We start from the raw sequence: 144,179 nt of genomic DNA, 5'->3' as shown, positions 1-144,179 counted from the left end.
TACAGATTCCCCTAGAGCACAATTCGGTGTCCTGAAATTCTATTATCCAAAATGTTATCCATATTTACATTTTTGTGGTCAGTCCATCAAATGCCTTTGTATGTCTAATAAGACACAACGTCTTTCTAGTATTCTCCGGTTTCAGCTACAATACACTGACATCAGTGATGCTCTCCCTGTTCCCAGAGCCTCTTCTAAATCCAGCTCGATTTTCTGACAGTTCTTTGTTCAAGTACTCATGCAATCATTTTCTTTTAAAATTGTCTTCGGTTAGATTCCATATGCCTATAACGTGAATGATGCCGTTTGATAATTTCCACATGACATTGCATCATCTTTTTTGGAATGGGCACAGATATGGACCTCTCTCGGGTGATTGGGCAGGTAGCTGTCTTTTTGATGTCTTGGATGAGACTCATGATCATTTTTAGCATTGCATCCATTTGTAGAAGCACGTCAACCCCGCAGTCCTTGTGTTGTTTCTTACCAATGCTTTCATGGCAGCGTAGACCTCTTCTTTCAATGCCATCAGGCCTTCATCCTATGTTACCTCTTGAAGCAGTTGAACACCAAGTAATTGTTTTGGGTACAGTGGCTCTGTGTGTTCCATTCATCTTTCCTTGGTGCTTCCTGTGTCCTTTGCTATCTTGTCCACAGACTCCCCCAGTGTTGCTATTCTAGGCTGGGGATTGTGTCAGTCCTTTCAGCATGAGCAGTGCAGAACGTTGCCTTCCTTTTTAGTTTTTTCACTCCAAGTCTTTTCATATTTCATTCTGTTTTACTTTGTTTATTTTTCTATGTATATATTTTACTTAATAATATCTTCCATTGCCTTTAGTTACTCTTTGTTCAAGAGCAAGTTTCATAATTTCTTTTGATGTCCATTTTGACCTCCTCTCTCTTTCTTGGCTTTTTAAAAAATGCTGGCTGCTTTGTGTTTGAGGCTTGCGATGTTATGCAGACATTAGCCTTCAAGGTACCAAACCTATTCTTGAATTGGTATCTAAATTCAGACTGGATATGCTCAGGGTCATACTTTGTCTCTCACAGAATCATTTGAATTTTCTTCAGCTTCAACTTACACTTACATGCGCAAGCAAAGGTCTGGTCCCCAGTCGGGCCCAATGTTTGCTCTACCTGATGATGCTGACTTATTGTTGCCTCTTTCAAAAATCATAAGCAAAGTGCACTGCATGTGTATTGCATCTGGCAAAGTCCTGTGTATCTCAGAAGCCTCACTCCTATCGAGTCCATGCCAACTCACAATGATGCTCTAGGACAGAGCAGAACTCCCCCTAAGGGGTTCTGACACGGTACACTGTTACAGGAGTAGAAAGCCTCTTCTTTCTCCCACAAAGTGGCCGGTCATTTCAAAATGCTGGGCTTGTAGTTAGCAGTCCAACCCACAACCCATCACACCACCTGTTTAGTTCCCACTTATGTTGTTGAAAACAATTCTTTCCAATGATTAGGTTATTATCTTTAAAAGTTCTGTGATCAAGGTCATATTTTCCCAACTAAAAATGGATTGGACTAGATTATTATTTAGTACTCTCAGCTTAAAATGGAATGGAATGTCCACATTAAAGTATTTTTATTAAGAACTAGGCTTCAAGTGTTAGGTGTTTCCTTTAGGAATTATGACAAATATACATTCACCAACTTATGATTTTCTTCACTGTTTGGCACATTCTAAATTTTTAGATGCATAATTCTTCTGGCTTTTATGTCTATACTTAAAGTCATCAAGTCAGCAAATGTTTAGCCACAGAGAAAGAATGCATTATAAGAGAAGATGAAGCATTTATTCACAAGATTTAATGCTTCTGGATTAGACCTGTTCTAAATTCGAAGTATTTAAAGTAGACAGACAACTTTTTCATTTCCAATGTGCAGTAGCTGTATTTGAATCTGACCAGACAAAACTGAACCCTCCCTCCTCCACTGTGAGAGAGAACTTTATTCCCGCCGGCACTGTGGACACAATGCCCTGGTTCACTGAGCAACAGGAGCCAGGTGGCAGCAGGTTGCAGCTACTGAAGTCAGAGCTAATGAAGAGAGCCTGGCAGGGGATGAAAGGGAGGAGAAATCTCTGCAGGGGAGTCCAGTACAGAGATGGATAAAATTGCGGATCCAGTACCCTAGAGCCAGCTGATCCGCATGACATGAAAGTGAGATCAACATCGGTTCATTCAACAATAAACATGAGCCTGTGGGCACCAGGGACTTGGCAGTGGTTATCACAGTTTCCTTTGAGAGCCAGATCAGGTATTCTAGACGTGATGGACATCTGAGCAAATCACAGCCAGCCAGCCGACAGATACACTGGCCAGTCAAAGGGAAATGCCCAGAAAATGACCCAAAAGTTAAAAAGCTGTCTTCAAGAGTCAAGGTGACCAGTTTTAATTGGAATGTGTGCCCATAAGACCCAGGGGCAATGTATCACCTGAGAGGGGCCACTGGGAGTGGGGAAGGTTGCATTCCTCAGGTCAAAGGTTTTCTCCAGCAAGGTGATGCTGGCTGGAGAGTGTGTATTGTGATGATTAGTTTTGTGTCCAATTGGCTAGGCAGTTTATGGTGGAGTGCAAGACCCATACTGGTAGCTTACCATGGAGTGTAATGCTCATATTAAAACATTTAAATTAAGAACTAGGCTTAATAGTTGTACACACAAATTATCCTACAAATACCCCAGTGATGTGTTAATATTCTTTAAAGTGTGCATCAAAAGAGAGCATTCTACTGCTGTGATTCAGATATCCCAGTGTTCTTTCAGTTTGTCTAAGTTGTTGATAAAATAAATTTGAAGTACAAAAAGATTCATGGTTTTGTCACATTCAGGTTAGTACATAACACACTGATGCTGGTTGTCAGGTGCTATCGAGCTGGTTCTGAGCCATAGTGACCTTATGCACAACACAACGAATGACATGCATTTGTAGAAATAATCAACGACACTTATGTAAAAGTGGCACAATTGTGCTCTACATAGAATATGTTTTTCAATCTGAGACACCATGTCCCACACCCTTCTTGTTTTAAAAATATATATCATAGTAAGCATTGGGGTCCAGACTAGCAGGTTTTCATTTGCAAAGGGACTGCTGTGTTGCCTCATCTGTTGGCACTCTTCACTTTCACCAAAGGGAACACAACAAGCAAACCACGCTTCTTCTGGCTAATCATCACTCGAGGCCAGTTTTGAGGTGCAAAGCAGTTAAGATGCTGGTGTTAGACCCGGCTGAGTAGAGAAACAAACCAGTGACACTCAGAGATGTATACAAAGAACTTTATATCAAGAAGTCATTGTAGATCAGGAAAACATCCCAGCCCGGTCCAACTCTAGCCCATACTAGTCCATAAGTCCGATACTGATACTAGTCCATAAGTCCAATTCTAGTCCAAAAGTCCCTCCAGACTCATGAAGCCACATGCAATGATGCAGGAAGATCATACATAGGCTGGTGGGTGCACAGTCTCGTGGTTTCAAGGGTGGTGGACACATCTCCAGGACTCACACAGGTCTCAGCCTGGCTCACTGGCATGAAGGTGAAGCCAGAGAGAGAGAGAGAGAGACTTAGTTCCCAGGATCCTCCTTATGAAAAGGCCACACCCACAAGGAGATACTATCAGGTTGTGACCTAATTGACATGCCTGGCTCCACCCATTCAGTTTTTTTTAATCTGCAAGTTGACATGAAATTATGTGATGACCACATTGACCTCTGAGGCAGTAGTAAACTGTACCTTGACCCACATCACTCAGTATGTGAAGACTGTGCCCTTTCCTTTCACTGGAGCGATTGCCCAACGGGGCCATCAGGACTACGACAGGCTGCAGAAAGCTACCGCCCTGGACAGGGACTGGAGCCTCAGAGAAAGCATCAGGATGCTTCCCTGTGGAGGTGACATTTGCACCATGACCTGAATGGTGAGAGGAAACAGCCATGTGAAATGACACAAAGTACAGAGACAGGACGAGGAGTCAGCAGGCGAATGGCAAAGGGAGGTGGGGGCGTGGAGGGGGGTCGGAAAAAAGCAAGGAACAGAATGAGCACAGGACATCTTCAGCTGAGATGAAGCTAGCGACAATGCATGCAAAATGACCAAAATTGGAGAGTTTCCCCCTCTGAGGAATAGGAAGTGGATTCCTGAGAACTTGCTGATCTAAGAGACTCTAAATGCTTTAAAAAAAAAACCTGGAATCTAGAAGCAATACTTTAGACTTACCCTTGTAAGGCCAATACATTTAGGAAGATAATTGAAAGGATAATTCCAGAAAAATAGTTATAATATTATTCTTTATCAAATGACAGACAAGCTGATAGGAAAGAAAACCTTTCCTTGGTATTTGATTGGATCGCCCAGCTTTGATTTTTATTCCTTGTAAGCCACAGAAGCCATCGCTTGAAAGTGAATTTACATAAAAATATTCACAATGATTACTTCAATCCTAAAGGAAAGGAAAGCTTTGGCTCCTAAGAGCAAGAAAATCACTGTGCCATTTTTTAAAAATCATTTTATTGGGGGCTTATACACTCTTATCACAATCCATACATACATCAATTGTGTCGAGCACATTTGTACATATGATGCCATCATCATTCTCAAAACACCTGCTTTCTACTTGAGCCCTTGGTATCAGCTCCACATTTCCCCCTCCCTCCCTGCTTCCCTCGCCTCCCTGAACCCATGATAATTTATAAATTATTATTTTTTCATATCTTATACCATCAGATGTCTCCCTCACCCACATCTCCACTGTCCATCCCCTATGGAGGAGGCTATATGTAGACCTTGTAATCTGTTTCCCCTTTCTCCCTCACCTTTCCCCCCCACTTCCCAATATTGCCACTCTCTCCACTGGTCCTAAGGGGTTCATCTGTCCTGGATTCCCTGTATTTCCAGTTTCTATCTGTGCCAGTGTACATCCTCGGGTCCAGTCGGATATGTAAGGTAGAATTGGGATCAGGGAAGCATTCAAGAACTAGAGGGATATTGTATATTTCATTGTTGCTACACTGCACCCTGACTGGCTTGACTCCTCCCCATGGTCCTTCTGCAAGGGGGTGTCCATTTTCCCACAGATGGGCCCTGGGTCCCCACTCCGCACTATGATTTTTTTTGTTTGTTTCTATTTTTTTGGTCTTTGATGCCTGATACCTGATCCCTTCGACACCTTGTGATCTCACAGACTGGTGTGTTTCTTCCATGTGGGCTTTGTTGTTTCTCGGTTATATGGCCCCTTGTTTATCTTCCAGGCTATAGGACCCCAGATTCTATATATTTTCACAGCCGGGCACCGTCAGCTTTCTTCACCACATTTGCCTATGCACCCGCTTTGTCTTCAGCGTTCGTGTCGGGGTAGGCTGGTGTGCTTCTTGCATATGGGCTTTGTTGTTCCTTAGTTAGATGGCCTCCTGTTTATCTTCAAGATTTCAAGACCCCAGACGCTATACCATTTGATAACAGGCACCATCAGCTTTCTTCACCACTTTACTTATGCACCCACTTTGTCCTCAGCGATTGAGTCAGGAAGCAAAGGGTAGTCATGGAGATTTAAGTACAGGCATATAACTATGTAAATATATTTATATATGATGAGGAGGAAATAGATTTATGTACATATGTTTATAGGTTGAGTATTAAGAAAACAGATGGACAGTAGGCCCCGGCACAAGTACTCCCTCAAAACAAAACACTTTGTTCTAACAACGCAGCAGTCTGAGATGCTCATCTTCCTGGCACGATCGCTGAAGACAACGGGTGCATAAGCAAATGTGGTGAAGAAAGCTGATGGTGCATGGCTACCAAAAGATATAGCATCTGAAGTCTTAAAGACCTGAAGATAAACAAGCAGTCATCTAGCTGAAAGACAGCAAAACCTACATGGAAGAAGCACACTGCGCCTTTTAACGTCACAATAACTAACGTAATGGCCCGAGTCTGCCTTTGGGAGCTTCAGATTTGGGCACTCGCAGAATGCATTCCTCACAGCCCCACGCTGGGTCAGAGCATGCCCTGCAGTATTCCATGGAGACTGCCCTGCGTGGCGATTGCAAATGTGCTGCCCATCTCAATTTGCTCACTCTCCACCTGCAGGTCTGGCTGAAATTATTTTACTATGAGCTGCAAGTTTGCACTGTTTCCTTCCTAACAAGATACAAAGCGTCAACTGCTGCTTCCCGAGGAGCTGAGGACGAAGAACAAGTGGTCAATTTCTACTCACGCAGGGAAGCCTTTGCATAATGCCCCAAGCTCTGAAGGGAAGGAAAGGTGTCGAAGGAAGGGAATCTTGTTACCCTAATTCCAGGGAACTGAGAGGATGAAGACCCTACTTCATAGGACTCTTACAATCATGCTGATTATTAAGAATCCAGTAAGCCATATAAACATATTTTGTCTTACTACCCACTACACTTTCATAGACTGCCAAATGTATGTAAGAAATCCATAGAAAGAAATACCTGGCAAGGTAATGTAAGTATTATGCTCCAGTTATGTAGTTATTTCTCTTTCCTCTAGTATATAGTAGACCACAAAGTGTGTTCATGCCCAGACATGGATGTAGCATAGAATGCTCTAGCATTTGATTATTATCTGAGCTCGATTTAGATATTTGATGGTTTGGTTGTATTTGTCAAGCTATTTACATACTAGATATTTTTAAACACATAGGGAATTTCTGTTTTCCCTGCCTAGTTTCAGTTTACACCACTTGCCCCAGCAAATTTATTTGTATACATGCTTCTGTTAGGCTGAGAAATGACTGATTACATTCGTGAATAGTAACACACGTAAGGATGACAAGGGACTGTGCAGGTCCTGTTCTAGTCCACATAGAGTCGTTATTGGTTGGAGCTAACTTGACCACACATAACAACAACAATCAATACTTATGATCTAAGATTATATAGAAAAATCTTGATTGAAAGGTGGAAATGTGAAAAGAAGTGTCAAATTCTCTTTGAATCCAGATCTTATGGCACTATTAAGGCTGGATGAACCCCTAAAACTAAAAGGACCCTGAGATCATTTTCATTGTACCTTAACCCAAACTTACCCCTGTGGTCATCTTTAATCCAAACAACCTCAACCAAACACACTATCAACATCTGTACTGAACTCAAACAACTGAACTTAATTAGTAAAGAAGGTCTTCCTTGAGCATTATGCTCTTCTACGAAACTGTCCGCATGGGCTCAAACTCAAAGGCCGTATGGGACAAGAACTTAGGGAACCATAAGTCCATGCTAACAGTGGTGGAATCGTTTGGAAAAGAACAGCAAGAATGCCTCACAACAGGAATGGTAACCAGTGTCACTGCGTGGTACGGGTAGAAACTGTTGGCTTGGGGTGTGTTTTGCTGAGTACATTTTCACCAAAACATTAAAATACTTTTCAAATATGACAATAAATGATATAATTGTGCTGGTTATGAGAGATGAATCTAAATTTGCTCCAACTTGAACCTCTTTTATCAAGACTTTCCAAGAATCCCCAAACCTAGAAGGGGGATTCTTACCTTCAATAACCCTGAAACTCCATATTGGTGTCTCCTCTGGGGCTGGAAAGGATCTCGGGCCTCTGGCTACAAGAGATGTGTGCATCCCCTTGATGTAGCAGGGTCTTCCACAGCAATGGGTTTTGAGGGAAGGTTGCATCATCCCGCACATCTTACTAGACTATCTGTGCCTTAGGGAGGCTGCGGTAGTAGACATTTGTATTCATGGATGTAACCATTACAATCCACCATGGCTTCTCTACTGAATAAACAATGCAATACCTCTTCATATGGCTGTGTTCATTTTTCAAACCAGTAGTGAAAATCAACAGTCTAAGAACTAAAACAGGTCTGGATGCTTATTTGGTAAATAGAATATTAGGTTAGAAATGAAATCAAAGTACTCTCAACCTATCAACCTGTTCTTTCTTGGAGAAAGTGAAATGTTGTCAAATATTAGCTGCCACACGAATGTTGTGTGGTTTTGTCTTTATAAGATAAAGTGTTATTAAGAAGGTGCACGCCAAAGAAAGAGGATCCTGACCTGCCCTTTCACACTCAGCATGTACTGTTGCTCATGGAAATGTGCTTATAATAATGTTGCTTTCATTCATTGATGCATTTACATATTCCCATAAATCATCCCTCATAGTTTTGCTTCACACGAGAACAATGTAACGGCAACTATGATGAACATTTAAATAATACCTACTGATCGTCAAGCCCTGGGCTGAGCACATCAAAGTATTATCATTGACACTAACATTCTGAGCACTTGGTGCCAAGATACAAGGGAGTACCCCCAAAAGCGGAATTGTTTTTCAAGGACATGTATCTACATTTTTTTACAAAATAACCTTATCACCTTGAAAGCGCTCTCCACTACACTTAATACATTTGTCAAATCTGCCATTCCATTCTTGGAAACACTTTTCAAACTCATCTGTTTGGATGACTGACAGCACCTCCGTTTGTTTGGGTTTTTTTTCTTCGCCTCTTCTATGCCTTCAAATCGCTGTCCTTTCATGTCCCTGTTAATTCTTGGAAACAAAAAGAAGTACCATGGAGCAAAGTCCGGTGAGTAAGGTGTGTGGGGGCAAGAGAGGTATGCTGGTTTCCTGCCTAAAATTGGCGCACTGAGATGGCTGTGTGAGCAGACACATTGTCATGGTGGTAAAACCAGTCCAGTCTGCCACAAATCAGGCCTTTTTTTGTGGCACACTGTTATGCAATCTTTTCAGAACCTCTAAATAGGAAGCTTGATTAACAGTCTGGTTCATTGCAGAACTGGTGCAATGAACTCCAAATGCACTATCCCCCTCACATTAAAAAAGAGAGAGAGAGCATTGTCGGGATCTTTGGTTTCACTTAATGAGCCTTTTGGGGTAGGGGGGCAGAGGCAAGGTGACAATGGCATCTTCCGCTGGCTTGATTGGTGTTTGCTTTCCAGGTCATAAGAATAGCACCATATCTTGTCACCAGTAATGACCTTGGGGGAATTGTTTGGGTCACTCCAGAGCTGTTCTTTCAAAGCACAGCATGTTTCCACTCTTTTTCGTGGTCAGTCAGAACCTGAGGAACAAATTTTTCAGCTACCCTTTTCATTCACAAATCTTCTAATTAAAATTCACTGAAATGGTTTAGGTGGAGAGCAAATGTTTTGAGAATGATGAGGGCAGTGAATGCACAAATGTGCTTTACATAATTGATGTATGTATGGATTGTGATAAGAGTTGTATGAGCCCCTAATAAAATGATTTTTAAAATTCCCTGAAATGTATGTATATGTATGGACTGTGATAAGAGTTGTATGAGCCCCTAATAAAATGTTTAAAAATTCACTGAAATGAGCTCTAAGTCTTAGTCCAGATAACTTCCCCATGTCTTCGATGATCTGCCGTTAGTCTTTGAGCACAAGTGCACAGATTTTGTTGACATTTTAGTCCGTTTGGGAAGCTGATGTAGATCCAGAATGAGGTTTGTCATCAATCGACACTTGACCTTTTTTGAAATGAGAAAACCACTTGTACACTTGAGTTTTCCCATAGCACAGTTCTTGCAACTTTGTTCAACAGCACAACAGTTTCTGCAGCATTTTTCCTGAGCAGGAAACAAAATTTCACACCTGCATGCTGTTCTCTTAAATTGGCCACCCCCCCACCCCCCAAAAAAGAAGAAGTTCGAGTGAAACTGCTTTCAAGAAAAAATTCACTGTTACCAGATAGAACCTTCCCAGGTGACACCACTGGGTGCACCAACTCAGAGTGAGTTGCTGGATACTCACTTAGCAGGAGAAATTCTGACTATGAAAACCCCAACCAGTGGAGCTTTTTTCCAGTTTTAGGGGGAAGGTACCCCCTCATAATCTCCAAACTAGAGATGAGGAAGCAGAGGTTTAGGCATTAAGTGATCTCGGCCAGTACTCACAGAGCTAATAAACTAAGTCATGCAATGTCCTCAAGTCAGTTCCAAATCGTAGCAACCCTATGGGACAGAATAGAACTGCCTGCCCCATAGTGGTTCACAAATGTAAATCTTTATAGGAGCAGACAGCCTCGTCTTTCTTCCCCGGGGCGACTGGAGGGCTTGAACCTCTGGACGTGGTGCTATAAGGCCACTATTTAACGTACTGCCCCACCAGGACTTCTTCACAGCTACCAGGTGGTCAAAATGGGATCCAAACCCAATAGCCCTTCACAAAGTGCCCCTGTGTAACCGTCATGCCATTCAGCCGCTGCATCATTCTGAGTCACTGCTCTCTTCTCCCTCCTCTCTATTCCATATAACGTACACTTTAGGGAGTAACTAACAACCACAGCAAATCAAGCTGAGCTGAGGTGCCCTTGTGGCCCGATCGGCACAGGGGCCACCTCAGAGATGTTGCGGAATGGACAGTGCTGTGTCCTGAGATTCAGGGGGTCACTAGGGGCCAAGCTGATTGAGAAAACTAAGGACCCCCACTCTCAGCCCCTGGAGATGGTTATTTCAGGACCTTTGACCCACGGAGAGCACACACTCCATGCCCATAGTCCTCACTGAGATCTTTTTCTTGCCTCTGAGTCTGTAAATCTGCAAACTTGGAGAGTAACAGCAGAGCGCTGCTCGGGGCATTGCCTGCGGGCAGTGTGTGTACTCACTGAATTGTAGAGAAGCACGCTCCAGGAATCCCCACTCTGCTCACCCGGGCAAGCAGGGCAATCACAGCTCCCTGATATGGTAATGGACTTTTCTGCCTTCAGAGGGAGAATCAATGAAATGAAAGACAGGAAATAGAGTTGGTCTCCTGATGATATTTTCCTAAGCCAATATTATAAGGGGGGGCAGATAAATTATATTATTGGAAACAGAATTTTATAAAGACTCTGAATCAAGCCTTCAGAGTCCATGGGGGCAGTGGGAGGCAGAATAGCTTAACAAAGCTGCAATCATCTGGCTCTTGACAGAGAGCTTTGAAGGAAGGATGAAGAAATTAATTTCAGAATCCATACAGTATGGTATAAATTGCTGGGCTTTTCCAAAATCTGTAGAATATATATGTGTCAAACTTATGAATCAATGAATATGAGACTCAGCTCCTTGAAGGTGTGTAAGCTTGACAGACCAACTTAGGTCATGTGGCTGGTTTGCTTCTAGACCAACAACCAAGCGAATGGTGAAAAAAATCTAAAAGTGAGTAAGTTCTTATTTCTTCCAGCCCTGGTGCTATAGTGTTTAGCCATTGGGTTGCTAACCACAAGGTTAGCAATTCAAAACCACCAGCTTCTCCAAAGGAGAAAGATGAGGCTTTCTGCTCCCCTAAACAGTTATAGTCTCACGTACCCCCCCGGGACAGTTTTACCCTGTTGGAGGGTCACTACAAATCAGTATTGACTCAATGAGTTTGTTTGTTTGTTTGTTTTTAATAGTCTATTAAGTGTGCAATTTCCACTCATTACTTTTGATTTGATTCAATAAGATGACCTTCTAGGACCGACTAGAACTGTGGGTTTCTGAGACAGTAGCTCTCTACAGGAGTAGAAAGCCCAATCTTTCTGAAAAAGTGAGAAGTATCGTGAGGGTTACCAAAATATAACACAGAGATGCCAAGCAAGCATGGGCTATCAGAAAAATGGCAGCTGTAGCCTGCTTGGCACAGGGTTGCCCCGAACTTTCCATTTGCAAAAAAGGACTTTACCGGTGAGTGCCATCCAACAAAGTCTGCTGGGGCCTTCTGCCGGCCACAGACAGAGCTCTCAGCCACTGTCCTTTCTTCACAGCTGAGAGATGACGGAACCTGAGGACGTCAGGAAAACACACCAGTGAAAACAGCACCCATTCCCTTCTCCAAAGGGCGATGCCTCTTCGCCCACCAGAACCACCTGGGAATGGCCAGCGCTGGAAGTACACCTTCAGATGAGGTGCTCAGGGTATTCATCTTGCTAGCTGACTCCCTATAATGGCAACCCCCCGAAAGAGCCATATTTTTAAGTGGTGAATGTATTCACAGCTAAGTGTATACGGCCAGAGATGCAGTGCGCTTTAATAATGCATTGTCTCAGAGTCCTGGACTCCCAGCGGTTCAGTGGTTAAAATGCTCAGCTGCTAACCTAAAGGTCCGATATTCAAACCCACCAGCGGCACCATGGAGAAAGATGCGGCTTTCTGCTTTAGTAAAGGTGACGGCCTTGAAAACCATATGGGGCGGTTCGATTCTGTCTTACAGGGTCATCACTGATCAGACAGCAATAGGTTTAGCTCTGGAATCTTGGTTCCAGATCCATGAACACAATAATGCCAATGATGCGACAGAAGCTATAAGGAAAATCGATATTGTAATTTCACTTGCTCAAGAGATGTGTCTTTTTAAAGAGCAATGGCAGCATTTCCCTTCCATTAAAAGAAGGACATTTAGTAGTCCCTAACCCTAGTAAAATAAGAATGGAGGTCCTTCCTCTTTTTGACACAAATTTCTTAGAAAACAATTTCAACAAATACACTCAACTAGCACTACTTACTATGGGGTGGAAAATGGTCCAGCCCCTCCTCGTCCCGGGGACTTGAATCCAAAGACACAGGAGAGCGCCATGGCTTCTGAACCAAGACACCACTAGGTCAGGGCCACAAGGAAGGAGCCCTGGATGTCTCATAAGTAATGCTGGGGGCACTGTGAGCTCAGTGCCGGGCTGGTCATCCAAAGGTGACAATTCAAAAGAAGCTGGAGACATATTATGTAATCTGCTCATATAAAGATTGTTCACTTTTCTGGAATTGCACCATAGGAGAACCTACTCTGTCTTCCGGGGTTGCTGTTAGTGAGCTATCAACTTGAGGATAGTCGTTCGGTTGACTGTTACAGAGAAGACCTGGGCAGGGACCCTCAGTGCTCATCATCTATCAGTAAGCACATAAACAACCAAACCCAAACCCCCAAGCCCCACTGCTATTGAGACAATTCTAACTCATAGTGACACTGTAAAACAGAATAGGATTGCCCCATATGGTTCCTAAGCTGAAATCTTTGCTGGAGCTAACCTCCCGGGATTTTCTCCCTTGGAGAGCCTGGCGGGTGCAAATCACTCATTTGGGGGGTCAGCCTTAACCACTGCAACACCAGGGATCTTCAGAAAAATACTTCAGGAGCCTAAGTTTCCCACCACACAAAACGCAGCTAAACGTCTCCTCCATACTTCAAGGCTTTGCTGAGGGTAGGTGATATTTGGGTGTTTGGGTGAATGGAAAAAGGGAGAGAGAGAGAAAGAGCCCGACTCCAACCCATGGCAACCTTGGGGACAACCGAATGAGATGTTCCCTGACCTTGCAGCATCCTCCTCAGCATGTGGCCCTCTCACCAAGTATCTCCCACACTGACTCCTTATTTCACAAAAACATGAATCCTCCTCCACAACTGATGCCTCCAGTTGATATATTCACAGTAAAGAAGTCGGGAAATGTACTCTATTGTTGTCCAGTGCTAGTGTGACACTTCCAGCTTCTAGAGACCCAAGGACGACAGAGCAGAACACAGCCAAGTCCTGGGCTTGGGCCCATTGTTGCAACCACATCAATCCATCTCATCTCTTCCTCTTCTCTGTTGACCATCAACTTTACCAAACATGATGTCCTTCTCCTGGGATTGGTTCCTCCGGATGGCGTGTCCAAAATATTGGAGAGCAGGTCTAGGCATGAGGTTATCATCGGTTAATATTTGAAGGTAGACCTCCAGCTCTCTGACACCTGGCGGGCAGCGGGTTGCTCTGCGGTGGTTCGCCCGCTGTTGATTTGCTGGGAACTTATTCCAACCCTGTGTTCTGCTGTCCAGAGAATTTCTAGGAACTGCGGCCATCACAATAGCACCAAACAACAAGAACAGCAGCTTTATCAATGACAATAGTACATTTTCCAACATGCTTATGATGAACACAGCATCAGAGAGATCTCTTGTGGAGGAAGATTTGGATTCATGTTTCATGAAATAAATAGTTGGTGAGGGATATTCTTAGTAAGATGGCCACATGCTGGTATTTCAAATACCAATGGGTTCCCCCCTGTAGCAGACACATTTCAGTGGAACTCCCAGACTAAAGCATACTGCAAAGAAGGCCTAGAAATCTACTGTCCAAAAGTTGAATGCTCTAAGATTGATGTGGTGGTGATTGTACAATTCCCCTGCACATGATTGAATGATTGAACTATTCAATGATATGACATGTAAATTATATTTCAGTAAAACTTTTGGGGGGGTATTTGACAATGACATAAAGTAATCTTTAAATTAGAAAACACCAAGCACTGTTTGTACACCTAGTGGTGGTTACATAATCTGATATCAATTTGGGACTTGAGAGAATTAAGAGTGAAAGGGTGGAGTCTAGTCTGTCAATCAGATCATAGCCAATGAGGCTTCTGTGTGGGCATGACCTTCTCCTGAGAAATCTGGGAACTTTGGTATTTTCCTCCTTGGAAGCAGGAGACACACTCTCTCTGCTCACTCCCTTGGAGACACTCAACTGACAAGGCTGACTCCTGTGGAGACACCCCTGAGGAGAAGCCACAGGGACCTTCCCTGATGCAGGGACCTTCCCTGAAGAAGCCACATGGAACCCCTGCCAGTGCTGAGATGCTTACACCGCCACTGGATTCACAAGACTTCCCACCCACTGGCCTGTGATCTTCCAGCATTCACATCATTGCATGTGTTTCATGAGTCGGAAGAGGACTTTATAGATTGCTACTGGTCATGTGGGTAAATATTGGACTATTGGACTTGATCTGGCCTGGGCTGGGATGTTTCCTTAATGTACAATTACCCTTTATATAAAACTCTTCGTACACACAAGTGAGTTTCAATGGACTTGTTTCTCTAGTCTACCCGGACTAACACTCCTGTTAACACCCACTTCACGGAATGTTTGGATCAACTTAATTCGGGGCTTTATTTAATAACGATGATGAAGATGATTGTGATCAAAGAGTTGTGGTTTCAAAGTACTTTCAAAGACAGCTCATTTCCCCAAACAGTAGCCTATCCCCAAAAGGACCATCCAGAGTTAATTATCATAAATATTGTTGTTGTTATTATTAGATACTATCAATTCTGCTCCAACTCATAGCTACCCTATGTGCACCGAACAAAACATCCCCCGGGCCAGCACCAACCTCGCCACTATCCTTGTGCTTGAACCCATTGTTGCAGCCACTGTATCAATCCATTAGCTCAGGGTCTTCCTCCTTTTTGATTCCCTTCCACTTACCAAGCATGATGCTCCTCTCCCGACATGTCCCCAAGTGCGTGAGAGGAAGTCTAGCCACTCTTGCCTCTAAGGCGCTTTCTTAGAGGCTGTATTTCTTCCAAGCAGCATGTCATTAGCATTTCATTTTACAGATAGGAGCGCTCAGATGGATCAGGTTTTAAAAATTTGCTTTAAAAAAGTTGATTGGAATGGGAAATACATTCCTTGCAAAATGTAGCCCATATCACACATTCAATTTGGACTCAGCAAGCGCACAAGGAACTATTGCTTGGTCATTTTCAACGTGCTTGAGCACATCGTGTCCATCCTGGTCCTGTGGGAGTCTCCGACATGTGAGTCGATGATAAGTCGAAGCATTGCCCCGCTGACAGCGGACCTGGGTCCGCTTGGCGGAGGAGGAAGTGGAAGTGGAGGTGTAGAGCAGGTGCTGGTGGAGGTGGGATTGGAGGCAGGGTGAAAGCAGAGATCCTGGAGGAAGTGGTGAGGGGCAGCACTGTGCTATGGGCCACGGGGCTGCTTCTAAGGTCTTAAAGGAATGTGCAGAGCTGCTTCTGAATTCTCATAGGAGTGACATACTTCTTCTGAGTTCTTATAAAAGTGTTCATGCAGAACTTAGTAGGCACTCGGTAAATGTGGGTTGCATCAATATGGCATTTAGTGACTAGGCATAACTTAAAACACGATTCTCTGTGACTTTGATGTACCTGAAAAAAAATTAATTGCTAAAAGGAAAACGAATGAGTGCGGCTTATTTGTGACTTTGACACTAATTGCTCAGGAACCAAGTAAGGATAATAGGACTCGATGGAGGCTTCGCACAGCGCGAGCTAAGATGAGTCAGGCGTCATCGCCAGTGTTCTCTGAGCTTGTCTTATTTCACAGCAGCTCGGCGGGTCGTTCCTCAGGAAAATAGAGGACGACGTCTTCAAATTGCCAAGACATACATAATCCATTCACTTAGGCCTTGTTATTGAGGAATGTACTTTTGATTCACATTATCCAGAAAAAAGCGCACAAAAAAACCAAAAGGTGTTCTTTAATCATTCGATTCATTCTAGCATTCCCTCAAAGGAAGGGGAGAAAAGCTGATAAGAACACTTAAATGCGGCAACTACACAGAAGGAAAACACAAAAGCTCCTGGCTTCCACTTCATCATTTAACTGGAGTGTTCACATTTTCTTCTGAAAAACAAGCTCCACTTCCCAAAATTTACTTTCTGAAGCCCCTGCAATATTGACAGCAGAATGGGCGTGAGCATCCAGAACTCCGTTTTCAAACCTCTCCTTGATGATAGTAGATGGTTACTTTCGGGTATGAGGTGGGTGTGGAAAAGCACTGATGATGAATTGGAAACATAAGACAAACTCATGTAAAGGCTTATATAGAAAGATGGTTTTATTTGAATAGCTATGAAAATATACAGGGAGAATTTTATTCAAATAGAAAATCTGAAGAAAAAAAAGTTTCCAGGTCATTCTCAGAGTGAGATATATAGCTGCATCTGCCTATCTTACCCATCTCACTAATATACAGACATAGATATCTTGTTACTGTTACGTGACATTGAATCCGTTCTGACTGACAGGCAGAGTCAGAACAGCAGAACAAAACACTGTCCAATCCTTAGCCAACCACACATTCACCCTCTTTTGTCTTCCTCTGTTGCAGTCACTGGGTCGACCCTGCTCACTGACGCATTCCTCGATTGTGCCTTCCCCGGACATGCTATCCTTCTCCATCCCCATGATTAAAAACACCCTGGCTTCGGTCAGACCCCTGTGAGTCCTCCAGGGACATCTTTGCTTTTTAACATATTTAAGATCTTTTGCAAAGATTTGTCCAAGGAGTATATCCAGACATACCCATTGCCACTGGACCCATTATGACTCACAAAGATATGACATAGGAGCAGGTACTCTCAACTTTCTCCTATAGAGCTGATGTGGGGTTGGAACCACCGACCTTGCAGTTAGAAGCCAATCTGTAAGCCCGCCAGGGACTTTAAATATTTGCGGAGACTTAAAATTGTTTGTGGTAAAAATGGAATTATAAGCTAATAAAATGTTTTCACAAATTTTCAGTCCCCCTCATACATTGCAAATACTCATCAAAGCAGGAATGAGGGTGTATAAATTGGCTCTGATATGTCTTGATTCTTGTGTTTATTGACACTTGTTCAAAGTTCAAGGCAGAGACAGGCACTTTGAACTATCCTCACCACTAGTTCCTATCTTCACCACTAGTTCCAGTCCTGGTTCCAGTCCTGGTGTTGTAGAAGCATTAGCTGTTATGACAATGATTATGGTGATGAAGATGATGGCGTTCCCCTTGTCTATTATGTATCTGTTAGTCTCCCAAACCTAACACATGTTTTGAGAGGAGTGCTCAAGCCCTACTTAGCAGTGGTTAACACGCATCTTCTCTACTTCAAAACAGCATCAAAAAATATTTTTTAAATGTTTAACTATTCCCAACTAATTCTATATAATTATTAAATGGTCTAAAGGAAATAGGCTTCTATATCATTTATACATTTTTGTTTCATAGGCTTTAAGAGCGAGGTGTCTAGTTGTTCCAAGTTAGATGCACACAAAACAATATTTTTATTTGGAATGGCTAAGGTTTTTAAATACAGGAAGCCAAACCTGGACAAAGCGTTTAGTCACGGTAAAATGCAAACTCTATTTGGCTAATTGACTGAAGTATGAAGTGCTGGGTAGTAGAAATAAAATAGTCCTTTAGAAGTATTTGAAAATGATTTTGTATGATTTGTGCACATTATTAAAAGACTGTATTCCTTGTTATCCCTCAATTGTGCTATACAGATAATAATAGTAGCTAAAATAGGTAAGAGGTCTACATTTGTAAATTTTGGAATATAAATCTCTTGGGGGAACATAGGTCACCCATCCGTTTTTATCATTGATTACAATTTTTTTCTTTTATGCCAATAAGACAATTTACACATTGAACATATGCAGAAGGAAGCCTACCCTAGCAGGCTGCCTGATAATAATATAGTTACAAAACACCTGAGGGGGAAATGTGTCTTCGACCACAGTCCTTACCCCCTGTGCCGTCTGAGCTTCCTTCACCAGGGTTCGGGTGCCTGTTTGAATTCTGAATAAACAGGACACTTCTTTTGCTGTTCTTTCTCTCCTCTCCCTCCACCCCCACCCCTGTCGACCTCACCCAACAAGGGACCAATAACCAAACCCTTTCTTAGGGGGAAGGACGGAAATGGGGGGAAATTCTGTGAGAAAGACCACACCAAATAATGTCTGTGTAAAATAAATTGTAATGTGTCTTTCTGGAGAAAATCTTTAGAAACAAATTTCCCATCAAATGGGCCATCAAAAATGCCACTAAGCTTCCAGGTAAATTGGCAGATGTCTTGAGCAAATGGCAGCAATTATCATTAAAAATATGATCAGATGACTATGGGGCAGTGTGGCCTATTGTAACGCCAAATGGCTTTTGCTGTTTGTTATTTATGAACAGTAAGCAGGGATGTGTGGCCTCGGATGGCTTGAAATGCCAGGCGGGTTCCAATTAACAAGGAACGACGGATCTAAATGATGCCCATGGCCCTCAATGCAGAGAATGCAAAAGATCAATGGCATATTAATTAGAAAGTAAATCTAGTTACGCCCTTCTGGCTTTAGCAAGCATATCTCTATGTTGTATAAGGTCAAGCTAGTTAATGCAAAAACGCTCCCTCTTCCTCCCTTGCAGTCGGTTTAAGGAAGCTATTTCTCTTCAGTGTGATTTCGAGTGCTCGGGAGTTGAGGCTGAATGCCTGCGCTTACAGAAGCTCTAGCTCAAGGCTAAGAACAGGGGATTTCTGAGACTGAGTGCATGGAAATCCCTCTCCTGGGGCATCTGTTATTCCAGCTCCTCCGTCAGCTCACCTTCGTAGAAGTTTCATGGAACATTTGATTTCAGACTTGAGGAAACTTTAACCATCCAGCTTTTGAAATATTGCTGCCATTGTAAGTAGAATACCATCATCCTCTAACATATGAAGGCGTGGAGACTAGAAACAAGGATGTGGCTCATTTGTAGTGACAAAGGTTTAGGATGATAACATTTAACACTCGGTGTTTTCTACAGAACTCTGCTCAACCCAAGGATGATAGTATTTTAGGCAGTCCTTTTCTCCTGCTGCCCTGTCCTTACTTGATTAGGATCTCTATCCTGATGAGCCATCAGCGTTGTCCTTGAATCTAACAACAAGTGAGAATTGTGGAAATGTTACTTAGCCTGGAAGGACCTTCCATAGAACGAGGCCATGATATCCGATGCTGTATCCTCTCGTGGTTTCCATGTGAACACATCTTCACAGCTTAGAGACGGGATAGCGGTTGGATGCTTCTCTCTGGATTTAAAATATGAAATGGAACCATTTAACTGAGACTTGAGAAAGATGGCTCCATTTTTTAATGCAGCCTCTTGTCACTGGTTTCTGAAAAATTGATTGCAATTCATGGTGATCTGGTTTGTATCCGATTAGACCTGCACTGTAAGGTTTGCAAGACTTACCTCTTCAAAGTAAAGTTTCCATTTTTGCATCCACAGTACCTCTTGGTGGGTTTGAATCATCAACCTATGGGTTAGTGGTCCAGTGCCTAACCCTGCGTGCCACGCCAGGCAGGATTTCTTTAATGCAATTGGCCAATGTCCATATTTAATGGTGCAGGACCAAGCAGAGTTTCGTTTCGTTGTGCACAGGGTTGGAGTCAACAGTATGGAAGCATCTCCCAGGAGTGGCAGTGCAGCTTTCTTGAATGTCCGAGAAAATGTAATGGGAATACAGCTGGGTCTCTAGGTTAAGAGAGAAAGCAGCAAGGAGCTATAGCTTACTTTCAGCCAATCTTCCTTTTAACTGGTTTGTTAAGATGGCTCATTCCTGGTCAAAGGAAACAAGGGCAGCAAATGCACTGCTGCACCGTGACTCTGTCTCTTCTCGACTTTGATCTGAGTGGGCAGCAGGCAGAGAGCCCTGATCCGGTAGTTCTTCCCCATCAGCTCTTGTTTCCCTCAGTCGTGAGTGAGCTTGGGCACGCCCATGCCAAGGCCTCTTTGAACACTGGGAACCTCATGCCTGTAATATAAATATGTAAAGATTATAAAAGTACCCATAAGTATAAACATATAAAAACTAAGCTGTAAAACCACCACATTATCCAAATAAAAGGAGAAAATTGTAGTTATCTCATCAATACAAAGAATTTGACCAAATTTAACACTCATTCATTGTGGGGTTGGGGGAGTCAACACACTAGAAATAAACAGGAATTTTATCTCAATTTGAGTCTATCTGTGAAACCTCAGTTATTTGGAAGTATCTGAAACCTTCTCTTTAAGTTCAAGAACAAGGTAAAGATGCAAAACACCTCCGTCGACTCAATACTGTAGCGGAGACCCTGCAAAGTGCCTTAAGGTAACAAGAAACCGAAAGACCAACACATAGAGGAGCATAAAACTATCACTTATGAAGTCCTACGTGATCTTATAAATGGAAAAATAAAAAGATTCTACAAACTATCAAAAATACAAGTCAGTTTATAAAAATGGTTGAATATAAGATCATTATACAAGAGCATTTTACTTTTATATGCTAAAAACCAACATATTAAAAACAAAGCTTAAACACAACTTGATTTATAGTCACACACACACATATAATACCTAAGAATACGTCTAATAAAACTTGTGCAAGATGGCTACACTGAAAGTGAAATCATGTCAAAGAGAGCACTTAGGGGAGATAGAAATAAATACAAGGGTTTACCATATTTAAAGTCTAATCTCCAAAAACTCAGCAGTAGATTCAGTATAACAAAAACCAGAATCTAGGCAAGTGTCATTCAGAAATCAATTAGCTGGTATTTAATGATAGATGAACATGGAAAGGACTTAGGACGGTTGAATGAATACTGAAAGGAGAAGAACATCAAAGGCAGGAAATGTAAAGCCCTGGTGAATAGAGGGACAACAGACCAGTGGAAATCATACCACAGCCAAACCAAGCCCACTACCGTCAAGTTCATGCCAGTTCATAGCAACTTTATGTAGGCTTTTGAGGCTGTAAATCTTTACAGGATCAGACAACATCGCCTTTCTCCCACAGGGTGGCTGGTGGAACGGCCAACCTTGAGGTCAGCAGTCCAATACTTACCTGTCAGTGTCAACAGGACCCCTGGTTGGGGGGGATTCATACATATTCAGTTACCTGAAATGCATCAAAGGCTTCACAGCCCTTCAGTAGGTACAGGATAATTTTTTCAAAACTAGTATGGAGTTCAACTGAATGTTGACTCGGAGGTAAAGGACCTTGATCCATATCTTCCATCGCAAACAAAAGTTAATTTTCAGTGACCCATAATCCTCAGTGCAAAAGCCACAACAGCCACGTGTCTAGAGGAGAAGACAGAGGAGCGCCATGATTTGAGGTTAGAAAGAGATTGACTAAGCAGTGTAAGTGGTGGGGGTTGTTAGGTGCCATCAAATCAGTTCCAACCCTTAGGAACCTCAGGCACAACAGAATCAAGCACTGCCCTGTCCTCACAATAGTTCCTGTGCGTGAGCCCATTGTTGAAGCCACTGTGTCCACCCATCTCACTGAGGGCCTTCCTCTTTTCCATTGCCCCTCTCCTTTACCGTGCATGATGTCCTTCTCCAGGGACCGGTCTCGCCTAACAACGTGTCCAAAGTGTGTAAGAAGAAGCCCTGCCCTCCTGGCCTCTGAGGAACATTCTGGCCACACTTCTCCTTTGGTCCATGGTACTTTCAATATTCTTCTCCGCATCAGAATTCAAATGCATCGCTTCTTCGTCAGTGTCCTTTATACAACGTCCAACTTTCACATACAGAGGAGGCAACTGAAAGTACCAGGGCCTGCCTCAAGCGAAGCTTATTCCCTTGCTCTCCAGTACTCATTCTAAAGAGGTCTTGTGCAGCAGATGGATCTAACAAATTGTATCTTTTGATCTCTAGACTGCTGCTTCCAGGACATTGATTGTGGATCCAAGCAAGGCAAAACCCTTGACAATGTCAACCTTTTCACCATTTTTCATGATGTTCACTATTGGTCATATAATAACATATAAAATCGCTGACTATAGAAGGAGGGAAATGTGATGACATAAGGAGCCCAGTGGCATAGCAGATTACTCATTGGGCTGCTAACCAGAAGGTTAACAGTTTGAAATCTCTAGTTGTTCCAAAGAAGAAAATATGAGGTTTCCTACTCCTATCAAGAGTTAAAGTCTGGAAATCCATAGGGGCCATTCTACCCTGTTCTGTCATGTCACTCTGAGTCAAAATCAACTTGATGGCAGTGAGTTTGGTTGGTGTTGTTTATTTAATTTGATTTTTGTTTGTTTGTTTGTTGTTGTTGTTTTTAGTTAACCTCCATTATATTAAGAATTTCTGCTCATCACAAAGATGAGCTCTGTTGGTAAATAATTTGGTTGCTAACCGACAAGTCAGATGTTCGAGCCCACCCACTGCTCTGTCAGAGAATCATGTGACAGCCAGATTCTGCAAAGATCACAGACCTGGACGACCCTTATTCACAAGGTTAGCCACCTGCCATTGAGGAGGCTGCAAGGAGAGGGAGCCACAGAATGAGGCATCAGTGGGGGGGGGCACATGGTCAGTATCTGTCATAATGACAATTCAGATGCAGATGCCCTTTGACCCAGCAGCCCCACGTCTGGCAACTTACCATATCTGCAGTGATGTGTGCATGAAGTCATCTATGGCAGCCTTGTTAATAATAACTAGAAAAAGTCCAGAGACAACCCACATGTCCTCTGTTAGACACTGGTTAAACATGCAGTGAAGCCCCATGCATTGAGATCTCATTGAGCTGCGGAAGAGGGTGGAAAACCTCGGGTGCACCCCCGGGGAAGATGTCCAGGAATGGCAACCCACTCTCACCGATTCCAACTCGTAGCATCCTTACCTTGCAGAGCAGAACTCCCCCTCCGGGTTTCTGAGGCCGCCCATCCTCACAGGAACAGGAAGTGACTTCCAACTGCTGGCCTTGCAGTTAGGAGCCCAGCGAGTAACCAAGCGGGGCCCATTTGCGGATAAATATTTAAATGAGAAAGTAAGGTAGGGAGCAGTCTGTAGAAGGTGCTAATCTTGTATATGAACTGGAGGTGTGTCTGATTTGCACAGGGAGGCATGGAAAAGCATCTAAGAACTGGGAGAAGGTGAGAGGGCAGGTGGAGCAGTAAGAAGTTTAGGCAGAATGTGCTCTGTCGTCTTCTGACCTCCACTCCCTGGGATGGTCTTCCATCACTAGGAAGACATCAAAGTAAAAAACAGAACTGACATGAGCAGCTGTTTGGATGAGAAGTCAAAGAAAGCACAGCCATACCTCCTGCCGTCCCGAGACAGAGCAACAGCAGCAGCACCCCTCTGGGGGAAGGAAATCTCAGACTGTAAAAGAACATGTTTACAACAGCAGAGAACGGGAGGCTTTCTTTAAAATATCTCAGAAATGAAACAAACACGAAGGGAAAATGTTGCATTCAATTGAAGACACGTGTAGAAAGTGCAAAAGCCACCATAAATAAATTGAACAGAAAACCAAAGCCGGGGAGGTGGTATTTGCAATGCAAATACAGCAGCAAGTGTGTTCAGAGAGAGTTCATAATGTATGACTTCAAACCAGCAGGATATTGACAAACAGCCCAAAAGGAAAAGACACAAGACAATGAAGAAGCCATTTATTCTCAAGGAAAGGAACAGGGACAAACCAAGAGCCATGCGGTGGAAACAGCAGTGATCGTGCAGGAAGTGCAATCAGACAGAAACCCGCACCATGATGACCGTCAGTATCGTTGTCCATGAAGAAAGGAAGAATTCTGTTTGCGAAAGCTCACTGCCATCGAGCTGATTCTGACTGAGCGCTGTCCCCATAGGACAGGGTAGAACTGCCCTTGGGGGTTGCTGAGACTCTAACTCTTTAAGGGGGTACAATGCCTCATCTTTCTCCTGCAAGCATCTAGCGGGTTTGAACTGATGACCTTATGTTAGCAGCCCAATTATACAATGTACAATCTTGAACAAAAGGATGTCCTCATATCTGGCAGAAGTGAAGTCTGGATCTATGGCCCAGCAACCCCACTTGCAAAGGGAAACCCTAAAAACCCTCGTGCAAAAAGAGAACTACCCATTCCTATCACCTTGGGACCAAAAACACAAAACAATACACAACTCGCTGCTAGGAGTGCATGTCCAACTCATGGTGACATGTAGGACAGGGGAGAACTGCCCCTGGGACTTTCCATGACTGCAATGCTTCATGGGGAGCAGGCAGTCCGGTCACTCTGCTACAGAGCGACTGGTGGTTACAAACTGATGTGCTTTCAGATCCTGGCCCAGTGGTTAACACTGTCCACCAGTGCCCCTAATCACCTTAGACCAGACAAAGTAAAGTCTACTTAACTCTAACTCTGTAGGGACTCCGTAAATAAAACCTGGTTATTGTTTCCTTCAACACAATACTGCGCAGCAGTTTAACTAATGAACTGTAAGTAAAAGTGCCAATGTGGGTAAACGTGAGAGCCATCTGGGGACCAAAAGAGAAAAGCAAGTTGCAGAAAGCAAGCATACAATACGGTATACTTGACGGGAGCAATTCAAACGCCCTTCGTTCCATGAGATCTAGATGTGCGCTCTAAAGACTGACAGAATAGCAAAGTAGAACTTACATGAATACACATCAGCTTCAGAATAATCACTCACTCGCTGTCATTGAGTCAATTCTGGTTCAAAATAGTACACTCAGACAAACGGGTCCCCATTCAACCAACATGAACTGCGCACGGATTTCAGTTGACGTGCTAAGCGTGGAGGATGCTTTAGTAAATGAGACACTCACCGAGTTTATCTTTCAGGACAGGGCATGTGGAGAAGGCCGGTGGAGAGTGTCGGATCGGTCGTTTACAAAGGCAGACAGATCTCAGATCTTGCAGGTTCAGCTCCACAGAGCAGCAATCAAGCGAGGGTCACAGGAAAGCCAGTGACAGGGACCTTTTGGTTTCCCGGTACATGTAAAACCCACGTGTACATGTGACTCCCATCTATAAAGAGTGCTGGAGTATGGTGAAAATGTGTGGGACAGAAATCAAACAAATGTAGGAAAAACGACACCAATGGACTTGCTTGTTGCAAGTTTGCCGCAAACCTTGTCGGACAGACAACCAGGTTTGTATAAACCTGCATTGCAAAAACTGCACTGTCTGTGAAGCACAGTAAATACAGGCCCAATAACATGAGTCCTGGAAGAAATCGGCTCAAGAGAATGCTGGACAGTGGTGCCACAAATTAGGGTGTCTCATAAATAGGGGGTCCCTGTAGGGAAGAGTGCTTTGAGCTGGGGTGGGAGGAAGAGAGGAGCGAGGCAAGGTACACGTGCTGAGCATGTGGGATTGGGGTGGGTCTGTCTTTTCTGGATGGGCTCCTGTGCAGTGAGTGTGTTGAACGGAGACCAAGAGTGGAGTGTCACAGAGTGGAGTGGTCTGGACTGGGGGGTGGTCACAATCGTATCAGGAAATGACACACTATATCTCTAGGGTAACAAAACCAAGTTCCATAGAAGAGAAAAAAGAAGAGCTGGCAGGTCCTAAACATGGCACAAATGAGTCTGGAGAAAAAAAGAAACTGGGAGGTAAGGGGGATGGTCATGTAATCATGTTTTTAGAGCAGAAATATTCCTGAACTTGGGTGCTTGATACTGCTCAAAGCCTCTTGCCACCTTCTATAACCTAGGGTCAATCTCTTCTTTAGGTTACATTGTGTATTTCTGAGAACATTTTGTTATAGACCACAATGACAAACCCATGCATACCCACCAGGGTGGCTCAAATTAAAGAGATTGGTAATAACAAGTGTTGACAGTGATAAGGGGCAACTGGGACATTTCTAAGTACAAATTGATTCAACTGTATTCTCAGGAGAAGTATTGGTGAATATCAACTTTTGTCAGTTTATCCTTCTATTCATCCATTTCATTGTCCTCTACATTTTTAAAATAAATAATTTTATTGGGGACTCATACAACTCATCACAATACATACATACATACATACATGTGTCAAGCATATTTGTACATTTGTTTCCAACATCATTCTCAAAACATTTGCTTTCTACTTGAGCCCTTAATGTCAGTTCCTCATTTCCCCCCTCCCACTCCACTTCCCCTCCCTCATGAACCTTTGATAATTTATCAATTATTATTGTTTTGTCATATCTTACACTGTCAGCGGTCTCCCCTCACCCACTTTTCTGTTGTCCATCCCCCAGGGAGGAAGTTATATGTAGATCCTTGTAATCGATTCCCCATTTCTACCCCACCTTCCCACCACCCTACCGGTATCACCATTCTCACCACTGGTCCTGAAGGGATCATCTGTCCTGGATTGCCTGTGTTTCCAGTTCCTATCTGTACCAGTTTACATCCTCTGGTCTAGCCAGATTTGTAAGGTACATTGGGATCATGATAGTGGGGGGGGGGGGCGGGGCGGTGATGAAGCATTGAAGAACTAGAGGAAAGTTGTGCTTCATCATTGCTACACTGCACCCTGACTGGCTGGTCTCCTCCCCACAACTCTTCTGTAAGGAGGTGTCCAGTTGCCTATAGATGTGCTTTAGGTCTCCACTCTGCACTTACCCTCATTTACAATGGTATGATTGTTTGTTTTTGATACCTGATCCCTTCGACACTTCGGGGTCACACGAGGTATGGCTTGGATGAAGAGGTGTAAGGGATGAAGTTTGGGATTTTCAGGGCATGAGAAACAAGTGCCTTCAGACTGAAGAAAAGAGGTAAGTGAGCTACAGATAAGGAAATACCAGGTAAAGAAAATCTAGGTAGTCTTTTCGGTATTTCTGGCAAGAAATGAAGGTGAGAGAAATAGAAATAACAGGAGCAGATATAAACACAGTCATCAAAGGGCAAGGGATGAAACCTACAAAAGAAAGCATCATCTATAAGTCTGAAGATCCATGGCTGCAGGTCCAGATACCATCTTACTTCATGGGCTATCGTGGTTGTCTCTATACCTACTTTCCCGTGCTGAAACTAGTTTCTCTGGGCAACGCTTAAGATCTCAGTTCTGTCAAGTGCATTTGGGAAGCCTCCTGTGACACATACAGTGCAGGTCGATCGACTTCAGCACCAGCCACATTTGGGGCTGGATCATTCTTCGTGGTGGGAAGGGCCTGGTTCTTCCTTGCCCTTTCAGGGTCTCGCCTCAGCCGATGGCAAAGCCATACCCCTGCCTTCTCTCTGTCCTCTGGGCCTCTAAGTTCCCACTTCTGCTCCACATGACAAACACTCAATTGGAGGAAGAATTTGCAACATCAGCCCAGGCCATTGTGCCGCCATGTCCGGTCCCTAGAGAGGGGCCTCAGAGTCTCCTGGCATTGCTGTTTAAAAGCCAGAGCACGTCTAAGAGACCCCCTGCTCCCGTGGCTATTTCAGATCTTGCACAACTAGCAAACTGAGTGCGCCAGGAAGCAGCCCCAGGTGAACGATCAGCTTCCTCTGGATGCATCAGAAATGAGTGCCAAGCAGCATCTGCCTGTTGTTCACAGGAAGTTGGTGGTCAAAAGTGACCATCTCAGCACCGGTACCCAACAAGCAGGAAGGTCCCTGCGGATGGTGTGACAACAATGTTGTTTGAAGCCAAGACGTAGGAGAAGCACCGTTCCCCATACATTTGCAAGTCATGACTTGCGTCTGGAAGACGTGCCCTCCTTGAGTCCTGGCCAGCTACTCAGCAGCTGTGTGTGTGCCCCATTCTGCCGGACACGTCGTTTAGAATTCCTGAATCGATAAAGGCTGGCTACATAGGTTCTTTTTCAGCACACTGTCAGAGGTTCGTGGCCACCGTCACCCTGACTGAGGAATGGAAGAGGGCATCTTGGCAAAGGAGACCGACAAAATGAGCCTGTGGTTCCCTCAGACCTGCTCCTATGGGCATGCTCCATGGTTGTCTGGCTCCAGGTGGAAATGATGTGTCCTGTACCCTCGGCTTCATTACAAGAACAGCAGAGACAGAGGCATGAGAGGGTTCCGGGTGGTCCTGGGTGAGAGAGAGGGTCTCCGTGAGGACTGCTTCCAGAGCAAGCAGGGGGCGTGGGAAAGAGATCTGCGGCTGCAAACGGAGGGCCCTGTGGCATCCGGAGTCATTTCATGAGCCAAGAGCAGGCCCACGGTCCCTCTCTGACCGGGCAGACTGGGTGGATGGCAGCAGCAGACAACGATGACACGGCCTCATCAGGAACAAAGGTAGCTTGTGAGGGAGGCCTGAGGCTGCACTGCACGGATCTGCGAACACACCCTCCTTATGCAGCCTTGGGAGCCGACCGCAAGCTCGTCAAAGGGGGGACTGGGGAGTGGGGAGGCAGGGAAAGCAGAGCTTCCAGACTACTTGGTAAGAATATATCAACCAATTTAGTCAAGGCTGTCTGAGCTACCTCCACTGAAGGGCCCTTCTCCCCGGTGCCACTGTTGCCTGTCCCAAAATGCAGAGAAGACAAAGCAGGAGCACGTGGACAGGATTCACCTGCCACAGAGGGACCCCCAGTGCCAAGGGCCATCAAAGTCACCCGGGGCCAATCAAAAGAGAGCAGGAGGAGCCCAGGAATCAGACAGACTGGTCATCGCTGTCACTACTCACAAATAAAAGTAACAAGGACAAACAAGGTCATTCCGGGAAGGAACCTTTCTTTTCATTGCATCCGGGCTACAACCTGAGTAAGGATGTTGCATTCCACCCTAATCTTATCCCACTCTGGAGACATATCATTGACTTACTTTAATTTCATTGGGTTGGTAAGGTCTGAAGGGATCACTAGATGTTAACTTCCAAAAACCTTAGCTAACACACTGGTAAAAATCCTTGCCTCTGCACCTCGTATTCAGCCACCATCCCTACATCAGTGGAGGTGTGCAAGTGCCTAGTAGCCATTACTGAACAGTTTCAATGGACCTTCCAGACTGAGATGGACTAGGAAGAAAGGTTTGGTGATTTACTTCTGAAATTCCACCAATGGAAACCCTATGGATCAAATGGTCTTGGGGATGGTGCAGGAATGGGTTTTCCATTTTGCCTGGGGTCAAAAGAGTTGGAGGACAACTTGCCAGTAGCTAACAACAATGACAATTGGGTGACTTGGCTGCCAGGACAATTATTGGAGTAAAGATGGGTAATCAGACAGAAGGTGGGACATAAAAGGAATCTGCAGCAGATTCCACAGAAGTTTAAAAAATGAGTCCTGGGTGCTAGAAGTGCACAAAGTGTTTGGGGCCACAGATCTGTAGCCCAGTGATATAGTTAAAGTTTATTGTGACAACCTGACTGGTAAACACATGTGGGGTTAATTGAAGAGCGGAGAGATAAATGGTTTGGTGAGCCTTGCCTTTCTAGTTCTCGAGTCTCTTGCTTTCTGATGGTCAAACCAAGATGCAGCTGCCTTAGCCAGTTCCCTACTTCAACTTGTAAGGTTCATTTCCTGCAAGATATCCATGAGTAGGAGCCGCATGGACTTGCCCCAATGCAGCCCTGGATGCTGGAGCAGCTGCCTGGAGACCCCTGCCAGCGCTGCTGAGATGCTTACACGTTCACTAATTCATCTTTCCTCCTGCAGTCAGCATCATTGCGTGTGTTTTGGGGGATGGAGGAGGGCTTTGTGGATTGGTGTCGGACATATGGGCTAATATTGGACTTGTAGGCTTGGGCAGCATTGGGTTGGGATGCTTTCTTGATGTGCACTTAGCCTTTATATAAAACTCTCTCTTATACATGAGTTTCTGTGAGTTTGTTTCTCTAATGTACCGACTAACACATCCCAGAGACATGCAATGTGATGGTCCATCCTCCTGTTCTATGGGGCAGCTGGGTCATGGATCTGACCCCCCTGGTCTCAGTCCCACGCTCACCAGGAAGCCACCTGAATGTCACTTGGTGCCCATGTTCCTTGGATTTGAGAGGATAGTACTCCTTGTGGCAAGTACAGTCTTCGTTTAAAATTAACCAGGGCAATGGGACTTTATACGTTAGTCTCTTATGAACTGTAAGGCTGAGTCAGCAGTCGGATGCTAAAAAGCACTAACAAGATTGAGCTTTGAGAATGAAAACATTTTTCTTAGAGGCTAAAAGAAATAAAGTGCGCCCTGGTGGGATACTGGTTAAAATACTCAACTGTTAACTGAAAGGTCCATGGCTCAAACCTGCCTGGTGATTTCAGAGGAGAAAGACCTGGAAAATTTCTCCCCTAAAGAGAATCGCCTCAAAACCCAATGGGGCAGCTTTCCTTGGTTGCGTAGTGTCACTCTGAGTTCCAATTAATGCGATGGCACAAAACAAGCACCAGCCCCACAGGGGAGGAGAGAGTGATTCAGGGGCCAGGCTACTGGAGTTTGGGTGATGTGTGGAGAAGGAACTCGCACAATTGCATCATTGGACCTAACTTGTATCAATGAACTGTAAAGTTCGGGAAAAGGTCAGATCACAAAAGCTGTACACAGTGACTTTGCTTAATGCAATAATTAAGGCCTCCTCTGAGCTCCCTATGCCAAGGACTCTCACAGGCGCCTTCTGAGAACTCTTGATGGCTAGAGCACTGGCCCCTCACCCCTGGGTGCAAGCCCTTTACTAAGTATGTGGTCCATCTGAGCACATACAACACTAAAACCAAGAAAGAGCTGCTCCATGCACCACACTGCACATGAGAGATAGAGGGAGGTAAAGACAAACAGACCGCCCCCAACCACGTGAGCATGTGAGCTCTGGAACCAAGCAGAACAGTGGGCCATCCGTTGATAATCTCCCAGCCCCAGCACGCCTGCCTGTATCTGCATTCCAAAGACAGTTTGCAGTTCATATAAGAGCCCAGAGTTGCTGCATATCCTGTGCTTTGGGGTTCCCTCCTGTCCCCCACCTGCAGACAGAAGCAGCAAACAGGTCTGACGCCCCAGCCATGACAAGTGTGCTGTTGTCAGACAGCTTCAGGTCTGTTCAGACTCTTCTAGATCCCGTGTGTCAGGTACAACTGAACCTACAGTTTCTTAGCATACATTCCTCATGGGAGCAAATCACCCATTTTTTCTCCCTCTGAGGGTATGAACTGTCAGCTGTTAGCAGCTGTGTTGTTATCCATTGTGACACCAGTGCTGCTAAGTCAGTAGATCAAGTGGGGTCTCAGGTAAGAGAAGATATTTCAGCTCTATTGCACTAGTGGGTCTCTCTGCTGGGAGAATATCTGGACCCCCTCACCACCTACAAACCAGGGCTTCAAACCAGTCCTACCCTGTGCAGTCAAGGCCAATGTAGTGGCATTGCAACAGACATGGATTGGCAAAATGTGGTGTTACCTTGAAGCAGGTAAAATTAGAGGTTGACACCCTGATAGAACTTCATCTCTTTCTGATAACACAAGGACAGTGTGTGCATTGCATAGCAACCACAGCTCTTGGTTGGTAGAGTCAGATACTGATGGCCCCCTCTAAGAGGGTGGCCCACGGTGTCAATTTGAATGTCTGGAGCTCTCCATGGTCCTGGCAGCAATCCCATCTCCTGAGTTAGGATCCTGAAATACCTCAGTCTGACTCTTCCAATCTCCCACTCCAGGGCTCCAACCTGTAACGCTTCCCATTCTTGTAGTTCTTCCAGTACACTCATATTTTACACAGTAGAATCTGTTCTGATGCCACTGCATCAGCCATGACCGAACAATCCGAATGCGTTCGAAGCCCTCTAATGAAAACCGTACACCCTCGGCTGTTTGGGAGTAAAAGCATAGTTACCCAAGCACTTCGATTGCTTTTACAATGGGAAGTGATGAGCAGGAGCTGTGATTATTGGAAAGCTGAGGTGGAACCGAAGCTATTAATCACCAAAGATATTTGCTGCAAGTAAGCCACAAAAGCAAAGAGAGGGTAGCGACCATGCCAAACAAGGGCAGTCAGAGACGGTGTTCTGAACATCTTTGGCTAGAAAACACAAAGACAGCTACACTTCTCACTTGCCCTAGTAATTTACAGCACGTCACCGGCATGGGCTGCAAGTCATTAATGCTCTTAGCTAGGCAGAGTTGGGAGCAAACCATAGGGATTTGGGGCAAGGTTCGGGTTTTCTTCCGCCAGAATTTCACATGAAGATGTGGGATGAGTCGTCCTGAGGAGGGGATTGATGCTGGTTTTTGTTAAGCTGATAGGTGTGGTTGAAGAGAGAGAGAGTCATTCACTACATAGAAAGTTGACAGAGAAAGCATCTCACAGGAAGAGCTGTGTTGCCGGTGGCCTCAGAGGTGGAATTGCTGCATAACTTTTGGAAACAGATCACTGTCTACTTGAAATTCAATTGATTGATTCTTGGCTGCATTTGACAACCTTACTTACAGGCCATTGACTCTACTAGAACATCTCTGCGGATTAAAGGTCACATCTCTGAAAGAACTGGTATCATGTTTACGTGTTTCCACGAGTTCCTAAAGTGCTACTGACTGAAGAATAGGATATGTCCTAGCTGAAGAGAGGACATCTGGTAAGGCGTTTGAATGGAAAGGCCTGCTGGGTCCCCTCACCACCAAAAGCCTCTCTTGGCAGGGACACCTCGTGGCTATGTTCACATCCTTAAAGGTGTAGGAACACAGCGACTCTTCTGCATTTACCAAAGTGCCATAGAACCAGTAGCTGTCAAGGTGACACTGATGCACGGAGACCCCTGGGTAGACCTGAACTCCACAGGATTCCCACAAGCTGATTTTTCAGAAATGGACTCTCCTCTGAGGCACATCTGGGTGGACTCGAACTTCCAACCTTCTGGTTATCTGCGGAGTGTGTTGACCCTTTAAACAACCCAACCTCCATAACATACCACCCAATTGCAAAAGGCTGGACCCAGAGAATTGAGCTGCGTGTTCCGTTGGGAAGCCGCCAGAGAAAGCCTGAGAAACTCCAGGTGCTGCTCATACTCAGAGAGAAAATCCAGGTGCAATCAGAAATGCACCAACCGTGACATTTTCAGGAAAGGGCATATCTTTCTAGGAGTGTGGAAGCACCACTTCCCCGACCCCCGCCCCACTTCCCAGTTGAGGGGGAGTGGACAGCTTACAGTCGGAGCATGGGCAGGGCACCACTTGATCCCCAATCCTCTCAGCTTTGAGAGGCAGAGAGAGGACTCTGATTGGTCTTCACACCTCCCTCAGAGCTTTGCAGGGAGCCCCTGTGAGCTCCCCTTGAGAGTCACACCTATAGCCTGGAAGAACAACTATCAACTAGGGAGATGGCAAGAAGAAGGTGACAACATATTCTCATGGGCCCCCACCAGACTTAGCCATACGATCAGGGACTGCAGTAGTATGGTTGCCATATTGTGATTGCTGCTACTGGGTGATGTGGAGTTGGCCCCGACACATCGTGACCACATATGACAGAGTGCAATTAGCCCATTGGGTTTGCAGGCTCTCCTCTTGGGGACAAGTGATCAGATGTCTTCTGGAATGCTGCCCGATGGGTTCTGGTCACCAGCCTTGGCTAAGTCATCACATGCTTGTTGCCCTTGCACCACCCAGGAAGGCCCCACAATGGACTGTCCTTGTCCCCTTTGCTGCCATTGTCCGTCGGTTCTGATGCCTACTGGCCCCGGTGGGCAGGGCAGAGCTGCTCCATGGGGTTTTCCAGGTTCTCATCTTTGTGGAAGTGGATCTCCAGGCCTCTCTTCCATAGCACCCATGGGTGGGCCTGAACCTCGGCCCTTTGGTCAATGGTCTCACTCTTCACCAGGATGCACCAGGGCTCCTCTATGTTGGAGGGAGGCTGCTGGCACTCACAACACCAGCGTCCCTGCTGATGGTTCTGCTTGTTTGACTGAACCAGCTCTGCTACAGGCAAGTGCTGAGCAGACGTTCAAAATAGCTGGCCTCCCCACAATGTAAGCCCCCCCCTCCCCCATTTTAGGTTGAGAAATAAGGCAGTCATTGAACTCAGACCCTGTCCCTCCCTTATCCCTACTGGACAAGCAAGAGGCAGGCTCCCTCTGGCCACATTCACTACAGCTCATTTCACCCCAATATTGCCCATAACCCTGGGCAGAGCAGAAGGCGATCCAACCCGACCCTCCAGAGCCTCCCTCCCTCCACATCTGGAAAACTCAGGCCCTGGGCCTACAGGATGTTCCCATTAGCCACTCTGCAGACAGCCCTCCACCCACAGTGACCCCACATATCACAGAATCAGACCACTGTGGTCCATAGGGAGGGTCTTTATGTCGCCTCCACAGAAGTCTTTACAGCATTACAGCAACAAACAGGCTGTCACTGGCAGACAGGTGGTGGCTATAGAGGGCATACACGGGCTGGGAATTGAACCCTTCTCCCCAGGAACGCTCAAACTTCTATCACCAGATGTTCACTGCACTTACACCAGGTCATCCAGGGAGGTTAGACAGTTCGTCTTAATGGAGTTTCAGCGGGGCACGTTAAAAAGAACACGGGCTATCTAAAGTTGTACAGCTCAACTCTGTCTAATGAAAGAAGGAGGGCGGAAAGCCCGGCCCGTGGTCCTCCCGCAGAAAAAATCGGGGATGGTTGCACGCTGAGTCTGTTCGTCCTGCGTGGGTTGTAGCACGAAGAGCATCTCGACTGGGCTGAGCTTCTTCGGCCGTGCGCTCCATAAAGGGATAAGCCACGGGCTCTGCCTCCATCCCCCACCCACCCACGCTGGCGGCCGCCCCCCAATGAGACAGACAAGCTTCTGGGGCTCTCAGACAGTGACCTCTGCAATGCTCTTTGTCCCCCCAGCGTGACCCGCTGGCCTGGCGCTTTGAAGAAGCCCCAGGCCAAGTCACTCGTGTGCAGACTGCTTGTGAAGAAGCAGGGATCCTCTCTCTAGAATGCTGCCAGGAATCCAATCTCCCACCTCAGACTCCAGAAATTTCCAGGAGCAAGGACGGTCACAGGACTTACGGAGAGCCGCATTCTTAGCAGGACCCTGGAGAGCTACATGCGCCCGCAGCGGACACAGAGGACACTGTCCTACAGCTGACCTTGTAAGATGCCAGGGGTAACAGATTTGGTTGCTGTGTAATGCGCGCCAGGCCCTTGTTGACCAGGGCAATTACTGAACCGGTTCACAGCCCTATGAGGAGCAAACAAATCAGGCCAGAGACGACTCCTGCAGGAGCCCCAAGGGTGCTACTGCAGATAATGGGGCACAGCGAGAAGAGAGCCCCAAGAAAGGTTGCAATCTGACTAGGAGAGTAAGAATGCAGGGTGCGCGATTCCCTTGCACACTCACGCCCCCACCCCCAATATCCCCCACAGCAGTGTGCAGGCCCAGCAGACTGCTCCCTTGTGTGGGGAAAATGGCTGCGTGTTTCCGGGGTCTAGCACAAGGCCCAGTGTGGGGCGGGAAGGAGTAGCAGGGGAGTCTCGAAGGTAACTCAGAGCGCCGAATGCACTTCCATAACTATTCTGGTAACCTTGGCGCCATCAGTGAGTCCCCGTTCCCACACGCCATATTGCAGCAGGGTCTGGAGTCAGTAAGCAATGAAGTTAGGGACGCGTGCTCCCTGGGAGGTGGTGATGGGTACATCCATCATGTCTGCTCTGCAAGCCTGTCCCAAGGAGAGAACCTAGGGGAGTGCTGGCCGCGGGCCCATTACCCTCCACCCCACGGAGAGAGCAGCTGCTGTGCTGGTGCTGGGTGGGGGCCATGGTCACGGCCCCCATGCTGGCTGAGGAAGGGCTGGGGGCTCCTGGGCTGGAAACAGAAACGGGCACAAGGCCTGCAAGGCTGGCAGAGGAAAGGCGGGCTCCCAGGTACTCCCAGTCTGAATTGACGCAGTGGCTGCAACAAGGGGCTCTAACACAGCAATTGGGAGGGTGAGGATGCACCGGGCAGGGGTTCCTTCCCTCGTGCATGTGGTCACTATGAGAGAGCACATCACAACAATAACAAGTACCCACAGGAGAAGCAGGGCCTGGAGTCTTTCTGAGCTTCCAGAGCAAAGCGTCCACCTGAGCTCCGTAGAACTCAAACGGAAGTCACAGGGGAGCAGTGGCGGCGGCGGGCATCCGGGAGGAGATCCATGGTGGTCATGCTGGGCTGGAGAGCAGCCCAGCTGCCGAACCCTTTGTAGCAGGATCAACATCGAGCCTGACACCACGGAGGAGGAGAATAGGAAGAACAGATATCACCTCTCCCCCGCAGAGAGCTGCACCACCCTCAAGTCCTTTCCGACTCACCGCCACCCCCGAGCAGAGGAGAACTGACCGCCCCAGAGCACGTCCAAGCCACCATCTTCACTGCCGCTGGCTGCCACCTCTTCCCGGCAGAGCAGCTGTGGGTTTGCCCTGCAGACCTCTGCCAGCAGCCCAGCACTTGACCACTGCCCTGCCAGCACTCCTGCACGAAAGATATAGTTCAGCAAAACCGATAGGTCTTGGAAGAAGAATGGCCCTGAGGCTCCTGAAAGGCCAGCATGGCCAGGCTTGGTCTCAGGGACTTTGGACCTGTGATCAGGAGAGACTAGTCCCTGGAGAAGAACATCATGTTTGCTAAGATCCAGGGGCAGCACAAAGGAAGAAGGTCCTGGACTAGCTGGATAGGCACAGCGGATGCAGCAACAGGCTCACACATGACAACCCTTGGGAGGACGGTGCAGGGCCAGGCAGTGTTTCCTTCCAGTGGACCTCGGGTTGGCAGAAGTCAGAACCACTCAGCCCCAAACAGCTACATTCCATAGTGTAGCTCTCGCCCTCGGTCACCAACCCATGCCCAGTGGTGACCGCATAGGAGGCTATGCTAGGCTTGTGTTCTTACCACACATAAACATAGCCAATAGGATCCCTGGTGTTGCAGTGGGTTAGGCGCTGGGCTGCTAACCATAAGGTTGGCAGTTTGACACCACAGCCGCTCCTTGGGAGAAAGACAAGGTTTTCTACTCCCGTAAAGAGTTTCAGCCTTGGAAATCCACAGGGTCAGCTCTCCCCTGTCCTAGGGAACTACTATGAGTCAGAACCAACTCGATGGGTGTCTTGTTGTTGTTGCTGTTGTTGTCGTTGTATGTGCCCAAAGGAGCCCTAGTCTTGTGCCTGGGTTAGTCCATCCACCACTCTGTACAAAAAAGAGGAGGCCTTCAGCTCCTGTGCGGATTCGCAACTCAGAATGCTCTACAGGGCAATTGGAGGTCAGAATCAACCCAGTGGCAGTAGCTTTGGTTTGGTTTTGCAACTGGCTTGTCTTTTTTGTTTGCCACAGAAAGCCCCAGAGAGGCCACATCTCTTCACACTAATGACTACTTCCTACTCTCCCGCGGACAGGGGTGGGGAACCCTTCTTTGCCAAAGATCATTTGGACATTCATAGCATCATTCACAGGCTGTACGAAACTATGAACCTAAAAACTAACCGCCGACATTTGGTGGGACATTTGATTAACTCGCCCCTCACCTGGTGACTGGAACTGCTACTCTCAGGTGAGTCGGGTGAGGTGGGGGATGTTAGCTGGCCTAGATGATGTCGCGGGCTGTTTGCGACCCCGGCGGCCAGAGGCTCCCCACCCCTGCTCGCAGGTGTGTCCGTGCCTCAGCTAGTGTGAAGGGCTGCATCCAAGGGGAGGCGAAGTCTTTCAGAAAGTGCATTTTCACCAAGAACTCCTTTCTCGATCCTTGAACCATAATATAGATCAGCCAAGCCCCAACCAGCAGTCATCCCACGCAAAGTGTGGTCACCTGTCAGCTGGGCCTTGGGGGATGGGGGGAGAAAGCTGGGCCACTACGAGGGGTCCGGTGGTTTCATCTCAGTGTGGGTTCGTCCCTTGGCTCCTGTGGAGAGCCTGCATTTGGTGTGGTGCTCCTTCACCCCTGGCTGGGTGACTGGGAGTTTCTACAAAGGTAGGGGCTCCTTAATGAGGGAGGGAGGCTGCACTCTGACAACAAATTGAGTGAGCATGTTAGCAAACAGACCTGAGATGCTCTGGCTTCTTCTATTACAAGGAGCTAATACCTCACGTGAAAAGTTTCACGACCTTGAGTTCAGAGCAGAGTCCTGTGGGGAAAACGTGCTCCCTGCGTGTGAATGAAGAAAACACAGAATTGTTTGGGGGTCCCCCACCCCCATTCTCGTAATTATTTGTTTGATTTCAGAAAGGTAGGGATGCTCATAAATTGTGGAATACACTAAAAACTCACTGCCAACAAGTTGGTTCCAACTCTTAGTGACCCTATGGACAAGGTTGGCTGCCCCTGCGGATTTCTGAGTCTGTAACTCTTTATAGGAATAGAAAGCCTTATCTTTCTCCCTCAGAGCCACTGGTAGCTTCAAACTGCTGGACTTGAGGTTAGTTGCCCAACACATAACCCATTATGTGTTGTTAAAAATTAATGCAATACAATATAAAGTAAACAAACTCAGGCCTACATTTGAATTTGAACTATATCTGTCTCCTAATGTACTTCAGTAGAAACGGAATTGAGCCGGGGTTGAGCTCCCAGGAGGCTGCCAAGTTGATATTTTCATTCCCAAGCTTTCTGCCAACTTGAAAAGTTGTCTTGAAAGACAAACAGTTCTGTTTTTATCCACAGACCCCTGAAAGACACAAAGCCCCTAATTCCATCCAGTCCTAAACTGAAGGCCCATTCTTTCTCCCGCTGCGCCACCTTGTGGGCAGAGTGAGCAACTGTGGCTTGCGGTGGTGTAGGCGACCTGGAGCAGCTGGGCAGATGTCTCAGTGTGATGCTTCATAACATCACAAATAGTGGATAATAAAATCTGCAAGCTCGGATTGAAACAAAACTCGGGATGAAGATGCAACTGTATTTCCTTTGGCGGTGGGAGGGAGAGAAAGGTGTTGTCAAGATAGCAAGATCACACACACCCTTTCCTAAGCCCAGGTGGTAACCAAAGTTCCCCTAAGGACTCAACCCGCAATGCCATCAGAAAGAGACAGTGCAATGGTTGGCATGGTGACTGGGGTGTCGAGGCGGGCCTTGCCCTTGTTATCTGTGATCTTGTTCCCTCAGGAAGCAGGCAGCGTCTTTCCAATCGAGCAGGGAAGATACTCGTTAGTGAAATGCGGCCCAAGTCAGATCCATTCTGTAACCCCCATCACTCACACCTGCCCCACAGGCCGCCAAGGTGTCTAGCTGCTCTGGTTTCTAAGGGCAAGTTCTCCTTGCCGCTGTTCCCAGGGCAAGCCGGTTCACCATTGTTGTCAGAGAACCTAACAAAATGGGGCTTGGGTAAACTCAAGTGACATGGCGGGAACTACAGGCTGCATGGCCACTTACAACCCAGGCCAGAGCAGGTCTCAATGAGGCTGCGGCTTTAAGCACACAGGCAATCAACCGCACTCAGCAGGGGGTTAACGAGGCCCATCATTGGCAGTTTAATCAAATGCTTCATTCCTGCCTGGAGAGAGGCTTCATCCAGGATTCACAAATCAAACTTCCTTCTCCCAGAGGTTTTCCTCCTCCTGAGCCAAGCCCTCCCTCCCCTCCACCCAAGACAAACTCTCCTGGGGCCACAGGAATGCAGTCCACCCTGAGGAGCAGGGTTTTCAACAGCTGGGGTCAAGCCCCCAAACCAACACAAGGAGGGCAGGCCAAAAACCACTCCAGGTACGAAGCAGATGAAACCCAGCTTCTCGGGCTTGTTTTCTGGCCTGGGTGGAAATCAGTATCTGTCATAGTCACATTTGCTCAGGATCAGTTCTGGCAGGTCCCATCCAAAAACAGCCACGCTCTAAGTGAAAGGATGTTGAAAATCTAAACAGACTTGGAGTCTGCCCAGACGGTTCCGACTCAGAGTGGCACCGGGGGACAACAGAAGGAAACGCAGCCTGATCCTGTGCCACCCTGAGGACCTCTGGGGTGTGGGGGCTCATGGTAGCTGCCACACAGTGTCCGTTCGTTTAAGAGTTTCTCCCTGTTTTACACTGTTTTCTCCCTGTTTTACACTGACTTCCCGTGTTACCAAGCGTGGTGCCCTTCTCCAGGGACTGCTCCCTGGAGAGTGTACCCAAAGGACAAGAGACCAAGTCTCACTCCCTCATTTGCAGGGAGCATTCTGGCTGTTCCTCCTCCAGAACAGTTATTTGTTCTTCTGGTGCCTGTGATACGTTCCCTGCTCTTTGCCAACATCATAATTCAACATCCATTTTTCTTAGGTCTTCTTTATTTATTGTCCAGCTTCCGTTTGCATATAAGGTACTTGGAGGTACTACGACTTGAATGAAGGTACTACACCTGAATCCTCAAGGTGCCGCCTTTCCTTGTAACCCTGGAAATAGGGCTTTCTCAGCAGATTGGACTAGGTAATACATCATCCTTTGGGTTGTTGGGTGCTGCTCTCCTGGGCACTGGTTGTGGACCCAAGTAAACGGAAATGTGTGACATCGTCACTAGTCTCTTCGGTTGTCATGGTGTCATCTACTGACCCCAGTGTGGACTCTTTGTATCCTGATGTTGAGGTGTAGTCCGTACTGAGGGCTTCCGTCTTCAATCTTCAACAGCAAGTGTTTCCAATCCTCCTCACTTTCAGCAGGCACAGCCGCGTCATCTGAGTAGCGCAGGTGGTTAAGTGCTGTGTTCCCTTCATAGAGCCCAGCTCCTCGGGTTAGTTGCTCAGCACACAGATTGAGGAAGTGTGGGAAAAACAACCCTGACACACACGCTCCTGATGTTAAGCCTTGCACTGTCCCTTTGCTCTGTTCTCGGACTACCTATGAGCAGTCTCCATGACTGTGAAAGAACCAACGAGCCTGTATTGGAGGAAGTAAGGACAGAGCGCTCTTTTAGAAGCAAGGACAGCAAGATCTCATCTTACGTACTTTAGACATGTTGTCATGGAGAAGGACATCATGTTTGCTAAAGTGGAGGGGCGGCACCAAACAGAAGGCCCTCGGTGAGATGGAATGACGCAGGGGCTGCATCCACGGGCTCAGGCCTGGAGATAATTGTGAGGCTGGTGCAGGACCAGGCACTGTTCCGTTCCATTGTGCCTCGGTGGGCTGTTGTGCAGAGCCTCCTCGATGACCCCTCACTACCACAACCAGGACCACCAGCTAGACTGTGGAAGTGTTCCAAATGAGTACTATTAAGTGTTTGGGAATTCCTGTTCTTCCCAATGTTGTCCATAATTAGCTACAGTCCACTCAGTCAAATGGTTTTTCATGGGCAATAAAGCTCAAGTAATCCACGTTCTGGTATGGTCCTCTTTTAGCCAAGATTTATGTGACATCAGCAATGTTATTCCGTGCACCTGGTTCTCTTCTTAACCCAGCTTGGATGCAGCTCCCTGTCAAAGGATGTCTACAATCTCTTTGTGGATTTTCTTTATTGCGAGGTGCCACCCAGTCAGCTCCCACCCAGGGCGACCCGGTGTTCAACAGACAGAAACACGACCTGGCCCCCACCTCCCTCACAACTGTTGAGCCTGAGCTCATGGCTGTAACCCCAATGCCGATCCAGCTATGGTACAGGGCAGGCAACATCCTATTCTGTCACCTATAAGGTCACTGTGCATTGGAACCAACTTCGTGGAAGCCAACAGTTGGGAAAGTCTCAGCAAACACGGGGACGGTGACAATGCGGGAGGCAGGGGGGATGAGTTCTGGAGAAGGTACATTCGGCAAGGAGCCCTGATTGGACCAGTGGCTGAAAGAAGGCATTGATCTGGGTGGTGGCACTCATCACCACCCGGTAGCTCGCTGAGGATGGAAGATGTCAACTGGTCACCTGGTTCTGCTCAGCAAGCTCGTTGGCAGGATGTATTCCAGCCCCATAGGATCCCCATTTTCCTTGCCTGACTCCAATGGATTGATTTAGCCATGGTCAGCCAGGTCATGCCTTTGAACATGGAGATTTGGGGGTATTTTCCCCACTTTGCGAAGACTAAAATTGTACAAGGAACATTGTCCTATCTGTTTGCTGTGCTGTTTGTTGCCTTACCCCCAGCTATAATTCAATCCCATCATTCATTTGTCAATCTGTCATACGGTGATGACTTGCACATTGCTGTGGTGTTGAAAGCTGGGCTGCTGGGATTCGATGTACCAACAGGACCACCCAGGCTGGACAGGTTCCAGCAGAGCTTCTAGACTAAAACACACTAGAAAAGACTTGGTAATCAACTTCCAGAAAATATAACCAATTAAAAAAGGGCCCAGTGAAAAATATATGGACGAGAGCAAGACATCTTCTGACCTAGTGCCAGGGGAGGAGCCCTGCGGGTTGGAAGGCACTTCCCAATGAAGTGTGACCTCCTCAACATAAAAGTTGACCGTAATTGTGTGGATGGAGCCAGAGCTTCCATTTATTGACACAGCATGACTCTAAATGACAGGACTCAGCTGCAAATGCCCATTCATCATCAAAACAAGGAACATACCAAGTAAAATCTAGGAATATTGGAAGCCGTTAAAAACTAAAAGGAACACTTAGAAACCAATTTCTAGACAGTTCCAAACCCATTACTATCGAGTAGACTCCAAGGCTACAAACCTTGGTGGAAGCCAACCCGCCTCATCTTCCTCCCACAGAGCGGCTGGTGGGTGTGAACTCCTGACCTTGTGATTAGCAGTCCCATACTAGCCCTCTAGGGCTCCATGTTGTCGAGCTGAGTGTGATGAAATAGAGGGATGGTCGATCATACTGGTATGACAGATTGAAGTGGAATAGTGGTATCATACTTATTGTCAACAAGCGCATTTCAAGAGCTGTTCTGAAGTACAGCGCTGCCAGTGGTAGGCTAATATCCACACAGACCTGCAAGGAAGACTTGTCAAAATGACTATTATTCAAATGTATTCACTGTCCACTAATGAAAATGATGAAGAGGAAGACATTGAAATAATTTACCAACTTTTTCAGTTGGAAATTGATCAAGCAGGCACTCAAGATGCAGAGATAATTACTGATTATTTGGGAGGGAGACAAAGAAGGATCAATAGTAGAAAACATGGCCTTTGTGATGGAAATGACCCAAGGATATATGATAGAATTTTGCAAGGCCAGGAAGATGTTTGTCTGTATTTAATTTATTCATTGTAATTCATCTTTTTTCCCAGTAATATTGATGGTGACTATATACAAGGTCTGCAGTTTGAAACCACCAGCTGTTCCTCGGGAGAAATGGCTTTTTACTGCCACAAACAGTTGCCATCTCAGAAGCTCATGGGGGCACCTCCACCCTGTCCTACAGGGTTGCTCTGAGTTGGCATCGACTCGATGGCAGTGAGTTCATATACATGGATCTTGCCATATGAAATCAAATATGCAGTATCTATGGAAAGAGATGGTAGTAAAACTCAGTGTCGTTAGTTAGACTAAGGCTAAGGACTGAGTACAACTAATCACCCATTGCTTATTTACAAGTTCAGGTCGAAGCTGAAGAAAAAATATATAAGTCCACCAGAGCCAAAATATGACCTGGAGTATAGCTGACCTGAATTTGGAGATCATCTCCAAAATAAAGCTGATGCATTGAACATTAATTGCCAAAGACCATATGAGCTATGAGACATCAAGGGCTTCATAGTGAAGAAAGTAAAAGATTATTTTTAAATGATAGGAAAGGAAAAAATACAAAAATGGAGGTCTGAAGAGACTGTAAAACTTGCTGTGAGCATAGAGTGGCTGAAGTGAATCTAAGAAATTATTAAGTAAAAGAGCTGAACAGAAAATTTCAAAGGATGGTTTGAGAAGGCAAAGTAATGTATTATAATAAAATGTGTAAAATCCTGAAGTCATAAAACGAAAATGCAAGAACATGCCCAGCACCCCTCAAGCTAAAAGACCTGAAGAGAAATTCAAGCCTGGAGTTTCAATAATAAAGAATTCTATGTACAAAATATTGACTGAACCAGGACACATTAAAAGATGGAAGAAATGCTCAAAGTCTCCTAAAATTGGTTGAAACCCAACTCTTTCAAGAGGTAGCATATGACCAACAAGGTATGTGTTAAAGAAAGAATCCCCATTGGGTGCCAAGCACATTTTCACACAATGGATGTATGCATGGATTGTGATAAGAGTTGTATGAGTCCCCAATAAAATGATAAAAAGAACGTATCCCCAAACCCATCGAAGGTCTTCGTGAAAGGCGAGGAGGTTCTCAGAGGTGATGGAATGCCCCTGGAAACATTTCAACAATCACAGATGCAATGGTGGAAGTGCTTGCTCAGTTTTGCCAAGAAATTTGGAAGATGACAGCCATCTGGTCAAGCAATTGGAGGAGATCCTTATCGATTTCCATTCCAAAGGTAACCCAACAGAGTGCAGAAATGATCAAATACCATTAATGCCATACAAGAAAACGTTGCTAGAGATAATTCAAAACTGCTTGCTGCAGTACTTCCGCGGGATTCAAGCCAGATTCAGATGAGGATGTGGCACATGGCTGCTGCCAGATGAAACTTGACTGAAATCAAAGGATGCAAGGAAGATGTTTACCTGTGTTTAATTAACTCTGCGAAGTCATTCAGGTGTGTGAATCATGACAAATTGTGGCTAACACTGGAAAGAATGGAAGTGAGAGAGTCCTCAGGCAGAGCCCGCCTGCACAGAGACCAAAAGGCGGTCTTCAAACAGAATGAGGGTGTGACGCATGGCTTAAAATCAAGAAAGTTTGGATTAAAGTGGAGTCTTTTCATCATCCTCATTTAATCTATTGGCTCATGAAATAATCTGAGAAGCTGAATTATATGAAGAAGAACTCAGCATCAGGATGGGAAGAAAACTCATTAACAACCTGTGATATGAAAATGACCCCCCCCCCCCTTGCTTCTAGATTATGAGGAGGACTTGAAGCACTAGATAAAAGTCTACCGCCTTCAGTATGGATGATACTTCAACATAAAAGAAAGACAACAATCCTCACAATGGAAACAAGCAGCAGTCTCGTGATGTTGCCGTTGTGAAGGGCCACCGAGTCAGTTCCAATGCTGAGCAGCCCCGTGAAAACCAGAAAGAATCTCTGCCCACTCCTGTGCCCCCTCGCAATGGCTCCTCTGTGTGAGCCCCTCGCTGCCGTCCTGATGTCGCACCGTCTCAGGGAGAGCCTTCCTCTTTTCCACTGCCCCTCTACTTGACCAAGAACCATGTCCTTCTTCAGGAGTTGGTCTCTCCTGACAGCATATCCAAAGCACATGAGATGAAGTCTTGCCATCTTGCTTCTAAGGAGCGTTCTCAATGTTCTACCAAGACAGATGGGTTTGTTTCTTTGGCAGTCCATGATGCTTCAATAGTCTTCGCTGGCACCACGATTCACATGCAATGATTGGTCTTTGGTCTTTCTTTATTCACTGCCCGATTTTCACATGCACATGAGATGATGGAGAACAGCCTGAATTGCGGAGGATTGATTTTGCTCGGATACATAACCATGCCCACAGAAGGAGCAGTCAAGAAATCAAAGGATGTGTTGCATTGGGCAACTCCACTACAAAAGATGCCTTCACCGGGCAAGGATGTCACATGGAGGACTAAGAGGCACCAGATCAAGCCGTGGTACTTTTGACTGCCTCACGTCCATGCCAAGCTGGACAGGGAGAGAAAAAGGAAGACAAAAGAAAAGTGACACCTGTGGATGATACCGATGGTGAAGAGTACTGGATAGATCATGGCTACAGGAATCCAAACAAATCTGTCTTGAAAGAAATACAGCCAGAAACACACTGTGGAAGGGTGACCGGCCAGACATCCGCTCATGTACTTTGGGTACATGTGAAAGGATCGGCATATCAGAAAGGATGCGGCACTGGAGAAGGGCATGCTGCTTGGTGCATAAGAGGGTCCGCCAAAGCGGAGCAAGCTTCTGATTGACATGGATGGACACCATGTGGCAACCATGGGCTCAAACACAGCAAGAGCATCAAGGTGAGGATGGTGCAGGACCAGGCCATTTCATTCTGATGTTGTTGTGCACAGGGTCAGAACAGAGCATCATGTAACATAATTTAATTTGGTCATGTCTTTTAAGTCACGCGAGAAAGAGAAAAATCCTAATGACCCTGCTAAGATTACTTTATCACTTAGGGAGAGTCAACTTTTACCACATGGACTGTAAGTTCCTATATGGCACAGATGGCTGAGCTCAGAATTGCTAAGGGGAAGACGCATGCTTTCCACTGGCCCAGAAGTCCGCCAGAAGAGCAGCCCGGCGATGGGCTTCTGAAAGGCCCGGGGCTGGAAAACCCTGCCGATCATAGTTCAGACACGGAGTACACATGAGTCAGAAGTGACCTGACAGCAACTAGTCTTTTTTTTTCTTTTTATTGGGGCTCATACAATTCTTATCACAGTTCATACATATACATACATCAATTTTATAAAGCACTTCTGTACAGTCTTTGCCCTAATCATTTTTTTCTCTTTTCTTTTTTTACATTTTATTAGGGACTCATACAACTCTTATCACCATCCATACATATACATACATCAATTGTATAAAGCACATCCATACATTCCCTGCCCCAATCATTCTCAAGGCATTTGCTCTCCACTTAAGCCCCTCGCATCAGGTCCTCTTTTTTTCCCCTCCCTCCCCTTTCCCCCCTCCCTCATGTGCCCTTGGTAATTTATACATCGTTATTTTGTCATATCTTGCCCTATCCGGAGTCTCCCTTCCCCCCTTCTCTCCTGTCCCTCTCCCAGGGAAGAGGTCACATGTGGATCCTTGTAATCAGTTCCCCCTTTCCAACCCACTCACCCTCCACTCTCCCAGCATCGTCCCTCACACCCTTGGTCCTGAAGGTATCATCCACCCTGGATTCCCTGTACCTCCAGCCCTCATATGTACCAGTGTACAGCCTCTGTCCTATCCAGGCCTGCAAGGTAGAATTCGGATCATGGTAGTTGGGGGGAGGAAGCATCCAGGATCTGGGGGAAAGCTGTGTTCTTCATCGGTACTACCTCGCACCCTAATTAACCCATCTCCTCTCCTAAACCCCTCTATGAGGGGATCTCCATTGGCCGACACTTGGGCCTTGGGTCTCCACTCTGCACTTCCCCCTTCATTTAATATGGTATATATATATATACATATACATATACACATATATACACATACATACACACACTTATATCGTTGTTGTTTTTTTGCATGATGCCTTATACCTGGTCCCTTGGGCACCTCGTGATCGCACTGGCTGGTGTGCTTCTTCCATGTGGGCTTATTTGCTTCTGAGCTAGATGGCCGCTTGTTCACCTTCAAGCCTTTAAGACCCCAGACACTATCTCTTTTGATAGCCGGGCACCATCAGCTTTCTTCACCACATTGACAGCAACTAGTCTTTGTTGTTTGGTTTCATTTTGTTTTTCATGAAAATGTAATCCTAAAACCAGTCGGTATAGCTAAAGAAAAGCCTCACACCAGTTTTGACAGTGGGACAAAAGTCATTAACCATCACAAGACACTGGCCTTTCACCTTGGGACCTACCATGCGCAGCCTTTTTAGGCTGCTCCCGGCTTGTTTGGGGTACAGGGCTCCTCCAGAGCCACGGAGCCCACCTATGGGAGCCGTAGGCAAGTGCCCTTGATACCGGGTGTGTTAGGCCGGGTTGGCTAGAGAAACAAATCCAGTGGCACTCATATATGTTCAAGAAAGTGCTTTATAGCAGGAAGTAATTGTATAATGTCAGGAAAACATCCCAGCCCAGGCCAACTCAAGTCCATAAGTCCAACACTAGTCCATAAGCCCCTTTTTCGGACTCATGATGTCAGGAGCAATGATGCAGAACGCAGGAATACCACAGGTCAGTGGGTGCAAAGTCACATGGATCTAATGGGAGTGGACACATCTCCAGAGCTCTGGCAGGTCCCAGAGTAGCTCACCAGCAGGAAGGTGAAGGGGTGGGGGTGGGGGGACTCTCGTTATGAGAATGCCACGCCCACAAGGAGGCACCATCAGGCTGTCACCTGATTGACAGGTTAGACTCTACCGCTACAATTTTATTTCATCTTCAAGTTGACATTAAATGTTGTGGCTACCATACCTTGGCAGCCATGACACATTCTTGGGATGATTAGGGAGGCACTGTAAAGAAAAAGGCCACTGAGTCAAGTGATTAGGAGTATTGGTAATGTAATGGTGAAGTGCTTTTTTGCTAACTGAAAAGTCAGTGACTCGAGGCCTCTCAATGGCTTCACGTGCAGATGACCAGGCAATCTGTCCCCCTGAAAAAGACAGGAAACCTTGCAGGGCAGTTCCACTCTGTCACGTGAGGTCACTGGGAGACAGAATCGACCCTGGGCCCCAAGAACAACGGGCTAAACGATGTTGTGCATTTCTCTCTGCAGAAGCTGCTTCCGAAGAGGCAAGGGGGGTTACAGCGAGAGTGTAATGAGCCTTCAGCTTCGAGGCTGAGAGTCCATGCTTGTGCTTCATACTGTCACTCTCTGACTGGAAGTGTCAGCTGGTCATTCATGGAGCCATCGCAGACCAGAGGGGCGTGCGGATTCGTTGTTCACAAAGGAAACCCTTTTTGAAATTTGAGTAATTGCAAATTGATTAATGTGTTATCCCTGACACATTTTTCTTACCATTAATTCTCCTTGGATCTTCCCCTCTGCAATTAGGTTTCAAAGGGCTGCTAACTCTCCCAGATCCATGCATCTTCCATTCTGGACCAGCTATCCATCTGCCAGAAAGCTGACATTTCAGGATATGGAAATTTCTCCTCAAAATGTTGAATTCTGGGCAAACATCTCCCACCATGGAGAGCCATGAAGCATGCCCACTGAGATGAACAGCACACAGAGAACAGGACCTGGAGCTCTGTTGGGAATGGGATCGGTGTTCGGCCATGGCCCAAACCAAGTGCAGCTCTGAGAGCGAGGGAGCCACGTTTAGTAACTCTCGCTGTCCCACCAGGATGGACATAGCTAAGAGTGGCGGTGAGTCATATAAAGTGTAGGCTTCTCAGAATTCACGGGGGTTATTTATTTTCAAGGCTCTCAACAAAAGCACATTGGGTTTCAGACATTGCAGGAATTGTAATATTAATCAGAGATGAAAGGCCAGCATGGGTTTCCCAGGGAAATTTGGAGGCAGCTCAAGCAGGCTGACATTTAACTCCACACACAAAGCCCTCATTCCACGTGTGCTAAGCTCGTGGCTATATGCGTGCTCAAGGAAGTAGGGGAGACACCCAGGCTGAGGGTGAAGACACAAGGTGTGTGGGAGCTATGGATGGGCTACAAATGCCTACATGTTTGTGTGTCAGGTCACTGGTGGAGTTTTAGTGTCAGCTGATCATGTTACAGATGCAGACAACTTCTAACCCAGTGGAAAGGGTCTTGTAACTGATGTGAGTGGCCAAGTTGTCCACCCTGTTCTGCTCAGAGCACCATGTTAAGGTACGAGGAGACTGGTCACCTTCCCTGCCTGAGTTGCTGTAATGTAAAGCTGCTAGAAAGTTGTAGTGCAGGATACAGACCACAGAGTCACCATCGACCAGCACCAACACAAGGCCCATGGCTAGCCTCTGAGTGCTGAGGGGTCCTCTGCTCCAGGGTAGGAGTGATAGATGCCAGGTACCAGGGACACAGAGAACATGGACCCTGGAAAAGAGGCCACAATGTGTTAACACAACACTCACATTCCTCAGGGTGTTGGCATGAGGCACTGAAAGAAGCAAGGGGTCCTTTGACAAAGACCCTTCCTCCAACCATAGGTCCCAAATGAAGGTAGTCAATGAACTTCCCAAATGAGAAAGGTGAGACAGACATTGTGTTAAGAACTTGTCCAGGACACACAAGTTGAAGTGGAAAAGGCAGAGTCAGACCAAGGTGGCTGACTCCAGAGCCCAAGTTCTTGAACATAAGACCCAGCAAATGGTATCACCTTTCTTGACAGCCATTCATATCCCGACATGCCTTACTAGTTCATTATGAAGGTCTTTAGAAAAACTAAATGGAGCTTTAGAAACAATTAATAGGGAAGAAATAGAAGGAATTTTGTTGGGAAGTGAATGAGAGAACTCTTCAGGTATGATTAGGCATCAGGGTCTTTGACTAAGTAGTTACTCAGTGGAATCCTTTGAACCCACCAGGTGTGATATGAAAGAAATACTTGGTGGCGGCCTTCCATAAAGTCTCCACAACCCTATGGGGCGGTTCTATTCTGTCACCCAGAGTCATTTGAAATCCACCCGATGACCCTCAACCACACATCAACAGCAGTATGAGCAATTGCCTGCCTTCATTTACTATGCAAATCTGGGAAGCAGAGGCTGCCAGGGCAGAGAGGGCAGCTGTGGAGGACTGGCAATGAAGGGCATCAGCCCCGGGCACCAGGCTCCTGGCCCCACTGGTCCATCCATGGTCCACATGAGGACATGACCCTCCTTTCACACCCACAACGCACAACCTGCACTTGTGGCCACTGACACTAGATCCTCTGGAGTCCATTTTAGCTCTCAGTGCCCCTGTGGGACAGCGCAGCACAGTGCTGCCCCGGGGCTTTCTAGACGGTAATCTACCTCACAGGGCCTTTCTCCCCTGGAGCCGCTGAGTGGATTCCAACAGCCAGCCAAGTGCTACCCAGACTTCCTTCCCACCCGGATCCATCTGGAGCGGGACGTTAGAACACGCCTTCATTAACTGCAAATCCTAACTGAGAATCGGGGCTCCAGGAGAGGTGGATAAGCATGTGACATTGTCCGTTATCCATTGTTTTGTTTTGTTTTTACACACAGAAAGGCAGTGTCATAAGGTTCAACTTGAGTGAGCTTCTTTATGAAATTGACCTTCAGGTAGAGTGGATATCTCCCCTGAGAGCAGATGTCCAGGCTCATTCAGTCTTGGCAAGAGTCTCACCTGACCTGCAGCCACCCAGAAACCCGCCCTCTGCTCCAGTCACCACACTCTCCTGGCAGCCCCACCCTGCCCACCCAGCCTAGGAGCTAATCCACAACCGAGAGGAAAGCTTGCCAGCGCCAGTTTTAGAGGAAAAGCAATTTTCTATCCACATGCCTTAAAAAAAATCAATTCATTTCATTTGGGATAGAGTCACTCGTTATCTCGGAGCCCTGTCAAGAAATCCAATGTCATTTATATAGCAGAGCTTTGCAGAAATGCCAGGTGGAAATATGAGTGGGTGAAACCTGTCCCTTCACTGTCGAGCATTCAGTTTCCTTCAGATCCTGGATTCATTTCCTCCAGCGTCCAGACACCCTATTTCACCACTGTGTGCACAGACAGCCCCCACAAGGACGTGCCATTCTGAGAGACATGCACACCCTCTGCACCCACTTGTCTCCACTTGGCTGGTGTCTCCGGTTATCCAAGGTCTCCTTCCTGCAGGTGTGGACCGGAAAGTGATGGGCTAGGAAAGACTTGTGGAGAAAGAACTCCTTTTTCCTGAGTACATCCTCCATACTCCCTCTTGTCAAGGAGACATGGGTTCAATGCCCTAGTGGAATGGCACTGCCCGGAAAGCATCTGGCCCTCTGGCCTTCCATGTGGACACACAGCCGTGGTGCTCGCAGCAGATGGAATGGCTTGTCCTGTCCTGCCCTGCCTGCAAACAATCTCCTGGCCTACCTATGAAATTGGTATTGATCCGATGCCATTGAACTTGTGTCTGCCATTTACAAAAGAGCCTCTGTTCCGTGTGGGGGGTGAGAGTCTCTGCTCCCCGTCGATGAGAGAGCAGAGCCCAGCTTGCACGGCTACAGGTGTGGCCAAGGGTCATGCGGTCTCTTTCTGTTTTCTACGTGAAAACAGCCATAGCAGGGAAGCCTCCAGTTCCTTCCAGAACCATCTCTAATGGGCAAACAAGAGGACTTTGTGGATATGGACCCACAGGTACTCCCTGAGGTCACTTGGATGGACAGCAGAACCACAGGAGACTTGACCCACCTGAAGCCAGCAGAGAGGATGTGTCCACAGAAAGCTGTCATGCCTTACATTGGCCCTTTCTGTATTCCAACTCCAGGTGGCTCTGCTGTGTCTCATTCAATGAATGGCTATGGCAGGGCAGGTTCTTTGTTTCCTTTGTCCCATAGCCAAACCTGACAAAGTCACTCTGCAGCTGGTGGGTCAGGCAGTCCCCTAGAGGAATGAGAGGAGTTGGAGACAGTAACGCTGTCTGTCATAGACATGCTGGTCTTGTCATTTCTCTCCGGGCTAGCTTTCCTTCTCTCCCACATTGCTGGCAGTCCCCATGAATGGCCTTCCCCACCATCGGCACTTACCACCTTCAGCTTCACCACGTTCTGCTCTACCAAGCTCTTCTGGGTTTAGAATGTGCAATATTAACTCCTGTGAGTTTCCCAGTGCTTGGTCCTGCCCTTCCTCATCTGTAGGCTTCTCTGGCTTCCTGGGATCAATGAGAAAAAACAAGGAGAATGTAGGACTATGTTGGTATAGCCTCCGTCTCCTAAATACCTATTGAACTCTAGCAGTAATCAAAATGGGCAAGATAAAGAAAGACAAACTATCTCCGTGTGAACATAAAGGGAAGTTTGGTGCATTTCCAAAGAGTTTGGGAGTCCTGGCTGGCCTGGGCCTCGATCTTTGCTTGATTTCTTTATTCAAACGCTTGGTGCATCTGGGCCAGGCACACTGAGATGTAGTCATTTGATATGGCAATTCTCGTCCCACTTCCTTGTGGGATGCATTGTCCTTCTGAGCTCTGTGTCTGTAGTTATAATGCTGTGTTGGAGGGAGCTCTCTGTTTAAAGTGGAAAGTGTCATTAGACGCTACTACAAGGTGTAACGTAAACCATCATCCTTTGTTTTCCGGGGGTATGGTCTGCCAAAAGACAAAAGCTACACCTCCACCAAAGTCATTGCTTCGTGTGTAAGAGCCTTCTCGGCTCAGGACTACTAGAAGGGTGGTTCTAAGTCTGCGTCTGACCTGGGAGAGGCCAGAGGGATCTAAGCCTGTGGCATAGAGACGAAGCCATGGGGTAGAACAGAAGTGCCATCCCAAGACTAGGAGACTGTGAGGCAGAGGGCAGGTGGGCTTCCTGGCCCATGGAGGCAGAAGCCACAGAACCACGTAGCTGAGGACCAGAGGCTTGGTTGCTGGCTGAAGAGAGGTGCTGCTGGACCAATGATTGGATCCTTACTGTTTACTGATCCTGATTTGTGGTGACTGCTTAACTCCCTTAATAAACCTCCTTAATGTCAGTATTGTCTGTGCGTTTTCCATGGCCATGACAATGAACTATCAAATCCAGAATCAATGTAGAATGCTGTGGGAGGGAACACTGAGTGTCAACATAGAGAAAATGAGGGTGGAGGGCAAATGCACGTCTGACCCCCTGCCTCGTGGCAATAGGATAGCCAGAGGAGGTCATCCCGAATGCCATTTTCTGTGCAGTAAGAAAGGCATAGGCCCTCCCCTTGGTCCACTCACAGCCTGGCCCACGAAGAGCCTGGGCAATGGCAATGGCCTGTGGAACAGGGAATGGTGAGTGATGCATGAAGTAGGGGACACCATGCTAGAGGAGGAAAGAAAAGACTGCCTTCCACACCAGCCTGTACAGGAAAGTGTGCCAAAACCAAGACTTGGAGACAGGAGAAAGCCTACCATCAGAGACAAGAGATGTTGGGAGTCCGCCAAACCACAGTGGGCATTCAGCAGGACCACAGGCATCTTCAAGTCTTCACTCCTGTGGTTTCTCATTGGCTTCTTCCATCTAAGATGTCTTTCTTCTCCACCGTCAGTCACAGTCTTCTTCTGGGGCCCAACACAAATGTTCATATCAGGACTTGGCAAGCATTCACATGGAGAACCTAGTATTTCAAGTTTCCTCAAACTGAAATCCATTAAAAACCATCCTGTTTTCTGACAGTCTCCACATGTCATCCCTTCGGGTGTCCTACACCAGTGATTCTGCTGATGAGGTCATCACAGGAGGCGGAAGCTCTCACTGTTCCAAACAACCTGCCACGGGCTAGTCAATCTCGACTCATGGGAGTCCACGCGTGACAGTGTAGAAATGCTCTACACTGCGGCTCTTATCCCAATGGTAGCAGACCACCAGGCTCTCAGCCATCATCTTTTAGGTGAGGCATAGATTGCAAAGAATGGGGGTGGTGGTGGTGGTGGTGGTGGTTTTGGTGGAGGTGATAGTGGAGTTGGTGATGGTGATGGTGGTGGTGGTGGTAGAGTTGGTGGTGGTGGTGTTGGTGGTGGTGGTGGTGGTGGTGGTGGTGGTGGTGGATGTGGTGTTGATGGTGGAGGTGGTGTTGATGGTGGAGGTGGTGGTGGTGGTAATGGTGGGGGGGTGGGGAGGTGGTAAAAGTGGTAGAGGTGGTGATGGCAATGGTGGTGGTGGTGGTGGAGGTGGTGGTGGTGATGGTGGTGGTGGTTTTGGTGGAGATGTTGGTGTTGGTGGTGGTGGTGATGGTGGTGGTGGTTTTGGTGGAGGTGGTGGTGGTAATGGTGGTGATGGTGGTGGTGGTGGTGGTGGTGATGGTGATGGTGGTGGTGATGGTGGTGGTGGTGGTGGTTTTGGTGGAGGTGGTGGTGGTGGTGGTGGTGGTGGTGGTGGTGATGATGGTGGTGTGTGCCATCAAGCCAATCCTGGCTCATGTGGAGTCCTTATGAGGTCTTTCAATTCTCCCCAGTGACTTCTAGAGTGTCATCAGTTAAAACCCAAAAAGGCAGATGAGGAAGTGTGACATCCTGCTCCACCCCTGTCCCCATCAGGAGTTATTTTCAACACTTACCAGCCATCCTAGGAGCAGTTGAATGCATGACGTTTCCAGATTCCCTGCATCTGCCTTGAATATGAAAAATGGAGATGATTATTTCAGGCTTCCGAGTATGATTCTCCTCAGGAGCATATGCCAGTCACTCTGTAGACCCATAATTTCAAGCAATTGAAAGATATAATTAAGTGTCTGCACTTCCACTTCCAAGGGAGAGAAGTACATCGGGCTCTGGGGTAGCTGTGGAAGCAGTTAAAGGAGCCTTCGGGTTGCGTGCAGAGCAGCTGAGCGGTGCGGCCGGGAGAGCACTGGCCTGGGAAAGGACGGGCAGATGATCCCTCCTGCACCCACTTTCAAAGCGTGGCCATACATCTTCAGGGGCCTCTGTCTCCTGTGCGTGCGTGGACACTTGCATAGAGAAACGCAGGAGTTTGGGGGTCTTTACATCAACATCTGCAGGCTCCCACCCAGGCTTGATTTTGCTCAGATCTTAAAACCACGGTGAACATCCTTAGAGCCACTGCCTGGTCAGCCTTGGGGGTACCAGCCCACAAACTCCACTCCGCCGGAGAACGGGCAATCAGATGAATGAAGTGGCTCACCCAGTGTCAACCCGGTGGCAGAGAGTGGAAAACGGTCTCTACATACTTCTACTGCAGTGCCAGGCTGTGGGTCCTCTGCACGGTCCAGAGGGCCTCCATGGTCCCTGGCAACAACAGATTGCTTCTCGTGCAACTAAGCACTTTGTGTTCTTGTCACGAATACCCAGGTGACATTCAACCTCTGGAAGCTTTTGGCCACAATAAGAAGCTGAGTGTGTTAACAGGGACTGACCTGTGGGGACCCGCCCCCTCCAAACAGAGGAAGCTTGAGTGAAAGGCTGCTGATCAGAGCTGAGGAGCTCGCGGGGGGGAGGGGGGCAAGAATGAGTGAGCAAGAAGCCCCCAGACAATATTATTGAGAGACTTACTCACGGCTACCTCAGGGGTGTCCCGGGACAATGGTGTCCCGAATGTTGTCCTGACTGAGATCTCATTAAAAGGAACACATCTCAAGGCCTGGTTTCCAAGGCCCCTCTGGATAGACTTAAACCACCAACCTGGACATTAGCAGCCCATCGCCCAGGAAAGCCTGAGCTAATGAGGAACAGGTGTGGCTCTTGGAGACAGGTGTGTGATGAGGCTGTGACCGTGTGGGTCGGGGAGGCAGGGCTGTTCTGAAGGGGGATGCTCTTGGGGCTGAGCAGAGTTTTTTTGTGTGAGATGAATCCACTCTTTAGCCAGAACTGGCCTGAGAGTGTACACAGAGAGGCCATCTAGCTGGCCTACTTAAAGTAGTGGGCCACATCCTCAGATCTCCAGCGCCCTTCTCCAATTTTCTGCTCATCAAGCACTCTTCAGATCTGTAATTTGGTCTCTTGAGTGAGTCCTAGAATTTGGGGCCTGGAAATTGCTGGCGATCATTTCATTCCTGATTAAAGCTCTTTGCATGCCCCCTCGGCCCTCAGGATAAAAGAGCTTCATCCTACTCTATGAGCGAGAAACTAAGAAAGTCCTCCCATACTTCCCAGCCTTGTCTGCACCCCTCCCCTGATTCCTGAGCCCCAGACCCTGGATTCCCCCGGAACTCGCTCCATTCCTGAAGACACAGCGTGCTCTCCGGGCCTTCTAGTACCCCCTTCCTCCAACCAGACACCTCCCCATTTCCTTTCCCCAGCTGTTCACAACTGGGTGTGTCCCACCCCTCCAGAAAAATAGACCAACCTTTCCTGAGTACCCGCTCCTCCAATGGTTGGTCCAGGTCCCTCACACAGGCCCCCTTGTCCTACCTCAACTGAACCTTTGAGCAAAGAAGCTATGGAGAGGCGGGCTTCATTAGTTGGTGCCACATCTGCCACAAACTGGGAACCAGGAGCAGAGCAGCCTCTTCAGATTTGAGGATATGATAGTGTTGCCGCAGGCCCTAGACCAGTCACCTCATCCCCTATGGCTTCACAAGCCAATCTCAGACACAGTCAGCTTCCCAACTGACATCTCTCTGGAGTCAGAAAAAGCATAACAGGGGACACGGAGCCCCATGGCAATGCTCCCCTAGGACAACTGTCACAGGAAGGAACAAGCTCACCTCCCTGCCCCAGGTCCACGCTGACACATGCCAACCCTACAGGACAAGAGAGAACTGCCCTGTGGATTTCCAAGGCAAAAAGCCCCATCTTTCTCCTAAGGAGCAGCTGGTGGTTTCTAATTTCCATGAACAGCCCAGTGTGTGACCCCCTCTGGCACCGGAGCTCTCTGCAGCAAGACCATCTCCAACCTGCTAGTGTCCTCAGGAAGCAGCGGCCAGCAGGGAGGTCCCTGAGTATGAGCCGTGGGATTGGTAGATAGCAGTGTGCTCAGACTGGGCTCAGGTGCCCGAGGACCCGCAGGGTACTTATGGTGATCTGCCCCTATAGGGACAGAGAACAGCTTCCACTCAGAAGGGCTGGGGCCTGACCAAGTAGATATTCTCCCCACAAAGCGCTGTCCTTCTCAGAGCAAGATGGAAGGTGGCAAACAGCACTGGCCGCGTAAGTGTCCAGTCAACACACACACACACGCGCATGCACGCACACACACAGGGAAAGATGAATAGGCTGTTCTGCTACCAAGTAGTGAGGGATGTGGTCCGTGGGACAACTGGGTCTGCAGTCTGTAAGCTTCTTTTTAGAGGAAGTTGTGGCCTGATGAAGCTGCTTCACAGTGTAGTGGTTATGCATTGGGCTGCTAACTACAACATCAGCAGTTCAAACCCTTCAGCTGCTCTGTGGGAGAAAGATGAGGCTTTCTGCTCCCATCAAGAGTGACAGTTTCAGAAACCCACAGGGGCAGTTCTACCTTGTCCAACCGGGTTGCTATGCATTCGTTGCTATGGATGACCGTGAGTTTGGAGCTTTGAGAATGGTCTAGGGCAACATTTCCCCAAGTGAGTGACCCTGCCCCTCTGAAGGGTTCCGGAACAATCCAGGGGAGATACCAACACGTTATCCTGGAATATGGGCTAGAGTACAAAAGTTTTTAATTCCCAGGGGGCAGAGAGGTGGGCTTTAAATCTTTGCCACCTCCCTGCCCCAAAAAGGGGGCAGTAGGTCAAATACATTGGGGAACTTCAGCTCTAGTGCAATGCAGTGAGTTAAGAATTGGGCTGCTAACAAGGTCGCTGGTTCAAACCCACCAGCAGCTCTGTGAGAGACTGGCTGCTTCTGTGAAGAAAAAAAAAGTACAAACATGGTAAGCCTGGGGAGCAGTTCTCCTCTGCCCTGTAAGGTCGCTACGAGTCAGAATCGATCAGATGGCAGTGGGCTTGCGGGGGAGCAGTGTAATTATCCTTGGTCTAGAGTAAAAATCTATAGCCCCGATGACACGTTTTGGGTGAAGAGGACAAATCATAACCATATAAAACCAACTATCCAAACACTTTCTACTTATTTAACACATTCTTTGGCCCTGGGTAAGGCCAGAAGCAATATTAGAGATGGGAGAATGATCAGGATTGCCTGCGCTTGTGAACAAGAACCAAGGCTGAGCTAGTGCTGAGCTGGCACTTGGCAGAGAGCAGGCCCCTTACAGACCTTGTTCTGGAAGACCCACACACACACTGAGGACAGCAGGGTTGGTTTCTCACTGAGGAAGGCAGGTTAGAGAGCTCAGGTGTCTTCTCAAGGTCACACATCTCCACCTAGGGAAACAGTTCTCAACCTGTGGGTCATGACCCCTGTGTGTTGAACGACTCTTTCACAGGGGCCACCCAATTCATAACAGTAGCAAAATGACAGTGATGAAGTAGCAATGAGAATAATGTTATGCTTGAGGGGTCGCCACCACATGAGGAAGGAACTGGTTAAAGGGTCTCAGCATTAGGTCTCACCCTGCCCCTCTGCTATGTGTGCCTACTGCATCTCTTCTCCCTCAAGGAAGATGCCCTCCCACCTCCCAGAGAGCAGCCTGAGTGGGAGATGTTGGCTCAGGTGCCCCACTCCATGCAGCATGGAAGTGGCTGAAGCTGGATCCAACCGGGGTCTGCTCATCCAAGCCCTCCCCCTTCCAGTGTCAGGAGAGTTCAGTCAGGACTCATGGCACCAGGCTCACTCTCTCCAAGTGTCGTCCTCCCCTCAGCTCCGCCCCACTCCTCCTCTCTCCAGCTAACCAGTGCTCTTATGCCATCCTGTGGGCTGACTCTGCCAGGTTCCTGCTCTGCTCCGCATCCTCCTCTCAGAGACCCAAATCCCACCCCTCTCCTTCCTTCTCTCTGTGAAGTGTATACCTCTCCATGGACATACATGTACATGCATATGTGCACACATCCCTACCTCGTATGGACACACGTAGGCATCACTCCCTTATTGTATCTGGCTGGCTGGTGCTTCCGCCTTTTTACAAACTGAAGGCTTGCACCAATCCTCCACACAACAAGGCTGTCAGCACCCTTCCTCCAACAGCACAGGCACAGTCATGGCTCTGTGTCCCATTTCGATCACTCTCACAATATTTCCAACCTGTTCATGCCGCAGCTGCATAGGGCACCAACTCCAGGATGGCCGCCTATGCACTGGAAAGTCCAGCAAGGTGTACGACTCACATCATGGCACAACCCACTTCACTGCAATGGCCTGGAACCAGGTCCCCATATCTCAGAGGAGCGTGTGTATGCAAGCATGTGTACACATATCTGTACACATAGACATGCATACATGCATTACACACGTGCACGTGTGGGAGGGTGTGCACATGTGTGGAGATGGCTGCATTTTGTTCTATTTCTTTTTACCTGTGTATGTAAGTGCCTGGCACAGGCAGGAAGTCGACTAAACAGAATGCCAAGCGCCAAGTCTGGCTCCCAGGATTCAAATTCCTCTAAAAGGAGAAGACGTGACTAAGAAGAGATGCATATGAAGATGTCTGAGCCTTCTCGTCACCCACCTGCACCAGAGGGGCCCACAACACAATGATGTGGTTGACAAGTAACTCTGCACCTGAATTCAATGATGGGAAGATCACGTCCCAGCCCAGGGGTGCAGACTGTTCCCACAGAGCTGGTCCATCCCTACCCATCCTGAGAACCGAGAGGTCCCGGATGCCACGGCATGATCGAGAGAGGGCCGTGCACACAGAGGCATGTCCAAGGGCAGTCGCCAGGGCTTAGAACTGTCTAAGAAGTGCTCAAGCACCTGTCAGCCATCATGAAAATTCTATGTCAAGAAGTCAGCAGGCACATTGTGAAAATACAGAATGAAGAGGGAACTTTGTGTCTAGATTCATGGGAGGCAAAAAAAAATGTGTTAGTGGAAGTTTACCAAACTGTCAAAAAGCCAGTCAGCTGAAAAATAATTTCAACTGAGCTCCCTATTTTGTAGGCTCTCCTTCCAGAAGGGGCTGATCTCATGTCAGACCTCGTAAGAACAATGACTTCAGCAAGACATCCTGTGCCTACTGTTCATTGAGGCTGGGACAGGAAAGTAGGGATGTCAACAGCAGACCGATGAAATTACTCACCCAAAAAAAACCTGCGGGCACTAGATAGAGCATCCCCACATGCCAGGAAATGTGTGGGCCTTCCAGATGGTGCAGGGAAGAGCCCTTTAAAGATGAAAAGCAAGTTTTCTCAAGCACCTGTGACTAAAGCTATAACTGAGGTTGATTTTTGTTCTTCTCAAGGAAGAGCATGATGCAGTGTGTGTGTGTGTGTGTGTGTGTGTGTGTGTGAGAGAGAGAGAGAGAGAGAGAGGATTCTTATATTCATACCTATTGGCATAGAGTGTCTGGTCTAGAGATGGGGCTTTGTTGAGAATGCTCTGAATCCACCATCATTTCCTCAAACCCACCTCCTTTATGCATCCATTTTTGGTGTAAGAGGTTTCACCATCTCAGTGACCCTAGTCAGAATTCTGGTGGTCTCCCTCCCTGATCCCTCCCTCTCTTTTGCCACCCAGACCCAGTGGACTGTAAGCTCCCCCCTACTCCCACCCCCTTAAAGTCACTCTCCTAAACACCACCCTGAAGTGACCGCATTTCACTCAAGGGTTTCAGCACTTAACACCCAGGTCCCTGCACTGTTCCCTGACTCCAATATGAGCCCACCCCTCTCTCTGTCCCTGAAGCGATTCTGCAGAATGCACCGTGTTTTGTGCTGCCGGTTGCCAAGAATCGATTCTGACTCACACCACCCGATGGGTGCAGAGGAAACCTGATTCATAGGATTTTCAAGGTGTGACCTCTGGAAAGCGGATGGCCAAGTCCGTCTTGCAAGCCATCTCACGCGGGGGGGGGGGGTGTCTTTCCGGCCTTCGAGCTGGAACACCAGCTCCTCACTTACCAGCATGATTTGCATCTAAAGACCAGGTTGTCGTGTCAAAACTGGCATTTAGTGAAATCCAATCGCAGTGACTACACGATTACATAGCTGCCAGATCACATGGTTACATAACTGTAAAATGACCTCGTTGGCCCAACCCATCTCCATCCAGCGGATTCCAACTCGCAGGGACCATGTAGGACAGCACAGAACTGCCTCATCGTGTTTCCAAGGCTGTAAGCTTTGGAGAGAGCTGACTCTCATGCCTCTCTACCATGGAGAAGCTGGTGGGCCCTTGCCACCAACCGTCCAGTTAGCGAATGAGCACTTTAACCACTGTGCCACCAGGGCTCCTACAGCATTGCATAAGTGCCAAATCACAAGACTACATAATTGCCAAACCACTCATAACCAGCGCCCAGCACATTGACACATAACTTTAACCACCATAGTCTCTGTTCTTGCCTCACATGTCAGAGCTCACTGAAGCCAGATGCACACCATTCGTGAGCAAAGGAGTCTGATGGTAGATTGTTTCCAGTGCTGGTAAATGCAGTGTTAGCTCACTAGTAGTCAACATGTGAGGAGTGGGTACAGTCAAGCATTTAACCATTTGTACCACTGGGAACCCCGTAAGCACATCCTAGCTAATATCCTGCAACTTTTAGGTCAGAAACCTGGTTCCTTACAGAGACATATCAGGCTCATACATAGTCCCCAGCTACCTCTAGATTGATTTCCTCATCCTCTTCCAGAGCCTTCCATCCTACTGCTCTGCAGCCTGCCTCACTCCACACAGCAGGGAGTCTAGGCCTGGGTTTTACCTGGCTCGCCCTTCTATCACCTACGCCCTTACCTAAGATCTTTTCGCACTTTAATCAACCCATTCTCGAACGTGGCACACTCTAACTAAAGACTTGTGTCTGATCCTTGGTACGGAGTCTATAACTAGCAGTTCGGGTTCTGGAGTGATGGAGAGAGAGAAACTGAAGCAAAAGGGATGCCATCTCAAGAAGAATAGGGAGACAGTCAGAGCCTGAGCCTGGAAAATGCCGGCATTCCGCACTCAAACGCATCAGACACCTCAAAAGTCAGGTCGGATGTTCGATTCAGCAGCTAGGAGCTTCTTAGCATCCTGTGAGAAACTAACTTCTGAGAGTGTTGGATTCAGGAGTTTGCCAGCATTTCCTTGGCTCCCTGCAATCATCATTAATGCCCCTGGTGTCTCTCACCTGCCCATCCCTGCTGTCTACCCTAGGCTCCGCTGTGGGGTACGGTGCAGGGAAGTCCAACTCCCAGGGACCCTGCAGAACAGAGGGGAATGGCCCCTCTGGTTCCTAGGCTGAAATCTACCCTGGAGTCGACCACAAGTCTGTTCTCTTACAGTGACAGGTGAGTTTGAACCATCAAACTTTTGTCTCGTTGCCTAACCTTTTAACCAGCCTGCCACTAGGACTTCGTTTGAAATCTTCTAATCAACCATACACTTTTTCATACCTCTTCATTGTAAATTGTGTGAAGGTTTACAAAGCAAAGAAGTTTAGCATCCAGCTATTCACACACACGTTGTTTCAGCTCACCCTTTGCTGTCCATCAATGAACCAGCACAGAAGCAGATGGCCACTGGCCACTGAGGTGCCTCCGGGTGGTTCAAACTGCCAACCTTTCAGTTCATTCGGGACCATTTCACCGCCACGCAAAGATGCCTGCACACAAACCACAGGTCTGGTGGTGGAGCCTCACGTCTGGCCACCACTCACCATCTCTGCTGTTCCCTGTGCTCGGTGCCTCTTCCCGCCACCATCCTTATGTCTTCCCACCTCTCCAGATTTCCCATGCTTCCATGTTGGTCCAGGCTGGTCACACAGGAGTCCCCTCCTCCCATCCATCGACTGGCTTTTGGTCAGCCGACAGGATGGCCGTTCCCACCCTGAGGTCTCCCCTCTTAAGGGAAATATTCTCCTCTGACTGACTTCAGGGATTCACGGCCCAGTTTACTTGAGCTCCGGAGGGTGGGCTTCTGCCAAGAGGCTGCCGAGCTTGCCTGGAGAAATGAGTCTTTTTGAAAACTGCTTTAAATTCAGAATTTTCTCCATATTGTTGTTTATGGCCTCAAACTATCTTCCAGCAAAGGCATTTTTCTTATGTGAATAAAAATTTCAAACCCTTTAATGGGAACATTAAATTCGGCTTCACTTGGTTTTCACAAGCACCACACGGTCTGTCGTCCAGAACCCTAGTTGGCACATGGCTTTTTTTTGATAAACAATATTTTTCTAGAAGTTTGCAAAAATAAAAGTCGTATTTTCCCCATTGGTTCGTGTAGCCAAGGGATATTTCTATTCAGCCACCTTGTTAAAGCAAAGATGGTGAGGCTCCATCTCATGTACTTTGGACGTGTTGTCCAAGGGTCCAGTCCCTGGTGAAGGACAGGTTGCTTGATGAAGTAGAGGGGCGACCAAAGAGAGGAAGACCCCCAATGAGCGGGAGCCTGCCATGGTTGTGAGGAAGGGGCAGGCCGGGCAGTGCTTCCTCCTGGCATACATAAGGGTACTGTGCATCAGAGCCGGCTCAACGGCACTAACAACATCAATCCATGGTGTTTCGGGTCCAAAGACAGGTGACTCGGGACTCATTTGAGTTTCACTAGGTGAATAAGCAGTTGCTCACTGCATCCAAGATGGACGCAGATCAAACCAACTCAGAAGTGCCTTGGAAGGAAGGCCTACTGGTCTACCCCACCCCCAGGAAGTCAGTCCCTGGAAGTTTCTTGGCACTCAGTCTTACTCTGACGCACAAGGGGTCAACCTGAGTCAGAACTGAGTGGAGAGCACCTGGCTCTGGTTTTAGCAGATGTCAATATGAATTCTGCAGTGAGTGTTCGGGGGTGGGGGTGAAAGTGGGGGAGGGTAACCCACATATTGTTTTTTTCTACAGTTTCTATTGTTTGTAATTCTAGAAAATGAATGTTTTTCTCATTTTCTTTAGGAGTGAGAAGATCATCACTTCTCCTCTGGAATTTACACTATGACCAATGAACTTTCTTTTAATCCCAACATAGTCATTGTATTGTTGTCAGTTCAATACAAGCAGGCTTCCAAGAAACCTCATGGAAAAAATCCATTTTTTTATAATCCCGTTTTACATGGATCTTCTGAAACCCCCCTTGCATTAAGTGAAAACTCACAGTCAAAAGAGAGGAAAAATAAAACCAACCACCTGAACGCCTTATGAGATTGTCAATGGTACAAAAACCCAAAGGCAGTCAAACTCACTGCCATCGAGTCCGTGCTGGCTCAGAGCAGCCCAATAGGACAGAGGAGAGCTACTGCCTGCCGGTTTCAGAGGAGGTCCATCTCGGTGTGGGCAGGCGGCCTCATCTTTCACTTGCAGAACAGCTGGCATATTCCAAGAGCTGACCTTTCAGAACCAGTCCATCTCTGCACTCACTGCTCTGTGAGGTCTCCTGAAAGCTACAAGACCCACCAACATCACCCACTGCCATCTGTTAGTCTGGTTCTAGGGATGCTCTATGGGGGTCTGGGATAGTCTATCTTTACAGGAGCAGACAGCCTCATCTTTCTCCTTTGGAGTGGCAGGTAGGTTTGAACCACCAGCCAACAAGTTTAGGGACCAATGCCTAGCCCACAGAATCTCTTTAAAACCAGTTTGAAGTAAATGGCTGTGGTTCACCCTCATAGAGGCCCAGCATAGAAGATCACAAAATCACACGTGGCACCTTTTCATGCACCCCTCCCCCCGCCTGCCAATGTCCAAGGAGCCCCTTTACTGGGCACTCAGGACACCCAGCAGTCAGCTCCCTTTTCCCAAGGGACAATGGTTTTGACCCCTGGGACTCCAGTCCTAAAGAAAAGCCCCAAACGAGCAGATGGAGAGTGGGGTCTTGCTTGCTGCAGGCTGGTGTTGCTCTCTCTGTCTCCTTCTCAGTCCATGTCGGTCTGCCTCTTGTGTTCCACTCCATTCCCACTTCTTCTCACTGGCGCCGGGACTTCATCAGCTCTGGACACACATTCCCTTGGTGCAATGCACCCTGGGCAGCACTGGCCGTAGCTCCCGCCAAGTCTGTGTCCTTGGGACAATCAGCTTCTAGAAGAGTATCCCAAAAGGCCTCTGCAGGACAGCCAGGACTTGCACAGCTCAGCCGTGCGCTCGCCAGGCCAATATCAGTATAACACATGCAGCCGCACTGCCTGTGCACCATGGGAAGGAGGAAAGGTGGCCACTGGACCTCATCCTTGAAGCCATGACATTGCAAGGTATGGAAGTGGTAAGCATGCTCCCCTCCCTCTCCCCCCCCCCATCTCTTACTTTGCCAGCTCCGCATGGTGGCTGGTAAACCTGTCCACTAAGTCTTGATGGGAGAGAAGAATGAATATGTGTGACTTGTACAGCTGTCAAAGCTGGGGACAGCTCAGAAAGCACAACGTGGCTTCTTCAGGTGAAGCGGTGATGACAGATACTCTTGAAAGCCTTTCTCTTCTTTCCCTGTGAAATTGCTACCTCCACCAAGCCTGCTCTTCTGCTGCAGCCTCTCAGAGACTTTGCTGGATAACCACACACCCTCACATGCAACATCCTACAGTCTACCAGCAAAGACGGTGACCACGGCGGCCCGCCCAGACACGAGAGGCATGTCATTCCCATCTACAGGACACTCCATAACTACAAAGAGCACTGCTTCTAGATCAGAATGCACCAATGTGTTTCCACTGCACGCAGATAAATGGCCTGGCCGTTTTAAAGAATTTCCCAGAGACGCATCATTGCTGGAGAAGAGATCATATCACCACTGAGCTGGAATCTTGTTTGAGATGCATGTTCAGAGCACAGTGACAACAGGTCCACTCACACTGTGACATCACTTGGTGTAGGAATGGTGGATGCTAGTTCATTGGTTCTGGATAGGTAACAGTCAGTAAACTGTTCTCAATGGTTTCTCTATTCACAGTTTGGGGGTGGGGCCATCAATCCTTATTCCAGTTGGTATTCAAATGGCCTCTTGTGTGTCAACATTGAACTTACATCAGGGAAAGCTGGAGAGAGGGGTACCTTCTTCACCTCAGAGATGGGTATGGGGGTTGTTCTGGGCAAAGAACCAGCCATTATTTGCAGGGGGTATGTAGTCAAGGTCACCAACTCATTCCTTGGCTGGCAGCTGACAGTGATGAGAAGAGAGGAGGGTGGTGGGGGTGATGAAGCTGTGGGAGCTCCCACTCTCTGGATCGTTGTGCAAATCACAGGAGATATTGAATGAAGTGCCTCCAGGGTCCCTGATAGCTGATGACACAAACTTCACTCTTGCCAAGCCCCCACTTAGCACGAGGCACAGGGAACATGGCTTTGGAGTGCAATTTTCAAACCCACTCTAACCACTTTCAAATGGAGGCCTCTGCCTCCTAGATGCCTCCTCCCCCCCCCCCCCCCACAGGGAGCAGGACTGTGTGACATGGGAGGATCGAATGTGACTGGAAAATCTAGAGGGTGTAGCTCGTTGGGGCTGGGACAGTGGGCTGAGAGCCATACGGCTCAAGTTTAAGTTTGAATGTGCCCAGTTACATGTCAAATGACCTTGGGTCACTTGGACTCTCCAGGGTCTCTACTTCTTTTCTGCATAAGAGGATGGTACTTATGCTACTGCAGACCCACGAACTGTTACGAGGATCCAAATGTAACGCTTCAACTGTGAATACTCTACTGCAGGCCACTAAGTGCTCTGAAATGCACGGGCTTGTTATGCTTGCTGTACCAGCACACAGACTGTGCACACGCTCATCTACACACAAGATGCCCACTGATAGGCACATGCATACACACACATGTGCATGCACACGTGGACACACACTCATATACACATGCACATGCGTGCAGGCATCATTCTACTTCCATTGCGTCTTTGTTGTTGTTAGGCATCATTGTGTCCATTTTGACTCCCAGTGGCCCTGTGTTCAAGAGGCACATGGACACGCTGTTGGGTCCTTCGCCCTCTTTCCCGTTGTTGTTGTGCGTGAGTCCCTCGATGTGGCCACTGTGTTGGCTCAAGGAGGAGCTTCCTCATTGTCACCGACCTGCTTCTTCATCCAGCAGAACATTTCCCCCCAGGATTACTCCCTCCTCATAACACATCCAACGTATATGAGATGAAATTGCACTGTCTTCTCTTCTAGGGAGCATTCTGGCTCTACTTCCTGACAGCTGCTTTTGTTCTTCTGGAAGCTCACAGTGTTCCCTATCTTCTTAGCCCACATAATAAGTAAACCACAACTCTTCCCGGGTCTTCCTGACTCGCTGTCCAGCTCTCGCCTTCATCAGGTAGAAGTGAACCATCGACCTCAGAGTGATGTCTTGCCCTGCGGTGCTCCACAGCCGTCTTGCACAGTAGTGTTGCTCCCTGCAGGGCTTGACCGCTTCTTTCACGAGCTCCAGGAAGCCAAGTAAAAGGAAATCCTTAACAGCTTCCATTGCTTTCCCGTTTATTGTGATGCTGTTTATTGGTCTAGCCTCAGGTTCTTATTTTCCCAAACATAAAGTTTTATTGACAAATAATTTGCATATCATCAATTCAATAGTTCACCCATCAAGAAGGGTGGTACTCTCGGCCTTGGAACATTGTCTTCCTTCATGTACTCATCGCTATGAGCTCCCCATGCCCTGTACCCATCCCTGCCAGACCCTCAAGGATCCACGAATCTCTTTTACGTACCCTGGATTTCAGATACAGGAAAACATTGCAAAACAAAAGCGAACAAGAATAACAAAGTAAAATAGATAAAAAACCTTACTCAGAAAAGATTTTAAAACTAGAGTAAAGGTAAATGAATCATTAAACAAAAACTCACTGCCATCAAGTCAATGGGTCACTGACTCACAGCGACCTCCCCATGGGTTTCTGCGACTGCACCTGTTTAGGGGAGTGGAAAGCCCAGTCTTTATGCCACGGTGAAGTGAGTGGTTTTGATCTGCCAACCATGAGGATCGCAACTCAACATGCAACCACTATACCACCTATGCTTCCCCTTCAGTTTTAAAAATAATGAAACAGCTTAAAAAAGGATCAAAGGGGAGATCAAATGTGCCACAATACATGTTACAATGCTGTATTTATAGTGTACTTGTGTGTGTACAGCCATGTATATGACTATATAGCTGCTTTAACATCTTTGGGGTAAATAAAGAATCCCTGGAGGTGGGGTGGTACTTCAATGGGCTGCTAGCCACAAAGCCAGCAGATCAAAACCCCCAGAGGCTCTGAGGGAGAAAGAGGAAGATCTCTATGCCCACCGAGTTGCAGTCTTGAAGCCCACAGGGGCAGTTCTGCCCTGGCCTGTAAGCTCACCATGACTCATAACTGACCCGATGGCAGTGAGTTTGGTTTGGTTTGGGCAAATAAAATGCATAGTGTTGTGCCATTTTCCTGATGATACCAAACTAGAAACCTGCAAGTAAGGTGACTTGCTCAAAGTCATATCTCAGGTCTGGCAGAGACACCGCGCCGACCCAGCATGCCTTGCTTGGCCTTCTGACCAAATCATGTTGTCTGGCAACAGTGAATGGGAAACAGAAGGAAAACATAGTTAGGGAGGTAAGATGTTTTTATGTTTACACCCACCCCTTTACACACACACACACACACACACACACACACACACGAATACTAAAACCTCTAACAGCTAAAATATATTCCTCTCAATAAAGGACAGTTGACACCAGAACCTGAAACAGAAATGGAAAGACAAGGGGAAAAGAAAGTTTTTAGAATTATTTTTGTTTCTAAATTATTGATGCAGGTACATTTCTTAGTTAGCGACGGAGAAGTCACCTGTTGGTAAAGCGCGTTAAATATGCTAAGTACCTGCCTATGCATAATAGCTCTGAGTAATCCGCCAGGGCGCAAATGAGCTGTTGAATAATGAGAGCCCATCTTCCCGGGCAGCGCTGCTGAAAATAAATCACCATGCACCCTCCCAATCAGAGGGGTGTCAGACAAGGTTTTGACAAAACAGCATTGGCTCGCATAATTGGGACTCCATAAGTAAACGTGAGCACATCAGAAGTACTCGACTGCAGTTGAGGAGGAAGATAGTTTGTACTTTTAGGGTTCCTGAAATACACCCATCCTGTGCTCCTCTCTGATTTGAAACCAGTATCATGATGCTTAATTCTGTGTGGCTTCACAATCATAAAATCCCATACAACAGGTAGAATCCATCATCCAACCTCCTTCTGGTGGGTTTATTAATGTTTCTGATCTGAAGACTCTTTGGGGGGGGTGGTCCTTGTCTGGAGTCACTAGTACAGGAAACTTGATTGGCATGTTCTTGGGTCGTGCATTTTATACCCGAGACAAGGCCCAGAGAGTAGACGTAGGTGCTGAGACTTCTAATCAAGGAACTATCCTCACCTGTAAAAGTTACATGTCTGAAGGGACCAACTACCCCCAAGAAAGAAAAGCCCGAGTGGAGTGCCTCTTTCGGGGGCGCCTGCACTGGAAAAATTCTAGATCCTGGGAAGGGCTGTACCGAGTTCCAAGGGAATGTCTAAGGAATGCCATACCCACCGATACTGAAAGGAGATGAGGAGCCAAAGCCTTCCACAGGAGCCTGCAGTCTGAATTGGGACTTACAGCCTCTCAAGATGTGAGCGAACTTTCAATCCAGGAGACTCATCCTCCAGCATGACAGCAGGCATAGTGCACTGTGACGCCTAAGAGGGGTTGGGAGTTGGTTGCCAGACCTTTCTGACTAGTCCATCTTGATCTGGAAGCTCTGCTCAAACATGTCCACCACAGGGACACACTGAAAGTTGTCCTTTATCCCCATAGTTTAAGCACCCAAGATGTTTGCTAGTAGACTTTCTTTTGATTTTCACTGTTTCTCCTTCTTGGTGCTAGGCTGTGGGGTAGAATACCAGAACTCCCTCTTCCTAGATGACCCCAACTAAGCACACGGCATTGATGTGCTTAGAAGTCCAACAGGGACTCCCTGCCATTGAGCCAATAGCGACTCATAGCGCTCCTGTAGAACAGGGTCAAACTGCTCCCTGTGAGTTCCGAGACTGTGACTCTTTATGGGACTAGACTCATCTTTCTCCTGAGAAGCCTAACAGCAAAAGGATAAAAAATGGACAATCCTTTAGCTACCTCCCTTGGGAAACCCTGCCCTTTATCTACACAATAGAATGTGCCAAATGGCAATCATCTATCTAACTTTGACCGAACAGCAAATTTATGAAATCATCTAAGCCACAACCAAACATCTTGAGAGAATGAGTCGCTTAACCTGGGGACTCCGGACCATAGAAAATCACAGGGACTAGTCAATCGGCATAATATTGGTCCACAAAGATAATGTTCAACATCATACTGTGATGAGCAGGGGTCTTGAAAGCCTGCAGTCACCACATAAGACAACTGTTGGTCTCTCCCGCTTTGAAGGAGAAAAGAAGAAAATAAAGATACAGGGAACCATCCGTCCAAAGGACGAATGGACCACATGAACCTCCGTCTCCACAACCTTGAGCCCAGAAGATGGTGGCTGGCTTCTACTACCAACTGTGCTGGATAGTAACACAATGGGACATTCTTGAGTGGGAGGCATTTATGGAACAAAACTCAAAATAATAAAATAGACCAAATGTACTGTTCCAAGAGGGATTGGTGGAACCCTTGAGTCTGTGCCCCTTAGTCCCTCTTTAGGCTAGAAACTGAACTCACCCCGTGACTCAATGTTCATTTCAACAAAAGACAGGCCTAAAAGGCGACAGGTAACACTAGGAAGGTTGTGCTCCTTAGAACAATCAACCATCTGGGGTCCAATGGGCATTTGCCCACACAGCAAACCCAAGAGCCATGAAGGGGCAGAAAAGTAGGTCAGATGGAAACAGGAAATCCAGGGAGGATGTAGGAAGAGTGCTGTTGCACTGTGTGTGGGGGGAGGGTCAATCGATGTTAAAGAACAACAGTGCAAGTATCTTCTAATGGAAAACCAATTTTCTCTTCTTATTGTGGTTCCCTCAAGCCACAATAAAAAGTCTTTAAAAAAAAAAAAAAAGGATGGGACATCTGTATTCTTCTTACTTTGGCAGCACCGGAGCGAGGAGCCTCAGCCTTGTCAGTGATGCAGATAGAACATTGTGACTTGAAGCCTCCCCTGGCTCTGTAGCTATCAGCAATCTAGATGGCACTTGAGGAATTAAGGGGTCTGCTGGGAGCTGAGATACTACAAGTGCCTGTGACAATCAGGGACCCCCTGCCGTGCTCACTGGGTGTGCCTTTCACAAATGTCAAGAGCTAGAGGAAGGAGACAAGAGCCCATCTGGGACCTCAACCGAAAGTAGTGAAAGCCCTTGGGAACTCTATGTTGGTGTAGGGAAAGTGACCAAAAGTTAATATTTAAAAAGACAGCATACCGTGGAAAATCGACCCCTCTACACAAGTTCTGGGACCTTTGGGTCATAGAAGGGAGGGGCAGTGTTGCAGGTCTTCTGATGCTGTGATACAACATGAGGCCAGAAAGAGCCCTGAACAGTCTGCTGTCTATCCTGACTCCCATCTACCCCATGCCCCCCAAGAATGAACAGCAGGCATGGCACCAGAGGGGACAGGAGAAGGGGAGCTTGGAAACTAATCCCTGGTGTGTCAATAATTTTGTCCTAGGAGGGTCAGAAGGAGGCCTAGCAGTGCCATGAACAAAGCACTCAACTCCTAACCGAAAGTCGGAGGTTCAAACCTATCAGCCACAAGCGTGAGAGAAAGATGTGGCCATGTGCTTCCAGAAAGATTACAGCCTTGGAACACCGGTGGGGCAGTGCTGCTCTTCAGAGTCACTGTGAGTTGGAATGAACTCAATAGCAATGGATTGGGAGCTTGGGGAAGAGGGAGGGGCAGCCTGTCTCCAGCTTGCTAGCACTTTCACGGGCTGTTCCCAGAGCCTGACTGAGTTTGAAACCATCCAGCGTTTGGAGGACAATCAAAGACACTTGGGAAAGACTTGGCACCATCCCTAATTTCCATTTCCCAGGAGCAGAACCTGGTCTCAACCTAATTTGGAAACTTCACTGCTAATTACACACCAGATCAACCCTCCCCTTCCAAGTGGCAGCTATAAATGCACACAGTGGCCATCTGCCTGAACAAGGGTACCTGGTGACCACTTCATGATGGGGACTGACCCCAAACACTGGTCCTAGAAGAAAGGATTCTGCGTGTGAGCATTCCATTCTGTGGCCCGTTCTCATGCTTCCGCTATCAAGTATCACCTGCTGATCGCTGAGGAATGGCTGCTTTGTCTCTCATACCACCAGTGAAGAAAGTCTGTATTGTTTAACTGGATAGTAAGCACATGGGCACAGTCTCTCATGATGGTCAGCTGGACTCCAGCATGATTAGTTGTTGGTGTGCCATTGTAGGCTGGCCTCGAACTGTAGGCTCAGTATTGGTATTTCACTAACTTGTAGGGGCTTAGAGAATTAAGGACTTTTGAATTCCACCCCTGCCCCAAGCTTTGATCACCCAGGTGCCATTCCGAGGCAGGAAGCAGCTTCCTGGAGTTCTCTAGAAATGGCCAGTCGGCCATCTTTACAGCTCTGAGCCTCCAATTGGCTTTCTGTACAAAAGAAAACAAGGGGCACCGAGGAGAAAGGCAGAAGCAAATTCATGGGAAACAAAATAAACCGTGACTTCCATGAAATGGGCTTCACAAGGATTTATCCAAGCTGCTTGCAGGTGAAACCCACAAGTTCTCAAAGATTTGGATTTGATTTGGGATACAGTAAAGTGATAACAGAGAAAACCTCTGGTGTGAACAGAGCACAGCTCTCCATGACTACCAGGCAGCTCAGCTCACAGTGCATTGCAGTGACGCAGATCCAGGTCCACAGAATGAATGAGGCTCCGTCGATCATTCCATCCTTCAGTGGTCTGTGCACCATGCCCATCGTCCCCAAGAGGCCTGTGGAATCAGCTCCACCGAGACGGATTTGCCTCCAGTCCTACAAGGCTGAGTGAAAGTCTTTCCTGAAGGCAGCCTGAGGCTGTACATGCAGGGCTTTGTGTCCTGCTGCCACTATGGTTCCCAGGGTGACCTGTAAAGTGACACAGAAGGAACTCACTTTATCCTCAATTGTACAATTGCTGTGCCATATCTTTCATGATTTTGAAAAGTCTTCATCTCCTGCACACAACACCAACCCAAGAGCCTAGTGAAAACATAAACTTTGATTGGGAGCTTATTGCCGTAAAGTCATGTACCCTGTGTTAGCCTGGGTTGACTAGAGAAACAAATCCAGGGAGACTCATATATGTATAAGAAAGAACTTTATCAGATGAACATGGGGCCTCTACTCAAGTACTCCCTCAACACAGGAACACTTTGCTCTATGATACTGGCATTCCATGATGCCCACCTTCCCCACACGATTGCTGAAGACAAAGAGGGTGCATAAGCAAATGTGGTGAAGAAAGCTGGTGGTGCCCAGCCATCAAAAGATATAGCATATTGGGTCTTAAAGGTTTGAAGATAAACAAGCAGCCATCTAGCTGAGAAGCAACAAAGCCCACATGGAAGAAGCACACCAACCTGTGTCAATGGGATCAGGTGTTAAGCATCAAACGCCCAGAGCAAAAACTCATAATGTGAATGAGGGGGGAGTGCGTAGTGGAAGCCCAAAGCCCATCTGTAAGCAATTGGACATCCCCTTACAGAAGGGTCATGGGGAGAAGATGGGCCAGTCAGGAAGCAGTATATCACCGATGAAACATACAACTTTCCACTAGTTCTTTAATGCTTCCTCCCTCCCCCACCCCCACTATCATGACCCTAATTCTACCTTACAAATCTGGCTAGACCAGAGCATATACAGGGGTACAGATAAGAGCTGGAAATACAGGACAGATAAACTCCTCAGGACCAATATTGACAGTAGCCATACCAGGAGGGGAAGGGGAAAGTGGGGGGAGAAAGAAGGAACCAATCACAATGACCTACCTATAACCCCCTCACAGGGGGACGGACAGTAGACAAGGGGGGAAAGGGAGACATCAGCAGTGCAAGACATGAAAAACTAATAATAATTTATAATTTTCAGGGGTTCATGAGGGAGGGAGGGAAGGAAGGGAAAAAATGAGGAGATGATTCCAAGGGCTCAAGTAGAAAAAAACTACTTTGAAAATGTTGATGACAACATATGTACAAATGTGCTTGACACAATGGATGCATGGATGGATTGGGATAAGAGGTGTACAAGCCTCCAATAAAATGATTTATAAATACCACATATACTCAAATATAAGCTGACCCGAGTATAAGCCGAGGTACCTAATTATTACCTGGGAAACCAGAAAAACTGATGGACTCGAGTATAAGCCTAGGGTGGGAAATGCAGAAACTATTGGTGAGTTTCAATAATCAAAGCAAATGAAAATAAAATTACTGAAATTTGAGACATCAGTGGGGTAATGTATTTAAATATTTATTTTAAATAAAAACATAAATAAAAGGACAACAAGTCATTTAACATTAGTAAGCCAGCACAGTAAGTGGAAAATAGGTTCAACAAAAACAATAAGGTATCAACAATGATACCTTAAGAGTACTATTCCCTAAGCTCAATCAGCAACCAAGCTAAAATGTAAAGAGTTAAAATCCTTCAAAACTGGATTCCTCATGCAGAGCTTCAGCTGGTATGAGGTCATCACAGATGCTGTCCTCACTGAGATCGCCATCATCACCATCACTGCTGTCATTTTCATACAAAGTGCAGTCTTCACTGCCATCTGTAGCATTACTAATACTACATTTCTGGAAGGCATGTCACACCATGTCTTCTGGAATGTCTTCCCATGCATCTCAAGCCCACTTTGCTATTAACTCTATATCAGGCTTCATGAAATTTCTTCCTTTTGTTAGTCAGGCTTGACCAGATGACATCCATTCATGCCACTGACCCATGTATAAGCCAAACCCCAGTTTTTCGGCGCATTTTTGCGCTGAAAAACTCGGCTTATACATGAGTATAAAATAAATAAAGGGCTAAACTACCAAAAAAAACAACCAAGAAAACATTTTATGTACAAGAGCAATAGAATATTGAGAAAACATCCTAACCCAGTCCAGATCAACTCTGTAAGTTTGCTTTTAGCCCATATGCCTGATACCAATCTATAAAGCCCTCTTCACAAAACACATGCAATGATGTCAAATGCAGGAAGATCACAGGCCAGTGGGTGGAAAGCCTTGTGGAGCCAGTGGTGGTATAAGCCTCTGAGCACTGGTGTGGGTCTCCATGTGAATTCTCCAGCTCCAGGCATCTAGCATAGCTCCATGTGTCTTGTTGACAGGAATCTCGCAGGGAGTGAGTGAGTGCCCGGCTTCCAGCGAGCTATCTCCTTAGCGCCTCCAAATGAGGTCTCTACCCCTTCACTCTTAAGTCTCAAAGTGACAGCAGATTATGTAACTACCATATACCCCAAAGTGTGCATCAAGAAGTCCTGCCTATGGATATCAATAGCTATTACTTGGGGGTGGGGTGGGGTAGATAAGGAGTGCCTGGAAAGAGCCAAGGTCTTATCTCTCTCCTCCACGAGCGTATACCTAAGTCTCCACGACTGATTGTTGTTGCTGCTGTCAGCCTCCTACTCCTAGTGAGCTCGCCTACAAGCAGTGAAGCGCTGCCCAGTCCTGTACCAAGCTCACGTCTTTAGTTAGGTTTGCAGGAAAGGATTAGAGACCCTCCGCAAAATAGATGTCAAATTAATAAGAAACGTTTTCGTAATCAAAAGAAGGGAAAGATGCTACAATACAATTATGTAATATTAACCAGACTGCTTTACTCTAAAAGTCTCTCTGAGCCCATTAACATGCTAAGAAAACTGCAAGAGGTAGTCTTGCTGACAGGTTTCCCAACTGGAATGTATCATAAAGACATTTCCTCTTGGCTTATCTGAAGGGACATGTCTTAAACAGAACACACTAGATTACAGTGCTGTAATCTGAGGCGCCACTCCGCTCTAGGAAAGAAGAAGTATGCAGAATATACAAACTTGTCAAAATCACACCTCCCACCAATGCTGACTGGCTTGAATGCTACATGTTTCTGAAATAATATGCTAAAAATATTTTCTTAAATAAATATATATATATATATAACAGTTCACTTTAGTACTCTACAATATACATGTGTGTATACATATAGTATATAAACTATAGATGTGTACATATATAGGAACAGATATACAGAGACATCTATGTAGCAAATATATGTGTCTATGTACATAAACATATACAAGTATATCTAGAGAAAGATAATGAACTCTATGTGTATGCTACCAGTGATGATGACATATATACATTGAACTGTAACGGCCCCAGCAAAGAAATCACCAGCCTATGGCCACAGACTAATCTGTTACAAACTCTTTAAACTGTCCAAAAGCAAAGATGTCACCCAGAAGAGGAAAGTGCTCCTGACCCAGTCATGGTACTTTCAATGTGAAAGCTGAGCAATGCATACTAAGGCAAACCAAAGCAGAATTGGTGCCTTTGTACGATGGTGTTGGCAATGACAATGAAACCTGGATTCCAGAAGACCCACAAATCAGTCGTGGAGGAAATTCTGCCAGAAGGCTCTTCGAAGAGAGGATGATGAGACTCCAGGAAAGGAAGTCCTCTCACTTTCTCTTCTCCAGTCAGCTCTGGCTGAGTCCACTCAACAGCCACGGGTTGGCCTTGGCTTTGGCTTGGGTTCACATGGAAGAGAGCCTCTGTGCTCGAGTCAGCTCACAGAGCAGTGCTACTGGGAGCTTGTTCTCGCTTTCCGTGGACCGAAGGGTCAAGTCGTGGAGCTTCACTTCCTCTGAAACTTTGCCGCCAGCTGAAATATCAGTGTTGCATACACCTAATTTTATATTTCTTTTTTGCCAGGACTACATTTTTCTGTTAGGGCGATAATCAAGCTAAGTGTTTAACATGAGTAAAGATGAGAAATTAAATGTTAGATCAAACTGTATCTTCAGGATTAAAGAGCGGGAAGGAGAGCTCATCTCTTTTCATGAACCTGTCTCATGCCAGAGTGACTTGACTTTCGCTCAGTTATGGAAGCCAATATTACCCCTATGTAACTGACAGCAGCAGCAATAGCAAGACGTTGTCTCACATCCTGGGCCCATGTTATCAGGAGAGCCCGGTCCCTGGAAACGAATATCATGCTGGCTAAGACAGAAAGTCGGTGAGAAAGACTGACCTTCAACAAGGTGTGAAGGGCAATACTAGGAGAGTAGAGGGTGAGTGGGTTGGAAAGGGGGAACCAATTACAAGGATCTACATGTGACCTCCTCCCTGGGGGACAGACAACAGAGAAGGGGGTGAAGGGAGACACCGGATAGGGCAAGATATGACAAAATAATAACCTAAAATTATCAAGGGATTATGAGGGAGGGGGGAGCGGGGAGAGAGGGGATAAAAAAAAGAGGACCTGATGCAAAGGGCTTAAGTAGAGATCAAATGCTTTGAAAATGATTAGGGCAAAGAATGTACAGATGTGCTTTAAACAATTGATGTATGTATATGTATGGATTGTGATAAGAGTTGTATGAGCCCCTAATAAATGTTTTTAAAAAATATATTCGCTGAGCAAAGACACTCAGATGAAAGAAAAGGTCGTGTGCATCCTGTTGGGCAAGTTCCATGCAACCTGAGCATGGCGCCTAGGGTCATATTGTACAGGCAAAGATCGGAGGCTGGGTATGAAACACAGCTGCAGGGGGAGCTGAGAAACTGAATACTGACTGCATGCTGCGAACCCATTGGCACCTCTTTGCTTCCATCTCTTCATTATTAGGATGAAAGTATTAGCTGTAATTCCTCTGTTCATAAAGTAAATGAGAAAGACTCACATGCTCTGTCTTGAGCAAGGTTTCTGGTCTATTAAAAGGCTACATGATCAACATTAAATAAAGTGTAAACACAACGTCTTGTTAAATGCCTATTTGAAAGTCAATATTGGAAAGCATGTCCGTTTAAAGGGCAATGGCATTCTCTGTGCCTGATGAAGATTTAAGGGAATTGAATTAGCAATTAAGCATTTGTTAAAGTCTAGAAAATACTGGCTGGAGATTTATTATGAGAGAGAAAGCAAAGCCTGAAGGAGGGGCATGGTGGAAGACAAAACCAGGAGCCGGGACAATGTCTGTGGGGGCCATGGGAGATGAAAGCCAGTGGAGAAGCAGGTTGGCCTGCAGGATGGCTGTCTCCATGAATCAAAGCAGAACATGGCGGCCCCCAAGTGGCAGAACATTCCCAATCAGTGGCAGGATGGATGCCTTGCTCCAGGAAAGAAAAAATATGAAAACTCTCTGACACCCTCAGAAAGCCTCATCCCCAAGCCACCCACCCACCTGCCAAGGGCAGTTCAGAGCAGCTCTCGGGTCCCATGGAGACACTCATTATTCCTCTCGAACCTCCCGCCCATTCCTGTTCCCAAGGGCAGCTTGCCAATATGGCAGCAATATCTGTTTCTCTCAACTTGGGCAGGGTGTCGTGGACATTAGGAGGGTTGTGATCAGACTGATAGGCGGGCATACATTAAGATGACCTTCCTGGTGTGTGAGCTACATTTCTGCCACCCAATCTGCTTTGCCAGAAAGGCAATGTCTTCCTAGCACTAAGAGCTTAAATTTCACCTTGTCGGCACCTGAAAGGTTCTTGGCTGATGGCCACACCTCCACTACAATTAGGCCTGCTATTGTGGAAGCAAGAACCGTGGCCTCTTCGTTGTATCCCCAAGAACACACGATCAGACCTAACAAAAATCAAACAAGCCAGCAAGCAAACCCACTACCCTTAAGCTCATTCGGACTCATGACCTCCGAGTGTAACCAAACGCAACTGCATTCCACGGCGTTCTCTGGGTGACGGTCTTAATTTGGAAGTCATTGGTTTTATTCTTGTTACTACCGTGGTTGGGAATAGCTGCCGCAGAGCATAGAACTCATTGAACGATTTCTACAGGCCCCATTCGGGGACGAGGGGTCCACTGCAAGCTGTGCGACCTTTCTCCTCATCCTCACGGATCGGCCGCCATCCGCCAGCGTGGGGTGACCACATAACCAGGTCTTTTCTCTAAGCCACTGCTGGGGGCGCTCAAACTGGCCAACCTGCAGGTGAGTCGGCCAGCACAAACCATTTTTACCACCCTGGGTCCATCTATAACGCATGCCCAAGAAATACAGGCTACGTAGCCTGCACACTAAAATAGTCGATGTTCACTGATGAGTGACCAAAGATTTCAGAACATTTGCCTGCAAGACATGGACCAAAGGGTGGCGGTGTGGAGCCCTGGGTCAGATGGGATGAACTCTGGACTGGATGGAAATTGGGTCCAAGCTAGCTCTGACATTAACCCCCAGCGTCACCCAAGAACGCCGTCGGTAGAGCACCCCATGCTCCCACGTGAGACAGAGTAGGTGGAACAGGTGATACTGGGCTGCACCTTTCCGTGGGCCTGGTCTCTCCACCCCGCATGAGCAGCCACATTTGGTGCTGAGCTACCAGCAGGCTGCCCAGACCTCCTGGATGACGGCTCTCAGACACGGAGAATGTGACACAGGACACGTTCCCAACAAAGTGTACCTGCCTGGGGACACAGGCTTTACCGTGCTTTCAAGTCCTGCTTGACCTCCTTCAAAGTGGTCTAACTGAAGAAAAGAGAGAAGTATGTCTTTGATGGGAAGCATTTTTTAAGTGGAGTCTATCTCGAGAGGATCTTTTTTTGAAATCCTGGCAACGCTGGTCCTTGTTTCCTGCCAAACCCAAATGCCACTCTGGAGAAAGGGAAAAGAGTACCAGCTGAGTCATAAAATTCACTTTTCCCTATGAAAAGCCACTTACACAAAATTCAGGAGTATCTTCAACTAATTCAAGTTTACAGGACCTGCAAAGTTCACATTTAAAAAATAATAAGCTACAAAGGGAAGTCTATTTCTAATTCACACTTACATTGGCATCTTTATACATATACACATACACACACAATTTATTTTACTTCTGCTGTTGTTGAGAATGCATACAACAGAATATGCACCAACTCAACAGTTTGCCCGATCCAGATCAGTGACCTTGGTTACAGCCCACCGAGTTGTGTGACAGTTCTCACCCTCCTTTGCTGCGCTGTTTCGCCAACATTAGCATAAACTCGCAGCCTCCAAGGTACCTAGCGAAGCTTTCCAGTTGTTGTTGCCAATTTGGTGGCATACAGAGAGCGCTTCAAAGAGTACAGTGCTCAAGAAAGACATTCTTGCCTAGTTAAGCTAAACTACTCTTGGTTTTCAAGAAGATCCAGGGGCTATTTTGAGTTGAAGGATTGAAGGTGATCTCGGGACTGCATGAGAGTTTTAATGACCATGACTGATAACCATCCATGGACTTATGCCCAAATCCTTGAGTCCCCCACTAGCTGAAAGTTGAAAGACACAGCCAGCTCCATCTATCTGAATGAGTCAATGCTCCCACTCCACTCAGCAGTCAAGGCCATTAGCAGAGACTTTCCAGGACTCCAGCTATACCGCCCTACCTTACCTGTGCCTCACTGGATTGTCCTGACCTTATGCACCCTGTGCTGACCTTGACTTTCCATGTGAATTCCCAGCCCCACCTCGATCCTGGACTCTCTGGTGTTTGAGCTTGAGTCCTCACAAAAACTCTGATGTGGCCTCCGGGGTCTACTGCCAAAATCCCATTCTCTCTGAGATACCAGCCCTCCACTCTAGCTTGAGTCCTAAAAGCCATCCTTTGAGTCCAGTTATATCAGTCCTTGAGCATCAGAGATCTGGTCTCTATTCCTTTTCCCTGTTCGCCACCAGCCTTGTGGGCTTTGGTGAATCACAATGGCCCTGGCCTTTCATATTCTCGTCTGTGAAGTGGGAACAGGGACACATAGAATGGGGACAAAAATTGAACTGTATTTAAAGGATACAGTGACTTGCAGTATGCACAGAGATATACAAATGCAAGCGATTGGTGGTTTTTTCCTTCATTACAAATGATGTCCAGGCTGACTTATCCTGTAGTCCTACAACAGATGTTTTAATACCCTCAAGTCTCATCCTCAGAGTTGGACAGCACGGCCTTCTTTCTGTGTGACAGGTGTGATAGGTAATCCCTTCCCTGTGCCACAAATACTTCCTGGGTAGAGGGCAGGGAATGTCGCCCTGAAAGCCAAGGGATGTGTTGAAAGTTGGTCTGGATGGCCTTGGTCACTGGGCCCTTGCAGACAGCCCTCTAGCAAGGTAGAGACTCAAGGTGGACAGGCTCCTACCTTGACCACGTTGCTGGGGCCCCCAAGGGATTTCAGCCCAGTAATGAGGTCTCTTCACACTAGATAGTCACCAGGCTGGGAACTGAAGATGCAGTAGCCCCAGAAAAGTCCACCACTGGGAGAAGCATCCTTGCCACAGGCCTATACTGCCTGATGAAGAGAAGACGGCTCAGTCTGCACCAGAGGAGATCGCTTCCCTCAGGGAGCTACTACAGGGTCAGCTGTTCCTACTATTGCCACTGACTGCGAGGCCACGGGGAAGGAAGTCTCTCATGCTCTCTGTCCATGTCTGTCTTTGCGCACCAGGACCATGAGATGAGGGAATCATAGAACATGGTCTCTGTTCCTAGCTCCAAGTGCTATTGGAAAAGAAAGCATGAGCTGGTTACATCACAGAGCTGGGCTTAGAAGCCTAATGGAGGATCTGCAGGAACATCTGGCCCCTGGGGCACATCTAGAAAGGGCAGAGCTCAGACTTCAGAGAAACTACAGTGCACCTGGAAACCTTGTACCACTTATCCCAAAATATACGATGGATTCAAACCATGCCAGTACCATCAGCTGGTGCCCATGCCACCTTTGCCCCAGAGAAACTGGTCCGTCAAAGCTTTGCACAGTGTTTGTCATGCCTATAGTTTGAAAGGAAATTATGGGGTCAAAACATACAGCAAATATCTTAGTTATATGCAGCAACTATAAGAGAAATCACAAATTGATGGCTTTAATAAACGGAAACTTATTTTTTCATAGTGTAGGGGGCTACAAATACCAAATTAAGGGTCCTTGCTCTGGGGATGAACTTTTATATATTGGTTCTACGGAAAGGGCCTTGTCGCCTTTCGAAATGTGTGGGCTGGATTTCTATGGAGTTCTCCATGTGTCTTGGCATCTCTATTCCCCTGAGTCTAGGAAGTTCTCAGCGCAAGAGACCCGGATCCAAAAGACATGTTCTGCTCTTGGCTCAGCTTTCTTGCTACTAAGGAGGTCTGCTCGATTACCTCTCCTGTTATCTCTTGTAAGTTAAAAGATAATGCAGGACGCACCCCAGGGAAATCCCCCTTACATTGGATTATTGTTATGACATAAGTAAGGATATTGCACCCACGCTAATCCCCTCAAAATTGATTGGCTGATGATACCACATCACAGGGGAAGAGGTGCATACATCATTACATAACTGGCAAATTACATCAGTGCATAACTGCCAAACCGCTAGGAATTATGACCCAAGCAAGTCAACGTTCCTAATGCCACAACCCTTCAATACAGTTCCTCATGTTGTGGTGACCCCCACCACCACCATAAAATTATTTTTGTTGCTACTTCATAACTATAATTTTACTACTGTTATGAATCAGGCGACCCCTGTGAAAGGGTCATTTGACCGCCACAAGTTGAGAACCACTGATGTAATCCATGACCACAAGAATACCATCATTTGCCTCTAAACTTCTGAACGAAAAAAAAAGAGTGAGCTCAGAAACAGGAGAATATTCTCTGAGCCCTGATGATGGGCAGCACCAAACTGCAGTGTGACCTTCATGTGCTCATTTCCCAACGTAGAAAGAATACCTCAGAGTTCAGGCTGGGTTTGCTTGGGAGTGACCTTGCTCCTTCTCCCAGGTCCAACACCAAGGTTTCCAACCCAGCATTCCCATGGACAACCCTTGATGACTTAGTCAGGCTGGGTGTCTGAGGTTGACCACGCAGATGGAGCTTCACTTCCTGACAGTGAGTGTGCTCCTTGTCCATCATTTCCACTTCCCTCCATGAGCAGAAGGTGGCTGCTGACTCTGCATGGCCATCCTGTCCAGAAAGCCATGGGCCCTACTTCCCAGTTGGATTCAGACCAGTCCTGGAACTCAGTCTCAATGAGAGTCAGGCACCACGTTGAGTACCTCAACAAAGGATTGTCACCTGGAGAAAGGACGCAATTTCAATCAGAGGGCAAGGTCTGGCAGAATTCTAGAAATGACATGTTCCAAACCTTGCATCTCATTCATCCCCACACCCTGGATGAAATAGGTACCCAGAACCAGTGGAAAGATGCACAGATTTATTCTTAGAACAGGTGGTGGGTTTGCTCTGCACTGTCAACATATCCTTGTCTCTTGTAATGAACAGCAGCATGGTGAGGGCACTGGGTGAGGAAAACTGGTAACTGCACACCCCCATGACAGATGTCCAGAGAAGACAGGATCCCAGGGACCTTGTCCCCATAGCCCCCCTGCCACCACATTTCCCTCACAAGCAGCATCCCTCTTGATAGCCAGATGACCCAAGAAGCTCTGTTGCCAGGCTCCCAAGGAACTAGTCCCCCCCCCCATCACCTCCACCCACTCACATTTCTTTCTCACCCAAAAATAAATGTTTGATAATAGGGGAAGATAGAACATATTTTAGGCACTGTGAGGACAAAGAAAGGATGGAAAGGAACCCTGTAATTTTAACCCAAGCTATAAGGAGAAACAAAAATGCATGTTGATTTTTCAGGCGTTACAAGACACTCCTGTATTTGGGAGACATGAGTAAGAATTTATGGTAATTGTTTTATTCGAAGTCAGTTGGGGGTTACAATCCACATCTGCACACCAGAATCCCTCTCCACAACTTTCCAAGAACCACACACCTCCAGCTCTGTGCAGTGATTTACAGCCCAGCGCGAGGCTGCCTCAGCTCCAGGCAGAGCTTTCCAATGAGGAGGCTGACACGGCCACACGCACACTCCCGGGAACACAATCAAAATGGAGATCTCAGAATCCTCTGCTTCTCGGGGCTCTGATGCCGTTTATTCAGTGGCGGTTGATGTGTTCGTTGTCTAAGCCTTCCTAAGGAGACATCCATTACGGTGTCACCCAAAAGGGGTGTTGAAGTTCCAGCCCCAGCACCCATCATCGTGACCTAGTTTGGAAACGGGGGCTTTGAGGGTGTTATTAGTTAACATGAGGCCCTACTTGAGGACTACTTGTATTTGTTAGTTATTGCTGTCACGGTTCACCAAGTAAATTCCAACAGTGATCCTTTAGGTTTTGTGTCAACTCAGCAGGGTCATGATCAGTGGTTCGTCAGTTAACACCTAGTAATCCCTCGTGACTTGACCTAACACTAGGTCATCATAGCCAGTAGTTGCTTACTACCATAGAGGAATAAGATTCCCCCAGAATGACACACCTTTCCTCAGGTCACAGCTGTGATGCAATTAATTACCTGGAGAGTGTGGACTGCTTCCAATATAAGAGGAAAACAGGAAAATTGTTTGCCTTTCGCTGGTCTGGATCCTGCTTTTGGAAACTGTCTGCCTTTTGCTGGGTCTGGATCCTGTATCTGGCTCTTTGACCTCTGGTTCTTTGGGCATGAGCTAGCAGCCTGCCATACTGCCTGCCAATCCTAGCAGTCATCAGTGACCTGTCATCTGAACCACTGAGACGTATCTGACTGTGCTGCCAGAAACCCTTCCTTCTGACCTTGGGTTCAGTCCTTTGCAGGAAGCACCAGCTTGTGGGTTTCCTGTCTATCATTAGCCCCTGCAGTTTTGAGAGCCAGAAGCCTCCAGCCTAATATCTGACACATGGACATAGAACCTGCCTGGACTTGGACACGCCTGCTTCTGTAACCAGGTGAGCCATTTTCTTAATATAAATGTACATGTGTTGCTAGGTGCCATTGAGTCCATTCCAACCCATAGAGACCTTATGGACAACAGAACAAAACTCCACCTAATTCCAGGCCATCCGCATAACTGTTCCTGTGCTTGGGCCCACCTCTCTTTTGCTGCCCTCTAATTTACCAAGAATGATGTCTTTCTCCGAAGATTGGTCTCTCCTGACAACACGTCCAAGTCTCACCACCCTGGCTTCTAAAGAGTATTCTGACTGAACTTCATCCAAGACACATCTGTGTGTTCTCTTGACAATTCATGACACTTTCAATCTTCTTAGCCAGCACTGTAATTTAAAAGCATTAATTCTTCTTTGGTCTTGCTTACTCAATATCCAACTATTATAATTATAATATAACACATAATATAATGTATTGTATAATATACAAAGATATATTTATATATATACATATATACCAGTGGGACATCAAATATATGTACTATATATGTATATAGAGAGAGAAAGTTAAATTTAACCCATTTGGTTTCCTTCAAGTGCTGCTATTCTTAGGGCTGTGGAGACTCTTCTTGTCCAAGTCCTTTGTTGACTTTCTCCATGACACTGGAAAACATGTGCTTCAAGCCTGGAGAATTAAAGATCAATGAAGACTTAGAAGACTAAAATCACATCAGATTCAGGATAGAAATATAATTTTTCCCCTAACCCCAAGACACAGACTCATAGAGATCCTATAGGACTAACAAGACTCTCCCATAAGGTTTCCTGCCCTCTCTTCTTTCTGACAGGGTGACCTGGTCTCTTTGATCATGGATTCTGGTCTTTCACTCAGCGTCCAGGTGCTTACACTGTCATGACTGGGCTCCTTACTGGACCCAGGTGTCTTCACCCCATCTGAGTGGGGTCCTCTAGAAGTAAAGAAAGATGCTGACAGGAGGCAGACAATGACATAACAGCCTGAAGATGGAGTTATGCTGTAACTGTAAGCCAAGAATCACTCAGGGCTACTGCAAGCCAGGAAAGACAAGAATATGTGCCCCTCTTGACCTTTCAGAAGTAACAAGGCCATGCTGTCCCTCAGAACTTGTGCTATCAGCCACCAGAACTGGGAGTCAATGCATTGCTGTGGTTTAAAGCCGTTCACCTGGTGGTACTTGTCCAGCAGCCCTAGAAAACCAATGCCCAGCTAATACACGCACTCCAGCTTCCTGTTTCCAAGCTTGTCTTAAGAGCCTGCTGGTCTACTACGTAAAGCAGTGACACCTAATAGATAAGGCCATTTGCCAGGTTTACCTGCAGCTTTGCAAATCAGAAAGGGGGGAGGGATCATGAAAAATAGATGAGGTGGGAACTCAGACTTAATCAATATGGGTAGATGTAAATTAAATTAGACCATAGCTTGAGTAGATTATAGATACAACCGAACAACAGAGCAAAGGAGTCGATTCTTATTATTAATTTATTTGAAAGTATTTCAGGAATCACATTTGCTGTGATCCAAATGTAGAAAACAATGGTAATGGGAGGAATGAACCCAGAGTTCCGGAGCAGAGGGACAAGACACTGAAATAGCAAACGGACTTTGTGCGCCCAGCACACCCCTCTCCTCAGCGTGAAACTCTCTACAGAGGCACGGACCACAAGGAAGCAGATGCTGATGGAAAAGCAACCCCATCAGACTGAGCTGGCAGGTCCTCACTCCTCCCTAGGTGCTTAGCTGGAAGGAGTGCACAGTGCTCAAAACCTCTGATGAGCACCGAGGATGTGCTAGTTTGTTGTGACTTTTATTTCTCCAAGAGATGGTCATCCTTCTGTAAATTCACACAAATATCCCAGCCGCTGCTATCCACTGAGTCAGTACTGACTAATTTGCCCCCTTGCGTGCCACAGAGAACTGCCCCGTGGACATCTCGAGGTGGTGAACCTTCAGAATCAGATCACCACATTGCCTTCTGAAGCTCTTCTGAGTGAAGGTAAACCAGCAAGCCCTCAACTCGCAGTCAAACACTTCACCCAGATCCCTCAATCCACTCGCCGTCCTTGCCTCTGAGGACCTGACTTCGTCCATGTGGACACGTTGTCAGGAGAAACCAGTCCCTGGAGAAGGTCCTCACGTTTGGTAGAGAGGCAGCGACAAAGGAGAAGGTCTTGACCAGATGTAGTGTGACACGGTGGCTGCATCACTGGGTTCAAGCACAGGAACAGACAGGGCAGTGCTTCATTCTGTTGGTATCTCTTTGTGTCGGAGAAGACTCATGGCACCAAATGACAACAACCTGTCCCCACAGGCCCTGGTGGTCATGCACTGGGCTGCTAACCGCAAGATCGGCAGTTTGATTTGAAACTGCCAGTCTCTCGAAGAGAGAAAGGTGGGGTTTTCTGCTCTTGTAAACAGTCTCAGAAGGCCCCCGGGCAGTTCTAGCCAGCATTACAGGGTCACTACGAGTCAGAATTGACTCAAGGGGGTTGAGTGAGTGACATGCGTACACATGCACATACACACACCACTACAATTATACCTAAGAGAACAACAAACATCTGAGTGTCTCTCTCATTGTACACTGCTGGCCCTGTTGCTCGAGACTATTTGTTCGGTTCTGTAATGTCACCAGGCCAGGAATCTCCTCTCTGCTCCGTTTTAGCCATTTGGTTCCCTGGAAGCGCTGCTATTCTTAGGACTGTGGAGAGCCCAGGTCTCTCTCTCTCTGACTTTCCCTGTGACCTTGGAAAAACATGCGCTTCAAGCCTGGTGAATAAAAGATCAATGAAGACTTAAAAGACTAAAATCACCTCAGATGAAGGATAGGAACCATCTGACCAAAAGTCATCCCCACACTCATCACCAGAAATTGTGGGATGTGATAGAATTGCCGTCACATTTTAGCTAAAGCAGAGAATGCACACAATCATCCACTTTCTTCCTCAGGGGTTATTGGTTTTCTGGAGGGCAGCTGCTGCCTTTCAACAGAAAAACAATGACAGGGTACTTGTGCTGCTGCTCGTTGTCCCTTTGTCCTGTGATGCTTGTATTGGCAAGACAGGACCCCCAGGAAGCCCACAGCCTCGGCTGGGGAACAATGCTGCAGCCGATGGCTCATCAAGAATTGAAGATACACTTGAGAATCTCAAAGCCCTAAGACCCAGGACGACACTCGCTGCAAGGTGCCAAGGAACCGGAGATTCTTGTGCACAAATCGACTCTACATTGTTGACGGAGTGCAAGCAGGAGGGTGTCGTCAGAGATGACAGGTACATCTTCGTTTTTGAACCAGAGCCAGTCTCAGGCAAATATCAGAGGACCAGAGGCTTCTGGGGTCCCGTGCCCATGATGGTCTTCCCCATAGATTCACACTCCATATTTTACTTCTTTCCAAAATGAAAAAGCTTCTTGCTTGATAAATTGAACACAATCATGACGAAATACATGAGTAGTGCAAGGTGTAAGGAAGCAAAAGTCGCCGGCCTAAAAGAAGCAGCATTAACATTTGATGCATATCCTTCATACACCTGCCTTTAAATGCACACACACACACACACACACACACACACGCACACACACACACACACCGGGACAGGGAATGTTATGTGTCAATTCCGCCTATGGGTCTCAGCAGATTGGCAGACAATGGACTGAATGTTCTTCTGTAATATAACACAATGTTCCTACTTTCCATGGTGTGATCTGATCGGAGCAGCCAATCATTTAAAAGGAGGTGTGGCCTCCCCTCCACCTATAAATGAATATTTCAGGACGTTTCATTCTCTCTCAGCCCTGCACTTGTCTTGTTGCCTGACCTATGGTTCTTGGGGTGTATGCCTGCAGAAGCCTCCAGCCTACCACCTAACCTGCAGGTTTTAGATTTGTCAGTCCCTACAACTACATAGGCAGGAGAAATCTTCATTCTGGATCCAACCCACACCTTGCAGACTTGCCACACAATTATGTGAACCCTTTATATATGTGTATGCCATTTATATATTTTCTTATACACTTCACTGATTTTTTCTCCTCTAGAGAACCCACACTAACACACACACACACACACACACACACACACCCTGCGCTGCTTTATTGCTTTGCTTCCTCTCTTGGGTTGTGGGTTACACCTTGCACTGCCAACTGCAAAGTCAGCAGTTTGAAACCACCAGCTCTTCCTTAGGTAAGACAAGACTTTCTGCCCTATAAAGAGTCACAGTCTGAGAAACCCAGAGGGCAGTTCTACTCTGTTTTATAGGGTAGCTGTAACTCCTATAAGTGATGAGTCAGGATTGACTCAGAAGTTTGAGCTTTCTTAATGATCAGTACATTACCAATTTTTAAATGTTTCTTTATATATAAAGAGAAAGCAAAAAGAACTGAATTCATCATGCAAAAATATGAAGTATTTGTTCATTATATTATACAGTTGTCCTCTCTCCTTATTTTCTTTCTTATCTCTTAGATCTGATCCTGAGAGAATTACATTAACATCTTTCCACTATCTTAAGCAAGGTCTCCTTGTATTTCTAATATTTTTGCACACATATATCTTTACTTAGTATGCTGATTGGTACATGTAAGTCTACGGTCGTTCTTCTTCGTGGACGGATATTTTGTCATGGTATAATGCCTTTATATATGTAGTGCTTTCACCCTTAAACTCCTGCTTGTTTAGTGTTGCCACTCATGCTTCCTTACTGCTTCTCTTGCGTGTCTAGGATTATTTTCATACCTTGTACTTCCTCTTCGGAACCTTAGGTTTTCCTTGCACTGGTTTGACTATCCCAGTCTCCTGGTCTTAATTTTACTGCTCCCCTGTCTGCTATGACTTCCCTCCTGGGTACCTCTCAAAGAACTTACAGCCCAATACATGTTTCTGCAGTGTTCTGCAAAGCCAGCCAGCAAATATTTCCCTCCATGGAGAAGTGTATTTTCCCACCTTGCTCCCCTTCCCACTATGGCTCTACGAGATCGATCTTGGGGATGTTTTTACTTCGTTCTTTGTCTCCTTACTGTGTGTGCTGCTGTTGGCCACCATCAAGTGCCTCTGAGTCCTGATGACCCTCTGTACACGGGAAGAAACATGCGGGCCTGCATTATCCTCACGATTAACAGCATGCTCGAGGCCAGCCTGGCAGCCATTGTGCCGGAGCTTCTTCCTCCCCCGTGCTGGCCGCCCACCTCCCCAAACACTATGCCTTCCTCCAGCATCCGAAACCCCCTGGAGACGCTTGCAAGGCAAGTGAATTCAGTTCCTAAGACTGGCACTGGCTCACGTTGGGGAAGTGGGTTCCCAGACCTTTCTTGCCAGTCTGCCTCAGGCAAGAAGCTCCTCTGAAATCAGGTCACCATGCGTGACCCAACGCACAAATCAGAGAATGACTGATACACTGGCATTTGGATGGTGACTCTCCTAAATGACAACTTCAAAATATCCCTTTTATCCTACTCAAAGCAAACTCTTAAGTTTGATGATTTAATTTTATATTTTAACACTTTTTTCCTGCAGAATCATGAGATTATTTTTAATTGAGTCTTTCTTTTGTTTCGGTACCTTTGTGTTGCATGTCCACTGTCCGGATCCAGGGACTCTTTGTAATACACTTAGGTTTAACTCGTGTCACTGCTGCAGGATTTAATGCCAACTTCTCCGTTTCCTCATCTGTTGATCTCCACACCGAAGTCTCTGCAGTGATTCATGCATTGTTTGGTGAGAGTCTATTTTTAAGGGCTGTCTACAGATGGGGTTTATGGATGATATAATCTCTGAATCCTGAATATTTGCACATTTCTTTCACCCTGGCAGGTGATGATATCTTGGCTGGGAAAGGGTTTCTTGAAATAGGAACTTCTTGAAAATATACAGTTCTTATCTGAGGTGCCTCCAGGGTTTCAGATAAGCAGATCCTAGTCTCTCTCTCTCTCTTTCTCTCTCTCTCTCTCTCTCTCTCTCTCTCTCTCTCTCTCTCTCTCTCTCTTTCTCTCTCTCTCTCTCCTTCTCTCTCTCTCCCTCTCTCTCTCTCTCTCTCTCCCTCCCTCCCTCCCTCCATCCATCCATCCATCCATCCTCCCTCCCTTTTAAGTACCCTCTTCATTCAGTCAAGAAAATATGAAGATTTCTCTTCAACCTGGAGCGTGAGAAATTCCACTTGTGATTGTCAGGGCACACTCCAATGTTGCCAAGGCTTTGAGGGTGGCCAGGGACATTCTCATTGCTATGACTCAGAACTGACTCACTAGCCACCACTAACAATAGCATGTGTAAGCATGTGTCCTTTCCATCAGCCCGGAATGGCTCTCAGGAAGACGTCTGACTCGCAGGCTCAACCCTCATTCTGTCTCAGGTGCAGGTTTGTTGTGGTTGAATCATTGCATCTTCTCCAGGGGGTCCTTCTGTAACTGGTCCTGTTAGCGGGTGACATGTCCAGAGTCAGTCTTCATCTCTCTTAGTGTTTCTGTTTGGTGTTTTGAGATATTTTTCCTCATACTCTTGCAGGCACTAGTTCCACCATCAACAGTTATTTATTCATTGTGTGTATTGATGTGATCCATAAGAAATGTTTGAAACCAAAGGACAATTTTTGGGTATAATTTATTCAAAAGTTAGTAAAAACGGAAGAAGGTCCTCTGTGAGATGGTGTGGTAGTTACATCATCTGTTGTCAATTTGAGACTTAAGAATGGAGGGGTGGAGTTTAGCCTGGCAAACAGGTTGCAGCTTGATGACCTCATTTGGAGGCGCCAAGGAGATGAATATCTCACTGGAGACGGGACACAGGTTCACTCCCTGCAAGACATGCTTGCTGACAAGACACATGGAGCTACACTAGAGCCCTGGAGCTGCAGGAGTCGCTTAGAGACCACTGCCAGTGCTGAGATGTCTCTACCGTCATTGGATCCATAAGATTTTCCACCCACGGCCTGTGATCTCCCTGCATTCAGCGTCATTGTATGTGTTCCATGAATCTGCAGAGGACTTTATAGATTGATATCAGACCTATGGGCTAATATAGGACTTATGGACTTGATCCGGGCTGGGCTGGGATGTTTCTTAATGTACAGTTACTCTTTATGTAAAGCTCTCTCTTATGCACATGAGTCTCCGGGGTTTGTTTCTCTAGTCTTCTGAGACTCACACAGTAGCCTCAAGCACAGCAGCACTTGCATGGCTGTCCCTGGGCCAGGCAGTGTTCGGTGCTCGTGTGCTGTTGCTTTGTTCTGTGGGTCAGCAAGAGTTGGATCCAACTGGACCACACCTAAGAGCAACCACAACACTGCCTTTCCCAATGTCTTGAGAACTTTATCAAGAAACATGTTAAACCTATGAAAATATTAACATTTTCATGTATTCAGTACACTCTTACAACATCAATTCAATACATTCATAACATTTGTAGAAATTCCTCTTCTAATGATGCAAGAATGCTTCTTGTTGTCTCTGGTAAGGGGATATACTGTCTCTAGTTATAAAGTCTTCTGTGATAGATTAAAATATCCTCCAAGCTTTAATTAATTTGCTAACTCATCTTCTCTTCTTGCCCTCCCTGGTTACTCCTTGTTTACTAGTTTGCTAGTTTCCTAATACTGTAAGAAGATGTGTTGTTTGCGTGCATGTGTGTGTGTGTGTGCGTGTGTGTGCGTGTGTGTGCGTGTGCACACTGAAACCTATGTCTCTATGGACAACCTCAGTTAAAAAAAACAAAGAGGACCTATAACAAGAGAGAGGCAAGGACAAAATAATCACTTGTGATTTTCAGAGAACAAACAAAAGGATAAAATGAAGGTTTTGCTTTATTAGCTTTTATTTTATTTGCTTTAGACTCTCCAAGAAGCCATCTTTAATCTCCAGATATGACAGAGCTTTCCCCAATGGAACATGCCTCCAATTTGTAGAATGTTTTATTCAGGGCTTTTTATATGTGATTTCTCGTTTACACCTTAATGCCATTGAATTTCCTAGGAGGTTAAAATCTGGCTAAGAGTTGCTAATACAACCCTTCTAAATTACCTATTTCTAAAGAGACAGAAAAATCTGGACTATTCTGATTTTTCATCCTTTAATCCCTCCCATTATGTCTAAGTGCCTTTTTATGAGTTAGAAGAATAAACATTTACCTGGCATTGTACCACACTCTTATTGTAACAAAAAAAATCCAAAGAGAAGTCATTTGTCATGAGTAAAATGCAGGAAGTTAAATAATTTGAGATTCCACACATTTTTCATGCTTGAACTGATACTGTTAGTGCCTATCTGTGGACAACACCCCGGATACACTGGTCACAGATGATGGGTTTGACTTTGCATCAAGTGTGCTGCAGCCCTAGAGGAAGGCAGGTGGGAGCGTGGCCTATCCCAGCTTGTTTCAGAAGCTCACTTAAACTTGAAAAAGCTGAGAGCATTTTAATTGTTGTCAACAAAATAGTGTTCCCTCTCACTAGAGGAGCAATCTGAGGGCATTCAGGGAAGTCCAAGCAGAACGGCCCTGCCATTCTGTGATCTCACAGTGTGGCACTGTATTCAGACAGAGGAGGGAAAAGGGTGTCAGTGAAGTAAAGACTTGAGGAGAACACGCTTACAATTTAACCAGCAGCACCAGTGTGGCAGGGCCACAGTGAGGGAGATGACACCAGCGTGGTGGCGGAACCCAAGTCTGAGGAGGCAGGGGGAACAAGGTGGGCAAAGGGGCTAGAACCATGGACAGCGCCCTTCCATTGAGCCTTCCTTTCAGACTGGTGGAAGCTGTGTTGGTTGGTGATGTCCTTCCCAGAAAGGCCATTGAGCGCTCCTTCTGAGGGCTCTCAGGAGCAGATCGGTCCAACAGTGATGGCTGTCCTCCTGATGTACCAGGGCTCCTGAAAGAGCAGGCTGGCTGGCCCATTCCAGGGCTGAGAGTTGATAGCAGTGGGTGTGGTTTCCCTGGTCAATGCCAACTTCCTCTGGGGCTTCTCCTCCACTAGAGCCATGTCAGAGGTCTTTTACAATGTCCCTGCTTCTTGGTCTTTGTTGAATAGTTAAGGTGAGTATTCAAGCCACAAATGCAGTGAAATCCTGATAAACTACAGAAAGTGCACACCCTCACTCCTCACTTCTTAGCATGGCTGGGTTCCAAACCAGTTAGTTAGATGAAAATGGAGGATGAACAGCTCATGATGAACATCTGCCAGAAGTCATCATTATATAACTGCTAAATTACATCATCACATAACTGCTAGATTGCATCATTAAACAGCAGCCAAAGTACAGCAATCCTTAACTGCCAAACCACTGAGAACCATGGCCCAGCCAAGTTGACCCATGACCTTAACCTCACGGCCAGCCTTGATCTTGCCTCACCCCTCAATATTGCAGCCAGATGGACTTTGTTAAAGAGCAGATCATTCATATAATAGTTGTTCTTTTGTACTATTGTCATAAATGCAAACTGGCAGACAACAAAATAGTCAAGATGTATGAGTTGGGCTGCCATCTGTCAGGTCAGCAGTTCAAAACCACCAGCCATGCTGAGTGGGAAAGACAGGGCTTTCTCCTGAAAAGAGTACAGTCTCAAAAACTCACAGGACAGTTATACCCTATCCTATAGGGGCACCAAGAGCGGGCATCAACTCAATGGCAATGAGGTTGGGTTTGGAGGGAGCAGATATGAGATTAAAGGAGTCACAATCATGAAGGACAAACAAAAGAGAACCAGAAAAAAATTCCACAATATCTTTTCTCCTTTAAAATGTAATCTCTAGAGAAAAGGGGTGTCATCTTCTAACTCATTTGACTCTAGGGCCTTCTTGAGTGTGTGGTTTTGTGTGAAGAAGCGGAATGGCTGCAACTCCTAGAGGCCCAGGAGCACGAGGAGCCCAAGGTGGCATCCAGGGAGGTGCCAGCCCCAGCCTGTGGGCTGATTGGCCTCAGGGCCAGCCTGCTTCATCCAGGACAGCATGAGAAGTGCATGTCCCTGTGGGTAGGTTCCAGATTAATTGTCCTGATCTAAACCCTCATCTCGGCACTGTAGTGAGCATTTATCACTTCCCACATATCACTACGCACAAGTCTTTGTACATGCTGTTTTCTCTACTTGGCTGACGCCCGCATCACCCTCCTACCCACCTTTCCCTGGGTGACTCTTACTCAGCGTAAAAGTCGGGGCCCAGGCAGGCTGACATGGTCAGTGCTCCCTCTCTGGGTTCTGTAGTTGAACATAGTGCAGTTTTCATCAGATCCATCCTACAGGCTGTCTCTGATTGAGCTACAAACTCCTTGGAAGTAAGAGCTGTGCCTTGTTCAATGCTAACTTCCCAGCTCCTTGCATTGTGCCTGGTCAATGGTTGTTCATATTGACTGAAGGCATAAATCTTCCTGTCCATCAAATGTAGCTTTCCCTTCTATTATAACCAGAATGTTACTACTTTCATACCCTACACATAATCGAAAGGCAGAAAACGCTGACTCATTTGGGTTATAATTTTAGTCAAAAGGAGATCAGGAATTGTGAGTATGGTAGATAGGATATATTCAGTAATATGGTACAGCACATGCTATTGCTGTAAAATCTCTTATCCCAAGCCCATGCCCTCAATTCACCTTAATCCCTATAAACGGTCTCAAAGCAATCATTAGAAACATTATATGCCTTAAGAAAAGCTAATGAAGCCTGGAAAACCTGTTGACTTCATAGATTATTTGAGAATCATTGATTTTTAAGTGTGATACCTTATATTCATAAGGTTTAAATTTTTTTCAATTTTGGTTTATTATAATATGAATAAATGTCCTCATTTGATGCTATTTGTTACTTAAAGCATACTAGTAGATTAAATTTTTCAGAAAAAAATCCTTCATGATATGTTCATCCAAGGATTGTTTTCATTTTTAAATGTACTTTTAGGTAACTTTGGTGAAAACTTCATGGTACACACGTCATAAGACCCTGATTATATGCTGTTTGACACTTTAGTCTCAAACACTGCCTTACAATTGCATAGACTCTCTAGGATTTGTGTAGATACACGTTATTAAAAATAGACATTCTGGTGGTACCTTGTAGGTTACTTCTTTTGTAGGTTACCTGAGACAACTGAAAAGTGAAGTATCAAGATAAGAGAGAAAAGACACATAGCAAGTGGACTTATTTCTACTAACTGACCTTAGTGGAAAGAATACAGAAGACAGATGGGGCTCTCCACTCTAATAAAGCGTTAGAGTCTCAGAAACTCCCTGTCCCATTGGGTCGCACTGAGGTGAAATTGAGTCTATGGCAGTGAGTGAGTAAGCAAACGACTGAGTGTGAGTGAGTGAAAGAAGAGAGTTTCAACCTTATAAACTTGATTTAGAAGAATCATTGCCATAAACACATGTCTATGATGAGATCAAACTGCATGAATAATGGATGTGTTAATCATATGAATTATTTGTCCTAAAGTTGACACAAGCATCATACATCAGTGTTAACTGATGCAACTGCATCCACATTTTCCTTCTACAGAGTTCCTGCTTTTGTCAGCTACCGGGCAATCCCATTACGAGTAACAGTTGACTTCTCATCCAAAACAATGGAGGCCTGAAGGCAATAGATGACATATTCAAAATTCTAGAAGATAAAACAAGATCAAACATCTTATATACATCAAAGCTTCATCTCAAATGTAAAGACAAAGTAAGAAAGCGATTCCCCCCAGATAAGGAAAAGCTTAATGTGTTCCTAGATGAGGCAATTTAAGACAATTACTAAAGGAAGTACAAGTTGAAAGCATTATTTTCTCTTTACTGATTTCAGGGAGAAAGGACATAAAGAATATGAGCCCTATAGAAAACAAAAAACCAAATGAAATATATAAATCCAACCCTATCAATATGAACATCAAATATAAATGGATTAAGCAAGCAAATAAAAAGGAAGAGATTGTCAGCTTAGGGTTTTTTTGTTTTGTTACTGTTTGTTGTTTTTTTTTCAAACCTAACTCTGCAAATCTAATCTACCTACAGGCTGCTCACTTTAGATTCAGCAATAAAAATAGGCTGCACATAAAGAAATGAAAAATGATATATCATCATGTCTCTATACCATCAGAAAAATTAGACCTTGAAACAAAACCAAAAAAGTTACTGAAGAAAGAGGCACCCTTTTCCGTGATGGAAGAGTCAGTTTATCCAGTTTATAGAACACCTGTAAGCATATATGCAAGAACAGAACCCCAAAACACCTGAAACAAAAACTGCCAGAATTGCAGGTCTCCCTCAGTGACTGCCCTGGAGTCAATGCCATCTCATAGTGACCCTAAAGGAAAGGGTAGAACTGCTTCTCTGGGTCACTGAGACTGTAAATCTTTTCAGGAATAGAAAGCCCTGTTTTTCTCCCATAGAGTGGCTGGTGGTTTTAAAGTGTTAACCTTACGGTTAGCAGCCCAATGCATAACCTCTATGCCACCAGGGCTTTGGGAATTGAAGGTAGAAATAGACCATTCAACAATCATTTTTCAAAATGTCATTCCACCAACTTTCAATAACAGCCAGATTAACTAGGCAGAAAATCAATTAGAAAACCGAAGATTTGAACAATGCTGTAAATCAAAGATAGCAAGCAGACTTGACCCCCGAGCAACATAACTCATCTTCTCAAGAGCACATGGAACATTCTCCACCACATCCAGACAGAGCATAGGGAAGAAACCTGACACAAAATGTGCTCTCTCGCCAGCATGGAATACAATCAGAAATGAATAAAAGAAAGAACTTTGGGAGTCCACACGTGTGTGTGGAAATCAAACAACATATTTCAGGTATGACAAAATGCTCTAAAATTGATTATAGTAATTTTTACCTACTCTGAATTATACAATTTAAGTGATGAATTGTATGGTACGTGACTTATCTCTCAGTAAGGCTGTTTAAATTTCAATACTTCAACACACACATGCATTCACACACTCACATAAATACACACACCACCCACTTCCATATTAGTAAACATGTGAAAGAAGCATTTTTGGAGGAAAAAAAGGAATAGTTAGACCTAATTTGCATCAAAATATTCATTTAGGTAGTAAGCTCCTTGGTGTACTGAACAATGACTCTAGTCATAAAGTATCTCAAACATCTCTGCCCAAGGTGTCCCAAGGTGTCCTGCCCAGATTCCAGAAATCCTAAATCAGATTGCTACTCACGAATTCTTTTTGATTTTCATCCCTTTCCAAATAGGAAGGTAATTTTGAAAAAGCCTCTAGATGCAGCTATGATTCAGAATGGTGTCCTCAGTTGCTTGAAAATAAAGAAATTGTTTTCGGGTTGCATAAGTCAAGGCTTTCTCTATATCCTCCACCAAAGTGTGTAGTCTCAGAACCTGTTGGTATGTGGTTGCGATAGTAATAAGACAGGACGTGGAGGCACCATTTTTGCACGTTCTCCCATCTACCCACATCTTTAAATTTACCACAAAGCCTAGGCTGAAATCGGCATACAAATAAACTCTAACTAGCAAGATCAGGGTTCTGTCGGGCATAGGCCGGAAAAGAGTGCAATGCATGCCAAGCAGTTTCCATTAAAACTGGCCAGCCACCAGGGGCAAATGGAACACAACCATGAGAGCCTGACCGCTGCCCTCCCTTGACTATGTTCTGCTTGCCAGGCACACAGCAGGGAATCTTTCATGCAGTTGCTCATGTCGTGCTCAGGGGAATGTCACAGGAAGTTGCTAACATTCCTGTTTTCCAGAAGAAGCAACTCTAAGTGAAGGGGTTCAGGTGATGTCTCCACAAGCCAGGCACCCACCAGCTAAGAGGAGGGCCAGGCCTTTCTTCTGATCAAGCAGCCTGTGTGCACACAGTCCCACACTTTACTGAAACATTGACATGGTTTTGTTAGTATTGGGAAAGGCCACATTGCCACCCTCTTCTGCATCTTTTCCCCACATCCCACCATACACACACAGTCCTTCTCCCCATTACCCCCTTGGACACCCCTGCACCTCTCCTTGACTCTCTCACTGTCCCACAATCCAACATGAACATCCTGTCCCCTGGTCCAGTCTCCATTCCGACTGGTTGTACCTGCACTAGCCGTCCTGGTTGTTAGGTATTTCAGTATCACCTAGGCCTGTCCACTCTCCAATCTGCCATGTGCAAGGTCGGCACTATTCTCTCTCCTCGCTCTCGAGACAGAGCCCAGTGGATGACTCAGCTGAGACTGCTTCCCGTCCAAGCCGCCTACCTCTGGGCATACTCTCAAAGGTCAGCGGTGCTAATTGCTATTGCAGAATGATCCCAGCCCGCAGGAGTGCACACGCTCAGAGTGTTCCTACGGCAGCAGCCGGCACTGCTGCAGTGCCGAGACCCGCATGAGCACAGCAAGCCTGGGGAAGAAGTCAAATGGAAGGATCAGGAAAACCGATATTTGTCACTAATGTGTTTCCTTCTTTTTAAACTTCTTTTTTTAATTAAAATATCATTTTATCAGGGCGATTACCGCTCTTATAACAATCTACACATCAATTGCATCGAGCATATTTATACATATGTTGCCATCATTGTTTTCTCGACATTTACTTTCTATTGAGCCCTTGGTATCAGCTCTTCTTTTTGCTGCTTCCTTCCGCACCCCCACCGGGTGATCCCTTGATAAATTATATATATATATATATATAATCTTACATCGACTACTGTCTCCCTTCCCCCGTGGTTTCTGTCTTTAAACAGCTTATTGTAAATTGAGTGAAGGTTTAGAGAGATTGTCCGTTTCCATTCAACAATTCACATGCATTTTGTTTCATCTCATTGACTGTAATCCCTTCACATGTCCCACTTGCTTCCCGTTTCCTGTTTCCACTCATCCTTCATTCTTACCCCTTCTGAACTTAGTCCTTCCTACCCTTTTGGTCTCAACTAGGTGATTATTCTAATATTCTTGCTCCCCTTAAGGCCTGTCTATTGTTGGCTAACCATTGAAATGTGTGTGTGTGTGTGTGTGTGAGTGATGTTCAAATCTGAAAAATGACTAAGGGTCTCAGACCAATAAAATCTTTCTTGTGCTTTTGAATTGCATTCCACATATTTCTCCCACCCTACCTAGGACCTTCTGATGCAATTTAATGCATTTCCTCTTCAGCTGTTATCAAAATTGCCATTGTAGCCAAGGCACTGAGGAATCTGTCACCTTTAACAAAGCAACAGAGATGCTTAATAACTTTCTTACAGAAGTCTCTGTTGTGAGGTGAAGGGTCTGAATACCATGCAGGTTAAGTACCATCCACAAGGCAGGGAGGCAAGTGAGAAAGAATTAATGAACTAATCCTGAGGGGACAGGATAGTCTGTTAAGCCGCTGCCTCTCTGACTTGATCTACAATCATGAAGTGAAATTGTGGTTGCTTCAAATATCCTGACCCAAGCAATGCTTTCTCTTGAAAAAATACCTGAAGGGCAAAAAGGAAGTTCATCTTATTACTCTAGTTATGACTTCTCTATTGCCATTCTTCTTTTCCTCCTGTTTGCGATCCTGGGCGTCATCAAAGAATGAGGACACATCCTTATTCTTTTTGACTTTGAGGTTTGCAAAAGTCAAAACCTCAACAGCTTGGTGGAGCACAAACCTACCCTGCACACCTGGAATTGGCATGACACCCATCCAACTTGACCACGACTCTCAAATAACCTTCAAATAACAACTATGGTGAGTTTGTTACAACTCTCGTGGTGCGTGTCCTACTGTGTGGTGTTCGTGTGGCTGAGATGCTGGAAGTGATGCCACCAGGATTTCAAGCACCAGCAGGGTCACCCGTGGCAACCTCCAGGCTGAAAAAGAAAAGCCTGGAATTCTGCTTCCAAAATCAGCACATGAAAGCCTGATGTATCGTAGTCAACACTGTCCGTTTGAGCTCTGGAAGAGGAGTTCCCTGGGTGGAAGGCATTCAAAACACACAGTGGCTGCAACAGTGGGCTCAAGCAGGTCCATCATCATGAAAATGATGCAGGACCAGGCAAGGTTGTCTTGTGTTACAGATGGGGTGGCCCTCCATGGTAGCCACCAAACAGCCCCTGACTACCACAACAGGAGCAGATAACAATACAGGACGGTTGAAAACCACTCTCTCACACAGCTCAATATGGCTCACAGTAATTAAGGGCATTCCTGGGCATACATGGCTTACTATGACAATGACTCCCTAGCAACACCAGCAGTTGGGTGAAGTACATTTGGTTCCTTCCCGTGGAGAACGGAGAATGCTGAGGCCTGAGAGGCAAAGACTTTCGCAAGAACTCACCAACTGGCAAAGATGGAGCAAGGACTGGTAGGGTCTCCAGTGGGGAGCTGCTGGAAGAGAAAGAAGGGGGCCAACACCATGACCTTCAGGTGTCCCCTCCCCTTCCAATAAGATGACCACCCATTGCTCCTCTGCTAAGAGTTCTGCTGGGATCAGTCAAACCAAGTATCCTGTTCTCTCCATTACACAGGACTCCACCCTTCTAACTCAAAGGCCAAGAGTGAGTATTGTAGACTCCATACTGACCACACCAAGAAGCATGGTGAGTCCATCTCAGCGCTGGACCTGAGCATCTCTTCCACGGTGTTTGACAGTATCTCATCTGCACAAAATCACATCCACCGAAGGTAGTATCTCGCTACCAATAACACGGTGGTACTACCCACCAGAACAAGCAGCACTCTTTGGTGTGCCTGCCCTGTGCTGCCTTGTTCACAACCCAGCAGCCAGTGGAAGGCATGTGGGTTATTTGGGTCCAAGGCCACAAAGATAGGCACAGGTTGAGCTTATTCAACAACGTAGATTAATTGCCAATCTCTGCCTTTGATCTCCACACAGACTTAAAGACTAATTTAAACATCAGAGGAAGGTGACGTGGAAAGAATGATGCTATCCAACTTCTGCCAACTATTACGATTTCCTTAAAAGATGCCATCAGACTTTTCAACTAAATTCAATCTAGGATTAACTGGCCTAGCCCTCCTGAAATTCCTTAAATCTCTGCGAGAGAATGCTAAGCTTTTTAAAGCTTTAAATCAAAACACTGTTGACTTTTAAATACCTGAAGCTAAAATAAGCTCTGGAGAATGATTTTTTTTTAATTGTAAAACTCTGACAGCATGTAGTTTAAGCTTAGCTTTCATTGAATTGCCCAAGTTTTCCCTTTCTTTCTTTAAAAAAATAATTGTTTTATTGGGGCTCTTACAGCCCTTGTAACAATCCATACATCAATTGTATCTAGCACATTTGTACGTATGTTGCCATCATTTTCAAAATACTTTCTTTTTATTTGAGCCCTTGGTATCAGCTCTTCTTTTTGCCCTCCCTCGTAGACCCTATATAAATTATAATTATTTTCACATCTTACACTGTCAGCTGTCTCCCTTCACCCATGTTTCTGTTACTCGTCCCCAGAAGCCAGAGTGGTGGGGGAAATATCCGTCAGTCATTGCAATTGGCACCCCCTTCCTCCTGCTTCTCTCCCCACCTTCACCTTCCCCTCCTGGGATCGCTACTCCCATGGTTGCTCCTGAGGGATCTATGTGTCCTGGATTCTGTGTGTCGAGAGCTCTCATCTGTACCAGTGTGCATGCTCTGGTCTAGCCAGATTTGTAAGAGAGAACTGGGGTCAGGATAGTAGGGGCGGAGGGAAGCATTAAAGAACCAGCAGCATGTTGTGTGTCTCATCACTGCTCTACTGCAGCCTAGCTGACATGTCTCTTCCTTGTGAGCTTTCTGTGAGGGGATGTCCAATTGTCTACAGATGGACTTTGGGTTTCCACTCCAACCCCTCTTGCTCACATCAAAATAAATGTTTGTTTTGGGTCTTCTGATACATGATACCTGATCCCATTGTCACCTCATGATCACACAGGCTGGTGTGCTTCTTCCATGTGGGCTTTGTTGCTTCCCTGCTAGATGGCTGCTTGTTTAATTTCAAGCCTTTAAGACCCCAGATGCTATACCTTGTAATAGCTCAGCACTATCATTTTTCTTCACCACATTTGATTATGCACCTATTTTGACTTCAGTGATCGTGTCAGGAAGGTGAGCATCACAGAATTCCAGGTTATTAGAACAAAGTGTTCTTGCATTAAGGGAGGACTTGAATAGATGTCCAATGTCTATCTGCTACCTTGATACTTAACATTTAAATATAGGTACATAGACCTATATCACTACTGTTATATATTAATGTTTACATATATGCATGCCTATATTTATACCTCTATAAATGTCTTTTTCCCCCTAGCTCTTTCCTCTATTTCCTTTTACTTTCCTCCTGTCCCAATATCTTGTTCCACCTTCATTCAGCTCTCAGTAATTCCTTTCAGCTACATTGCACTTAATTACCCCCCCCAACCAGTCATCTACACCCTCCTCACCATCAAGTTCAGATCTCTAGTCATTCCCTTGTCCCTGAGGTTACTGGCTCCCTCATCCTTTCCCCCACTCCCATGTCCCCCCAGAACCATCAGTCCCATTATTTTCTCCTTGGGATTGTTTATCTTGCCTATCTTCTATAGGTAGACATGAAAAAAAAAAAAAGAAAGGTTACCTATATGTAGCTCCAGGTATGTCTGCTGACTTTTGTGTATGTTTTCCAATCGATTCTGATGAGGGCTCAAGCCCCACCATCTGAGTCTGAAGTCTACTTTGGGGATCCCTCGGGGACTTTGTTGCTTTGATCCCCTGGCTTCTCTGTGGAACTCTGCTCATGTTTTTTGCTGTTGTGGAGTGGCCAGACTGCTGCTTGAGTTTTTCTTAAAGTTTCTCTTTTTTTAATCATTTTATTGGGGGTTCATACAACTCTAATCACAATCCATACATACATCCATTGTGTCAAGCACATTTGTACATTTGTTGCTATCATCATTCTCAAAACATTTGCTTTCTGCTTGAGCCTTTGATATCAGCTCCTCATTTTCCCCCTCCCTCCCCACTCCCCTTTCCCTCATGAACCCTTAATAATTTATAAATTAATACTATTATTTCATGCCTTACACTGTCTGATGTCTCTCTTCACCCACTTTTCTGTTGTCCATCCCCCAGGGAGGAGGTTATATGTAGATCCTTGTAATCGGTTTCCCCTTTCCACCCCACCCTCCTGGTATCACCACTCTCAGCACTGGTCCTAAAGGGATCATCGTCCTGGATTCCCTGCGTTCCCAGTTCCCATCTGTACCAGTTTTTCATTAAGATCTCCGCTTGTTTTTTCTCCAGAGAGCTGGTGACATGTTACCAGAATGAAAGTCTACATGTTTCTCTGAAGCCTGGACACCAGTCTCCAGCAAGTACTTGTAGAGGGAGGGAGGGAGGGAGGGAGGGAGGGAGGGAGGGAGAGAGAGAGAGAGAGAGAGAGAGAGAGAGAGAGAGAGAGAGAGAGAGAGAGAATAACACTGAGCTATCCATAACCATGTTCAAATTCTTAGCCTGTTATTTTGATGAAAAATGTCTACCTTGATTTTCTCACACTGTGAAACCTGCAAGAGTCAGAACTCAATGAGAAGGCTCTGTGTTTCTGGTTTTATCTGGATCAACCAACATTTCTGCGCTGGTCAGGTGCAGCCTTACCACTTGTCTGCCGCTCCTTCCAAGGGAAAGAGTTGCATTTGCCTTCTCTGTCAGGCTTCTGCCGGACATTGGTCCTGGCTTTCCTAAGTTTTACTGTACTTATGTATACATGCAAGACTCTAAAATCAGTGCAACAAGTAGTACTTTAAGTTTACCTTCAATCATCTTGTCTAAATAAGATTATGACACAATTTCTAAGAATTTTGTGTGCTCTTCCCTCAGATATCTCTTAGGGATAGCTAGGTTATTTAATATTGTATTTTAATCTTCTTTTCCACCTGAGCATCCAGAGTACAATATTTCTTTGCTAACAGAAATCATGTGCTTCTTCTGTTCTCAAAAGCAGGAGTCTATCAAGCATGCCTGTATCTAAATGCCTACAGAGTATGCCTGCCGCAGGGTCAATGCTTAATAAATAAGAATCGGTTAAGTTAATGCAAATTGTAAAGGTCAATGTGTGTGTGTGTGTGTGTGTGTGTGTGTGTGTGTGTAAAATAAGAAACTTCTTAACCAAATCCGTATAATAGAAAGTCTTTCAAGCCGCTTGTCTGATGCAAATGAAGTTGTATCTTCAATAAGAAGTAAGAGAAGCTTTAAGAAATTCAGGGAGGGGAGAAATGGATTGGAAAGGTAGTAGAAACCTCAACAGACCCATAGCCATGGGAGAAATAGACAAGGTAATCAAGAGATTAACAACAACAACAACAAAAAACAGGACCAGATGGCTTCACTGGAGAATTCTACCAAGCATTCAGGGAAGATCTGACACCAATCCTGCACAAACTTTTCCAGAACATAGAAAAGGACAGAAAACTCCCAAACTCTTTCTGTGAAGGTAGTATAACTCTGATACCTAAAGCGGGCAAAGACACCACAAGAAAAGAGAGCTACAGACCAATATCCCTAATGAACATTGATGCAAAACACCTTAGCAAAATATTGACCAATAGAATGCAAAAGCATATTTTTTTTTAAATTCAACATAACCAAGTGGGATTCATACCAGGGATGCAGGGATGGTTCAACATACGAAAGACCATCAGCATTATTTACCACATTGGCAGGAAAAATGATAAGAACCACATGATAACATCAATCGATGTGGAAAAAGCATTCAACATCATCTAACACGCATTCCTATTTAAGACAGTCAAGAAGATGGGAACAGAAGGGAAATTTCTCAATATTATACAAGCCATATATGAAAAAACAACAACCAATGTGGTAGTTAACAGAGAAAAAGACAAAAACAATTCCACTGAAAAGGGGGGGGCAGACAAGGATGCCCCTTGTCCCCACTCCTATTTAACATCGTACTGGAGGGCCTAGCTAACAATATAAGCCAAAGAAAAGATATTAAAGGTAATCATCTGGGGAAGGAAGACGAGAAATTATCATTATTCACAGATGATATGATTCTATACATCAAAGAGCCTCTAAACTCCACAAGTGGAGTGTTGGGAGCAATAGAGGAATATGGTAGAGTGACAGGATACAAAATCAACAAACAGAACTCTACTGGACTATTCTACACATCAGACAAAATCACAGAAGGGACTATGAAAAAGGTAGTACCCTTTACAATAGCCAAGCAGGTTATTTAGTTAGGGATATACCTAACTAAAAAAATGAAAGATTTGTATGAGGAAAATTATTAAACACTACTACAAGAAATCAAGAGTGACCTCAACAAATGGAATAATATCCCATGCTTGTGGATTGACTGACTCGATATAGTAAAGGTGTCAGTTCTGCCCAAAGCACTATATAAGTTCGATACTATCCTAATAAAAATACCACCATCCTTCTTCAAAAAACTGGAAAAACTGATGACCAACTTTATATGGAAGGGGAAGAAGCCCAGAAATAGCAGAAACTCCTGACTTTAGCAAGTACTATATGGCCACAGTAGTCAAAACACTGTGGTACTGACATAATATTCAGACCAATGGGAAAGAGCTAGAGACCCAGAAATAAAAAGATCAGCTTACAGGCAACTGACCTTTGATAAGGGCCAAAAAAATATTAAATGGGAAGCACATGCCATTTTCAATAAATGGTGCTGGGAAAATGAATATCTACCTGCAAGATCCTTACCTCCCTGCATGCACAAGAATAAACTTAAGGTGGATCACAGACCTTGAGATAAAACCCCAAACAATTAGAGCCATTAATGAGGAGATTGGGACAAACCTGAGAACCTTGGCACAGGGAATACATAAGCTATAGGAAATAGGGAAAGATACAAATACAGAGGAGTCACAAATAGATAAGAGGGATATACTGAAGATAAGACACTGTGTACATCGAAAGAATTCACCGAGAGTAATAAGAGAGCCCACTGACTGGGAAAACATCATTAGCAATGACACATCAGACAAAGGCTTTATTACTAAACGCTACAATACTTTGCAAGCTTATAGTAAGTAAAAACTAATTGCCCACTAAGGAGGTGAGCAAAGAACCTGAATAGAAATTTCACCGAGTCTAAAATCTGAATGGTCAATAAACCTATAAGAAAATGTTCCCAATCATTAGCCATAAGAGAAATGCAAATCAAAACAACAATGAGGTACCACCTAACACCCTCAAGATAGCCCAGTTCAAAAAATCAGAAATCAACAAGTGTTGGAGGGGCTGTGGTGAGATAGAAACTGTCATCCACTGCTGGTGGACCTGTAGGTATGTACAGCCACTATGGAAATCGATTTAGCGATTTCTAAAACAAATGTAAATTGAGCTACCATATGAGCTAGGAATCCCCCTACTGGGAATATACTCAGAAGAAGCAAGAAACAAACCATGGCCAGACATCTGTACTCCAATGTTCATTGCGGCACAGTTCACAACTGCAAGGAGTTGGAAACAACCCAAATTTCCATCAACAGACAAATGGATCAAAAAAACTGTGGTACATACATGCAATAGAGTACTATATATTGCTAAAAAGCAGTGATGAACACATGAGGCATATCGCCGAGATGTGTGGCACGAGAATAAGGCACTGACCCACCCAAGGGGAGAGCATTGTTTTCATCTCCTCAAGGAAAGAGAGACCAGACTTAAACCCAGTGTCCCGAGATGTGCAGCATGCCTGCATGGAGTAGTGAGCCAGTGGAAGGGCCTGAGGGCTTGGCCCTGATACCAGCTACGTGGGCAAACTGCCCCTCCCCCCAGAAGAATTTACTTTAGAGGATCACACTAAAGCTGCAGCTAGGAGAGAGGGACATGTCTAATCAGAGCACATGGGAGCAAATGAAGCGGGAGGAAGAGCCAGTGGAGCACATTCAGGCCCACCAGGCCTGGAGGACGATATCACCCAGCCAATGCATAGAGTGGGCCATATGGCTGCTCCCACTATGAGACACTCCGTCCCTCACTGGCCCAGGGCCCTATGGGGGAACAACACTGGAGACTCAGTGTCAGGACTGGCCTGGACTGACCTCGCGACACCGAGGCAAACCACTAAAAGCATGAGGAAGAGCAACTGTAGGAGCAGAGAAGGGAGCCCCTGGGGAAGTACAAAGGACAGATTCTGGGGCCAGAGCATGGCACCCAGCAGACCTGACTGAAGGACACGCCTAGAGATCAAAAATCAGACCTTGATCTATTTACAGGTGTTTCTTTTTAAATTTTTTTTCTTTGAATTAATTTATTCCTTTATATGTTGAGATAGTTTATTGTGCCAGCCTGGCCAATAAAGATGTATGGGATTAATTGAAGGGTGGAGAGATAAATGGCCGGGTGAGTCTCACCTTTCTTGTCTCTCACTCTTTGATCATCAGACCAGTATGCGGCTGCCTTGCTTGTTCTGTGCCTCAATTTGCAAGCTACACTACCTGTGGGACACTACCTGTGAACTGTGTCACTGTAATTTGGGGTCCCTTTAAGACTTGCCTCACCAGAGATTTGGAAAGTACATCTCTAGAGCTGGGGACTGACGGTTGGTGACCTGGCTGACGGTTGGTGACTTGCCTTGCTGTTTGCTGCCTGTTCTGGGATAGCCTAGCTCTCTCTACAGAGGACTACCTGGAGGCCCTCAAGACTTGAAGGACTGCCAATGTCTCACAACTGTCACGGGAGTGTGTTGCACTGAGCCATTTGCACTGCTTTATAATTTAACTGTTCATTTCTTGTGTTATAAATCTATCTATCTTTATAAATATGTATATAAACTTATCAGCAATCTGGTTTTATCTCTCTAGAGAACCCTGTCTAACACATATGTCATTGGTTTTCTTTTTTGTTGTCAGCACTGTGTTCTCATCCAACGCCTGTTGTGCTATGCCTTGTTTTTTGGTGCAAATTATTATCTCTACAGATCTAGCTGGATGAACAGTCTGGAGGAGAAAACAACAGGACCAATGGTTCCAGGGGGACATGGGAGAGGGAGAAGCTGGGGTAAGGAGGTGGTGTTGATCAACCAAAGTACAGGGGAGCAAAAAGTGATCCAAAATAAGTGATAAGAAGGGTGTGAGAGGCCTGGTAGGGATTCAGCAAGGACAATGTAACTGAAAAAAATTACTGAAACCCAAATGAAAGCTGAGCATGTGGTAAATAAAGCTGATGGTGCCTGGCTATCAAAAGATATAGCATCGGCTAGAAGATAAACAAGCGGCCATGTAGCTCAGAAGCAACAAAGCCCACATGGAAGAAGCACACCAGCCTGTGTGGCCACGAGGTGTCAAAGGGATCAGGTATCAGGCATCAAAGAACAAAAAATCATATCATTGTAAATAAGTGTGAGAGCAGAGTGGAGACTCAAAGCCCATCAGTAGACAACTGAACACTCCCTTACTGAAGGGTTGTGGGGAGGAGATGAGCCAGTCAGGATGCAGGATAGCAACGGTGAAACATATAACTTTCCTCTAGTTCTTAAATACTTCCTCCCCCCCCCCACACACACACACATACTATCATGATCCCAATTCTACCCTACAAATCTGTCTAGATCAGAGGATGTACATTGTTACAGATAGAAACTGGAAACGCAGGGAATCCAGGACAGATGACCCCTTCAGGACCAGTGGTGAGAGTGGCGATGCCTGGAGGGTGAAGGGAGTGTGGGTTGGAAAGGGGGAACTTATTATAAGAATCTACACATAACCTCCTCACTGGGGGATGGACAACAGAGAATGGGTGAGAGGAGACGTCAGAGAGTGTACAATATAACAAAATAACAATTTATGAATTATGAAGAGTTCATGAGAGAGGAGGGTGTGGGAAGGGAGGGAGGAAAATGAGGAACTGATAAGGGCTCAAGTAGAAGGCAAATGTTTTGAGAATGATGATGGCAACAAATATACAAATGTGCTTGACACAATGGATGGATGTATGGATTGTGATAAGAATTGTATGAACCCCCGATAAAATTGATTTTTTTAAAGGAAAGGTAATAGAACCTTCCCACGAACTCTCTTGAAGCCCCCTCATATGTAGATATAAAACACGTGTCAATGTACCTAGCTTGGCACACTCTGAGAAGTAGTAAGATGGAGCTTTGTGTCTGCATGCGTGAATCTTGGGTAGATTATCTCCTGCTTCAACATTTTCTAATGTCAAACAAGCTGAGAGCCCACTACCTGGTGATTACGGGGCTGGAAGTATTAGCTATTTTAAATCTCTGAGCATGAGGAGTTAGTGACTTGGAGTGGTGAAAGGAGGTTGCTTTTTCAGTAAGTCAAATAGAATCTCCCTTAAGAGAATGGCCACATTAATTTTCTAAAAGTGGAGTTTGCTTGCACATTTTGAATTTTGTGTTTCCCCTTTTGTACCAGGAAGCTAAACACACAATTGCTTTTCTTCCCGGTTGGTGTCCACTTGTCCCCCTGTCTGTCCCTCCATGAAAAGGGTGTGACCTTTCTAAGAATGCTGTCCCTGAATCTGTAGAACTCCCCCTGTCCTCCTAGGGAGAAGCATCCCACTCCATGGTGACAGCACAAATGCCCCCTCCCCCCTTGGTCCCTGGCTGCTAGGACTCTGTGTGAGCTGCAGTGTGTCTTCAGAAGAGGCCACTCGCTGTCAAGGCGGACATGAAATTGTCAATGAGCACTGGAGGTTCAATATATTCTTTGCAGTGTGCAATTGATCCATGATTGCTCTCCCATTTCCCACGTGTTGGGCTCAGAGCCCTGAAGGGAGCAGGTGTCAAATTCCACTCCTGCATGATTTCGGGAGTCCTCCATTCACTGATGGTCTGGGGAAGAGTCGAGCTGGCCTTCTCGGAAGACAGAATGAAGGTCTACCCAGGGACATCCAGGACTCCATGCTCCTTAGAACACCCAGGCAGACCTCCTTCAGAACCCCAGTCCCAGCTAGGGAAGCATGTGAAATAAGCACCCAGCTCTCTATGGCACCCTGTGGACCACACCAATCAAGCCAGATCTGCACCCAGCAAAGTCAGCCATTCACCTGCTCTCACTCTCTACTCCTCTATACCTCCCACTTTCACACAGCCTTGGACCTGCCCTCCAGGAGCTGCCAGTGGACTTGAACTTTCAACCTTCTCAGTAGCAGCCAAACAAGTCAAGCAGGGACTCTAGATCTTCTATCCAAAACCCAAACCAAGCATGGCCTTAGAGTCAACAGCGACTCATTATGACCCCATGAGTACAGGGTAGAATGGCCCCTGTGGGGTTTTGAGACTAAATATTTACAGGAGTATAAATCCTTGTCTTTCTCCCAAAGAAGTGATTTGGAACTTCTGGTTTGGAGTGTTGGTGATTTATAACTGCTGACCTTGTGGTTAGAAGTGAAATGCATAACAACTACACCACCAGGGCTCCTCATCCGCTGGGGTCTGTCACTCAGGGTAGGGGAGGCATAGTGACCCAGAGGTTGCTAATGGAGAGGCTGCAGCCTGACCTCACCAGTGCCTGGTCATCAGGGCCTGTCTTTGTCACCAAGAGAACTCAGTCAGGTTCTATTCTGCAGTGTCTACTGAAAATGCTATTGACTTTCATCACGATTTCTCAGCTACCATCATGGTTGATGCATGAGCAGATGTTGTCATTTAATTTATTAATAAAGTGCATATGTCAGGATACCACAGACTTATTCCTTTGGTAGTTAGGTCATTTGCATTTCAAGATAATTGGCTTCCTTTAGGGTTCTCGAGTTTGCTACCCTCTAAAGCAGTGCTTGGAGCAGAGCCTGTGGACTTGAACACATGCACAGAAGAGTCTGGGATGCAAGAAGGTCAAGCCGCCCAGGTTGGTACTACAGGGGGGGCGGCAAAGGAGGCAAGCATGAATGTTACACATGGCACGGTGGGCTAAACATCGGGCTGCTGACCAAGAGGTGTTTGAGTGGTTTGTACCCAACAGGCACTCCATGGGAGAAAGATGAGGCCGTCTACTTGCATAAAGATCACAGCCTGGCACCCCATGGCACAGTTCTGCTCTGTTCCGTGGGCTCATGAATAGTTGGAATAGACCCAATTAAGTGTCATCTAGTTGGTCCCCACCCATAGCGACCCTGTACACAAGCGAATGAAACACAGCCCATTTCCAGCCCATCGTCACCAAGCGTCCTAGCTTAAGCCCGTTGTTGCAGCTATGGTGTCAATCCCTCTCCTAGGGGCCTTTCTTTTCCTTTTCTGCCCTTTGAATTTCCCAAACACGATGTCTTCTCCCAGGATGGGTCTCTCCTGACAGCATGTCCAAAGGATGCAAGATGAAGTATCACCATCCCTGCCTCTCAGGAGCACTGTGGACTTCCTTCTTCCCAGGCAGATTGGTCTGTCCTGTTAGCAGTCCATGGTCCTTTCAATATTCTCCTCCAGCACCTCTATTCAAAGGCATCTCTTCTTCTACGGTCTTCCTTATTCAATGTTGTGTTAGTCTGGGTACATTAAAGAAACAAATCCACAGAAGTCATATGTAAAAGACAGAGTTTTATATAAAGGGTAAGTGTACATTAAGAAAACATCCCAACCCAGTGTTCCCCAAGCCCGTAAGTCCAACATCAGCCCATATGTATGACACCAATCTACAAAGTCCTCCATCTCACAAAAGACACTCAATGATGCCAACTGCAAGAAGAAAGCTGAATCAGCAAATGTGTAAGCATCTCAGCGCTGGCAGGGGTCTCCACACAGCTGCTCCAGCACCCAGAGCTGCATAAGGGTAGGTCCATGTGTCTTCTCCTCAGAGATGTCTTGTAGGAATTGAGCCTTGCAAGCTGAAGCAGGGAACTGGCTGAGGCAGCTGAACCCTGGTCTGACCATCAGAGAGCAAGAGATCCAAGAACTAAAAAGGCCAGGATCACTGAACCATCTATCGTTCCACCCTTCAATTAACCCCACATGTATTTATCGGCCAGGTTGGCACAACAAACTTTAGTTATCTCAATGTCAACTTCCACCTGTATATGTGGTGACAGAGAATACCATGACTTGGTATTTATAATGTTGATAGCAGTGGATCTATTTTCTGAGGGAAGAGAAAGCCTGCTGGTATGTGGCGGGCAGTTCCAGTCCACCCAGAACAAAGACCTGATCATCTTAGTCCCAAAACATAGCCATTGGAAACTCAAGGGACCCTATTCTATCTTGATGCCCAAAGTTGGGGTCATCTCAACAGCAACTGGTTTGGTTTCATTGTTTTAAAACCCTGTACTTTCATCAAAAGTGATGTGTGGAAGCCTAAGGCAAGAAAATGAGGCAGAGCAGCCGCAGCTGGGGACACCAGCAGGACAGGGCCAACCATTCCCAGGTCTCACCGTCACAAGCTGAGACTCCACAACTCAACTGCCACAACCTTCATACAAACAAAAAGCCACCATAATGTAAGAGGGCCAGGTCCCCCTCTCACACACACGCGATGGACTCGAGGTTCAAGAGGTCACAGGCGCCTCCTGGATCACCAGAGAACACCCACTGAAAAATACAAGATCACAGCAGCAAGGCCCAAGAACAGCAGTCAAGCCTGGTGCCCTGTGACCTGGCCAAGGCCTACCTTCAGAGAGTAAGCAGTCCCCTCTGCCTCCTGGAGTGGTGGGGAGAGCAGGGTCCTGAGGGCGCTCAGTGAGGCTCACGTGTCCCCCTAACACTGGAAGACCCCACTTCCTGCCACATTATGCCTGAGGATGACACTGCCATGAGTGAGACCAAGGAGCCTTTAACCTTGCATACAGGGGGGAGCACCAGCCGAGGGGTGCACTGAAACCAAGACAAGCCACTGCAGCAAAGTCACTGGCCAAAGTCACCTTCCTGAAACTCTGCAGATAGTAGCGCCCAGGCGATTGAACTGAAGACACTGCCTGGAGAAAGGAAAGCCCATGCTGCCCCCCAAGCCCATGCTGCCCCTTCTGAAACAGCTGCTCCAAAAAACCACTGATGCCCCAGAAAGAAACACTTGAATGGGAATCCCTGAGTTCAGGGCTCTACTGTGCTGTGGATTCTTTGGTTATCTTAATGGGTAGCCAAAAATTAGGCTTTCTACTCCCCAAACAGTTTACTAGCTCAGAAATCCACCAGGACTATTCTACCCTGTCCTAGAGGGATGCTAGGAGTCGGAATTGACTAGATAGCAGTGAAAAAGTTAAAGGGGATTTCAGGAATAAAACACACAGATGGGAGGAGGGGAAGTAACACTAGAACTGACTGATTGCACAACTCATTTTAAAGGCAATTTCACCGTGTTGCGGGGGGGGGGGTGATGTTCTTAAATTGACATAGTACTGATTGCACAATTCTCCTTGATGGGATTGCATGATTTAGCCATTGAATTGTATGATATATATCTTATGTGCCAATAAAACTGTTAGTAAAAGAACAAACCACAGGCCTGCATTGGCTGTTAGCTCAACTGACCATGGGGCTGTGGAGTTTCCTGTCCTGCGGAGCTCTAAATAATGAATGCAGACACACCACTAGTCCAGCTAGTGCTCACCCCAGGGACCGTCAGCAATCCGATCATCTTTGGTCATAGGATAAGCTCATCAAACCACTCCCAACTGAGCAGACCCAGGACAGGGATTCCAAGGGCTGCGTTCCTTATGACGCCATAGCCCAACACAACCGCGGGCAACTGCGGTGAAAGGGATAACATTAGGAGGTGCTGCATAGAGTGGAAACAAAATGTGGAACAAAACTCAAAATCATTTAAAAAACAAAGGCCTGGTTTATTTGTTGAATAGAGACCAGTGGACCTCCTGGGACTCTGGTTCTTCATCTCGCTTCAGGCCTGGAACTGAGCGTCCCTATGACTCCATTTTCAGCCAAACAATAGCCAGGCAATAAAAGGAGCGATAACTCTATTGAGGCCTGCACATCTGAGAACACTCAACAAATTGAGATCAAACTGGTGGCATTTGGCCAAAGACAAAGTTTCAGGGTCAAGAAAGAAAACGAGATGGAAATAGGAACAATAGGGAGGACTGTGCTGTGTGCTGTGACATTGAAGGAACTGCGATCAATCACAGGAAACAAAAAGTCTCTGAATTGTTGAGTGGAACACTAATCTGCCCCATACACCTTCGCTCAATTGACAACTCAAAGATTAAGAAGCAGAAAACAAAGAATTTGTACGTATGTCAGAATAGGTGTGGACCGTTCTTATTTCGCCTTAGATTCCAACCAAAAATACTCATTGCCAAAGAATGGACTGCGACACACAATGACACTATAGGACAAGGTAGAGCTGCCCATGTGGGTTTCCAAGCCTATAACTGTTTACAGGAGTAGAAAGCCTCGACTTCCTCCAATGGAGCAGCTAGTGGTATTGAACCACATAACATGCTGTTAACTCGCCAATGCATAACCACTATGCTGCCATGGCAAAAGGAGCACTGGCACCACCGTGTGTAAAGAGAGGAGCTGCTAGCTGTTAGGTGGCTGGCAGTCAGCTTCCCTAAAGGTGTGCCCATCGGGACCCCCTGGGACAGTACTGCTTAGCTCTACGAGGAGGGGTTGGGCAGAACAGAATCTGCAGGAGTGAATTCCTTAGGTTTGCAGTTTGGTGACAGAAAAGGCTCGAAGATTTTCTTTTTTTTTTCTTATACTTTTTTTTAGTCATTTAATTGGGGGCTCATACAACTCCCATCAAAATATACACATACATCAACTGTGTAAAACACACTTGCACATTCATTGCCATCATTCTCAAAACATCTGCTCTCCACCCAAGCCCCTGGCATCAGCTCCTCATTTTTCCCCTCCCTCTCTGCTCCCCTCTCCCTCATGAACCCTTGATAATTTACAAATTATTATTTTGGTACATCTTGCAATGTTTGACGTCTCCCTTATCCCACTTTTCTGTTGTCCATCGCCCAGGGAGGAGGTTATATGTAGATTTTTGTAATCAGTTCCCCCTTTCCAACCCACTCTCCCTCCACCCTCCTGGTATCACCACTCACACAACTGATCCTGAAGGGATCATCCGCCCTGGATTCCCTGAGTTTCTAGTTTCTATCTGTACCGGTATATGTACTCTGGTCTAAGCATATTTGTAAGGTATAATTGGGATCATGATAGTGGGGGGGCAGATGGGGGTGGGGTGGAAGCATTTAGGAACTAGAAGAAAGTATGTTTCATTGTTGCTACATCGTACCCTGACTGGCTTGTCTCCTCCCAGAGACCCTTCTATAAAGGATGTCCATTGACCTACAGATGGGCTTTGGGTCTCCACTCCTCACTGGCCTCCTCATTCACAATGTGATATGATTTTTTTTTCTGATGATGCCTGTTACCTGATCCCTTCGAAACCCTATGGTCTCACAGGCTGGTGTGCTTCGTTCTTGTGGGCTTTGTTGCTTCTCAGCTAGATGGCTGCTTTTTTACCTTCAAGCCTTTAAGAACCCAGACACTATATCTTTTGATAGCCAGGCACCATCAGTTTCCTTGCCATATTTGCTTATGCACCCATTTGTCTTTAGTGATTACATCAGGGAGGCGGGCACACATGATATGATTTTTGTTCTTTGGTGCCCGATAACTGATCCCTTTGACACCTCATGATCATGCTGGCTAGTGTGCTTCTTCCATGTGGGCTTTGCTGCTTTTGAGCTAGATGGCCTCTTGTTTACCTTCAAATCTCTAAGACTCCAGACACTATATCTTTTGATAGCTGGGCACCATCAGCTTTCTTCACCACATTTGCTTATTCACCCACATTGTCTTCAGCGATTGTGTTGGGAAGGTGAGCATCATAGAATGCCAATTTAATAGAACAAGTATTCTTGGGTTGAGGGGGTACTTGAATGGAGACCCAATGCCCATCTGCTACCTTAATACTAAAGCTATAAATGTATGCACACAGATCTATTTCCCAATCCTCATTTATAAATATATTTACATATGTACATACCTTTATTTAGACTTCTATAAATGCCCTTTGCCTCCTAGCTCTTTCCTCTATTTCCTTTGACTTTCCTCTTGTCCCACTACCATCCTCAGTCTTCATTTGGGTTTCAGTAATTCCTCTTGGTTATATTACCCTGGATCACGCCCGACCAGGCCTCCAACACCCTCCTCACCACCGATTTGGATCACTTGTTGCTCCCTTGTCCCAGGGTTTGTTAACACCACTACATTTCACCCCACCTACCCCTCTCCCATGTCCCCCCAGAACTGTCTGTCCAGTTGTTTTCTCCCCCAGATTGTTCATCCAGCCTATCTTATTTAGACAGACCTGTGGAGATAATAAAATGCACAAAAACAAGACAGAGCAAAACCAAGCAACAGTATACAACAAAACAATGAAAACAAAACACAACAAGAAAGAAAAGCTTGTAGCTAGTTCAAGGACTGTTGGACTTCAGGAGTGTTTTCCAGTCCAGTGTGTTGGGGCATCAAGCCCTGGTCCAAAAATCTACCTTCGGCATATTCTGGGACCTCGCCGCTCCGTTCCCTTGCTGTTCTGTTGCAACCCCTTCGTGTTTTGCCTCTGAATGGCGGGATCAGATCAGGCACAATTCCCACACTGCGTATCCGGTGTTGTCCCCTGTAGGGCTATGAATCAGTGAGGGACGTCATGTCTCATAGTGGGGCCCGCCATGTGGTCCTCTCTGTGGAATGGCTGCTCTGAGCAGGAACATTGTCCTCAAGGCCTGGTGGGCCAGAATGTGCTCCACTCTCTCCTCCTCCCCCTTAATCTGCTCCCATGTGCTCTGATCAGATATGTCCCTCTCCGAAAGCTGCAGATTCAGTGCCATCCTCTGAAATAAATTATTCTCGGGGAGGGGCAGGTGTCTACGTAGTTGGGATTGGACCAGCCCCTCAGACCTCTCCATTGGTTCCCTACTCTGTGCCAGCATGTTGCATTCACATCTTGGAGCACTGGGTTAAAGTCTGCGCTCTCTTTCACTGTTGAGATATATACAATACTGTCCCCTTGGGTGGGTTAGTGGCCTGTGCCCCCGCTATCCATTTCTGTTTTTTTTTCCTTTCCCCACTTCCTTTTTAGTTGGCTATCATATGTATCTCTGGATTTAGTCTGATCCCTGCCATACTACATGGTCCTCACCCCAGGAATGTTTGTATACAGTAGCTTTTGCCCTATACCCCTTTTAAAACTTACCTCAGCGGACTCATGTTGTACTTGTCCTTTTGTGCTTGGATTATTTCGCTTAGCATGATTTCCTCCAGTTCTTCCCATGCCGCTATCTGCTTCATACGTTCATCACTGCTTTTTAGCGATGCATAGTATTCCATTGTATGGATGTACCACAGCTTTTTAATCCACTCATCAGTTGATGGAAAATTGGGTTGTTTCACTCCTTGCAATTGTGAACTGTGCCGCAATGAACATTGGAGCATGGATGTCTGGCCTTGGTTTGTTTCTTGGCTCTTCTGGGTATATGCCGAGTAGGGTGATTGCTGTGTCATATGGTAACTTGATTTCCACCTCTTTTAGGCATTGTCAGATCGATTTCCATAGTAGCTGTACATACTTACAGATCCACCAGCAGTGGATGAGACTTCCTGTCTCCCCACAGCCCCTCAAACAATTGTTGCTTTCTGATTTTTTGAGTTGGGCTATCTTTGATGGTGTTAGGTGGTACCTCATTGTTGTTTTCATTTGCATTTCTCTTATGGCTAATGATCAGAAATATTTTCTCATATGTTTGTTGGGCATTCGGGTTTCTGCCCCTATGAAACTTCTGTTCAGGTCCTTTGCCAACCTCCTCAGGGGGCAATTATTTTTTTCTTTTTGGAAGCTAGCAGAGTAGTGTAGATTTCACTGATCAGGACTTTGTCTGATGTGGCATTACTAAAGATGTTTTCCCAGTCCGTGGGCTCTTATTACTCTCTTGGTGAAATCTTTTGAGGGAACACAGGTGTTTTGCCTTCAGTATATCCCATTTGTCAATTTGTGCCTCCTCTGTGTTTGTGTCCTTCTCTATTTCTGATAGCCTATATATTCCCTCTGCCAAAGTTCTCAAATTAGTCCCAATTCCCTCATTGATGGCATTAGAAATTTGGGGTTTAACTTTAAGGTCTGTGGTCCACCTTGACTTTATTCTTGTACATGGAGTGAGATAAGGTTCTTGCTTCATTTTTCTGCAGATAAATATCCATTTTTCCAGCACCACTTGTTAAAGAGGGCATCTGCTTCCCATTGGATATTTTTTGGGCCCTTATCAAAGATCAGTTGTCTGTATGCTGATGCCTTTATTTCTGGGTTTTCAGATCTTTTCCATTGGTCTGAGTATCTGCCATTTTACCAATAACATGTGGTTTTGACATCTATGGCTGCATAGTATGTGCTAAAGTCAGGTAAAGCAAACCCTCCCACTGCATCCTTATTCTTGAGGAGTTCTCTGCTAATTTTGGGCTTCTTCTCTCTCCATAGGAAGTTGATAATCAGTTTTTCCATTTCTTTGAAGAAAGATGAGGGTAATTGTTTCAGGACTACATTAAATTTATCTTTACCATATTGACTTTTCCAATCCACGAGCATGGGATATCCTTCCATTTGTCGAGATCACTCTTGGTTTCTTGTAATAGTGTTCGGTAATTTTCCCCATCTAGATCTTTTGTTCTTTTAGTCAGATGTATCTCTAGATACTTCAATTTGTGTTTGGCTATTGTGAAGGATACTACCTTTTGATCTACTCTTCTGTGGTCTTATCCAATGCGTATAGCAGTCCGATGGACTTCTCTTTGTTGATCTTGTGTCCTGCCACTCTGCCAAACTCTTCTATTGCATCCAGTCCTACTCTTGTGGAGCTTTGGGGATTTTCCATATATAAAATCATATCATCTGCATATTATGATAGTTTCACCTCTTCCTTCCCCAGATGAATACCTTTGATTTCTCTTCTTTGCCTTATGCTGTTAGCTAAAACCTCCAGCAGGATATTAAATAAGAGTGGGAACAAGGGGTCCCCTTTTTTCAGTGAGGTTGTGTTAGTCTTTTCTCCATTAACTACCACGTTGGCTGTTGGTTTTTTTATATAGCATGTATTGTCTTGAGTTATTTTCCTTCCATTCCTATCTTCTCTCGTGTCTTAAACAGAAATTGGTGTTGGGTGTTGTCGAATGCTTTTTCTGCATCGATAGATATTATCATGTGGTTCTTATAGATTTTCATGTCAATGTGGTGAATGATACTAATAGTCTTTCGTATGTTGAGCCATCCCTGTATCCCTGGTATGAATCCCACTTGGACATGGTGAATTTTTTGTTTTATATACTTTTGTAATCTATTGGCTAGTATTTTGTTGAGGATTTTTGCGTCGATGTTCATTAGGGATAGTGGTCTGTAGTTCTTAATTCTTGTGGGATCCTTGCCCGGTTTTGGTGTCAGAGGTATACTAGCTTCATAGAAGGAGTTCGGGAGTTTGCCATCTTTTCTATGTTCTGGAAGACTTTATGTAGGATTGGTGTTAGTTCTACTCTAAATGCTTGGTAGAATTTTCCAGTGAAGCCATCTAGTCCAGGGGATTTTTTGTTGGTAATCCCTTGATAACCTTGTCTATTTCTTCTACTGCTATGGGTCTGTTGAGATTCTTGATGTACATCGAAGATAGCCTAGGGAGGGATTATTTTATCCAAGAATTTGTCCATGTCTTCCAAGTTGTTGAATTCATTGGAGTACAATGCTTCATATTACTGTGTAATTATCCTTTTGATTTCATTAGGGTCTCTTTCATCCCTCACACTTGCTATTGAAATTTGTTCCCTGCTTCGTTTGGTTAGGTTTGCCAGTGGTCTGTAAATTCTGTTTATCCTTTCAAAGAACTAACTTTTGGCAGCATTAATTTTTCTATAGTTTTCTTATTTTCCTTCTCCTGAATCTCAGCACTGATTCTTATTATTTCTTTTCTTTTGCTATTAGTAGGATTGTCCTGCTGACTCTGCTCTAGTTGTTGTAAATTTTGTGTCAGCATATCAATCATGAGTCTCTCTTCCTTTCTCAGGGGTGCAAGTATTGCTATGAAACTTCCTCTGATGACTGCCTTTTCTTTGTCCCATAAGTTTTGGTATGTTGTGCTCGCATTCTCGTTGGTTTCTAGAAATTTACTAATTTCATCTCTGATCTGCACCACTATGCACTCCTTTTGCAGTAGAGAGTTATTCATCCTCCAATTGTTTGCTCTTGTTTTCTTTGTCTTCCTTTTGTTTATTTCCAGCCTTGTGGCACAGTGGTCAGAGACAGAGGTCTGTGTGATTTCAATGTGTTTAAATTTATGGAGATTCACCTTATGCCCCAGCATGTCAGCTTGAAAAGGATGTGAATTTTTTATATTTGGATGCAAAGCTCTGTAAATATCAATCAGGTCAAATTGTCTAAGTGCAGTGTTTAGATCTCTAGCCTCCTTGTTGAGGAGGCGTATTGAAGTCACCCACTATAATTGTTAAGGCTGTGATTTCTTTTTTCATCTTTTGGAGTGTTTGGTTGACGTATTCAACATGTCTCTCATTAGGGGAACATGTGTTTACAATGCTTAGTGTTTCTTTGTCTACCATTCCCTTGAACATTATATAGTGTCCCTCCATATCTTTTTGTGGTTTGCACTTTGGGGTCAATTTTATCCAAGATTAGGATTGAAACCCCTGCTTTTTTTTTAATTGCTGTTTGCTTGGTATACCTTTCTCCAGCCTTTGATTCTCATCCTATTGTCTGTAAACTTGAGATGTGTCTCCTGGAGGCAGCAGATTGGTGGGTTGTGTTTTCTAAGATAGTCTGCTAGCCTCAGTCTTTTAATGACTGAGTTCAGGCCATTGATATTCAGGGCTATTATCTCCATCTGTGGACTCGGTGATGTCATCTTATACCTTTTGTGTTGAGCATTTTTCTATTTTCCTTTCTTATTATTGTGTTGTGCATGTGTGCGTGCATCATTGTTGACTTCTTTCCATCCTTAATCCAATGCTGTCTTGGAGTCTGCTTTTTCTTTATTGCCCTCTGGGTGAGATTGTTCTATGTGGTGGTTTCTTATTTATGCTTGGTGAGTGTTGTTCTTCTGCTCATATTGGGTTGGCAAGGATCTTTTGTAGGACCGGGTTTCTTCTAACGTTTCTTTGAGTTTTTCCTTGTCTGGAAAGACTCTTACTTCTCCATCTATCTTGATCGATAATTTGGCTTGGTAGAGTATTCTTGGTTTGCGTTGTTTTCCTTCCATTTTTCGAATATGCTACTCCACTCCCTCCTCTTCTTCATAGTTTCTGCTGATAAGTCTGAACATATTCTTATTTGGGAGCCTTTATATGTGATTGCTTGTTTTTCCCTAGCTGCTCTCATGATTTTCTCCTTTTCCTCAAAGTTGGATAGTTTGACTATTATTTGCCTTGGTGACTTCTACTTGGGATTCAGTCTAGTTGGTGTTCTTTCAGCCTCCTGAATGGTTGCCTGGTTTTTATTCATTACGCTGGGGAAGTTTTCCTCCAAGAATTCTTCATTATTATTGCATATGACTTCTTTGTTGTGTATTCCTCTGGTAAGCCAATAATTCTAATGTTGTTCCTCTTCATAGCATCAGACATAGCTCTTAAGTTTTCTTCAGCTTCTCTGATTATGTTATTTGATTTTTGTTCGTGTGTGTTAAAGTCTGCTTGGCTGTCCTCCAAGTCACTGATGCGGTTCTCTGCTTCCTTCAGTCAATTCTCGAGGTCCGTGAGTGTGCTACTGGCTTTTGTTATATCTTCCCTAAAATCTTGTATCACCCTTTGGTGTATAGACTTTCTCTCCCCTATCGTTTCATCCTTTCTCTGTATTTTTTCCCTCATATCCTGTATGACAACAAGCAGCATTCTGAAAATTTCTTTCTGAGGCAGCTCAATGTCTGCTTCTTCTACACATGTTGTTATTTTCATTATCGCTTCTGCCATTGCCTTTTGTTTCTCCTGTTTTTTTGTTTAGGTCATTGGGGGCTGATGGCTGTTTGTGTTGTTTTAGAGGAGCCATTGCCATTTTCCAGGGAGTCAAAGAGCACTGGATCTCTCATGGAGACTTTCTTGAATCCTTCTTTGAACTGCATACAGCTAATTTCACTATGGAATTAGCCTACTACTTTATCCTTCTTTGGCTTCCCTCTCAGGAGAGTCCCCAAGAAGGCTGGTGCGTTGTCTCCTTTGGTGTTACATAGGTTGGGCAGAAGTTCCTGCAGCAGCTTGGAATGCTGACAAGTGTTGACCAAGCTGCCATAGGCTTTGTAAGGCACTAAGGTAGGCTGGAGGAAGTTCTCCCAGTCACGTGGGACAACACAGGAAAACTAGGAGCTCCTAACACACAGGCAGAACTTCCCTGGTAAGAAGTTGGGCAGAGCATCCCCTGGTGGAGGTCGGCAGGGCTTTACCCAGCCTTGAGAGAGCTGCACAGGATGGAGCTCACCTAACTGGGTGTGGTGCAGGCATAAATGCCTTAGGTTAAGGAGAGTGGTCTGGGGGTTGGCATTGGAGTGTGAGAAAACAGGAAAGAGACAAAGAGGAGGAAAAAATTTAAAAGTAAGTCCACTGAGACTGTGGGGAGCTAGAGAGAAGAGAGGGAAACAGAAATAACAATGTAGCTGAGCTCTGATCCCTGCCTGTGGGGCTGCAAGGGTTTAGTTCCTGCCCTGAGGCTGTGGAAAACTGTGGCTGTGTTGAAATAAAGCCCCTGCACTGGCTCTAAATGGTCCTGGCTCTGGCTGAGACAGTGGCAGGGCTAAGCTCATGCCCTAGCCAGCCTCCACTGTGGTACGTCAACTGTCCCATCCCCTCAAAACCTTGTGGGTCTGTGCCTACTTATCTTTATGATGCTCCTCCTGCAATCCAGCAGTGTTGTATTTCCCTCTAAGTAACTCTCCTGGGCTGATTTCTGCTGAGTCCCTCTGGTATATGTTACTCAGTCGCCATCTTCCCGGAAACAAGGCTCAAAGCTTTTGAATGATTTCAAAGCTGTTCATATGGCAAAAGAGAAAGTTGTGATGAAGAATTTATTATAAGTTAGGGTTGGATCAAAGCTTTCAAAGTGAGGACATGTATCTAACATCGAAAGGCAAGCGAAAGTTGTCAATAAGTCAGGTGTTCATAACTCCAATGCTTGCTGGACACAAACAGCCGACAGGTGTTTAGTCCAAAAGAGAGCCGTTCCAGCCAGAAGCACGTCCCCACCAACGGTTGTCTTTTCTTCCAGCTTTCTAATCGAAGCCAACTCTAATGTCATTTCCATTTGCTGAAAAAATGAGACTGTCTCAACCTCACCCTCTAAAATGGTCTGAGTCAAGGCCTGATGGATTATGGATTATCCTCCAGAAGGGGCCCCTGAGAACCCAGGCTGGCTTGTGGCTCTCTGAAGGCCCCAGCCAGATCATTTTCTTTAATTCAACATCTCTCACAGGGAACTCCCAAATGGACTTTCATCTTGATTTCATTTTCATTTATTGTTCTATGTCTGCACAGATAGTTCTGGTGTAATATAACAGGGTTCCTCACTAGAATTACTCCATTTAGAAGGAAAAATAAAATATGAAAGTGGTGTTGAAAAGACATAGTTTCATATCCTTTGTATATTTCATTTTTCCTAATTACATTCACTTACTGACTTAGAACAAACCAATTCCCTTAGCAAAAAAGACTTTTCCTTTAACTATATCTATATGCAACGAGAATAGAGTAAAAATAAATGTTCTTCTCTAATTTATTCTATTATTACCAAATGCTAATTGGAAAAGATATAATTTGCATATTTTAGATGGCTGTTAAATGAATTAGCTTTTGAATTGAAAAGCTAAATAATATTAGTACAAAAGGAAAAGCACTTCAATAATTCTCAACTCCACATTGTCAACCAAATGAAAGAACAACAAATGAAAGATTCGCTTGAAGAATCTAGGCTAGAAACAGGTTAATCATAGTGTCATCGAGTTTCTAAAGAGGATATGGCCTTTGCTTATGGAGATTCTGCCAACAGTCTACACCAGTGATGTATCCATGGTCAATAATTGATTATTCAATCCACTTATCTTCCAAAATAAGCTTTGTCCAGGTATCCATAGTCAGAAGGACAAGCCGATCAGTATTTGGAGAAATAGGGCCAGATGCTCCTGAGAAGAGAGGATGGCAAGACTGAAGTTCACTTGCATTGCAGACATCATCAAGAAAGCCAGCTGCTGACACAGTGGCATTGTGGGTAATAGAGTGTCAACAGAAACAAGGGGAGCCCTCAAGAAGCTGATTGACATAGTGACCATGAAAAATGGGTTCAGACACACCAGCTGTCCTGAAGGGAAATCAAAAAGATGGGTCAATGGTGACCAGATAGGCAGATCATGCTGGGAGCTTCCTGGAGATCAGAGAGGGAGAGAGGGACCAGACCTCAACCCTATGTGCCAAGATGTGAATACAACATATCAGCATGGAGCAGTGAACCAATATAGAGTTCTGCAGGGCTGGTCCCAATTCTAGCTTTGTGGACATCACCCCACCCCTGTCCCCCTGCCCCAAATCCCAGAAGAATACACTACAGATGACAGCACTAATGCTACAACTCAGGGTGAGGGGTGCACACACAGAAACAAACTAAGAAACACACAGAAACAAACTAAGAACACACAAAAACAAACTAAGAAGGAAGGAGAGAGTGAACACATCCTGGACCATCAAGTGCCAAGGATGATATTTCTGCTCAGAGCATCCAATGCAGAAAGGACCATAGGGTTGGGCCCACCATGAGACAAGACGTCCCTCACTGACCCATAGCACTACTGGGGAAAACACTGGAGACACAGTGCGAGAATTGTGCCCAAACTGACCCCACCATACCTGGGTGAAACACTAAGGTCATGCAACAGAGCAGCAAGGGGAGCAAAGCAACTAAGTCCACAAGGAATCCCAAAAATAGATTTGGGGGGCAGGGCATGGTACCCCATCAGACTCAACTGGAAAATACTCATAAAGGTCAACAAACAGTCCTGGAACTATTTACAGGCTTTTCTATGTTGTTGTTTTGTTGCTTGGTTGGTTGGTTATTTGGCTTTTGGTTTTTTGTTGTTTTGCTTTGCTTTGTTTTGATTTTGTGCTTATTACTGTTCTTGCATGTCCATCTAAGTAAGATAGGTGGGATAAAAAAAATCCTGAGGAGAAAACAATGGGAATGATGGTTCCAGGGGGAAACAAGAGAGGGGAGGCATGGGGAAAGGAAGGGGCTAGCCAATAAACTCAAGGACAAGGAAAAATTGATGGTGAGGAGGGCATAGGATGTCTGGTGAAGCTTGATCAAGTGAAATGTAGCCGAGAGGAATTAACAAAAGCTGAATGAAGGTTGAACATGATAGTGGGACAAGAGGAAAGTAAAAGGAAATAGAGGAACGACCTAGGAGTCAAAGAACATTTATAAAGGTCTAAATGCAGGGATGCACATATGTAAATGTATGCATATATAATTATAGGAATATAAATCTATGATCTTTATACATAAATTTATATGTTAAGTGTTAAGATAGCAGATAGACATTGGGACTCTACTCAAGTACTCCCTCAATGCAAGAACACTTTTGTTCTAATAACCCAGCATTCTGTGATGCTCACCTTTCAGAGACGATCGCTGAAGACAAAATGGGCGCATAAGCAAATATGGTAAGCTGATGGTTCCCAGCTATCAAAAGATATACCATCTGGGGTCTTAAAGGCTTGAAGTTAAACAAGCAGCCATCTAGCAGGAAAGCAACAAAGTCCACAAGGAAGAAGCACACCAGCCTGTGTGATCACAAGGTGTCCATAGGATCAGGATCAGGCTTCAAAGAACAAAAAAACATATCAATGTGAATGAGAGGGAGTGAGGAGTGGAGACCCAAAGCACGTCTGCAGGCAATTGGACATACTCCTAACAGAAGGTTCACAAGGAAGAGACCAGCCAATCAGGGTGCAGTGTAACACCAACAAAACATACAACTTTCCTCTAGTTCTTTAATGCTACCTTCCCCCAACTATCATGACCCCAATTCTACCTTACAAATCCAGCTAGACCAGAGCATGTACACTGGTACAGATAAGAGCATGCAACACAGGGAATCCAGGACCGATAAACCACTCAGGTTCAATGATGAGAGTAGTGATACCACGAGGGGAAGGGGAAGGTGGGGGGAGAAATGGGGAACCAACCATAATGATCTACACATAACACTCCCCCCAGAGGACTGACAACAGAAGTGGGTGAAGGGAGACAGCAGTCGGTATGTGACATGAAAAAATAATAATTTATATAATTTGCAAATTATCAAGGAGTCATGTGGCAGGGAGGGGAAAACGTGGACCAAGGGCTCCAGAAAATGTTTTTAAAACGATGATGGCAACATATGTACAAATGTGCTTGACACAATGGATGGATGTATGGTTTGTGATGAGAGCTGTAAGAGCCCCCGATAAAATGATTAGGAAAAAAAATTCAATAACTAAGAGGGAAAAAAGATCACCATGGCCCAAAGTTGACTCAGTGGCCGCTAGCAACAGTAATATACATAAAAAATAATATACTTAAAACTCAAACTAGAGAAAATGCATAAAGGGTGTGTTACATAAATGGTCAATACACTGGAGATTTTTTAACTCTTAGAAACGCGTTACTAAATAGAAGATCATCCTGATAAAAACGCACATAGAAAATATAAACAGACTAATTATTTTTGAAATTATAGTGAACATATGAAAAATGTCTTTCAGAATTAGCAAAAGAGATATCTAATGCTCATGTAAAACCTATGACTAGACCAAGAGTCAGGCATTCAAACAAAAATAAGCTCCGAAACTTATTTAGCCTACCACCTCCTTTTCAGAAGAAAAAATACCCCGAAACCTCAGTGCCTCCTGGCAATCAAGAATGTTTATGCTAGACCCCATCATCCAGGATAAAGATGAAATGTCTGCTTTTGAAGACTCCCAGGATATTCTAGCACCCACTAGGATATGTATTACCCACTTTGTTAATTGCATGGCTTTAAATCAGGAAAGATGTGTGTCAGGATGTGATCTAACCACCATACTTATTCAATCTGTATGATGAACATTGTGTTAGGCTGGTTGACTAGAGAAACAAATCAAAGGACACTCAAGAAAGAGCTTCATATCAAAGAGTAGTTGTATATCAAGAAAACATCCCAGGCTAGGCCAGATCAAGGTCATAAGTTTGCTATTATCCCACATATGCCATGCTAGTCAATAAATCCCTCTTCAGACTCATGCAACCACATGCAATGATGCAGAATTCAGGAAGATCACAAGCCGGTGGATTTAAAAGTCAGAGTGGCTATGCCTTGTCTTATTAACAGAAAGGTGAGAGTAAGTTCCCGGGATCCTGAGAAGGTCATGCCCACAAGGAGGTATCATCAGGCTGTGACCTGATTGATAGGTAAACTCCACTCCTTCATTCTTTATATGAAATTATGTAACTACCACAAACATATACTCCAAGAAGCTGAGCTATGTGAAGAAGAATGTGAAATCAGGACTACAGGAAACCACCTTAACAACCTGGGACACACAAATGACACAAACTTGCTTCCTTGAAGGAGACTTGAAGCATTACCAATAAAGATAGAAGACTCCAGTCTTCAGGATGGAAAACTCAAAATTTTTAAAAAGCATTACAACTGGGCCCATCTGGAGCATCATGCTAAACTGAGATAGGATTGAAGTTATCAAGGATTTCATATCACATGGATCTACAATCAATGCCCATGGAAGCAGAAGTCAAGAAAACAACCCATTTATTGCCTTGGGAAAGTTTGCTGCAAACGTTCTTTGGAAAGAACTAAAAGCAGAGATGTCCTTTTAAGAACTAAAGTGCACCTGACCCAGGCCATAATGTTTTCAATCATCTCATAGGCATGCCAAAGCCAGAAGATGAGTGAGGAACACCAAAAACAGCGATTGTGTTGGACTTGTGGTGATGGCAAGGTTGAGTAAATATACCATCGACTTCCTGAAGAATGAACAAATCTGTCTTGGCAGAAGTACAGTAAGAATGCTCCTTAGATACAAGTGAGGATGGAAAGGCTCTGTGTCATGTAATTAGAATATGTTCTCAAGCAGGTCCAGCCCCTGGAAAAGGACATCAGGCTTGGTAAGTAAAGGGTCTGTGAAGCAAAGAGGGCCCTGAATGCGATTCGCTGACGCAGCGGCTGCACCAGCAGCAATGATTCCCAGGACGGCCGTGGACTCCGCAGCAGTCACATGTGCTGTAGGTAGGCTGGCTGTGAGGTGGGACTCACTGTCAGGCACACCCAGCAACAGCATACGAGAAAAAACAATGAAATGCCATTCGTGCTTGTCAGGTTGGCAAAAATGAGGAAGATGTATAGGATGAAAGTTGTTGGAATAATTATTTTAGGGAAATCTAACAAAAGCTTTATAATATACAAAAAGTTCGGCTCAAAATTTACACTTTGAGAAGTCTGTACTGACTCATGAACCAAGAACATGGGGAAAGAGGTTTGTCAAGCTGCGGGCAATAAGGAAAATGTGGCAATGAATTAAACAAATGATGAACAATAGAGGCCACGGGACATTTTTGCCTATAATATTAGAGACGTGTGTGAGTGTGGATGTGGAAAGATATTTGAGGAGAATGTTGCCGTTGTGACATGTCATCAAGTCCCTTTCAATGCAGAGCAACCCAACCCCAAACCGAGGGACACACTGCCCAGAGCGGCCCCATCCTCATCATCGTCATCCTGTTTGAACCCATTGACGCAGTCACTGTGTCCAGCTGTCCCATGGAGGGTCTTCCTCCTTTGATGGACCCTCTACGTTACCAAGCACGATGTCCTCTCCCAGGGACTGAACCTCCTGATCACACCTCCAAAACCCAGTAGGCAACGTCTCAAAGCTTTGCTTCTGAAGAGCATGCTGGCCGTACTTCTTATAAAAGAGATCGATTTGTTCTTCAGCCAGCCAATCCGTGGTCATTTCAATGTTCCTCTCCAAGACCTCAATTCTTCTTTACACGCATTGAAAAGTGTAAAATACAGAGAAGTGTGTCGGGTGATGTTTTGTTCCAAAGTGACAGCTGAAGAGAGAATCTGAAGTCTGTAAAATCCAGAACCTTAATGATGGGCTTCTCTGAAGGACTGGCTGCGACAACGAGAGATCTTTTTCTTAATAGTTTCATTGGCATATTTAAAGAAACACTGGTGATGAAGTTACATATTCACTACTAACTTAAAAGTCAGCAGTTCAATACCACCAGCCACTCCAAGGGAGAAAGAAGGCTTGCTACTCCCATAAAGAGTTACAATCTTGGAACCTCACAGGGGCATTCTATCCTGTCCTATAGAGTCATTGTGAGTTGGCTTCAACTAGATGGCAGCAAATTGTGTTTGTGTTTTATTGGCATATACTTCATATCATACAATGTAATCACTTAATCATATTAAGAATATTTGTGCAATCATCACCACAATCAAATTCAGAGCATTTTCTTCTCATCTCATCATTATTAGCTTCCCATTTCCCCCCGTCCTCCCTTGGACAGTTACTATCTTTATAGATCTACCTGTATTGTATATACTATGGAAAATTCTATAAAACAAAACACACTAGTACAAAATCATACAGAGCATACAAACAAGCCAAAATAGAACAACAGTAACTAGACAAAACATAGAGAAACCACAACCAAAGAGAAAGCAGAAAATATTAAAAACTGAAACAACTTTAGAATGAGTCGAGGGGGAGATCAATGGTAGGGTATTATTACATCTGAAGCTAACTGCATCTGCCATAATCAAGTTTACAGTGCTCTCTGATAGCAAGGTTGTTCACATCCCTCTCCTGGGGTCAGATGGGAGTCATTGGAGATCCATTGTATGGATCTTGCAAATGGATTTTGGGATTCCTTCTGCAAACTGGGTGCTCAGAATTAAGCTCTGATACCATTCCTCCTCCAGCTATAGATTTTATCATTTACAATTGTTGGGTCACGCCGGTTGAGATGCTTCTTCCATGTGGACTGAATTGATGCCTCACTTAGAAGGCTGCTTATTTGAAGACCAGCCTTAAAGATCTCAGACACTGTTCATTCTGATCGCTGGGCATCATCTAGTTTCCACACCACACATTGCTACAGCGTCCATCTCTACAAAAGGAAGATGATTGCTTCCCTAAATCTTCTTGAATATTAAGACGCCCTAGTGACATGGAAAGAATTAAAAACTTTAGAATAAAAAGAAGATAGTAAATCCTGATTTGGGAGTCAGATGGAAGCAGATGTGTGTTCAGATTCTAAGTATAGACAGGAAACAGATAGGAGATAAGAGCATGCAATTGTCTATGGTGCCTCTTCTTCCTTGAAGAAGCCAAGAGCAGGACTCCATGTGGATTCCCTCGGTGGAGTCCACAGACGCTGATAATTGAACAGTGGGAGGTTTGAATCCACCGGTGTCTCCAAAGGCCTGCCTGGAAGTCAGCCTTCAAAACATCACCCTCGAAGACCCTCTGGACACTGCTCACTCGGACACATAGAGGATTGTCTTGAGTCAGAAGTGGCTCTATAGCAACTGGATCCCCCTGCCCCCTGCCGAGCTCATTTGAAACACCCATTAGTTGTCTGCACCCCAACTCCTTTCAGAAAAATTACCTACTGAAGATGAGTGCTGACTTTTACCGTTTGAGGACCCATTCAGTCAAAACCATGATCCCCAAAATAAACATTTGTTCTTGGCAACCTCAGGTTTCGATGGATCTTTAGTGTTTTTTAAGTTACGTGCAAGAAGAAATGATCAGTTACTGCCTCTAAGGACATGCTAGAAAGATAGCAAAGCAAACAGAGAACTTTTATATCCTGTCTTCAGAGGGTGTTTGCACAATTTCCTTAATTTGAAACTTCTGCCACAATTTACTTATCATCATGTATGGCACCATTTTGATTACTCAATGGGGATCAGATGACCTCCTTTTCTGCACAAAGATCTTAATAAAAAACTAAATAAAATTTACATTTCAATAGCAGTAAGGGCATAACATCAGAAAATAATGTTGTTCTGCATAAATAATCCATCTGGGTATTTGGGGGCATTAATTTCTAATTAGACACAATATGTAAGAACTCATTTTTCCATTACCTCCAAAAATCTGAAAGTTTTGTTAAATAATTGAAATGAGTCATGTGCTCTTTCTCCTGAGAAGTCATACTGCCTCGCTGATAGGTGAGTGAGATGGGAAGTAGGAGCCAGTCAGAGCTTCCTCACAGAATCCATGGGAGAGTCCTACCTCCACTCTAGCTTTATGTCTGCTCCATTTGAAGAAGGGGGGAAATGGTTGCCACCCCTTTCCCTCATCAGGATTAATTGGATAATCAGTCAACAGCAGAAATTGAGAGCACTGAGCTTCCTAGAGACGACTTTCTATACAGATTAAATGGGAAAATTGAGTTAAAAGCACGCTTTTATGTGCAGTGGAGTCTCAAGTCCTTTCAGAGGTCATTGCTGCAGACATCCATGGGCTTGGGCAGGCCCTCTGCATTGTCAAAGCCTGGCCAAGGCTGTGGAGACCGTGAGTACCAGGAGAGTGACACCAGTGTCCCTCTGAACACCGAGGCTTTGACTCCAAGTTGTGCCTCACAATCAGCCAGGTGCCACTTTTGAAAATTACCATTGACTTCGCTGTTGGTTATCTGCTGACTCCCGTGAGCCAGGATCCCATCTCCAAGACGGTGACCATGACAAGAATGCCCAAGCTGGAGAGGCTTTAACAAAGATGAAGCTGAGGGGAAGGCAACTTCCTGCAAGCTCAAATTAAATGTGCTTGGAAAGGAGTTATTAGATGCTCTGGACACGCGTGTCTAGGAGCCCTGTGGGTGCAGTGGTTTACACACTGGACTGCTAACCACACAGTCAGCAGTTCAAATCCACCCTATGGGACAGGGTAGAACAGCCCCTGTGGGGTTTCTCAAGCTGAGGTAGCCATTAAAGGAAAAAGAAAGGAGTAGATACAGAAGTGGACTCCCCAATATCGATACCAGATATGAAGAAGCCCTCCTGGCTGTGGGTTAGACATGAGGCTGCTAACTACAGGTCAATAGTTCAAATCCACCAATTCCTTCTTGGGATAAAGATGAAATTTGTTGCTGCCATCAAGATGCACAGTCTCAGAAACCATATATAAAGTTGCTGTCGCTTGGCAGTGGGTTTGGTTTGAGTTACACCAGATAAGAGACCCTCCACCTTCTCCTCCTCAGCGACCCAGGGCCATCAAAGGAAAGTAGATTGGAAGTCCTGGCCACCAAGATACAATCTGCACCCCTTTGTGTTCAACCTTTTCCTCCAAGAAACACTTTCCACTGAACAATTGACTAGCCAACCCACAGCATACATACACACATTCACTCATACACACACATATACTCATGCATACATACACACATTCACTCATACACACATACCCACATGCATACATACACACATTCGCTCATACACACACATATACTCATGCATACATACACACATTCACTCACACACACATACCCACATGCATACATACACACATTCACTCATGCACACACATATACTCAGAGATACACAACTGAGCAGGTACTTATATACAGATACTCATATAAACACACACACAGTCATACACTCATCTACACAGAGTCGTCATGCACATTAACACAAAAAAATCATACATCCGTACACACACATTGACAAAAATTCATTCATACACACATATACTCAGAGATGCACAAACGGACAGCAGGTACTTATACACACATATACATATACACTCACACACATATGCATGCATACACAGCCATACACTCATACACAGTCATCATACACATTAACACACAAAATCATGCACACGCATGCATAGACACATAGCTCGACACACACACACACACTCATACCCATGTGAACACATATTCATATACACACTCATATGCACATACACCCACAGATGTATACATGCATGCGTCCACACCTACATAATCACATGCACCTTAATACACACTGACACACACTGAGTCACACATGCACATATACTCACCCTCAGACTCATGCTCTTGGCACTACATGGCAGGCCTAAAGGAAAGAACAGAAGCTATGTGGCTTTTAGGTTCTGAATTCATGGCTTGTCTTGTTTCACCAATGCTTTGTCAGCACAGTGGTTTGCTGAATGCAAATATGAGGGAGATTCGAAGTGTCCGTAGACAACTTCCACTGTTTGGGCATGAACTTTTTGACCACCGCTTGTGTATGAGGGAGACACTCCTGTTACGGAGCGCCTTTTCAAAGCATGGCCAGTTCAAAGCCACGGGGGCTGCAGTCTCTCATTTGGTGCACTTGAAAAACCAGGAGAAACATGGAGCCTTTGCCATTTGAATACATGTCATGGCCTCTTTATACATTCTGGGTGTATGCTTCATACTTATATAACATAATCAACTACCCACCTGAACCAGATTCTTCCATTGCCTAGTTAGGAGACCAGCTGGGTAGAATTGGAGCAGCTGCTATAAATCCAAATGCATTTTTATAGGAAAAGAGACAAATGGCACACTGGGTCATTGACTGTGCTGTTCACTGCACACCTGGGGACTGCGTCCCATCACCTGCCCACTGGCCAGGAATCAACTAACGTGGCCCCACATTATACGTGAGGGAGGCATGTAATTTGTATCTCGATTAGGGATGTTCCAGTGACTTGTAAGATTCATTCATTTCAAATAAGGAGACAAATGTACAGCTGAAGTAGATATGAACACTAATCAAGTCAGACCAGTTTGCCCGAGCAAGACCACTGAATGCCTCAGCATCTCAGTCTCCCCATCTTACTTGGAAAACCGGTGCAGGGGAAGGGGTTTCACTGAGCTCCAGAGCTGCAGGTTGGGGCCTCGCAGAAAAGCTGGTGTGTGGTCCAATAATAGAAAGAGACTGAAGCTCTCTCCCAGGCTTACAGTTGCAATTCCTGGAAACATGCGAGTGGAGGTTCTCACGCCCCCGGAGATTATTTTAAGATCTCCTGAGAACTAAGGGCTGCAGCAGTAGCAGGTCAAGGACACTCAGAAGGTCACTAAAGATCCTGGCTAAGCAACCCCTCATGTCCGCAAGGGGCACCCTCACTTTGAGAAAGCCAGTGAGAGGATGCAGTGTGCCTCCGCCTGGAGGATGAGCACTGCCACACTTCATCAAAGCCAGGAGTTGATCTCTCCATTGCTCCCAAGCCATTCTCACGATGGGGGTTCATTGGCCCCCTGTGGTAGCTACATCATTTCATGTCAACTTGATAAACAGAATGTAAGGGTAGTCTAGCCTGTCAATCAGATCACAAGGTCACACCCACCAGGAGGATTCTAGGAACTTCTTCTCTCTCTGCCCTGATCTCCCTGTTGGCTGACAAGCCACAGGGAGATTTGTTGAGGTTGGCCCTCCCCTTGGGGATAAGCAATCTGGCACATCCTCCCTGGTCATTTTAGTCACAATCTGAGCAGCACATCACAGTTTGGGAAACACTCTCCACATGCATTTCATCTCCATCATGCTGCCAGTGGCCCAATCCCACTTTGAGGGAAATGGATGGCCCGGGGAAGCCATTACAAAGTGGTAGTCAGGGCGGGGAACTCCGTCCGCCCTCAAGGGATGACTGCCTTGGAAACCTCTGGGTCCTGCACTCTGTCCTGCAGGTCACTGTGAGTCGGCATCACTTCCACAGCACTGGGATGGTTCATTGTTTGGGGTCAGGGCCAGGCTGCCTCACTCTCCCTGGCATTGGCACACGTCGCCCCCTCCTGATGGTGCCCTGGGCAGCTGTGTAACATCAGCACACTCAGAGCAACCACAGATGCCCAGAGGGGAGGTTGCATCGCTCAGACCTGCTTGACAAGCAGACACTGAGCTCGCCAGCGTGGCCCCGTTTGTCTTTCTCTGTTGTCATTGATTTCTGAGCGCACCCTTCACAAAATCTCTGGGTTAAAGGCCAAGCAGGGGTAGATGCCCCCCTGCTCTCTCACGCAATCTGTCTCTGGACAAATCCAACTGTCTGTCTGTCTGTTCATACTACTATGGTGGCTTGTGTGTTCTGTGATGCTGCTAGAAATCTCATCTTGAAAAAGATGATGACAACATACGCACAGATGTGTTTGACACAATGGATCTATGTATGGATTGTGATGAGATCTGTCAGAACCCCCAATAAAATAAAATTTAAAAAAAATAAACTTGAAATACTGAAGAAAAAAATCCCAGCAGGCTCACCCACGGGGGACAGGTTCCAGGCAGAGGCCAAGAAAGAAGAAAGCCCTGACCACGCGTTCTCTGTCTCCTCTGTTCTCACTCCTCTACGGGCACTGCCCCACCCTTGCCTGATGGCTGTCCACTCGTGACAGCCCCTGTGTTTCAGAGACGCATCGCTCTCAGGTGGCTCTCAAGCACTAGAAAGGGACGGAGGAAGGAAGCCCCTGCCCACGACATGAACTCGCATGAGGGCTGCACCAATGAGCTCCAGCACGCTCACGTCTCGTGACGTTGGCTCAGGCCCCAACAGTGTTTCCATCCGAGGTGGAGCCAACTCCCCGGCTCCAAACAGCACAACAGCCTGACGGGAGGAGACCCCTAGTCAGTCTTCACCAAACCTGTCTTTGGCTGAAGCAACGCATGGATTTGAACTGCCAACCTTTGAGGCAAACTGTTGGATCACTCAGCTTCATCTCGTTGGGGATAAGTTCATCGCTAATGACATGAAGAGCACTGGCCACTCAGATGGCCACTCACACAACAGACTTGGAAACACGCTCCCCTGCGGCAGCCTGTGGTGCCCACCCTGGGTTCCAGGAGGTCCTTGTTTACTGCCTTGTGCTGGGGGCTTATCCCCACTTCTATCTATCTATCTATCTATCTATCTATCTATCTATCTATCTATCTATCTATCTATATATATATATATCTCCCCACCCCTTCTGAAAAGACACTGTCATGGATTGAACTGCCTCTCCTCAAATTAAGTGCCAGTTTGCCTGGCCCATGACCCTCGGTGGCTTGGCAGCTGTGTAATCCTTTATTGCGGGGGTCATGCAGGGATCCTCTCCATGTCAGCGGCTGTGATGAGCCAGGTTATTATAGAAAGGATTCAGGATGGGATGCACTATGTTCAACCATGTCTAATGTAGGAGGAGGTCCCTGGGTGGTGACCAGCAACAGCCTTCATCTTATAAGAAGGAAGAAGGCAGAGGAGGAGGAGGAAACTGACTACCACCAAAAAAGAAGGTCTGGGAGCTGAACATGCCCTTTGGATCCAGGGTCCTGTGCTTAGAACCTCCTAGACCCCAGGGAAGATAGATCTCAGGGAAACACCAGGACTGCAGATGCCGAAGGAAGGCTAGAGAGAAAGCCTTCCTCTCAACCAGGCATCCAGATTCAGACTTCTAGCCTCCTGAATGCTGAGATTCGCTTTCTGTTTGTCCCAGCTGCCCACCGGTGGTATTTCTGTCAGCCCTGAGCCATTTGGGTGTGAACGGGGCTTTCTGACTTCCCGGGATGGAACCTGCTCCCAGATACCCCCTGGCATTCCCAAGGGTCACCCACAGAAATGCTCACCCCAAAGGCATCTGCCTTCAGCTCCAGGAGACGTGTGCGTGTGCGGAGAGGATGACATTTGGGAAGAGCAAAATAGCACACCATGTAGGAAGCTGTGAGCGAGGAGTATTCAGCCCTCTCCAGGCCTGGCGGGGCTCCAGCAGCGGGAGGCAGGCAGAGGCTCCTGGTTTAGAAACGTGAAGACGAAGCTGAATTATGCTGAGTTTGCCCATGGCAGTACTCGGCCCATAGGCTCACTCAGCCCCCTGTACCCAGGGACCATGGAACATTCCTGGGAACGTGGACCTGCTGCCTCAGAGAAACAGCGTGGGTCCCTGTCACCGAGCTGGCCACAGCCACTCGTGGGGATGATGCCCAGCCCCCCTGGAGAGGACTAGCACACTATCAGAGGGAAGTCCCCACCGGGCTTCACAGGCAGACGGACCACATTCAATTCCACCCCATGTCTCACCTTTGGAGTCCGTGCCCATATTGAGCAGCCCCCGGGGAGGTGCCTTCCTCAAAACCAGCGTCATTCGTTCAACGGTTGTCCAGAAAGCTGTCTTCCAGGGAATGGGCTAGACGTGTCTTCTCCTGAGCCGCCCTGGTGGCACAGTGGTGAAGTGCTCAACTGCGAGCCCAAAAGTCAGTGGTTCAAACCCACAGCCATTCACTCCATGGGCGACAGAGGAGGCAATCTGCTTCGGTGAAGATGGTAAAGATGGCCACCCTGGGAACCCTATGGGGCAGCTCAACTCTATCTATAGGGTAGCTGTGAGTCCGAACTGGCTCAATGGCAGTGGGTGTGGGCTGTTGAGGGTCCCTCACTAGATGGCTCTGTAGCACAGTGGTGCAAGTGATCACTGCTGGACGACGGATCCGCAGTTCAAACCCATCCCTACCACTGCTCCATGGGAGAAAGACGAGACTGTCTGCTTCAGGGAAGAGTACAGTCTAGGAGCCCCTTTGGGGCAGGACCGCTCTGTCTGGCAGGGTCACTGTGGGTCATAATCCACTCAGTGGCCGTGAGATCTTGAGATCCCTCACTAAGGAGCCCTGGTGCTGTGGTGATTAAGCGCTTGGCTGCTAACCAGAGTCCTGAGCGAGAGGTGTGCCCGTCTGCTCCCTGTGTGGAACACAGCCATGGAGACCACATGGAGCAGGCCTGCTCTGTGCTTCGGAGACACACTGTGAGTCAGGACTGGCTCCCCAGCACCGTGCCCAGGCTTGGAGTATACCATCTCCTGCAGCGGGACCTTCCAGACCCTTCCTGCCTCACTTCTAAATGGAGGGGCATGGGGTCCCAGGGTTCTTCTGGAAGCTGGGACAAATCCTAAGAAGGAGCTGGAGGGGGGTCTGTGCTGGAAGTGCCCCCATGCTGCATGAGAGACGGACCTGGGCCACCCCACCCCGACAGCTTATGTTCGGGAAGGGCGCAGACTACTGGGAGCTGCCCTAAGTGAAGAGGCCAGACTGGTCTCTAGCGCAGGGGGCGCGCTCGCTCCCCTCTAGAACAAATGTACTGTTTCTCCAGAACTGATAGAGCTCACTTGTCTCGGCACCCGACCCCCCGAATAAACCAGCAGGTGCAGTGTCAATAAAACACACAGAAATCATTTGTGACCAGAGAAAGTTGAAAACCTGCCCACTGAAAAGAAATGCCAGGAGATAAGGGCTTGGATGAGAGGGTCTGGCAGGGCCCTGGTTAAAGCACTCCGCTGCTGTCCAAAGGTTGGCAGTTCAAAGCCACTGGCTGCTCTTGGGCAGAAAGCCGAAGCAGTCTGCTTCCCTAAAGAAGACAGCTCTACTCTGTCCCACAGGGTCACTCTGAGTATGAACCCACTCAGCCGCAACCACCAACACCGACAATGACATCAGACCTGGGTGCTAGCCCGCACGGGTTAGTTGTCAGTGTCTGGTGATAACATCACCCCAAATGTTTGTTCTCTGGGCTTCTCATGGTCCCGGCCCCCTGAGCCTGGCCACCTCACCCAGGGGAGAGGACGGCACTGCCCCGGGCTGGAGGCATCCTATTTTAGTCAGGGCACACAGCAGGCCAACGCCACATCTAGACAGGATGCCAGGAGACGAGAGAGCAGAGGAGGCTAGAGCCCAGGTCTGCAGTGGCCTTAGCATGTGCTCAGCCACGAGGACCTCCAGAAATGGCACCAGCACCATGACAGTCAGACAGAGGCGGCCATGGGTGCTCTGAAGTGGGCTTGTGTCTGATGAGGAGGCCGAGACCCAGCGAGGTGACAGTGACCGCTATGGACACCTGGGCACCGTGGTTCCTGTGGTTACAGCTGTCCCCAGGGCTCAGCCCTCCTGCCTGCACCACCAGGTAACACGCATGTGGTACACTCATGCCCCACTGCTAGTAGGCATGATCATGTGTGCACATGCAGTCACGTGTGTCTACATGTGTAGACATATGTGCAGATGCACATCAGAAGTAGACAGTCGCACATGGGTCCCTGCCTACCTGTCCCACATGCACACACGTGTACCTGTGCACACACAACAAAAACATACAGAGAGCACACCTGCATATACAGGTGTGCATGTTTTTATATGTTCCTTATGCACGGCCCAGATCCACACGTGTGTATGCATCTGTGTACATACAGGGAATGCATGCCTGTGTATGAGCAAGCTGGAGAGCAAGCTGGCAGGCTGATGTTCCTCTTGAGGCCTGATGCATTTCGGTGCTGTTTGGACTCAGGTCTGGGGTTTGCCCTGAAACCAGGGACTTTCATTCTCAGAATGCTGTATTGAACCCCCACCTCATGCAACACACTGAGATCCCTCTGCCGACCCATAATGCTCAGTCAGGACAAATGCCACTCCCACAGTGCTCAGTGGTGCCAACTCCCATCAATGAAGCCTTCCAGGCACCTTGACAATCAGTGTGTAGAACAAGGTGGTCAACGTAGACCGGGCAGTCAGAGAAGGTGGTGGAAGCAGAGATCTGGCCGTTCAGAAGGAGTTGATTCAGGGAAAGGCAGTCCCCAAGATGGAGGGGGACATGAGGCCCCCAGCCAGAAATCCCTGCACTTGATGCCACTGGACTTTGGGGCAGCAACTGTGGTCAGGGGGGCAGGACAAGGGCTCCCGGGACATAGAGAAGGTTGTTCTTCCATGTCCGACGAGCCTTGGGAATGGGCACGTTTTCAGCAAAGCTGTGACTGCTTGCCTGCGCAGAGGGGAGGAGATCAGGAAGCTCATGTGGGAGGAACAAGGACTAAGCACACCAGATGTGGCGGGTGACACATTATTTCATTTAAAGCTGCCTCCTGACAGAGAGAGCTCTCCCAGTTTCGTGTCACATCCATCACTCTCCCTGGTACTTCAACACACCCTCTGAAGGTCAGCACAGCATGCAAAACCCAAGTCCACGAGCCACCTCTTGGGAATGGACCCACATCCAATTCAACTCACCTGACTACCTTCTGCATCCACTTCCTGCATCAGCTATTCCCATCGGGTCTGTCACCTGTTTCTCACTGTGGAGACCACCTCTGACCACAGGCAGGTCAGGAATACACGTTACAGAACTCTCACCTGCAAGCGATCACTCTGCCTGTTGCTTCTTTGTTCCTATGACTCCCCAACACCTGGTGGCATCCGTGCTTTCCCCACTTCCTGTCGCTGATAATGGCTCCATTGCAGGTTAAGGCCAGCTGCTTTCTTGTTTTCTCCAGAAGACACCTGGGGACAGATGAAGGGGTGGATGGTGACGGAGCAGGGGACAATACTTTCATACTATTATATTACGCTATACCAGTGGTTCTCAACCTTCCTAATACCATGATCCTTTCAAATAGTTCATGTTGTGGTAACCCCTCAACCATGAAATTATTTTCGTTGCTACTTCATAACTGTCATTTTGCTACTTTTATGAATCAGGCAACCCCTGTGAAAGGATTGTTCGACCCCCAAAGGGGTTGCGACCCACAGGTTGAGTGCCACTGCTCTATACCATTTGTGGCAGTTAGTTCTTATGTCAACGTGCACTTGTGTTGGGGCGGGGGTGGTGTCACAGCCTGATGATGCCTCCTGGGAGGTATGGCCTTTTCATAAGAGAGACTCTTGGGACCCATCTTCTCTCTCTGCCCCGTTGCCTTCTTGCCTGCAGGGATTCTGTGCCTGCCTCCAGGGACAGCCCCATGTGGGCAATCAGCCCTGAGAGCTATCGGTGTCCTGCCAAGTTACCAATGTCCTTGCAGCCTTGCAACTCTGTACCCACCAGCCTGGGGGCTCCCTGCACCCCATCTCACCTTTCTGTGTCATCGGCCTGCAGCTGTGTGAGTCTGAAGAGGGCATCAGACCTTTAGGTTTTGGTTAAACTGGTCTGTGAAGCCTTTTTGATGTAAGTTTACTTCTTGATAAAAGAAAAATCTTTCTGATACATCGATAAATGTCACTGTGTTTTGTTTCTCTAGACAACCCAGATGCTGACACACCACTCTAATACCTTCTAGACCATAATAATATCTTCTAGATCGTTATAATTCTTCCTATGCCGTTATAGTACCTTCTACATCATTACAGCACTGTCTACACCATCATAATACCTTCTGCACCATTTTAATACTTTCTACACAGTCCTGCCTACTCAATCAAAAGACCTTCCATACCATTACCATGCCTTTGACACCATTACCATCCCCATGGCCATGGGCAGACTGCCCAAAGAACAAATCCATCTGCCTTCACAGAAATGTGGCTAGAGTGATGATGAGACTTCATCTCCTTTCCTTGGACAGGTTGTCAGAAGACAGTGGTCCCTGAGAAGGACATGATGCTTGGTAAAGTAGAGGGCGGTGAACGAGAGGAAGGCCCTCGAGGGGATGGGCAGACACAGTGGCTGCAACAATGGGTTCAAGCGTAGGAAAAATTGGGAGGAGGGCACAGGAGCAGTCTGTGTCTTGTTCTGTTGTGGACAGGGTTGCTGTGGGCCGGAACCAACTCAGTGGATCCTCACAACAACAACGACCTCATCACAGTACCTTCAATACCACTATACTACCCTCTACACAATGACAATATCTTCTGCACCAAGATACCACTTTCCACCCCGTTACAGTTTCCATTGGACCGTGGTTTTCCTGTCCTCCCTATATTCATCACTAATTCCTGGTGTCCAATTTCCCAACAGGAAAGTTAAACAGCAGCTTGCTGGGCCTGCTTACCAATTCTCATAGCGGCCCTGTGGCAACAGAACGAAACACCCCCTGGTCCTGCATCATCCTCACAACCGTTCTTATGTCGGAGAGCATCATTGCAGCCATGGTGTGGATCCATCTGTCGAGGGTCCCCCTCTTTCTCGATCCCCCTCTCCTTGACCAAGTGTCTCCAGACACAGGTGTCTCCTGATCACATGTCCAACATACATGCGATGAAGTCCGCCATCCTCATTTCTAAGGAGCGCCTGGCTGCGCTTCTTCTGAGACAGATTTGTCTGTTCTTTTGGTAGTCCAGAAATGCATGTAGTGATGGAGATCTACATATGTGTACAGACACACACATGTGGGCACACACGGCTGCTTTTCAGGGCAAAACCCAGGCCTGAGTCCAAACAGCAGTGAGAGGCATCCACCGCAAAAGGAACACTAGAGAAAACCAAGCTAAGACACATAACATATTGTGAGGATGGTCACCAAGCTGAGAAGCAATTTCAAACAAACAGAAATGAAGATGATCTTCTCCAAATGGAAAGACCCAACGGAGAGGCTATAAACACCACATGACGGTTGCTGCATATTCATATGACTGTCAGCACATCAAGACAGACATGCAAGAAGCCATGGATTTTGTACATATGGAGACCATATGTCCCAGGTTTTCTGAGAAAGAAATATTATGTTCTTGGTTTCCATATGCCTGTGCGACCAGACTGGGCAGGATGTGGGTATCACATTTTGACTAGAAAACTCTGGCCACTCTCTCTAACATCCACAGTTATGCTGAAGCCCAAGCCCTGGAGGGGTGAAAAATGTTGTCTCTCACCTCGGGGGCTCGGCAGGGATGGGGGTGCTGCTCCTGATGGGATAGGTCCAGGAAGCAGCTCTGGGGCAGGGGAGCGGACACAGGACATGGGAGAAGCGACGAGACCTTTCCAGCCACTGCTGTGCAGAGAGAAACTCTCTGAATCCCTGATGGGCATTTTGCAACAATAATCTGTTTTGTAGCAAGCATTTTTGCATGTGATTGCACTGGAAGAACCTTCATGCAGGCTTCCTGCAATTGGCCATCAAGGTGGGAAAAGGGCTAGAACACTGGAAACAAGCAGCAAAGCCTGGGAAGGCAGAGCCCTGAGCAGGGGCTGACCTGGCGGTGGCAGAGGACATGCAGCCATCAGACTGGGTCAGCACGGAGGCTCTCTGTGAGCGTGGCTCCCAGACTAGCAATTTCAATGATCCCCGCCAGCTGCCAGGGCCACCGAGGCCAAGATGCAGCAATACCAGAATCGGGCTGCAAGTTCATCTGACTATAGCTTATAACTTGGTCTCATGTCTATTTTCATTACCTGTC

Source organism: Tenrec ecaudatus, chromosome 15 (assembly GCF_050624435.1).
Source record: "Tenrec ecaudatus isolate mTenEca1 chromosome 15, mTenEca1.hap1, whole genome shotgun sequence".
Classification (NCBI taxonomy): domain Eukaryota; kingdom Metazoa; phylum Chordata; class Mammalia; order Afrosoricida; family Tenrecidae; genus Tenrec; species Tenrec ecaudatus.
The sequence above is the reverse complement of the archived record's forward strand: the minus strand, read 5'-3'. Positions refer to the sequence as shown.